The sequence below is a fragment of the Jaculus jaculus genome, chromosome 1 (assembly GCF_020740685.1).
Source record: "Jaculus jaculus isolate mJacJac1 chromosome 1, mJacJac1.mat.Y.cur, whole genome shotgun sequence".
NCBI classification, from domain to species: Eukaryota; Metazoa; Chordata; class Mammalia; order Rodentia; family Dipodidae; genus Jaculus; species Jaculus jaculus.
In genome coordinates, this window is record NC_059102.1 from 325394764 (window position 1) to 325535455 (window position 140692).

General features: G+C 48.6%; 4 protein-coding genes and 1 pseudogene across 7 annotated transcripts; 3 read left to right on the forward strand and 2 right to left on the reverse strand.

The window, feature by feature from the left end:
* Nucleotides 1-6763: 6763 nt before the first annotated feature.
* Nucleotides 6764-10767, forward strand: LOC101603863 (left-right determination factor 1-like). Of its 2 annotated transcripts, XM_045141820.1 has the most exons (5): nucleotides 6764-7013; nucleotides 8536-8578; nucleotides 8681-8782; nucleotides 8935-9165; nucleotides 10404-10767. In XM_045141820.1, the coding sequence occupies exons 1-5, from the start codon at nucleotides 6764-6766 to the stop codon at nucleotides 10765-10767; spliced, it is 990 nt and encodes a 329-aa protein (XP_044997755.1). The 2 variants fall into 2 exon arrangements, with proteins under 2 accessions (XP_044997755.1, XP_044997754.1); XM_045141819.1 differs by having other exon boundaries at nucleotides 8536-8782.
* Nucleotides 10768-13620: 2853 nt separating this feature from the next.
* Tmem63a (transmembrane protein 63A) lies at nucleotides 13621-63433 on the forward strand. 2 transcript variants are annotated; one of them, XM_045140024.1, is made up of 23 exons: nucleotides 13621-13665; nucleotides 21602-21801; nucleotides 27092-27171; nucleotides 31267-31330; nucleotides 33116-33153; nucleotides 34309-34451; nucleotides 35815-35866; nucleotides 36203-36311; nucleotides 38261-38331; nucleotides 41198-41278; nucleotides 41514-41637; nucleotides 41734-41867; nucleotides 45855-45992; nucleotides 47811-47964; nucleotides 50652-50758; nucleotides 50871-50957; nucleotides 52271-52333; nucleotides 56209-56371; nucleotides 58733-58838; nucleotides 60206-60373; nucleotides 61008-61123; nucleotides 61344-61406; nucleotides 62575-63433. In XM_045140024.1, the coding sequence occupies exons 2-23, from the start codon at nucleotides 21616-21618 to the stop codon at nucleotides 62740-62742; spliced, it is 2415 nt and encodes an 804-aa protein (XP_044995959.1). In that variant the 5' UTR covers nucleotides 13621-13665; nucleotides 21602-21615; the 3' UTR covers nucleotides 62743-63433. The 2 variants fall into 2 exon arrangements, with proteins under 2 accessions (XP_044995959.1, XP_044995961.1); XM_045140026.1 differs by lacking the exon at nucleotides 13621-13665 and adding an exon at nucleotides 19343-19439.
* Nucleotides 63434-64572: 1139 nt separating this feature from the next.
* On the reverse strand, nucleotides 64573-85968 carry LOC123458780 (epoxide hydrolase 1-like). Its single transcript, XM_045144136.1, has 3 exons — nucleotides 85784-85968; nucleotides 79843-80023; nucleotides 64573-64775 (listed from the first exon to the last, which is right to left on the reverse strand). Exons 1-3 carry the CDS (start codon nucleotides 85964-85966, stop codon nucleotides 64573-64575), a joined length of 567 nt encoding a protein of 188 aa, XP_045000071.1. The 5' UTR covers nucleotides 85967-85968.
* Nucleotides 85969-97783: 11815 nt separating this feature from the next.
* LOC101603274 (epoxide hydrolase 1) lies at nucleotides 97784-136906 on the reverse strand. Of its 2 annotated transcripts, none has more exons than XM_045141471.1 (9): nucleotides 136818-136906; nucleotides 114961-115152; nucleotides 111764-111944; nucleotides 105167-105394; nucleotides 104558-104687; nucleotides 103861-104069; nucleotides 100255-100363; nucleotides 98635-98760; nucleotides 97784-98199 (listed from the first exon to the last, which is right to left on the reverse strand). In XM_045141471.1, the coding sequence occupies exons 2-9, from the start codon at nucleotides 115141-115143 to the stop codon at nucleotides 97998-98000; spliced, it is 1368 nt and encodes a 455-aa protein (XP_044997406.1). In that variant the 5' UTR covers nucleotides 115144-115152; nucleotides 136818-136906; the 3' UTR covers nucleotides 97784-97997. The 2 variants fall into 2 exon arrangements, with proteins under 2 accessions (XP_044997406.1, XP_044997405.1); XM_045141470.1 differs by having other exon boundaries at nucleotides 136775-136878.
* On the forward strand, nucleotides 122890-124253 carry LOC101602968 (annotated as a pseudogene).
* Nucleotides 136907-140692: the final 3786 nt, after the last annotated feature.

Genomic DNA, 140692 nt, shown 5'->3' on the forward strand with positions numbered 1-140692 from the left:
TATGGGGGACACCTGAATCAAACCGCCACAGCGATGTGCACCCTCTGTTCTTGCCACGTCTTCCCCTGCTATTATGGAGCTTCCCCATGGAGTCTATAAACCAAAATGAACCCTGTCCTCCCACAAGTTGCTAGGTTGGGTGCTTTGTGCCAGCAACTCGAAGCTAACCTCAACAGTACCCCATGCGTTTGCCTTAGCTGTAAAGCTCATACTTAGTGGGGAAATGGCAAAGAAGTCCTATTAAAAAAGGAGCAAGACAAGGATATCTACTATTGTTCTTTATCATTGATCTGGAGATAAGAGCTAATGAAATTAGAGAATAGAAAGAAGCCAGTGAGGAGCAGGGGTGTGGCTCAGTGGCAGAGCGCATGTCTAGCATGCAGTGGGCCCTAGGGTCCATCTCCAGCACTGAAACACACACACACTTGAAATTATCAAGTCTGTCAATTGCTATCTGACTCACGTCAGTTATAAGGTCTGATTTCAAAGGAGCTAAGTGTCTGAGTAAATAATCACTCCTTGGGATCAATTGAACTAGTAACTCTGGTTGCCTGTAGAGAGGGGAGTCAGGGCAGGAGAGACTTCACTGGTCTACGTAAAATATAAAATTAGAAACTGGGTATATTGGACACACCTGCAGTTCCAACTACACTCGGAAGGATGAAGGAGGAGGGTCACTTGAATTCGGGAGGTAGAGGCCAGCCTGTGCAACATAGTGAAACATTATTGTTTAAAATCAATTAGTATCTGGGCATGATGGCACATGAGCATAATGGCAGCCCTTGGGAGGCAGAGGCAGGAGGATCGCTGTGAGTTCGAGGCCAGCTGAGACTACATAGTGAATTCCAGGTGAGCCTTGGCTAGAGCGAGCCCCTACCTCAAAAAACCAAGTAGGGTTGGGGAGATGGCTTAGCAGTTAAGGCACTTGCCTGCAAAGCCTAAAGACCTAGTAAAATTCCCTAGTACTCATGTAAAGCCAGATGCATAACGTGGCACATGCATCTGGAGTTTGTTTGTAGTGGCTGGAGGCCCTGCTGTGCCCATCCTTTCTGTCTGTCTCCTATTTTTTTTTCTGCTTGTAAATATAATATAATAATATAATATATATTTGTTTTTTCAAAGTAGGGTCTTGCTGCTCTAATCCAGGCTGACCTGGAATACACTATGTAGTCTCAGGATGGCCTCAAACTCAGAAATCCTTCTACCTATGCCTCCCAAGTGCTGGGATTAAAGGCATGCACCACCACACCCATCTTAAAAATACATATATTTTTTTTTTTGGTTTTTCAAGGTAGGGTCTCACTCTAGCCCAGGCTGACCTGGAATTCACTATGGAGTCTCAGGGTGGCCTCGAACTCACGGCGATTCTCCTACCTCTGCCTCCCGAGTGCTGGGATTAAAGGCATGCGCCACCACGCCCGGCTTAAAAATATTTTTTTTTAAGATTTTTTAAAAATTTATTTATTAGAGAGAGAGAGAGACAGAGAGTGAGAATGGGCACGCCAGGGCCTCTAGCCACTGTAAATGAACTCCAGAGGCATGCACCACCATGTGCATCTGGCTTATGTGGGACCTGGAGAATCGAACCTAGGTACTTAGGCTTTGCAAGCATGCTCCTTAGCTGCTAAGCCATCTCTCCAGCCCTTAAAAAATATTTTTTTAAAAACCAAATAAATAAGTAACTAAAACAAAGTTTAGTGGTGCAGCACACAATATTCCTAAGGCCATGGGTTCAATTCCAGTGTGTGCAAAAATCAAACCAAAACAAAACCACCAACCAACGCCCCCCAACAATTCCCAAAATTGTGAAGATAAAATTATCATTTTGAAAAGCAGGATGCAACTAATGATTTAGGAAATTTTGTATGATGGGAAAATATTTCCGTGTTATTTATAAGAGATAGGGACAATGAGACCGACTTCTCCTGCATTCCCTTCCATATGCTTGAATGTTGAAGAATTTTATTACCCAATAAGGTAAGACTTCACTTTTCAGATCGTGGCAACTACTGAGCAAGGTCAAAACTCGTCAGTGTGGGCTGGGCCTGGTGGCACATGCCTTTAATGCCAGCACTTAGGATGCAGAGGTAGAAGGATTATTGAAGTTGAGGCCAGCCTGGCTCAGAGTGAGAACCTACCTTGGAAAAACAAACAAAACCACTCATCAGTGGGCTAAGAAGCGACAGTTGAGTGCTCAGCACTAAATGAGACATCTCTATTATACCCTCCAAAGCTCAGGGATCACTGGGGAAGAGTTGGCAATAAGAACATGAGAGTCAAGCCGGGCGTGGTGATGCACGCCTTTAATCCCAGCACTTTGGAGGCCGAGGTAGGGGGATCGTTGTGAGTTCAAGGCCACCCTAAGACTACAGAGTGAATTTCAGGTCAGCCTGAGCTAGAGTGAGACCCTACCTCGAAGAAAAAAAAAAAAAAAAAAAGAATGTGGGAGTCCAAGGATGGGGAGGAATGCTTTGGAATGCTGTCATCCAGGCACAAAGTTGCTGGTTCATTCATGATCTCACAGCAGCTGTCACTACCTGCACAGGACCCACACAACGTGGGCCCCATCAACATGATGTCGTGGAGAATAGAGGAGAGCAAAAACAAAACAATAAATCACATCTGTGGTGGTTTGAATCAGATGTCCCCATAAACTCATGTTTTAAATGCTTGGTCAGCAGCTGGTGATAGTTTGGCAGGTGGAGCCTTGCTGGAGGAGGTGTGTTGCTGGGGGTGGGCTCAGGGCTGTTATAGCCAATTCTCCTTTGCTAGAACTCAGCTCACTCTCCTGCTGCTGTTTTCCACCTGCTGTGGCAGAGGTGATGTCCAGCCTCTGCTCATGTCATCATTTTCCCTGCCATCATGGACTGTAAGCCAAAATAAAAACCTTCCTCCCTTCAGCTGATTTTGGTCAGAGCTTTATCCCAGCAATGAGATGGTAGCTACAATGGTATCAAAATAGAAGGGGGAGCCGGGTATGGTGGCACACACCTTTAATCCCAGCACTTGGGAGACAGAGGTAGAAGAATTGCACTAAATTCAAGGCCACCCTGAGACTATATAGTGAATTCCAGGTCAGCCAGGGCCAGAGTGAGACCCTACCTTGAAAAACCAACCAAAAAAAACAAAACAAAACAAAAAAAAACACACATACTGGGCTGGAGAGATGGCTTGGCTTAGTAGTTAAGATATTTACCTGCAAAGCCTAAAGACCCAGCTTTGATTCCCCAGTACCTATGTAAACCAGATGCACAAGGTGGTTTGTTTGCAGTGGCTGGAGGCCCTGGTGTGCCCACTCTCTCTTTCTCTCTACATATATCTGCCTCGTTTCTCTCTCTGTCTCTCAAATAAATTTTAAAAATTAATTAGAAAATAAGAAACACCAACGTACACTTTAATAAGGTCCACATTCAAATAATTTACATTTTTTTTTGCTTGTGTGTATGTAATGTGATGTGTGCATGTGGCGCATGTGCATGTATGTGCCCTTGTGGTCCCCCACGCACTTGCCCGCAGTGGGAGGGTGCTCGTCTGCGTGGCTGGAGCAGAATGTAGGGTGTTCCACCCCATTGCTGTTCTGCCCCTTCCTGTTTGATCAGGAGCCTCTTCACTGATACTGGTGTTGCTTTGCATGAGCCTGGCAATTCCCCGTCTCTGCTCCCTTTTGCAGGACTGGCGTTACAGGCGAGTACAGCCATGGCCAACTGTTTTACGTGGGTTTCAGGCCCTTCATGACGTCATGCTTGTAAAGGAAGCATACTGAGCCATTGAGATGCCTCACCAGCACCAATTCCTACAGCTATCGAGTACCTACTATGTACCAAAAGTCTTGCTAGGAACTTTGCAGACAGCTTGACTAATATGGACACATTTCTTTTGAAAATAAAAGTACCTTCTTGTTTTCCACGAGGGAACTCACTTCATAGTGAAGAAGGTTCAGGGGCCACATAGTTTATGAGGGTGGTACACCAAGGTTGGATCTCATACTTGCCTGGAAAGAGAGGGGGCCACAGATCATCTTGAAATATCTTTTTATTTTTATTTATTTGGAGAGAGGGAGAGAGAGTACACCTGGGCCTCCTGTCACTACAAGTAAACTCCAGATGCAGGGGCCACTTTGTGTATCTGGCTTCACATGCGTACTGGGGAATCGAACCCTGGTTGTTAGGCTTTGCAGGCAAGCAGCTTAACCATTAAACCATCTCTCCAGCCCTTGAAATGTCATCTTTATCCCTGCCTGGTTCCTGCCCTTCTTGGCTCAGGATGCTCCAGGGAGGTTAAGTTGTTTGGGGAGAACTCAGACGCCACCCAGGCTGAGAGATGCCCGAGGAGTCACAGGGCCTCAAGCTGGGGTCACTGCAAACAAAAACTGCATGTTTGCTGAGCACCCACAAAGTGCCTGTCACTGTCCAGGAAGTGGGCCCTAGACTCTGGGCTTGAAGCTGGAAGGACTCCATTTCTGGACCTTAGCTGTGTCTGATCTCAGGAGCCTCCAGTGGGTCTGCACCTGGCTCAGCTGACTCTCGCTCACCCGGGAAGTCCCCAGCATGACCTCTGACTCCATGCTTTTTCCTGGCAGCCACCTGGCAGCCTGGCCTCTGGTTGGGGTCAAGTCCAGGGTCAGCGCCTAACTTCCCTGGGGCGTCTCAGCCAGGGCCAGGACCTGTGTCAGGAATATCATATGGGGCCTCGATCCAGGGTTCTCCTCTCTGGTCTCAATACTGAAGCCCTGGTTTGCGGCCTTCTTTCCATCTCAGGCCCCACCAGGGTCAAACCCAGGTGGGAGTGGCCAGGAAGCTGGGCTCCTCTTCTGCATAACAAAGAGTGGGTCTGACCTCCAGCGGGGCATCGGTTCAGCCACTGACAGCCTTTCAATCCACAATCACTTTCCTCTTTTGGCCTCTGGCTAGGGTTGTCAGATTCAGCAAATAAAACGGTGACCCACCAGTGCCATGTGAATTACAGAGGAACAGTGAATAATGTTTTAGTGTAAACCCAAATTATATCCTGTATTTTATCTGGCAGCCCTATGCCTCACTGGCCATCCAATTTTATTTCTCCAGCACAACTCTTTTTATTTTATTTTTTGAGGTAGGGTCTCACTCTAGCCCAGGCTGACCTGGAATTCACTACGTAGTCTTAGGGTGGCTTCGAACTCATGGCGATCCTCCCCAGTGCTGGGATTAAAGGCGTGCGCCACCACGCCCGGCTTCTCCAGCACAGCTCTTGAACCAACTCACATCCAGGTAGTGGAGCCCATGTCTTGAGGAGGACTCAGGAAACTGGAGTGGGGGTGCATGGTCATGCCCCGTCCTGCACGCAGTGAGTCCACTTGGCTCCCTACAAGCTTCACAGGAACACTTGATAGACGGGATAAGTAGCTGAAGGCTTGGAAAGCATTTTGGGGTGAAAACTGGAAGACTTGACTCTGTGAGTACCAATCAACTATGTGAGCTTGGGGAAGTTGCCACATTCCTGAGACTCTACTTCCTTGGCTCAAACATTGGGAAAATAGGGCTGAGAGATGGCTTAGTGGTTAAGACATTTGCCTGCAAAGCCAAAGGATCTGGGTTTGATTCCCCAGGACCCACGTTAGCCAGATGCACAAGGTGGTGCAAGTGTCTGGAGTTTGTTTGCAGTGGCTGGAGGCCCTGGTGGGCCCATTCTCTCCTCTTTCTCTTTCTTTCTCTCTCCCTGTTTCTCTGTCAAATAAATATTGGGAAAATAACCAGGCGTGGTGGCACACACCTTTAATCCCAGCACTGGGGAGGCAGAGGTAGGAGGATTGTCAAGAGTTTGAGGTCACCCTGGGAAAGTGTTATTTCTTTTTCTTTCTTCTTCTTTTTTCTTTTTGGTTTTCTGTGTCTTACCCTAGCTCAGGCTGACCTGCAATTTACTATGTAGTAGTCTCAGGGTGGCTTTGAATTCGCCATCCTCCTACCTCTGCCTCTGAGTGCTGGGATTAAAAGCATGTGACACCCACCATGCCCAGCTCTTTTTCTCGAACTCCCCCCCTTGTATTTTTATGGGCTTTCAAATGTAATTCTCCTACAATAGGAAAGAGGGACTCCTTTCTGGATGTTTCCAGGCTACCTGGCCAAGGGAGGGTCCCTCAGAAGAGAGGGAGATAGTGGCTTTCCCAATCCTGGACTACTACGAAGGCTCATCAGCCCCAGAGGTCCTGGGAGCCCAGGTGTGGAAGACTTGGAGGCAGCACTCTTCCTTTCCCTAGGGAGCCCAAGTGTTGGTGGACAGCTGGTTCCTCCCAGGGGCTGGTTGCAGCCAGGAACAAGGCTCGAAGTGCACATCTGGAGGCTGGCCTCCAGCAGAGAGTAAACCCGTTTCTTCCTCAGGACCCTCCCAATTTGCGTTGGGGATTGAACTCGGGGCCTCACATATGCTAGGCAAGTCCTCTATCACCAAGCCACACCTCAGTCCTGAACTTTGAAATGTAACTGGTCGGGCACCCCATGAACTGACATAAAGGCTCATGACTAACAGACAGCTGTGACCAGCTGTTCTCGGCCCAGACAGTCCTTTGTGCTCTCTTAGACAACCCCTCCTCGGGGCTCAGGGGCCTGTCTGGCTACTGAGATCCCAGGAGGTCCCAGGGGTGTGACCTCTCTCCTCCTTTCCTCCCCACCCCCACCCCAGGACCTACTATAAAGCTGGCCAGCTTCAGCTCTCAGCAGATCCAGCCAGGACCAAGACCCTCCCAGAGCACCTCAAGGACACATCCACCCACACCTTTGGGGGCAGTACCATGCGGCCCCTGTGGCTCTGCTGGGCACTCTGGGTGATGCCTCTGGCCGGCCCTGGGGCAGCTTTGTCTGGAGAGCAGGTCCTGGACAGCCTGTTGAAGCAGCTGCAGCTGGACCAGCCACCCGTCCTGGACGGGGACGCTGCGGAGGGACTGGCCATCCCTGCCCACGTGCGGGCCCAGTACGTGGCCCTGCTGCAACACAGCCACGCTGATCGCTCCCGCGGGAAGAGGTTCAGCCAGAACTTCCGAGGTGAGCCCTGCCCTGCCGCCCCTGGTCCCTGGGGAGGAATGTAGGTCATGCTCACTGGGGTACTGCCCATGGCCATTCGCTTTTTGGGGCATAGAGTGGAAGCCATGGGGCTCCACAGTCTGATGGCAGTGAGGAGGGGGCACAGCCTGCGAAGGTGGCTGGACCTGTGACCTTAGGCTCTGGCTGTGCACTGAGGGTTCTTAGGGCCAAGAGGAGGTGGGCCAGACTGGACCAGCTGGCAAAGCCCAGACACGGAGAAGAAGGGAGCAGAGAAAAGCAGAGCCATGGGGTCTAGAGGGGTTTTGGCAAGGACCTGGAGCCTTCAGAGATCTGGGTAGGGAGGGCAGGCGGGACTTCCTGGGGTCATCGTCTGGAATAGACGCCAGCTGTGTCTTGCCTGTCTCCACGTGGCACGAACACTGGAGTGAATGCCTGGGTGAAGGTGGAGGCAGGTGGGGGTTGTTGGAGAAGGAAGGCTCCAGAACAGTAACAGTGGACGTGTCTATCCAGTTGCTGAGATGCATGGAGCCTGGAAGGTAGGGCAGCCTCTCTCCGGGGGGGGGGGGGGGGGGGGGGCTGGAATTAGGCCTCAGGGGTATAAACAGACCCATATCTGCCTGACTCTTCTGGGTGCCTAGGGCTGGAGGGATGAGCGTGCTGGTTCTAAACAGGCAGCGGAATGAAGGCAGGTGTCGCTGGCCAGTCAAGTGACCACACTGTGATCCCAGAGCTTCAGGAGTTAGGGAACATGTTGGCTGGTGCTTCTGGGGAGTGTAACAACAGCCCGCCGCCTGTTCCAGGGCTCAGTCGCCCTGCCAAAGTTGTTCACGGGCTCCTGGTTGCTATTCCTTTTAGGGACAAGCCACTTAGCAAGAGCCCCCTTACCAGAGAGAGAAAGTTATGTCCGCCTCTCAAGAAAAGCCCAGTTCCACTAGGGACCTCCATTTCCTGGAGTCTTTGTCCATTCTGCCTTGCAACCTTTCCTAAATAAGCTCACATTGCTGTGCCCTCGAACCCTAGCACCTTGCACAGGGTCCCAAAGCTACCACCAAGGGCGGAAGTTGATAATAAACCAGCCCCAACTCCACAGTTTATTTAAGGATTTTAAAACCTGACTACAAATTTATTGTCATTTTGTGTGTGTGTGTGTATTTGTTTGTTTATTTGAGACAGAGAGGCAGATATATAGAGAGAGAATGGGTGTGCCAGGGCCTCCAGCCACTGCAAGCAAACTCCAGACGCATGCGCCACCTTGTGCATCTGGTTTACGTGGGTCCTGGGGAATTGAACCTAGGTCCTTTGGCTTTGCAGGCAAACGCTTTAACTGCTAAGCCATCTCTCCAACACAAATTTTATATTTATTCATGGGTGAGAGGCAGTAATTCTTTCTCACTTGGCCTGTGATTCCTGCCCCCAACTTCACCCAATGGATTCCCCGGGAAATCTTGGTCATTGGCCCTGGTTCCTGCCACCCTGGAGGTCGCCCGGTGTCTTGACTGAGCCTGCCTGTCTGTGTCTCCAGAGGTGGCGGGCAGGTTCCTGGTGTCCGAGGCTTCCACGCATCTGCTGGTGTTCGGCATGGAGCAGCGGCTGCCCCCCAACAGCGAGCTGGTGCAGGCCGTGCTGCGCCTCTTCCAGGAGCCGCTTCCCAGAGCCGCGCTCCGCAGGCACGAGCGGCCCACCCCGCGCAGCGCCCGCGCCCGGGTCACCATCGAGTGGCTTCACTTCCGCGACGACGGCTCCAACCGCACCGCCCTCATCGACTCCAGGTGGGGGTCACGGCGGGACTCGGTGGGCGGGGAGGGGGGCTTTAGGAGAGGAGCAGATGGGGTTGGGGATGACGAGGCGGGCCGGGCCTCCCCGGGCGGGCCCGTGGCGGCCGTGCAGGTCCCCTCCTCTGACGCGTGCGTCTGGGTCTCAGGCTGGTGTCCATCCACGAGAGCGGCTGGAAAGCCTTCGACGTGACCGAGGCCGTGAACTTCTGGCAGCAGCTGAGCCGGCCGCGGCAGCCGCTGCTGCTGCAGGTGTCGGTGCAGCGGGAGCACCTGGGCCCCGGGGCCTCGGGCGCGCACAGGCTGGTGCGCTTCGGGGCGCAGGGGGCGCGGGGCGAGCCTCAGCTGGAGCTGCACACGCTGGACCTCAAGGACTATGGGTAAGTGCTGTGTGTCCAAATGATGAGGACTGGGTTATGGCTCAGTAGATAAGAGTGTCAGTTTAACATGCAAGAAGCCCTGAGTTCACTGTCAGCACCCCATCAACTGGGTGCTAGGTGTGGTGGCATAATCCCTGCATTTGGGAGGTGGAGACAGGAGGATTGGTCAATTTAAGACATATAGCAAGTTTGAGGACAGCCTGAGATACATGAGATTTTGCCCCCCCCAAATTAAATAAAATGCATTAAAAATAGTTAACAGGGCATGCTGGTGTATACCTCTAATCCCAGCACTCAGGAGGCAAGAAGTAGGAGGATCCTTATCAGTTCGAGGCCAGCCTGAGACTACATAGTGAATTCCAAGTCAGCCTGGACTAGAGCAACACTCTACCTCGAAAAACCAAAAAAGAGGGCTGGAGAGATGGCTTAGCGGTTAAGGCAATTAGCCAGATGCACAAGCGGGGGCATGCGTCTGGAGTTCATTTGCATTGGCTGGAGGCCCTGGTGCACCCATTCTCTCTCTCGCTCTCCTTCTTTCTCTGTCAAATAAATAAATAGTCGGGCATGGTGGTGGTGGTGCACACCTTTAATCCTTTAATCGCAGCACTTTGGTAGCAGAGGTAGGAGGATCACCATGAGTTCAAGGCCACCCTGAGACTACATAGTGAATTCCAGGCCAGCCTGGGCTAGAGTGAAACCCTACCTCGAGAAAAAAAAATTTAATATACATACATATATATATATCCAGAAAAGAGAGAGGACAAGAGAAAAAATTAGCCAGGCATGGTGGCACATGCCTTTAATCCTAGCACTTGGGAGGCAGAGGTTGGAGGATCTCTGTGAGTTGAAGGCCAGCCTGAAACCTCAGAATGAGCCCCAGGTCAGACTCGGCTAGAATGAGACCTTTCCTTGAAAACAAACAAAAATGTAAAAATAGAGAACTAAACTTACTTAAAATAAAAAAATAAAATGAAAATCACAACTTGTCAAAATGCATGTGAATGAATGATAACATTTATAGAATTCTTTTTTTTTTTTTTTTTTTTTGGTCCTTAAATATCTATCCCCTATCACAAATATCCAATATCTAGTTCTTCTGTTTATGGTGCTGGGGATCAAACCCAGAGCCTCACCAAATACCAGACAAATGCACTACCAATGAGCCACATGCCCTAGCCCAATACCTTGAGAGATGTTCCTGACCTCAGCTGACCTCTGACCCCTTCTTGTCCCCACAGAGCTCAAGGCAACTGTGACCCTGAGGCAGCTGTGACAGAGGGCACCCGCTGCTGCCGGCAGGAGACCTACCTGGACCTGCAGGGGATGACCTGGGCTGAGAACTGGGTGCTGGAGCCCCCAGGGTTCCTGACCTATGAGTGTGTGGGCAGCTGCCTACAGCCGCCTGAGGCCCTGACCTTCAAGTGGCCGTTTCTGGGGCCCCGACAGTGCATTGCGTCAGAGACAGCCTCGCTGCCCATGATCGTCAGGATGAAGGAGGGAGGCAGGACCAGGGCCCAGGTGGTCAGCCTCCCCAACATGAGGGTGCAGAAGTGCAGCTGTGCCTCGGATGGGGCACTGGTCCCAAGGGGGCTGGAGCCCTAGGCACGTGGCATGGCCACCTAAGGACGTGACTTTTGTGGGTGTCTGAAATGCTCCACGAGGAGAGCTGTGGATGTTGAATCCCCGATGGACTAATGCTCTATACTCTCCTGAGCCCTGGATTTGGGATCTGCTTTCTGAGTCATCATCTCACCCCCTAAATTTCACCTTCAAGGAGTATGACTCTCTGGTCAGCAGGAAACCCCTCTTCAGTGTTCTCTGTCCCTCATGTTGTTCAATGCACTATTTGTTAAGCACTTACATGTGTAAATACTATGAGCTAAGGACAGAATCCCCAACTTGTCATTGTTTTGTCACTGGATCTGGGCTGGACTCCAGCCTCAACCGTAGGTGTAAGTGGATTGTACATGCCCAACCTCAATAATGTACAACCTTTGAAAAACACAAATAAAACATTTCATTCTGTAATTTATTTCTGTATTTTAACCAAAATTGTATAAATGGAGGTAGGAACGGGAATAAAGGAACGACCTGCCTGGAGAACTAAAGAAAGCTTGAGTTAACCAAGAAACCAAGACTTGGTTAAAGTCTTAAGCAATGCAGGAAGCTGAGAGTGAAATTCATTCAGACCCTGGTGTTGATGGTGCCTGTTTCTTAGAATTTGGGGATTACAGGATTAGAATTAGGGTTGGGGAGATGGCTCAGTGGTTAAAAGCATTTGCTTACAAAGCCTGTGGTCCTGGGTTCTATTCTCCAGTACCCAGATAAAGCCAAATGCACAAATGACCTTTGCGTTTGGAGTTTGTTTGCAGTGGCGGAAGGTCCTGCACATCCATGTTCTATCTCTGTTTCTCTCTCTCAAACATATAATTAAATATTCTATTTATTAAATTATTTTAATTTTATTTATTTATTAAAGGGGGGAAGAGGCAGGTAGAGAGAGAGAGAGAGGGAGAATAGGTGTGTCAGGGCCTCCAGCCACTGCAAACGAACTTGATGCATGGGCCACCTTGTGCATATGATGTGGGTCCTGGGGAAGCGAACCTGGTCCTTCAGCTTTGCAGGCAAGTGCCTTATTTGCTAATCCATCTCTCCAGCCCATTTTATTTTATTTGAGAGAGGGGGGGAAGAGACAGAGAGAGAGAGGGAGAGAATGGGCATGCCAGGGAATGTAGCTACTGCACATGAACTCCAGACACATGTGCCACGTTGTGAGTCTAGTTTACATGGGTCTTGGGAATTGAACCTGGGACCTTTGACTTTGCAGGCAAGCGCCTTAACCACTAAGCCATCTATCCAGCTCCTCTTTTTTTCTTTTTTCTTGTTGGTTTTTCGAGGTAGGGTCTCACTGTAGCCCAGGCTAACCTGGAATTCACTATGTAGTCTCAGGGTGGCCTCAAACTCATGGCGATCCTCCTACCTTTGCCTCCCGAGTGCTGGGATTAAAGGCGTGCGCCACTGTACTCGGCTTTTTATTTTTTTCTTTTAGTAGTGGCTCCACTACCCTAATATTACTGGGGCTAACCCCCCCCCCCCCCAGGGCACAGGCATTACCAACTGAGGCAGGAATGAGGACTCAAAGGTGAGGATCAGTCTGAGGCGGTAGAGGGATGTCCTAGGGACCATGTGCAGGGACCTGGGGAGGTCAAGTGTGGGGGCCTTGGCAACAGCAGCAAGCAGAACAGATGGGGTCATGGCCATGCAACGCCAAAACAGACTAGGCAAGAACTCCGGGGCCGAGGAAACCTCTGGTTAACAGCTAGGGCTTGAGGGAGAGAAGACAGAAGTCAGAAAGGACAGAGAACTGAGCGATCTGAGAGACGAAGAAGATATCCCGCCTTCAGACAACAGCAGCTTGGGGCTAGAATCAGGCACAGGGGGTGGGAGGATATTTTTACCTTTAGAGCAGAAGATGAAAGTCCAGGCATGGAAGTGAGGTCAGAGAAGCTGCAAGGCTGTTCCTCGGGGGAATGAGGAGCTGCCTGGCACATGGAAGTTGCTAGCACTCACAAAGACCAGATAGCAAGCTTAGGTCCTACCCTCTTGCGTTATGGATGTGGAAACCTAGACTTGCGGTCCCAATTCCACGCCCTCCCCCTCTTGCACACCCAGCACCGGTGCTGTCCCGGGAGAGCTGACTTGGAAGTGGGGAACTCCTGGCTCCCCGGCCAGGAGATAGCGGGTGCTCAGCGGGCTGGGCTGGAGTGGGCATCCTGGTGGCCCTGGCACCGGGGCGGGACTGGGCTTGGCCTAGGGAGCGCTGGAAATGCTGTGACCGTATTTGGGGCTGATAAGACCCTCGGAACTTCCAAAGTCATGGTTCTCTGCCATGGGCGAGGGTCCCCGTAGCAACGGATGTCCGCGGGCAGGGTTGGGCCCACTGTGCGTCCGTGCGCTCCCCTCCCTCTGGCTCCCTAGGGAGGGAGGCTAGGCGCTGCTCGGGAACTCAACACCGCACAGGGCGCATCACGAACGTCCACCGAGGCTCTACAGCACGAGGATCACCAGAGTCTGGCCCAGCGCTCCCCCAATCCTCCGGTGTCCCCTCACTGTGTATGTGGGGGGGGGGGGTGGGGGAGCACGAGCTGGGCTGCAGAGGAAAAGTTAGCCTGGAGTCGGTCCTCTCCAGCCCCTGGATGCTCGCTCGCTAGCTGGCTTGTAGACCTCGGCGAGGAGCTGGGGGGACGGCCACGAGTGGGCGTGGGGCGGAGGAGCGCCGAGGGGTGATCACGGCCGGGGGAGAGCAGCCTCTCGGGGTGCAGCGGGCGCCGGCGCCGGCGAGGAGGACTCCCAAGTTGGGCAATGCGCGGCCGCAGCTCTGCGCACGCGCAGCAGGCGGCGGAGTTGTTTCACTTTGTAACTTTTAAGTGTTGGCGACGCCGCCCCGACCCGCCCGGCGCGGCCAGACCCCTCCCCCGGCCGCCGCCGCCGCCGCCGCAGGTACAGTGGGAGGGGGTGCGGGGGACGGGACGGGCCCCTTCCGCCTCTCCCCAGGCTGGGGAGGGGGTCCCCGCTGAGGGTCTCGGCTCCCGCGGCCCAGGCCCCGCGCAGGGGCGGCTGCAGCCCGGGAGGTGGGAGCAGAGGCTCCGTGCAGCCCCCCGCCCTGACTCGGTCCGCCTCGCTGCTAACCTTGACCTCCCCGGGTCTCTCTCTCTCTCTTTCTCTCTCTCTCTCTCTCTCTCTTTCTGTCTGGAGTTTGCAGACCGGATCGGATCGGATCCCCCCCCTCCCCTTCGAACCCGGAGGGCAGCCTCGGGGCTCTCCTTTGGTTGTGTGCCCAGCTACGCTAAGGCCAGGGGTCAGCGCTGGGCTGTCTGGGGACACCCCCCCCCCCTGCGGTCCTGGTCGTGACGGCGTCGTGGGGAGAGCGCCTGGGAACTTGGAGAGGGTGGGGGAAGGCAGGGACAGCTGTGAGAGCAGAGAAACCAAATCCGACGGCAGACAACTTAACCCAGACCTGATAAGCATGGCTACCCGAGGCCCCCCGCCCCCGGGTGGGGTGGAGCTTGCTGTCTTTTAGCCTCTCTGATGGTGTCTTCAAAGGGCTGGGAGCATCCTTTCCGCTCGGTTGGGACTCTAAACCCTGTTGAGGGTTTGGGGTGAAGCTGGGACTGTTGCTGCTAACCTAAGCCTGTGTGACACAGAAGGATGTGAAGAGGTGTGCGGGGGGAGCCATCTGCTGGGGGCTGTGACAACATGTCACCCACTCACTGGGGAGAAGTAAAGACGTGTTCTTTCTTTCTATCTTTATTTATTTTTTATTTGAGAAAGAGACAGACACCAGGGCCTCTAGCCACTGCAAAGGAACTCCAACCGCATGTGCCGCCGGCTTGTGTGAGACCTGGAGAATCGAACCTGGGTTCACAGGCAAGCGCCTTAATGGCTGAGCCATCTCTCCAGGTCGGGTCCTGCTCTAGCCCAGGCTGACCTGAAATTCACTATGTAGTTTCTGGGTGGCCTTGAACTCATGGCAATCTTCCTACTTCTGTTTCCCTAGTGCTAAGATTAAAGGTGTGTGCAAGAGGTCTCATTCTTTTTTCTTTTTCTCTTTCTTTCTTTCTTTCTTTCTTTTTTTCAAGGTAGGGTCTCACTCTAGCTCAGGCTGACCTGGAATTCACTCTATATTCTCAGACTGGCCTTGAAATCACGGTGATCCTCCTACCTCTGCCTCCTGCGTGTTGGGATTAAAGGGAGGGAGGTGTCATTTCTTAGTGGGGGGGGGGGCTTATTTACTACAACCTATCCACATTGTCTTCCTGTCTTCTTCCTATGATATCTTCATGTCTTAAGTTGACTGAGAACAGAATCCAAAGCCTCCTTGTCTGCTTTGTTCAATTTTGAGACAAGAGCCTCTCCTGATTGTTGGTCCTGCTTGAACAAGGGTGACGTCAAGTGGGGTTCTGCCATGACGTTTCCCATTAGCTGGGGTGCTGGCGTGTGACTTAAGATGGAAACAAATGCCTCCCGAGTACTCACTAGGTCTGGGCTAAGACTTTGCAGACACTGTTGGGGTGTATTCCTCCTAACAAGAGCTGTTGGAGGGAGGGAAACAGAAACATCATCCCTATTTTATGAAGAAGTTTGAACGGAGGCCCAGAGTGGATAATCCAAGCTGTGTGGCGGGGAGGTCCCACAGTGCCAGAGCCTGCTCATGGAACCACGGAGCCATGGCCTCCCTCTTCGGCTGTTCGGTTCCTGAAGGTCTGAAGAGGTGAACAGTTGTCCGGGTCCCTGGGCCCTGCTTGGTGGTCTATAGCAGTGTGTATTTTCTTCACAGCCTTGTTCTGTACCTGGAAGTGCTGTCTGTATGTAGACTTTCTATCATCTAACTGAACCTGAAAGATTTAGCAATGATAAAAAGGACTCTGGATTTGTCTGGGGCCTTCTTGCCTGAAGAGTCAACCCTGCACACGCACTTCTAGAAGCCTGGTGTTGGAAAGAGGCATGGAGATTGTCAAATTAGCAGCAGGGGCTGGTCAACCAGATTAATTAACGGATTAGTCGTTGGCATTTCTTTTGCATTTGTTTTTGTTGTTGGTTCTTTTAAATTTTTATTTTATTTGAGAGAGAGAGGGGGCACACACCAGGGTCTTCAGCCACTGCCAACGAACTCCAGATTTATGAACCACCTAGTGCATCTGGCTTATGTGGGTTCTGAGGAATCAAACCTGAGTTCTTTTGCTTAGCAAGCAAGTGCCCTTAACTGCTAAGCCATCTCCAGCCCAGTGTTTTGTTTTGTTTTGTTTTTGTTTTTCGAGGTAAGGTTTCACTCTCGCCCAGGCTGACCTGGAATTCACTATGGAGTCTCAGGGTGGCCTCGAACTCACGGCGATCCTCCTACCTCTGCCTCCCGAGTGCTGGGATTAAAGGCGTGCACCACCATGCCCAGCCATTTTTTTTTAAATTTTTATTTATTTATTTGGCAGAGAAAGAGGGGGAGGGAGGGAGAGAGAGAGAGAGAGAATGGGCACGCCAGGGCCTCCATCCACTCCAGATGCATGTGTCCCCTTGTACACCTGGCTAATGTGGGTCCTGGGGAGTCAAACCTGGGTCCTTTGGTCTTGCAGGCAAACGTCTTAATCACTAAAGCCATCCCTCCAGCCCCCCAGTTTTTTTTTTGAGGTGGGGGTCTCACTCTAGCTCAGGCTGACTTGGAATTCACTATGTAGTCTCAGGCTGGCCTCGAACTCACAGCAGTCCTCCTACCTTGGCCTCACAAGTGCAGGGATTAAAGGCGTGCTCCGCCGTGACCTGCAGCAGTCACTTGTTCAGTTGAGGCCTGCTGTTGGATTCAGCCCTGTGCAATGAGCCACAGCCACACGTTTGTGTGTTCATGGTCTGGACTTTGGGTGGAAGTCTGGAGGTCACCTGGTGCTCACTGTGATTCCCGGGCCTCAGCAGTGATTCTTGGCTTTTCCACTCTGGAGAACTGGGTAGTGTGAGATGATGAAGGAAGGACCAGGCTTCGGCGTGCAGTTATGCACCGAATGTGGGATGACGGCGGTGCCAAGGGAATGCAGCTAGGCAGGGCCCCCGTGGCCATAGTGTCTAGTTGCCTTTATTTGAAAAATATTTGTCTATTTATTGTGTGTGAACAAGCATGGGCCTCTAGCCACTACACATGAACTCCGGGTACATGTGCCGTTTTGTGCGTCTGGCTCTAGGTGGGTACTAGGGAATTGACCCTAGCAAGCAAGTACCCTTAACGGTTGAACCATCTCCCCTGCTCACCTTTTTTAAATTTTAAATTTTTTATTTTAGTTTAGTTTTTGGTTTTTCCGAGGTAGGGTCTCACTCTAGCTCAGGTTGCCCTGAAATTCATTCTGTAGTCTCAGGGTGGCCTCGAACTTGCAGCGATCCTCCTACCTCTGTCTCCCAGGTGCTGGGATTAAAGACATGTGCCACCATGCCCAGCCCCCTGCCTTTTTTCTTTCTTTCTTTTCCTTTGTTTTTTTCAAAGTAGGGTTTCGCTGTAGCCCAGGCTAACCTGGAATTCACTATATAGTCTCAGGGTGACTTTGAACTCATGGCGATCCTCTTACCTCTGCCTCCTGAGCACCACCATGCCCAGCTCACTATCATTTTTTTTAAAAAAATTAATTATTTATTTTCAAGCAGAGGGAGATAGAAGAGAGACAGAGAGAATGGGTGCACTAGGGCCCCCAGCCACTACAAACAAACTCCAGATGCATGCGCCCCTGTGTATCTGGCTTTCCGTGGATGCTGGGGAATTGAACCTGGGTGGTTAGGCTCTGCAGACAAACTCCTTAACTGCTGAGCCATCTCTCCAGCCCACCTTAATGTTTTCACTTTTTAAAAAATTTTGTAGTGTTGCAGTTGCAACCCAGGTCATGGCCCTGCTAGGCAGGTGCTCTGCTGCTGAGCCACACCCTAGTCAGGTGTTCCTTTGGCTCCCTTGACATCCCACAGCCGCCTCACTCTTCTCAGGGGCTGTCCTGCGGTGGGTGTGCTGCCCTGTCTGAGCTTGCCCATTCTGGAAGACAAAAGAAAGGCTGGCTCAGGCTCACTGAATGTCCTGCAGCGGGGAAGTTTCAGTAGGGTCTGGCTTCATGCATCCTGTGGGTGGAGACAGGTTCCCCTCACAGGAAGGTCTGAGTAATACTGTGGGCCTCCAGGGCTGGCCTCATCAAGGGGGTCAGGCTGGACAAATCAACTGGCTGAGGAGGCTCTGAGACTGGGCCTGACCACCAGCCCAAGCTGAGCTCCCTCAGGTCTTTTTAAAAATATATATTTATTTATTTGCAAGGAGAGAGAAAGAGAGAGAACTTGAGAGGAAATGGGCATGCCAGGGCCTCTTGCCACTACAGACAAACTTCAAATACATGTACTACTTTTTTTTTTCTTTGAGGAAGGATCTCACTCTAACCCAGGCTGACCTGGAATTCATTCTGTATTCTCAGGGTGGCCTTGAACTCACAGCAGTCTTCTTACCTCTGGCTCCCTAGTGCTGGGATTAAAGGTGTGTGCCACCATGCCTGGCTCACATGTGCCACTTTGTGTAGCTGGCTGTACGTGAGTACTGGGGACTCGAAACCCGGACCATCAGGCTTTGCTAGCAAGTGCCTTTAATCACTAAGCCATTTCTCCAGCCCTCCCTTAGTTCTTCTCAAACTTTGTAAGTCCATCTGGTACAGCTGGGGCTGTTGGGGACAAGGAGCCATAGGTACCCTCCTGTCATCAAGGTCACTCTGCTTCTCCAAGACCCTGGCACTCGGCGACTTTGGTGAGCCACAACAGTATGCTTACCACCACCATAGCCACCTCCCTTCCCAGAAACAATGCTCCCTCTGTGAGCCATTGAGGAGGATGTTTATCTCTCTGTCTTTCTTTCTTTTTTTCTCTCTTTTTTTTTTTCATTTTCCAAGCCTTCCTTGTTTACTCTCCAAATTCTCTTTCCCCTCATGCTAGCCCTTGGGGGACCAGACCTTGGTGTGCAGTCACAGTCTTTAGGGTCTGCGTGAAGCCCTCAGCTGGGGTCCCGTTCTTTGGGGAGAGGACCATAGCCTTGGCTCCAGCAGGGCCTTGCGCCACTGGGCAAGAGAGGCAAAGCCGGAGCAGCAGGGGCATCTGGAGAAGGGCAGCGCAGCAGTGGAGCCCTGGCAGGTGGGGATTTGGCTCTGAGAGTCGCAGGGTGGCTGGGGGGGGGGGGAGGGGGAGCCAGGCTAGGAGGGAGCCTACTGGGCAAAACAGAAGCCCCTTTATGGGCATGTGGAATAAGAGATGTTTTTTGTTGTTGTTGTTATTGTTGTTTGTTTTTATTTTTGGGTTTTCAAGGTAGAGTCTTGCTCTAGTCCAGGCTGACCTGGAATTCACTATGGAGTCTCAGGGTGGCCTCGAACTCACAGCGCTCCTCCTACCTCTGCCTCCCGAGTGCTGGGATTAAAGGCGTGCGCCACCACGCCCAGTGGGAGATGCTTTATTAAGTAGGTGTGAGCACAGGAGAGGGGCTTCCATTCTGAACCCCTAAACTGGAAGAGGCTGTACCCCTTGCTCCTATGTGGCACTGGGGTTATCTGTGTTGTCCCTTCGGACAGTCTGTAAAGGCTGGTGTTGCAGATGCTGGTCACAGTTGTAAGGCCAGCCCAGCAGGAAATGACAGACCTGGCTCCCTGGATCTGGGGAGGTGCCAAGGGCTTCTCCAACTGAAGACCTTTCCAGCAGCTGCCCAAAGTCTTTCTTCCCCACAGTTTCTGGTAAGTGTTGGGATAAGAAAGCCTTGGAGAGTCAGGCTGGGGTGTTCCAGTGTACTGGGGACCCTGGGTGGTTAGTTAATTTTTCTAATTCCTTTTCTGGTTTTTGTTTTCCTCCCTCTGCCTCTTCCCTGTTTTTTTTTTTTTTTTTTTTTTTTTTTTTTTTTTTTTTTAGACAGCGGCAGTGCCAGGGGACAGCTGTTGGAGATTTCCATTAGTTTTGCCAAAGGGGCCCAGAGCCTTGGGAGGTGCCAGCACTCAGCCTGGAGCTGTGTAGCCAACACCAGCCTTGAGTTCGGGCTCTTCCTGCATCCACCTCCCGAGTGCTGGGCTCACTGGTGTGCCCCACCACACCCAGCTCTTCTGGGTGGGGTTTAAAGGAGAGAAACCAGGAACATCTGCTGGGGGAGGTGGCTCTCATGATTCTCATCGTTGCCACCAATTTACGGCTCCGGCATTATACTCCCCCACCCCCAGTCACCCCACTATCTTTTCTTTTCTTTTTTTTCTTTTTTTTTTTTTTTTGGTTTTTTGAGGTAGGGTCTCACTCTAGCCCAGAATTATAGACCAAGAATAATAGACCGAGAATTCAGTATGTAGTCTCAGGGTGGCCTCGAACTCATGGCGATCCTCCTACCTCTGCCTCCCAAGTTCTGGGATTAAAGGTGTCACCCCACTATTTTACAGGGATGAGAAAGTAACCCGTGCTCTTGGGCTTCTCCTCACCCCACTGTTTTTCCCGCACCTCCCATCTCTTCTCTTGCTCTCTGTTGTCCCCAACATAGCCGTTCCAGGAGTCAGAATTGGGATCACCCCCACACACACCTAAAAACACCCACCAACACCTCAAGAAGTTCAGGCATCTGTCTGGCCTCTCCATTCCTTCTCTTCTTGTCGGGGAGACCTTTGTCCCTGAAGCAGGTAGACAAAGCAGATTTTGCAGAAAGTCCCCCTGGGAATTCTAGTTTCTTAGATCTGGGTAGGTGGGAACCTAAGGAAGGGGGTGCTGACACATCTGCTGACTCTCCAGCTGAGGACTTGTGTGAAAAGCAGGCCAGAGGGCTGGAGAGATGGCTTAGCAGTTAAGCGCTTGCCTGTGAAGCCTAAGGACCCCGGTTCGAGGCTCGGTTCCCCAGGTCCCATGTTAGCCAGATGCACAAGGGGGCGCACGTGTCTGGAGTTCGTTTGCAGAGGCTGGAAGCCCTGGCGCGCCCATTCTCCTCTCCCTCTATCTGTCTTTCTCTCTGTGTCTGTCACTCTCAAATAAATAAATAAATAAATAAATAAAATTTCAAAAAAGCAGGCCAGAACCCAGGCAGTCAAGGGAGAAGTCAGCCTCAGTGCCTGGTGACAGACTGGAGATTTCCATTAGCTCTGCCAGGGGAGCCTGGAGTCTGGAGAGGAGTTAGCAACGCAGCCTGCAGCCCGCAGCCTGCATCTGCTTTGGGACACTGAGACTTCTGTTGGAGGGAAGGCACCCAGCTATGAGTGAAGGGAGAGGATGAAGTTGGGGGCCCCCCCAGGCCCAGAGCCCCAGATTTCTCTCTGGCTACGCCCTCTCACACCTTCCATCTCTCAGCCCGTCACCACGTGATTGCAGCCTGGGCGTGAAGAGACCAGAGCTGGGAGTCAGGAAGCTGGGTGATAGGGTTAGTCCTGCCGTACCCCGCTTCTCGGTCTGGGAAGTATCTGAACCTTGAGGCCCAGTGTGTGGCGTTCTGAACACAACAGTTAGTAGCGTTTCCCAGCTGTTTCTTTCTCAAGTGCTGCCACTTGCCATTTCCTCTCCCTTTCCTTGGTGGCCCTTTGCCATCTCTTCTGGGTGCTCTGGGTGCTCCTGCTGCAGTTATTTTCCTGGCACTAACGAAGGAGACAACAGGAACTTCGGACACCTCTTCAGCCACCTTTGTCCCAACTTTCATCCCAGCACTGGATCCCTAGGGCTCCTTCCACTGGGATCGTCTCCCTGCTCTGCGTGACTCCCACAGTGGCGTTCATATGAACTCCACCAAACAGGGATCTTGCGGCCAGCTGTCTCTCAGGCTGTGCTGCTCGCTTCCTGGGTCCCAGCACCCCGTGGAGGGGATACCTTTGGCTGCACCAGCACTGGCTAGGGAAACTAGGAGAGTTTTCACTTTGACCACCTGCCTTGTTTTGTTCCATAGGGAGGGCAGGCGTGATGACCAGATCCCCATTCCTGGAACTGTGGTCACCCAAGGCCGTGTCCATCCGTGAGCATCTGGGTCTTGGGGATAAGCCCAATGAATCCTACTGCTACAACTCAGCCAAAAATAGCACTGTGCTCCAGGGGGTCACCTTTGGTGGTATCCCCACTGTTCTGCTCATAGACGTCAGCTGTTTTCTGGTAAGATTCAGTTGTGTGTGTGTTTTTAAATATTTTATTATTTATTTATTTATTTTTGGTTTTTCGAGGTAGGGTTTCACTCTAGCCCGGGCTGACCTGGAACTCACTATGTAGTCTCAGGGTGGCCTTGAACTCATGGTGATCCTCCTACCTCTGCCTCCTGAGTGCTGGGATTAAAGGCATGTGCCACCATGCCCAGCTATTTATTTATTTATTTGATGGGGGGGGGGGACAGATAGAGAGAGGCCGATAGAGAGTATGGCCTCCAGCCACTGCAAATGAACTCCAGATGCATGCGCCACCTTATGCATCTGGCTTATGTGGGTTCTGGGGAATTGAGCCTTGGTCTTTAGGCTTCACAGGCAAGCACCCTTAACTGCTAAAGCCATCTGTCCAGCCCAGATTCAGTTTTAATTCTCCCCTTCCCGAAGCCTCTCTGGGAAATTCAAGCGAGGAGTCAGACACACCTCCCTGCGTTGCCCTTTGGCCCTGGGCATGTGACATCTTGATTTCTGAAGTTTGGAGAAACTGAAGAGGTTCCTCTCGGCTGTGGGTAGGGCTTCGCATATGTCAGTGTGATCTTGACTCAGATTGCTGAGCCAGCAGCCTGTCTTTCCTTTTCTGGCCCTAGGGAAGGGTGAGCCTGGAAATGAGCTATGTGGGCCAGGGTTAGAACAAGTAAGTATACCTCCCAGACTGAGATCCCTCAGGTTGCCTGGGGCTTTAGAGGACCAGAAGCTGAGTCTCAGAACTGATCCTTGTGGTGGCCTTTCTTTAATAACCTTCTGCTCACAAAGATTCCCTCTGTCTGAAAACAGTCTTTACGTAACTTTCCATGCAGTGACTCAACAATGTTTGTCTTTCTTTCTTTCTTTTTTAATCTCCTACCTTAGTCTCTGGAGTGCTGGGATTAAAGGCCACCACTCCTGGCAAGGTGTTTTCTTTTTAAATTTATTTTTTAATATTTGAGAGAGAAAGAGAGGCAGAGAGAGAAAGAGAGAAGAGAATGTGTGTGTCAGGGCCTCTAGCTACCGCAAATGCTACCTTGTACATCTGGCTTTACATGGGTACTGGGGAATCAAACCTGGGTCCTTAGGCTTTGCAAGCAAATGGCTTAACCACTAAGCCATCTCTCCAGCCCTGTTTTTTTTAAATTTAAATTTTTATTTACTTTCAAAAGAGTCAGCAAGCCAGCAAGTGAGACACAGAGAGAGAATGAATAAATGAATGGATGCGTCAGGGCCTCCATCCATTGTAAACAGACTCCAGATGTATGTGCCACTTTGTATATTTGGTCCTGAGTGGGCGCTGGGCCAAATAGGCTTTGCAGGTAAGCGCCTTAACTGCTGAGCTATCTCTCCAGCCCCCTGGCAATGTGTTTTTGGATTCTGCAGATGGAACCCAGGTCCTTGTACATGCTGGGCGTGCACTGCATTGTTGAACAACCCTCTAGCCTGGCTAGTAGAGATTGATTGGGGTTAGCTTGCACTATCTTTTCACAAACATCTGCACAACAGCAGTTCCCTCAATGCCAGCTTCTAACATATAGCAGAGACCATGGAGTAGATGTGGGGGTGGAATTAACACCCTTGTACTGCCTGGGGCTGCAAGCTAGGTTCTGTGGGGAACCTGGGAGGAGCGTTGGGGCAGTCAGAAGGCCTTAAACGTGCGGGAAGGAGGGCATTCCCCTCTTGCTATCAAGGGTTACATCAGACTACAGCAAGGTCTCCGTTGTTTCCCTTGAGATTCGCTGTAGTATCACTCATCTGGGCCATGTGGAAACCTGTTCATTACCAGCTTGGCATTCTGGAAAAGGGCTTTTCATCTGCACATTAGGCCTTGGCCAAGGCTGATTCTTGAGCTCCTGGTCCAAGCTATCCCCCTGCCTCAGCTACCCAAGTAGGAGGGATGACAGGCTTATACGCTTGTGATGGGCCTTATGGGATTGAACCCTGGGCTTCGCACATATTGAGCACATCCTCTACCACTGAGCTGTGTCTCACGCTCCTGAGTGTGGGTTTTTCTTGTGTAAGAACATGTGGGGGCCATGTTAGAGCCACAGGGCCCTTAAGGATCTAGGTATGGGGGAGATGTCCACACACTAAACAGACAAGCCAGAGATGGCAGACAGAGGGAGACCACCTACTTAGGGGCTTGTGCTTATCCTACGATGTGCTGACTTATCTGCCTTTGCAAACACATCACTCACTTCCGGACTCACCTTGATAAAATCCCATAAGAAATTCAGGGCCTCAGAATTCCTCTGACAGAAACAATACACACCTTTAAAATCCCAGTCTCTGGGCTGGGATGGGGCTGGGATGGAGGAGAGTGCTTGCCTCGTATGTTCTAAGTGTTGGCCTCCCTGCCTAGCACTGAACGAATGAATGAACCAACCCATCGTTTCTGACCAAAGCAGGAGAACTTGTGCTTGTTGAGTAGCCTTTGTCCTCTTCCTGAATCTTGTTTATTTTATTTTAATTTTAATTTTTTAAAGTTTATTTATTTATTTGAAAGAGCAAGAGAGACAGAGAGAGAGAGAGAGAGAGACAGAGAGAATGGGTGCACCAGGGCCTCCAGCCACTGCAAACGAACTCCAGATGCGTGCGCCACCTGGCTTATGTGGGTCCTGGGGAATCAAACCTGGGTCATTTGGCTTTGCAGGCAAATGCATTAACTGCTAAGCCATCCCTCCAGCCCATAAGAAAGTGTTTATTCGAGTACTGGAGAATTGAACCTGGGCTGTCAAGCACCTTTGTTGCTGAGCTATCTCCCCAGCTCCGGGCTCACATTTTGAAGCAGAAGAGAGGGAGTTCCTTAAAGGACTTGGCTACTCATACCTGGGGTGATGAAGAGTAAGATTTCAGCAGCCTTCCGTCAGCTCCGTTTTATTCAAGGAAATCTCTTATTTTGATGATATCAGAATATTATTAAGTGTTCATTTGATAGGATTGTTAGGAGACATGCCCTATATTTTGAAGAAACTTATCGCAGATTCTATTTTAACATCAAAGTGATTATTTTGCATCAAGTCATAAATGGTAGAAATTATATCTTTTCCAACTACTTAATAGTTTGGTTTTAAGGTCATGTATCTGCTTAAAAATCATATAGCTTTTCAAAATGACTTCAAGGAGTTAGTGAGAAAAAATGTAATGTGTGTTCCTCCAAAGAAGAATGCTATATTCCTAATACCTCACACAGTATTAAATGCATGACCAGAATTGTTAAATTATTAAAATAAACAGAGATGTGTGGAGTGAAAAAAAAAAGTGTTTATTTTTTTTTATTTTTTAAGCTTGTTCTCCCAGAGTCTTGGAAGGGAGGAATCCTATCCAGGGACCCCGCTATAGCGGCAAGCATGGTGGAGGTAAAGGGTGTGAGGGGACAGGCAGACCGCTCAGATATTTGGAGCTAACATACTCAGAGGGGTCTTAGTTTCCCCTAGGTGCTGCTGGTGGCACATAGGCCTGCTCATGCCTCCCAGCTCCCGGAAGCTAAGCTAGAGCACAGCCCAGTGGAAGGTCTTTATGGGACTCACTCTGCGCGTGTTCTCTGTGGGGTCCACAGGCTTGCCTTCAGGAGAAACAAACGTAAAGAAGCTTATCATTTCTGGGCCTTGGGTCTAGAAGTAAAAGTGAGATCCGGGCATGGTGGCACATGCCTTTAATCCCAGCACTTGGGAGGCAGAGGTAGTGGAGCACCAAGATTGAGGTGGCTGGAGAGATGGCCCAGTGGTTAAGGTGTTTGCCTGCAAAGTCTAATGACCCAGGTTTGATTCCCCAATACCCATGTAAAGCCAGATGCACAATGCGTCTGGAGTTCATTTGCAGTGGCTAGAGGCCTTGGCATGCCCATTACCCGCCCCCCACCGTCTCTCTTTGTGCTTGCAAACAAATGAATAAAAAATATTTGAGAGGCAGGCGTGGAGGTGCACACCTTTAACCCCGGCACTCAGGAGGCAGAGGTAGGAGGATTGCCATGAGGCCACTCTGAGACTTTGTAGTGAATTCCAAGTCAGCTTGGGCTTGAGCAAGACCCTACCTCGAAACACAAAAACAAAAAACAAAAACAAAAACAAGCTGGGCGTGGTGGCGCACGCCTTTAATCCCAGCACTTGGGAGGCAGAGGTAGGAGGATTGCCGTGAGTTCGAGGCCACCCTGAGACTACATAGTGAATTGCAGGTAAGCCTGAGCCAGAGTGAGACCCTACCTCGGAAAAAAAAACAAAACAAACAAAAAAAAAAACATTGAAAGCTAGGTGCTCACTTGTAGTCCCACCTATCAGGGAGCCGAGGCACCAGGATCATGTGAACTCAGGAGCTTCAGGCCACCTTGAGTAACTTAGTGAGACTGTCTCTAAAACCAGTGTAAATGTAAATACAAGAGGGGTTCCTGGGCTCTCTGAGGCCAGATGTTACCTTCCCACTTGGCATCTGTAGCAGTCAGGCTGATGTGCTTGACCAGGAGAGGCTGTGGCCAAGTTTGGCAGTGTGACAACTTTGGTGATATGGGCACAGGAAATGCTATAAGGGAAGGAGATAAGCAAAGCCCATGGCCATTGAACTGTGTGGCCTCGCTGGGTCTGCATTATTTTCCCTAGCGCTGTCCAATGTCTGTCTATGTATATATATGTGTGTGTGTGTGTGTGTGTGTGTGTTTGAGAGAGAAAGACAGAAAGAATGGGCATGCCAGGGCCTCTAGCCACTGCAAATGAACTCCAGATACATGCGCCACTTTGTACATCTGGCTTTATATGGGTACTGGAAAATTGAACCTGTGTCTTTTGGCTTTGCTGGAAAGTACCTTAACTGCTAAGCCATCTCTCAAGTCCTCTTCTTTTTAAAAAAAAATTATTTATTTGAGAGTGACAGACAGAAAAAGAGGCACACAGAGAGAGAAAAGAGAGAGAGAATGGGCACACCAGGGCCAGTAGCCACTGCAAACAAACTCTAGATGCATGTGCCACCTTGTGCATCTGGCTTATGTGGGTATTAGGGAATTGAGCATCATTGAACCAGGGTCCTGAGGCTTCACAGGCAAGTGCTTAACCACTAAACCATCTCTCCAGCTGCCTCTTTTTTTTTTGATGAGTCAGGGTCTCATTTTACTCATTTTATCTAGTCCAGGCTGACCTGGAATTCACTATGTAGTCTCAAGGTGGCCTTGAGCCTAAGGTGATCCTCCTACATCAGCCTCTGAGTACTGGGATTAAAGGTGTAAGCCACCATTCTTGGCCCAACGGTGTACTTTGACTTAGTTTCTTTCTTTTCTTTTCTTTTGCTTTTAGTTTTTAATCTTGGTGTTTTCCATCATAAGAAGAAGATTCTGGGATTATGGCCGCATTGCCCTGGTGTCAGATGCCAGCAGGTAAGGAGGGCTGTTTCGTTGGAATGTGAGCATGTCTGAGCATTTGCCTGGGCATGGCGTGTGTGCGTGGATCTGTGTGTATATAGACATGCATGTGCGTTTGTGTGCGCGCATATATATAATTGCTGGAGTGGGCTGAGGCTAGACCCGTGCAGAGGCTTGTCCTGTCTGCTTGTCACCACAAAACTGTTCTCATAGGAGCTCAAGGCCCACTCTCTCCTGAGGCTTTGGTTTCAGCTTTGGAGGATGCTCATAGCTTTGGGGGCTTTTGTCTTCAGCTGAGGAGGGTACCATTTTCTTTGGAGGGTACCATTTTCTTTTTCTCCTTGGATTTCCCTGAGCTCGTCGTCTTTGAAGTGAATTAACCTGGGCAGTGGTTGGGTGAGCTGGATCAGGCAGGGCGGCAACTATGGAGAAGGAAGCTGCCTGCCTTCCTGGTTAGAACCAGCTCTGAGTGAGGCTGAAACAAAACGCCCGCTCCCCGGCCAAGCCTCAGGCCTCAGCTCCACCCTGGGCAGGGACAGCTCTGTGCGCTCTACCTGAGGATGCAGGTGAACTCTAGAACTGGACTTTCTGGCTTCCGTTGGCTGTGCCACACCTCTGAGCTTGGTCAGATGTGGCCCTGTGAATTGAGACCCAGAGCCTTCTCTCAAGTTCGGACACATCTCTCCATGCTGACTGGGGACTGTCAGAGCGTGTCTCCTGGGGCAGCAAAGGGGTATTTATAACCTCGTTCTTCTCCTCCACACCACCACCCTGACACCTCCAGAAGCTGAGGTGATGACCTTAGGACATCTAAATCCTTGTCAGGGCAGATAGCCCCAAGAGCGGCTAAGCTATATAATAGAATCTGTGGGGACCAGGGACTCCTACAGTCTTCCTGTTGTATGATCCGGGTCAAATCCCCAAAGTGATTGTGATCTCTTTCCTATCCTCTTTCACAGTGTGACTGGGAAGGTCAGTGTCTGTATCAATATTTTGAAAATCTTATATTGTTTGTACTATTAGAAGTGGGGTGAGCTGGGCATGGTGGCAAACGCCTTTAATCCCAGCACTCGGGAGGCAGAGGTAGGAGGATCACTGTGAGTTCGAGGCTACCCTGAGACTACATAGTGAATTCCAGGGCAACCTGGGCTACAGTGAGACCCTACCTTGAATATCCAAAAAAAAAAAAAAAGAAGTGGAATGGTGAAGCCAGAAGTAGGGGACGAGGCAAACATTCACATATTATATTCTTATGAGAGATTCAGAAGAAAGAACTTGATTAAATACCACAATATGCCAAGTGTGGAGGTATACACCTTTAATCCCCAGCACTTGGGAGACAGAAGTAGGCGGATCACTACGAGGCCAGCCTGAGAGTATAGAGTGCGTTTGAGGTCAGCCTGGGCTAGAATGAGACCCTACCTTGAAATAACCAAAATAAGTAAATAAATAGAGGTTTTAAAAATATGCCACAATATAAAATTTCCCAATTCATCAACTCAGAGATGAGAACTTGAACATTTCCTGATCTTTGGATTGGGATACAGCTTGTATATGCTAAGACAGTGTCTCCCTGTGCAGCCCAGATTGGCCTGCAACTTGGGATCCTCCTTCCTTAGGCCCCAGGTGAGCGATAGATCACTCCTGTGCCTGGCATGGGGTGCATCTTTTTTTGAAAATATTTTTTATTTTTATTTATTTATTTGACAGAGAAAGATTGAGAGACACACACACACAGAGAGAAAGAATGGGCACGCCAGGGCTTCCAGCCACTACAAACAAACTCCAGATGCATGTGCTCCCCTGTGCATTTGGGTAACATGGGTCCTGGGGAATTGAACCAGAGTCCTTTGGCTTTGCAGGCAAACACCTTAACTGCTAAGCCATCCTCCAGCCCTTTTTTTTTTTTCATTTTTGAGGTAGAGTCTCACTCTAGCCCAGGCTGACCTGGAATTCACTATGTAGTCTCAGGGTGGCCTTGAACTCACGACGATCTCCCAGGTGCTGGGATGACCGGTGTGTATCACTGCAGCTGGCTCTGAGTGCGTTTTAAGGTGGGCCCATTCCAATGGTAGGCCTTACAAGCAGTCTTACCCTTCCTTGCTCCTCCCTGGGTTAGGAGTGTGAAATGTGTGCACGTACTGCCCTCTGTGCGTGTGGCGGCTATTTCTGTCTGTCTCAAGAAAGGAGCCCAGAGTCCTTGTCACTGAGGCCACCATGGTAGAGGACAATGTAGTCTTTCAAATTTACTTGCTGCACCAGGAAATCCATTGTAAATAGACATCACTTTGAAGTCCCTGTAGGTAGGCCCCGTGCAGTGCTGATTTTGGAGGGTGCAAACAGGGATGGCCCCCGGGTTCCCTGTCCCTGCTATTTATCCCTCACAGTACGGGGTGTTCTGCCATGTGGATTTTATGAGCATGGCCTCCATTTGTATTTTGTTGATTTATTTTTATTTATTTATTTTTTAATTTTTATTAACATTTTCCATGATTATAAAATAAATCCAATGGTAATTCCCTCCCTCCCCACCCCCACACTTTCCCATTTGAAACTCCATTCTCCATCATATTGATTTATTTTTTAAAGTATTTTATTATTTATTTATTTATTTGACAGAGAGGGAGGGAGAGAGAGAGAGAATGGGCGCGCCAGGACCTCCAGCCACTGCAAACAAACTCCAGATGCATGTGCCCCCTTGTGCATCTGGCTAACATGGGTCCTGGGGAATCGAACCTGTGTCCTTTGGCTTTGCAGGCAAACGCCTTAACCACTAAGCCATCCCTCCAGCCCTCCATTTGTATTTTCATTTTGCATGTGAATGTGTATGATGTGCTTGCATGTGTACACATGTTCGTATGGATGGATGCATGTACACTGGCACGTGTGTATGCGTGTGCTTTTCGAGACCAGAGTGTGGTGCTGAGGGTTTCCTTGATCGCTTCTCACTTCACTTACTGACACAGGGTTTCTCACTTGAACCCACAGCTTGCCCGTCTGACCAATCTAGCTAGCCAGCGTACCCTGGGGATCCCCTGTCTCTGCCTCCTGGGTGTTGGGATTATAGATGGGCAGCCACGCTCACCCAGCTTCATGGGGGTGCTGGGGAGCCAACTCTGGTCCTCATGCTTATGCAGTGAGTGCTTTATCCACTGTGCCAGCTGCCTACCCCATCTAGGCTCTTTTATTTCTTTTTCTTTTATTTACGTATTTGCACAGAGAGAATGGGCACGCCAGGGCCTCTAGCCATTGCAAACGAACTCCAGATGCATGCGCCCCCTTGTGCATCTGGCTTACGTGGGTACTGTGGTATTGAACCTGGGACCTTTGGCTTCACAGGCAAGTGCCTTAACTACTAAGCAATCTCTCCAGCCCCTTTCCCCTTTTTTTTCTTTTGAGATTGGGTCTCACTCTAGTCCAGGTTGACCTGCAATTCACTGTGTAGTCTCAGAGTAGCCTTGAACTCATGGCAATCCTTCTTCTGCCTCCCAAGTGCTGGGATTAAAGGCATGTGCCTCCATGCCTAGCCCCACCTCTGTTTTTTCAGAGTGATTTATTTATTTTATCATATCTTATTTATTTTTTGGTTTTTCGAGGTAGGGTTTCACTCTAGCGCAGGCTGACCTGGAATTCATGACATATTCTCAGGGTGGTCTTGAACTCACGGCGATCCTCCTACCTCTGCCTCCCAAGTGCTGGGACTCAAGATGTGCACCACTACGCCCAACTCAAAGTGATTTATATTTGCCCCATCCCTTGAGAGTGGGTAGTTTTCATCTGGTATTCTAAAATTAGGCAATACTGGACATACATATTTTTTTATTTACTTATGAGAGAGAGAGCGAGAGAGAGAATTGGCATGCCAGGGCCTTAGCCACTGAAAATGAACTCCAGACGTGTTTGTGCCGCCTTGTGCACATGCATCACTTTGTACATCTAGCTTACGTGAGTCCTGGGGAGTCGAACCTAGGTCCCTAGGCTTCACAGGCAAGCACCTTAACCGCTAAGCTACCTCTCTAGCTCCTGGACATTTTTTTTAAACTTTTAAAAAATGTAATCTTTAAAATTACCTATCTCTCTCTTTTTTTTTTTTTCTTTTTGTGTGTTTAGTGAGTCAAGATTCCAGAGATTGTCTTCGGTTTCTTCAGGGCAACAAGACTTTGAACATGAGCTGGTTGGTATCCACGGGATGGTTGAATTGTGCCTGAGAGGCCAAGGGCGGGACTGGCGGTGATGCCTGATGGGGCTCTGGGCAGTTGCGGTCCGGGTCAGTGGCTTTTTTTTTTTTTTAATTTTTTGTTCATTTTTTAAAAAATTTATTTATTTGAGAGCAACAGACACAGAGAGAAAGACAGAGGGAGAGAGAGAGAGTGGGCGCGCCAGGGCTTCCAGCTTCTGCAAACGAACTCCAGACGCATGCGCCCCCTTGTGCATCTGGCTAACGTGGGACCTGGGGAACCGAGCCTCAAACCGGGGTCCTTAGGCTTCACAGGCAAGCGCTTAACCGCTAAGCCATCTCTCCAGCCCTCAGTGGCTTATTTAATGCTATGGTTCTTGAGGGGCCAGCACTGGGGGAAGCTCCCCTTCACAGGAACAGAAGCACCTGGACTTTGACGTATACCAGGAAAGATGGCATTCAAATGGCCCAACACCTTTTAGGCAGAAAGGCTTTTGGTCCCCTGGGCTTCACCAGCACCTGTCTCTTGTACTTACAGCTTTGTGAAACAGTTAATTATTGACTCGCCTGCTAGATTTTGAGCCAGATGTGGGAAGGAACCTGGCCTGGTGCAGCTCTGCTCCCTGGCACTGGTACCTAGTAGATGCTTAGTCATTGCTGATTGAATGATGAACAAATATTTGTCTTTCCCAGCTGGGTACCAGCCTGGCTTTAGGTAGTATTAGGTTTCAAAGATATGAAGGCTAATAAAACTGTACACCCTTCTTTCCCTCTCTCTGGGGCACCACCCATTTGATTAGGCTTGTTGCTTTTCTTTTGTCCAAATCTCCTTGGTCCATGTGGCAATGATTTTGCAGAAGCCCACGTCCCTGTTCCCAGGTCTTGATCCGTTTTGTGATTTGACCCTGGAGCTTGTCAACGATTTTTTACCTTTACCAACGATTGTCAAACCTGGAGAGGTTGTACTAAGCCTTCCTTCCAGGCACAGGGTTGTGTCTTGTGTTTTGGACAGGAGTAGGAAGCTTGCTGAATATGAGAGGGAACTCTATTTTTATTTATTTGCGTGTGTGTGTGTGTGTGTGTGTGTGTGTGTGTGTGTGTGGCGGGGTGCTGCAGAACAGTGGGGTCTGGTGTTACTCCAAACAAATGCCTATGCACCTTTGCATGGGTAGCTGGGGAATTGAACCCTGGGCTGGAAGCTTTGTAAGCAAGCACCTTTATCTGCTGAACTATTTCCCCAGCCCCCAAATCCTGTTTTTACACAGCAAGAAATTAACTGATTATTTCATCTTTTAAAAAATATTTTTAATTTTTTTATTTGAGAGAGAGAGAGACTGGACATGCCAGGTCCTCCCACCACTGCAGATGAACTCCAGACGTGTGCACCCCTTTGTGCATCTGGCTAACATGGGTCCTTGGGAATCAAACCTGGGTCCTTTGGCTTTGCATGCAAATGCCTGAACTGCTAAACCATCCCTCCAGCCTCTTTAATCTTAAAAAAAAAAAATATTTAAGAGAGGGAAAGAGGCCTTAGAGAGAGAGAGAATGAATGCACACCAGGGCTTCCAGCCACTGCAGATGAACTCCAGATGCATGCGCCACCTCATGCATCTGGCTTACATGGGTCCTGGGGAATTGAACCTGGGTCCTTAGGTTTCACAGACATGCACCTTAACTACTAAGCCATCTCTCTAGCCTGGCTATTTAATCTTAAAGATGATGATTGTATCTGCCTCCCAGGGACACAGGTGTGTGATGCTAATGCCTGTTTTCTGTCCCCAGGGATGCTGCCCTTGGCTGACCGCCATCTTCCGCCTGCAGTGAGTAAGCTGGGGTGCCTGCTGGGGCAGGTGGCTGTGTTGGGGTGTTTGACTGGTTGGGAGGAAGTAGCTGAAATGCTTGATCTCGAGGAGGCATCGCTTAGATGCTCTTCAGGTCAGGCCTAAAGTAGTTTGTGCAGTCTGGGAATAAAGGTGGCCAGGAGGCCCTGGAGGCAGGGCACAGGGAGGAAAGGAGGCATTTTGGACTAGAGCCTTGATGCTAGAAGCTACACAGTGCAATTGGGGGCCTAGGACACCCCAACTGGCAGGTGATCCCAAAGGTTCTTAAAGGTAAGCATAAACTTTATTTCAAAACATTTCATGAAAATTCTAAATAGTCATTTCTTCCACTTCCTTCTCCCCAGCAGAGTTCACTGGCTTCTCCACATGATTTTACCTCCTGACACTGGTTTTGGTGGGCACAGTTCCCACCCTGCTTCACCATTTATATTCCAACCTCTGTTTCTATTCCTTTCTCACTGTTGGGACAAAATACCTGACCCAAAGCAGGTTAAGGAGGGCTGACAAGATGGCTCGGTGGTTAAGGTGCCTGTCTGCAAAGCCTAACAACCAAGTTTGATTCCCTAGTACTCACATAAAGCCAGATACACAAGCTAGTGCATGCCTCTGGAGTTCGTTTGCTGCTGCTAGAGGTCCTGGCACACCCATTCTCTGCTTGAAAATAAATAAAATAAAAATATTTTTTAAAAAGCAGCTTAAGGCTGGGCATGGTGGCACATGCCTTTAATCCCAGCACTCAGGAGGCAGAGGTATGAGGATTGCCATGAGTTCAAGGCTACCCTGTCTGTCTGTCTGTCTGTCTTTTCTTTTCTTTCTGCCCTCCCCCTTCCCCCGGAGGTAGGGTCTCACTCTAGCTCAGGCTGACCTGGAATTCACTATGTCGTCTCAGGGTGGCCTCAAACTCATGGCAATCCTCCTACCTCTGCCTCCCTGGGATTAAAGGCCTGCGCCACCATGCCTGGCTACTCCTGGGTTTTCTGTCCATGCATGCAGATGAAAGGTGGCAGGATAATAACAGACCCTCTCCTAGGATTGTCCTGAGGATTGGATGAGGTGATCTGTGCCAGGCCTTGAGAGCATGGTCCGTTACTGCTACCTGCTAAGCATCCGTCTGCGTGTTTGTGTCTTGCCCAGCGATGACCAGATCCTGGAGTGGTGTGGGGAGGACGCCATCCACTATCTGTCCTTCCAGAGACACATCATCTTTCTGCTGGTGGCGGTCAGCTTCTTGTCCCTGTGCGTCATCCTGCCTGTCAACCTCTCAGGAGACTTGCTGGGTGAGGCCCCTCTTGTCTGTGTTGAGATAGGGCGGGGGAGCAGCCCCCAGGGAACAGACTCCTGAAGCGGACCAGACGCCATGAGTTAGGCTCTAGGGGTGACTGGGAGAATTTTCATCTGAGTGAAGAGCTAGAGGAAAACCTACCTCAAATTTGGATTAAGAGCTGGGGTTCATTATATCAGTTTTTGATTTTATCTAAATAGAGAAAAAAAGAGAAGAAAAAAACAGAAGGGTATATAGAATCATAGATTTCAGATTTTTTTTTTTTGTTTTTTGTTTTTTTGAGGTAGGGCTCGCTCTAGCCTAGGCTGACCTGGAATTCACCATGTAGTTTCAGGGTGGCCTCAAACTCATGGCTGTCCTCCTAACTCTGCCACCTGAGTGCTGGGATTAGCAGTGTGTGACACCACACCAAGCTATTTTTTTTTATTACTTTTCTTTACATGTACATGTGCATTTCATGTCCATGTATGTGTGTATATGTGCTCATGTGCAGATTGGCATGTGTGTGCAGGTGGAGGCCAGAGGTTGATGTTGGAGGTCTTTCTTACTGCCCACCGTGTTCTTTGAGAAAGGGTCTCTTGTTGAACCTAGAACTCACCAACTTGGCTAAGTTCCCTAGCCTGAGAGCCTAACGGATTCCCGTCTCCCTTTCTCCAGTGCTGGGATTTCAGTCTGGGCCACCATACTTGGTATTTTATGTGGATACTGAGGATCCAAAGTCACTCAGCCAAGCACTTTACCACTGACACCCTCTCCCATCTCCCTAGTCCCCCCCTCTTTTTTTTGTTTGTTTTTGAGTTGGTTCCACTATATGGGCCAGGCTGGCCTTGCCTCCAACTCCTGAGTGCTTGGATTATAGATGTGGATGCCACCCCTGGTTTCAAAAAGTGTTTTCCTGTCTCCTGCCCTCACCCAAATCAGGAGGCCACCATTCATGGACCCAAAAGATGTCTGTGATAGTGATACTCAAAGTCAGCGTGGAACTGTGTGTCCCCAGCTTCTAAAATGCCATCACAGATCCACATGTGATGCCCGTGGTTCCCATCCATTGTTTGGGCAACACTTAGCATATTTCTGGTTTCCCTCACAGCATCCCAAAGGGGGGGGTGGAATCTTCAGGGGAGCTGAGCTCCGATCCTGACTCTGCTAGTACAGTAAACTGTGGTGTAGGTATTAGGGGCGCCCTACAGGCAGGCAGAGGTCGTGGTCAATGAAGCTGTGAGAAGTCTGCTGGGGGATGCCATGGTTCAGGCACTTTGTGCTCTGCCTCCCTGGAGCCCCATAAGTCAAGACCACCCCCTGGGTCCTGTCTTGGCTCCCCATCACGACCCTGGAGCTGTGTTTGTACTTCTCTGCAGACAAAGACCCTTACAGTTTTGGGAGGACGACCATAGCAAACCTGCAGACCAAGTGAGTATGGATCCTGTGAGGAGAAGGATGTGACCGCAGAGAAGTGTGGGTTTGGGAGCCCCGGGCAGGCCCGTGTCTGGAAGCCGACAATGCTGTGTTGTGGGGCTGTGGGTGTGAACCCAGCTGCTGTTTTGCACGAGACTCAGGGGCCCATGTCAGGACACATGCTCAGTGTGGGATGAAGAGCATTGGCTGCGTGGTGTCTGTCGGGGCATCTGGTGTGATGAGCCATCAGCTTTCGGCTCAGAGCTCACCAAGGGTGGCCCAGCCCCAGCTCTGTACCCCAACTTTGCTGCCTGGGAGCCGAACCCTGATGGCAGATGATCTCTCCCTCAGCAATGACCTCCTCTGGCTGCACACTGTCTTTTCCGTCATCTACCTCTTCCTCACTGTGGGTTTCATGTGGCACCACACACGGTCCATCAGGTACAAAGAGGAGAGCCTGGTGAGTGAGGCCGGGCCCCGGGGACGGGTGCTGGGAGGGCCTCAAGTGGGAGCAGCAGGGTGGCATCCATGCCATGGGACCACGTCAGCAGTGAGCTCGGGGCGGGACACAAGAACCTTATTTGCATGCTTCTGCTCTCTCTTGGTAGCATCATTCTGGTTTTCTTTTCTTTTTAAATTAATTGACTTTTTTTTGAGGTAGGGTCTCACTCTAGCCCAGGCTGACCTGGAATTCACTATGGAGTCTCAGGGTGGCCTCGAACTCACAGGCTATCCTCCTACCTCTGCCTCCTGAGTGCTAGGATTAAAGGCGTGTGTCACCACGCCGGCTGTCCTTCTGGTTTTCTTGAGACAGGGTCTTGTGTAGCCCAGGCTGGTCACTATGTAGCTTCCTCCACCTCTCAGGTGCTAGGATTGTTGTTGAATACCATTCCACTGGCTTACCGTTATTATGTAATTTCCTAATGATGGTTATTGTGAAAGTTGGGCATTAAAAGTTTTAATTTATTGGACTGGAGAGATGGCTTAGTGGTCAATGCCTTTGCCTGCAAAATCCAAGGATCCCGGTTCAATTCTCTAGGACCCATGTAAGCCAGTTGCGCAAGGGGTTGCATGCCTCTGGAGTTCATATGCAGTGGCTGGGGGCCCTGGCACACCATTCTCTCTCTCTCTCTCTCTTCCTTCCTTCCTTCCTTCCTTCCTTCCTTCCTTCCTTCCTTCCTTCCTTCCTTCCTTCCTTTCTTTCTTTCTTTCTTTCTTTCTTTCTTTCTTTCTTTCTTTCACTGTCTGCCCCTTTCTCTCTCAAATAAATAAAATATATTTAAAAACGTTTTTAGAAACTTATTTGCAAGGAGAGAAAGAATGAATGTGGGCACACCAGGGCCTCTTGCTGCTACAAACAAACTCTAGGTACACATGCCATTTTGTGCATCTGGTTTTATGTGGATTCCGGGGAATTAAACCCTGGCCGGAAAGCTTAAATTTGGATATTTTAAAATTCATTTTGCCAGCTTTCTATTTGTGTGAGGTTTGGGCTTGTAGCTGCTGCTGAGTGTGGCTCAGTGGCAGAGTGCTTGTCTAGCCTGAGCCAGGCACTGAATTTGATTCCCAGCACTGCAAAACCAAAATGAAACAAACAAAAATCCACCAATCAACAGGCCAACTGGACACAATAAAACAAGAAGCAGTTTAGATTAAGGACAGCTCTGCCCTTTGTGACTTGGTTCTAAGACTGGACCCTCCTCTGTCCTGTTGTGTAATACCATTTGAGTCACTGTCCCTCTCTGGGCTTTTCTCATGTGTTACTTTAGAAGAGGATGCTGGGGCTGGAGAGATGGCTTAGCGGTTAAGCGCTTGCCTGTGAAGCCTAAGGACCCCGGTTCGAGGCTCGATTCCCCAGGACCCACGTTAGCCAGATGCACAAGGGGGCGCACACGTCTGGAGTTCGTTTGCAGTGGCTGGAAGCCCTGGTGTGCCCATTCTCTCTGTTTCTATCTGCCTCTTCCTCTCTCTGTCATTCTCAAATAAATAAATTTTAAAAAAATTAAAAAAAAAAAAGAAGAGGATGCTGTGTAAATAACATGGTCCAGGGCCCTCCAAGGCCAAGGATGAGGAAACCTGAGCCTCTTTTGATTTTATTTTGTTTTATTTTTCTTTATTTATTTGAGAGAGAGAAAAAACAGGCAGGGAAAGAGAGAATGGGCACACTAGGGCCTCCTGCCACTGCAAACAAACTCCAGATGCATGCTCCCCCACCCCGGTGCATCTGGCTTCCATGGGTCCTGAGGAATCGAACCTGGGTCCTTTGGCTTTGCAGGCAAGCACCTTAACCACTTAAGCCCCTGAGCCTCTTCATGGCTTCTTTCTGGCGGTTCCAATAGGCAACACTTGCCTGCCTCTGCCCCACACTGATGTGCCATGTGACTTTCCTCCTCATGGGTTCCCTTGCAGGTGAAACAGACCCTGTTCATCACAGGACTGCCCAGAGAAGCCAGAAAGGAGATGGTGGAAAGTCACTTCCGGTAAGAGAACAACCTGGAGAGTTCCTGTGTACAGGACTGGCCCATGGGCTAAGCCCCTGAGCCCAGCACTGTAGATGGATAGATACCTTGTGTCTTCCACTTGGCTGGCCCAGGGTGATCCAAAAGGGACCTGCCCTGCTCCAGATCGCCAGGCGTGGCCCGAGGTGTGGGGCATTCTCTGCAGCCGCTGTGGCTAAGCCTCCATGGTCCAGGGCCTTGGGTGCAGTCTGCAGCGTGGGCACAAGAAAGTGGTTCAGGTTGGAGCCTGTGAGCCGAACTTTCCTACAGAGCAAGTCTCCCAAACCCAAGGACCTTTGACCATTGGTTGCATTCCAGGCTCTCAGCAGAGAGAGCATCTGCACCAACAGCCCCTGCTGGCTGAGGCCGAGGAGGAGGGCTGGGTGCCCGCTCTGTGGCTGAGGTGGCCTTCTGTCCTCTTTCCTTGTCATTTTGTAGTCACTGCTTTCTAGCTAGTGCACACCAGGAGTCCATGAACCTGGTGCTGGTCAGAAAGAGAGCCCTAGGCAAATCATTAACATAAACACACCAGTAAAGGAATGTGTGAACTTTAGCCACTCCAAGTATTTTAGAAATATTTGCTTATATATTCACTTTTTACAGGACTAATGTTTCCTTATTGCTTGAAAGAACTGTTCCAAGTTGCCTGCCAGGCACCATTTGGAAACAGGACAACTTCATATATAAATTTAAACAGAAAAAAAGGTCTTACTGCTTTGCAAACAGATGTGACTCAAACTTCCCTTGTGTTAGGAAGCCTTTATGAGGGAAGGCGGTTGAAATCCGGGGTAATGGATGTGGGCGTTTGCCTTATAGCAGGGATGTCTGCACTGGGGAGCTCACCCTGAAAGCTTTTTCTTTCTATTATCTATCTACCTACCTACTCATTGTCTGTCTGTCTGTCTGTCATTTGTTTTTGTAAACCTAGTGCTAAGCAAATGCTCTACCACTGAGCCACATCCCCAGCCCTCCTCCAGGCTCTTATTGCGACCTGGAATTGTCCTACTAATTAATTCTCTCTTACTGAAATCTCAGCGTGTGAAGGCTCTGCTCTTAGCACCCAGAATAGCAGCAGGCAGGGCTTGACATGGCCTTGGAGTCCCCAGAAGTTGCATGGACAGTTTTGTGTGCATGGTGCAGGGGCATTGCATAGTAACTACAGGTAGTGACCTTGGAGTCAGGAGTGACTGGATTTAGTATCTGGCTTAAACACTCACCAGCTCCATGATACTAGGTACAGTGAGTCCTCATTTGTGCCTTAGTTGTCTCTTCTGTAAAATGGGGACAAAACATCATACCTTATGATGATTGAGAAAGAATAGATTTTACGGCACCTGGTCAGGAGTTAGTGTATGGGTAGGTATCCTGCGGATTGTTAACATGTATGTAGACATTTTCTAGGGTGAGGATCTTTTGCTTTTATTAGACTCTCTAAAGGTTTGTGACTTTTTTGTTTTGTTTTGTTTTTGTTTTTTGAGGTAGGGTCTTGCCCTAGCCCCAGCTGGCCTGGAATTCACTATGTCCTCTCAGGCTGGCCTCGAACTCACCGGGACCTATTCCTATTGCTGCCTGCTGAGTGCTGGGATTTAAAGTGTGCGCCACAACCCTCAGCTTATTTGCAAGGAGAGAGAGAGAGGGAATGGGTGCACCAGGGCCTTCAGCTGCTGCAAAGGAACTCTAGAGGCCTACGTCATTTTGTGGCTTTACATGGGTACTGGGGAATTGAAACCAGATCTTAGGTGTTATAGACAAGTACCTTAACCACTGAGCAATCTCTCCAGCCCTTATTTATTTATTTATATTTTAATTCTGGGGCAGGGATTTATAGCTTAGTGGCAAAGGACATGTGTCCTCTCAACTTGGGTTCCATTCTTAGCATAATTCACACATGGTCTGTTTACATTAAACTTTCAAGATTTACCCCCTTGGGCTGGAGAGATGGCTGCCAATTAAAGGCACTTGCTTGCAAAGCCTGACAGCCTGGGTTTTCTTCCTCAGTACCCACATAAAGCCAAATGTACAAAGTGGTGCGTGTATTTGGAGTTCGTTTGCAGCAGCAGGAGGTGATGGTATGCCCATTCTCTTGCTCTGTTTCTCTAATAAATGAATAAGCTGGGCGTGGTGGCGCACACCTTTAATCCCAGCACTGGGGAGGCAGAGGTAGGAGGATCGCCATGAGTTCAAGGCCACCCTGGGACTACATGGTGAATTCCAGGTCAATCTGAGCTAGAGTGAGACCCTACCTCAAAAAAAAACAATAATAATAATATATTAAGAATAAATAGGGGCTGGAGAGATGGCTTAGCGGTTAAGCGCTTGCCTGTGAAGCCTAAGGACCCCAGTTCGAGGCTCGATTCCCCAGGACCCACGTAAGCCAGATGCACAAGGGGCACATGCGTCTGGAGTTCGTTTGCAGAGGCTGGAGGCCCTGGCGCGCCCATTCTCTCTCTCTCTCTCTCTCTTTCTGCTTGCCTCTCTCTGTCACTCTCAAATAAATAAAAATATTTTAGAAAAAAAAAAAAAAAAAGAAAGAAATTCTCCACTTTGAGCTGGGCATGGTGGCTAACATCTGTAATCCCAGAACTCAGGATGGGAAGTTGAAACATTGCTGTGAGTTTGAGGCTAGCTTGGTATGAGTTCCAGGTCAGCCTAGACTAGAGTAAGACCCTGCCTCAAAAAAAAAAAAAAAAATCCCCCCCCCTTTGGAGAATAAAGGACAAAGAGAAAAGACCTCTTCCAGCTGCGATAGTAGAGTGTGACTGCCACCCAAGGGTTGGGTGGGGGTGGTCTTTCACCCAGGGATGTTCTCTTCCAATGACTTCCTCTGCCCCGGCCCCTCTGGCCACAGGGATGCATATCCCACGTGTGAGGTGGTGGACGTGCAGCTGTGTTACAGTGTGGCCAGGCTGATGTACCTGTGCAGAGAGAGGTAAGGGAGGGGATGTCTGGGTTCATTTGGCCTGAAACTTTCCTGCCTCTCGCCCCTGAATTACCTGCCTGCTTCCTGGCTGGCCTGGGGACCCTTCATCTGCACGGGAGGAGGGTGGGCCTGCCCCTTTCTGGCTCACAAAGCTGAACTCCCCACGGGGTGGTGACTGATGGGGCCATAGGATGGGGAGCTTGAGTTTGTGCCCTGCCCTGCCCCGCCCCATCTTGCCTTACAGAAAGAAGACGGAGAAAAGCCTGACCTACTACACCAACCTGCAGGCCAAGACAGGCCAGCTGACGCTCATTAACCCCAAGCCCTGTGGCCAGTTCTGCTGCTGTGAAGTGCAGGGCTGTGAGCGGGTGAGGACGCTGCCACCCCTAAGGGGCAGGGGGCAGGCATAGGTGCCCCGACACGTGCACGGAGTCACTTCAATGAGGGGCTGTGTCTACTGGCAGGAGGATGCCATCTCTTACTACACACGCCTGAACGACAGACTGTTGGAGAGGATCTCCGCTGAGGAGTGCCTGGTCCAGGACCAACCCCTGGGAATGGCCTTCGTCACCTTCCGGGAGAACTCCATGGCTACCTAGTGAGTGTGGCTGGCTGACCCTGACTCCCTGTCCCCATGGGGATCACCTGCATCGAGCTGGCACTGTCCTCACTTCTCTGGGAGTCCAGCCTGAGGACAGCTGTCGGGCTGGGGTCACATGGTCCTTGTTCACCCCCGCTCCCCCCGCCAGGCTGGTGTGGCTTGGTTCCTCTGCTGGCCTCTCACCAGCTGCCCCAGGGATCCCTTCTGTGTGGAGCATCCTGCCAGGCTTATACAAGCTCTGGAATCAGAGGTCCTCCTCCTCCGTCCACTGACAGATGGAGCCCGGAGCTGTGAGCCACAGAGTGCTTTCAGGCCTGGGACCCTGGTGTCTCCTGGCCTTGGGGAGTGGGGAGAGCAGTATTGGGAGAGGGATGCAGAGGATACCAAGCCACTGCAGCCTGTGCATTGTGACTGTGGGGCCAGTCTCTGAGATACCACCTACAGGCATTCCTCCAGACCAGGGTGAGCGGAGGCTCGTAGGAAGAGGAAGGGCGCTCTGAGACAGGACAAGAGGAGCCACTGGCTTATTTCTTCAAAATATTTACTTTCACCCATTCTTCTCTCTGTGCCTTTATTTCTCTTTCTTTCTTTCTTTCTTTCTTTCTTTCTTTCTTTCTTTCTTTCTTTTTTTCTTTCTCTCTTTCTCTTTCTCCCTCCCTTTCTCTCTCGCTCTCTCAAATAAATAGATTTTTAAAAATGGGGCTGGAGAGATGGCTTAGCGGTTAAGGCATTTGCCTGCAAAGCCAAAGGACCTCGGTTCAATTCCCCAGGACCCACACAAGCCAGATGCACAAGGTGGCGCATATGTCTGAAGTTCGTTTGCAGTGGCTGGAGGCCCTGGCGTGCCCATTCTCTCTTTCTGCCTCTTTCTCTCTCTCTCAAATAGATAAATAATTAATAAAAATAAATAAATTAATTAAAAATATATTTATTTATTTGCAAGTAGAGGCAGATAGAAACAGATAGTAGGCACTCCAGGGCCTCCTGACACTGCAAGTAAATTCCAGATACATGTGCCGCTTTGTGCATCTGGCTTTACATGGGTCCTGGGGAATCGAACCTGGATCCTCGGGCTTTGCAGGCAAGTGCTTTAACCACTAAGCCATATCTCCAGCCCTTGGCTTCTTTATGGGAGGCTAAAGGGGGAAGGAGAACTGAGAGGGTGACGCTGGAGTGGGCGTCCGAGGAGGGAGGTTTGGAAGCAGGGAGTATGTCATGTGTCCTAATGCTGCTTGCAGTTTGGGGACAGAGTGAGGATTGGGAAGATGGAGCCATTGGGCTGGCAGCAGGTCAGACCAAAGTTCCGATGTCACAAGCGGGTGGAGGGGGTGACCCCTTGGAGGAGTGCTGTGGTGGTGGGGCAGGGCAAGTGACATGGGAGCTAACAGCTGGGGATATGAAACTGATGTCTCAGCTTCCTTGTCCCTAAAATGAGATACTAACCCTTGCCAAGGGTTGTGGTAAGGATTAGGCAAAATCATATAGTATGTCAAAGATAGTACCACTTTCTCTTTTTTCAAAATTTTGTATTAACAACTTCCATGATTATAAACAATATCCCATGGTAATATCCTCCCTCCCCCCACTTTCCCCTTTGAAACTCCATTCTCCATCATATCCCCTCCCTATCTCAGTCAGTCTCTCTTTTATTTTGATGTCATGATCTTTTCCTCCTATTATGATGGTCTTGTGTAGGTAGTATCAGGCACTGTGAGGTCATGGATATCCAGGCCAATTTGGGTCTGGAGGAGCACGTTGTAAGGAGTCCTACCCTTCCTTTGGCTCTTACATTTTTCCCGCCACCTTTTCTGCAGTGTACCCTGAGCCTTGGAAGGTGTGATAGAGATATTGCAGTGTTGAGCACTCCTGTCACTTCTCAGCACCACGATGCCTTCTGAGTCATCCCAAGGAGTATCACTTTCTTTTTGATTTTTATAAGTTTCTTTCAAGACAGGGTCTCACTCTAGCCCAGGCTGAATTCACTATGTAGTCTCACGGCAATCCTACTACTTTTGCTTCCTGAGTTTTGGAATGAAAGACCTGTGCCAGCATGCCTGGCTGATTTTTTTTTTGTATTTTTTATATATATATATAAAATTTCATTTACTTAAGAGAGAGGAAGGAGGAAGAGGCAGATAAAGCGCGAGAGAGAATGGGCACAAAAAGGCCTCCAGCTACTGCAAATGAACTCTAGATGCATACGCCACCTTGTGCATCTGGCTTATGGGGTTATTGAACCTGGGTCCTTAGGCTTTGTAGGCATCTTAACCACTAATTCATCTCTCCAGCCCCTTTTTGATTTTTTTCTATTTTTTAAAAAAATTATTTATTTACTTATTTATTTGAGAGAGAGACAGAGAGAGAAAATGGGCATACCAGGGCCTCCAGCCACTGCAGATAAACTCCAGATATATACGCCCCCTTGTGTAGCTGGTTTACGTGGGTCCTGAAGAATCAAACTGGGATCCTTTGGCTTTGCAGGCAAATGACTGAACTGCTGAGCCATCTCTACAAACTTTCTTCTTCTTCTTCTTCTTCTCCTTCTCCTCCTTCTTTTAATGAGAGAGAATTGGCACACCAGGGCCTCCAACCACTGCAATTGAACTCCAGATGCATGTGCCACCTGTGCACATATGTGACCTTGCACACTTGTGTGTCTGGCTTACATGGGATTTGGAGAGTTGAACATGGGTCCTTAAGCTTTGCAGGTGAGCACTTTAACTACTAAGCCAGCTCTCCAGACCCCTTTTTGATTTTTTTGTTTGTGGGTTTTTGTTTTTTTGTTTGTTTGTTTGTTTTTTTGTTTGTTTGAGGTAGGGTCTCTGGCTCAGGCTGACCTGGAATTCACTATGGAGTCTCAAGGCGGCCTCGAACTCATGCTGATCCTCCTACCTCTGCCTCCCGAGTGCTGGGATTAAAGGCATGCGCCACCATGCCTGGCTTTGTGTTTGTTTTTTGAGGCAGGGTTTTGCTCTGGCCCAGGCTGACCTGGAATTCACTGTATAGTCTCAGGCTGGCCTTGAACTCACAGCAATCCTCCTACCTCTGCCTCCTGAGTGCTGGGACTAAAGGTGTGCACCACCATACCTGGACCCATTTTGATTTTTTAAAAAATTTTTGTTTTTATTTTATTATTATTATTTTTTTCATGTTTCAAGGTAGGGTCTCACTCTAGTCCAGCTGACTTAGAATTCACTCTGTATTCTTGGGTGGCCTCAAACTCACAGCGATCCACCTACCTCTGCCACTGAAGTGCTGGGATTAAACATGTACGCCACCTTGCCCCACTAAAAAATATGTTTATTTCTTTGTAAGCAGAGAGAGAGAGAGAGAGAGAGAGAGAGAGAGGAACAGAATGAGTGCACTGGGGCCTGTTGCCACTGAAAACGTACTGCAGATGCATTGCTGGGATTTGTGCCTCTGGCTTACATAGGTACTAGGAAATTAAACCGAAGCCACCACACTTTGCAAGGAAGTACCCTTAGATGCTGAATCATTATCTAGCCCCTTAATTTTTTGTTTCTTTGGAGGCAGGGTCTCCTATAGTACAAGCTGGCTTGAAACTCACTATGTAGCCTAGTCTTACCTTGTCTACTTATGATCCTCCTGCCTCGGCCTCCCAAGTGCTGGGATTACAGTGTCTTGCCTAGCATTAAATTTTTTAAAAGTATTTTATTTATTTATTTATTTGACAGAGAAAAAGGGAAAGAGAGAGAATGGGTACGCCAGGGCCTCCAGCCACTGCAAACAAACTCCAGACGCGTGCGCCCCCATGTGCATCTGGCTAACATGAGTCCTGGTGAATCGGACCAGGGTCCGATCTTGGCTTTGTAGGCAAGTGCCTTAACTACTAAGCCATCCCTCCAGCTCCCCTAGCATTAATTTTAGTGAGAGGACAGTGAGGTGGACATCTATTACATTTGTTGTGCGTGTGTGTGGTGTACAGGCGAGCCGCACCCTGACTCTCTCTGCATCTCCTGACAGCATCATGAAAGACTTCAATGCCTGCAAGTGCCAGGGCCTTTGGTGCAGAGGTGAGCCCCAGCCGTCCTCCTATAGCAGAGAGCTCTGCGTCTCCAAGTGGACCGTCACCTTTGCCTCTTATCCGGAGGACGTTTGCTGGTGAGCTCTCCCACTGGGGAGGGGTGGGGAAAAAAACCTGGGCTACCAGAGGAGCTACCTGGTCCTCTGGAGCATAGGGGTGGCCTGGTGTTCAGTGGCCATCCACACAGGTCTCCTGCTAGCCTTTGGGTCTGGTGCCATGATGTACTCGCTCTGGTCTGATGGAGACGTCCGCCCCCAGTGCTTTCCCCCACCGTTACTTCCTAACATCCAAGCTTCACCAGCAGAAATATAATGCAAGCTGTGTACACATTTAAGAATCATGTAGTCATGTGTGTGTGTGTGTAATATATGTGTGGTCTGTGTGTGTGGTAGGTGCTGATGTGGCGTTCCACACACTTGCCTGTGGCGCCCCATGGGCTCTCCTAGGGCAGCGGGAGGAAGACATCGGCGCCCCCTCTGTCGCTCACCCACCTCCTTTTCCTTGTGGTGGCGTCTCCACTGATCCCGGAGCTTGCCTTCGTGAGTTCTAGCAGTTCTCTGGTCTCCACTCCCACAGGACCGGGTTCACAGACATGTATGACCATGCCCAGCTGTTTGTGTGGGTGCCGGAGATTCGAGCTGGGGCAGTCTTGGGCCTCCTCAGGCTCTCCTGCTTGTGCAGGAAGTCCACTTAACCGCTGAGCCACCTCTGCTGTCCTGCAATCATTTTTTAAAATCAAGACTTTGTGTGTGTGTGTGTGTGTGTGTGTGTGTGTGTGTGTGTGTGTGTGTGTGTTGTTTTGTTTTGTTTTGTTGAGGTAGGGTCTCTAGCCCAGGCTGAGTTGGAATTCACTATGTAGTCTCAGGGTGGCCTTGAACTCACAGCCATCCTCTTACCTCTGTCTCTCAAGCGCTGGATTAAAGGCGTGCGCCACCGCGCCAGGCTACAACTTTTGTTTTACATTCCCTTTTATCACACCTAGCCTTTGAAATGTCACATATTTTATGCTCTCAGCAACTCAGTTCGGACACCTCAAGTCCTTAGTAATCACGTGGAGTTTGTGACTACTATTAAACAGCACAGCTCCAGGCAGAGCTGAGCCATGTTCACCGGCTCAGCATGGAGCTGCCCCAGCATGCTGTCTGTTGGCCAGAGCCGCCTCGGTTGCTTGCCCTGAGTGAATCTCTTTTTGTTCATTTTGAGAGCGACAGACAGAAAGAGAAAGAGGGAGAGGGAGAGAGAATGGGCGCGCCAGGGCCTCCAGCCACTGCTAACGAACTCCAGACGCATGAGCCCCCTTGTGCATCTGGCTAATGTGGGTCCTGGGGAATCGAGCCTCGAACTGGGGTCCTTAGGCTTCACAGGCAAGTGTTTAACCACTAAGCCATCTCTCCAGCCCCTGATGGATGCCCGTCTCCACTGCATTTGAGTTCAGCCTCTGACAGTTTTGCTCTCAGGGCTGGTGTGTGGGGAACTGCTTTGGTGGGATGAGAGGCCAGGTTAGGCCCAGCTATGCCTGAGCGCCCTGGAAGGAAGAACGCCTTGTTAGTCACAAAGCATCACAAGGTGCAGGAAACGCCATGCTGGGGCTTTGCTTGGGCGTTCGTTCATGGCCTTTCTGGGTAGGTTCTGGCCAGGGAGCTACCTCGGCATGAACTACTGTTTTCCTTCCCAGCTTACGGGGACCTGAAACCTAGCCTTCCTGCAGCTGAAGGCCAGGGCAGAGAACTTGCCTTTGTTCTGGAGGCCCAAAGGAGTCTCAGCCAGAGCTCTGGGCTAGTCTCCCAGCCTTCCGGAGCCTGAGCCTCTGACATGCCTAAGTCACAGGGCACTGCCGGTGGTGCAGATGGCCTGTGCTTGGCAGGTAAGTCTCTTGGCTGGTGTCCCCTCTGCAGGAAGAACCTCTCCATCCAGGGCCTCCGCTGGTGGCTCCAGTGGCTTGGCATCAACTTCACCCTGTTTGTGGTGCTGTTTTTCCTGACCACACCCTCCATCATTCTGTCTACCATGGACAAGTTCAATGTCACCAAACCCATCCATGCGCTAAATGTGAGTGGCCCTCCAGAAGGGTCAACAGGAAGAGGGTGGCAGGTTGGGGGGGGGTGAGAGGGCTGAAGTGGAGAGCCAGGCCTCGTTGTGTTTGCCTTCTCTCTCTCTTTCTCTCGTTTGCTTTTTGAGGTAGGGTCTCACTCTAGCCCAGGCTGACCTGGATTTCAGTATGTAGTCTCAGGGTAGCCTCGAACTCACAGCGGTCCTCCTACTTCTGCCTCCTGAGTGCTGGGATTAAAGGCGTGCGCCACCATGCCCAGTGCCTTATTTTCTTTTCTCTTCTTTTCTTTTTTCTTTTCCTTTCCTCCCCTCTCCTCTCCTTTTCTCTTTCTCTTTCCTCCTTTCTTTTTGTTTGTTTTGTTTTTGGAGGTAGGGTCTCACTCTAGCCCAGGCTGACCTGGAATTCACTATGGAGTCTCAGGCTGGTTTCAAACTCACAGCGATCCTCCTACCTCTGCCTCCCTAGTACAGGGATTAAAGGCGTGCGCCACCACGCATGTGTTTTCCCTTTAAAGTACATCTAATGGCGCCTATTACAGTGTCTTTCTGGTAATGCAACATCTATTAATTGAATGGAATCAGTCTAAATGCTCAACAGGAGGGTTTGTTTGAGTTGAACAGGATATATTCAGTCTGACAGAATATGAAATATCAATTAACAATTGCATAGTCATTGTGGTGGACAGGAAGGACTTGTGATGGTAACAGAATGTAGAGCCAGGCATGGTGGCTCATGCCTATAATCAGAGGAAGGAAGAATGCTTTAAACTGCAGGCCAGCCTGGCCTATAGAGCGAGTCTGTGTCTCAAAACAATAAAGCAGCGGCATGTACGCTGTCTCGAAGCAGTGTACTAGTGACGCAAATCTATGGTAGCCAGGACAGAGAAGGGACAGAAAACAGAAAGTTTTTTTGTTGATTGGAGTGGCAGAATTATCAATGGTTTCTTTTACAATTTAATTTTTTTTTTTTTTTTTTTTGGTTTTGTTTTTCGAGTTTGGGTCTTGTTCTAGCTCAGATTGACCTAGTATTCACTATGTAGTCTCAGGGTGGCCTTGAACTCGGGGCAATCCTCCTATCTCTGCCTCCCTGAGTGCTCTACATTTGAGTTTCTTTAATGTAAAGCCAGAATTTAGGTATGGATATAGCTCAGGAGTATAGAAAATGCTTAATATTCATGATACCTAAGAGTCCATCTTCAGCACCAAATATTAATAATAATTCTAATTATTTAAATATTTTAAATTTTATTTTTATTTATTTATTTTATTTATTTATATTTTTTATTTTATTTATTTATTTATTTTTTATTTATTTATTTATTTAATATTTATTTATTTATTTATTTATTTATCTCTCAGAGAGAGAAAGAAGCAGATAGAGAGAGAGAGAGAGAATGGGTGCGCCAGGGCCTCCAGCCACTGCAAACGAACTCCAGATCCACGCGTCCCCTTGTGCATCTGGCTAAAGTGGGTCCTGGGGAACCGAGCCTTGAAACAGGGTCCTTAGGCTTCACAGGCAAGCACTTAACTGCTAAGCCATCTCTCCTGCCCTACACAAATATCTTAAAATATTTAATTTATTTATTTTTAAAGAGAAAAAGAGGCAGAGAGAGAGAGAGAGTGAGAATGAGAATGGGTGCACCAGGGCCTTTAGCAGCTGCAAATGAACTCTAGATACGTGCATCTGGCTTTATGTAGGTCCTGGGGAATTGAACCTGCATCCTTTGGCTTGCAAGCAAGTGTCTTAACCTCTTAATCCATCTTTCCAGCCCTTAGTAATTATTAATACAAGCATTTAAACATATTTGCAAAGACATTTTAAACATAAACCCTTTCATGTCCCTTGGTCTTTTACAGTTCATTTACTATTATGTAATTCAATTGCATTTTAAAAGAAATTGTCCTTTATAAACCTTTCCAAAATGTTTATCTACTTATCCACGGTTCTGGGGATGGAATCCAGGGCCTCACACATGCTGGGCAGGTTCTGTACCACTGAGCTATACCCCAGCGCCATTTTAGTTTTCAAGAATTTTTTTTCTGTTTTTAACATCATTTAATAATTGAAAATGAGCTCATCAAATTGTGTGATGACAATAGCTGGTGTAAACAGAATTGAGATCAGACACCGTGGAGTCATGACCAGCTCCAGCAGGACAGTGGGGTCTGACTGGGGCAGGCAACTGGAGAGGAATACTTGCCCTCTGAGAGTCAGTGCTTGGCTCTCTGCAGGGGATGAAGGAGCCTGTTTCAATCAAGTTCCATGGGAGGGCTGAAGGGATGGCTTAGTGGTTAAGGCATTTGCCTGCCAAGCCAAAGGACCCAGGTTCGATTCCCCAGGACCCACGTTAGCCAGATGCACAAGGGGGCGCACACGTCTGGAGTTCATTTGCAGTGGCTGGAGGTCCTGGCACACCCATTCTCTCTCTCTCTCTCTCTCTCTCTCTCTTCCTCTTTCTCCATCAAATAAATAATAAAAATATTTTAAAATGTACATGGAAAATATTTTGCTTCAAGAGCTACATAATTATAAGGTGCTATTATTGTTAATTCACCACTGGTACTGGCAGGTGGCAAAAACCCTCCCTCAGGAGTCCACTGAGCTTCCAGGCTCAGACATGACCTCGGACCTCAGGGCCCACAGCCCTGCCCCTTCCTCACCCTCTGCTGCGGCTCTTGTCTTGCAGAACCCAGTCATCAGTCAGTTCTTCCCCACCCTCCTGCTGTGGTCCTTCTCAGCCCTGCTCCCTTCCATTGTCTACTATTCCACACTGCTGGAGTCTCACTGGACCAGGTGAGGAAGGCCCGGATTTCTTCAGGGACAATTACCCCTGACCTCACTTAGGGCATGTCACTGGACTTACAGGTGGGGGCGCCTTACGGACATCTCATCTGTGACCCTGCAGGTCAGGAGAGAACCGGACCATGATGTCCAAGATCTACATATTCTTGATCTTCATGGTGCTGATCCTGCCCTCCCTTGGTCTCACCAGGTGCGTGTGTCTCCACCTCCATCCCACCGGTCAGCAGGACCACCTCTAAGCAGCGTTGTCTCTGACAGTGGAAAGAGGTTTGGAGCAGATGCCGATGCATGGCACCTTTTAAGCCTGTCATTCCATTTTGGGTGTAGTTGTACTGCTCATTGATTGTAGGAATACACTCTTCCTTTAAAACAAACAAACAAAAAAGCTTGTAAACAGCAGGGCGTGGTGGCACACACCTTTAATCCCAGCACTCAGGAGGCAGAGGTAGGAGTTCAAGGCCACCCTGAGACTACAGAGTGAATTCCAGGAAAGCCTGGACTAGAGTGAGACCCTACCTCGAAAAACAAAAAAAACCTTGTAAACAAAACTCACCGAGGATTTCCCTTATAGGGAGGGCCTAAATGTGGATGTTTATTTCAAGGAAGGGAGTTTTCATTAAAGTAGGTTTGAAGAAGGACTGGGCATGCTGGTGCAGGCAAAGTTAGGAGGATTGCCACAAGTTCAAGGCCAACCTGAGACTACATAGAGAATTCCAGGTAAGCTCAGGCTAGTGCAAGACCCTACTTCAAAAACAACAAAAAGAGCCAAAAGAAAAAAAAGAGTAGGGCTCCTTACAATGCACTCTTCCAGACACAAAATGGCCTGAATATCCATGACCTTGCAGTGCCTGACTACCTACACAAGACCATCATAATAGGAGGAAAAGATGATGACATCAAAATAAAAGAGAGCGATTGAGAGGGGGAGGGGATATGATGGAGAGTGGAGATGCCAAGGAGAAAATGGGGGGGGGGAGGGAGGAAATTACCATGGTTTATTCTCTATAATTATGGAAGTTGTCAATAAAAATAAATAAATAAGGCTGGGCGTGGTGGTGCATGCCTTTAATCCCAGCACTTGGGAGGCAGAGGTAAGGAGGATCGCTGTGAGTTCAAGGCCACCCTGAGTTAACAGAGTGAATTCAAGGTCAGCCTGAGCTAGAGTAAAATTCTACCTTGACAAAATCAAAAAAATAAAAAAATTAAAAATAAATAAATAAATAAATAGAAAACAAATAGGCCTAAAGAGTCCCACTGTAAGTGGCATTGTGGGGACATGTGTGGAGCTCAAGATCTGGACTGTTTTTAGAATGGAAGAAAACGCAAGTGTGTCATGACTACCTGTATTATTGGAAATGAAATCTTAGAGGCTGGGATTACCACTCCACGGTAGAGACCAGTGCTGGAGTTGAAACCCAGGCTTTGCTCAGTCTACTGGGAGAAAGAGAAGCAAGCAAACAAATCAATAAAAAGAAATTCTTACAGGATTCATTTGCTTTTCAGCCTGGACTTTTTCTTCCGGTGGCTTTTTGATAAAACGTCTTCTGAGGCCTCCATCAGGTTGGAGTGAGTATTGGCCACAGCCCTGGGCACAGCACAAAGGGATTTGGGCAGGGCTCCAGCGGTGGAGATGGGAAGGGCTCCGGCCTTCAGGACATGCATCTTCCTTTGGAAACAGCGGCCCAGCCTTCACCTTCCCAGAACACACCTTAGGAGCCGACCCACTTGGTGTTCATCTGCAGAAATGTAGTTCATTGCCGGGTGGGGTGGCTCACGTCTTTAATCCCAGCACTGCGCAGGTTGAGGTAGGAGGATCACTGTAAGTATGAGCCCAGCCAATGCTACATAGTGAATTCCAGATCAGTCTGGGCTGGAATGAGATCCTGCCTCAAAAAAAGAAAAGAAATGTAGTTCATCTTTTAGGCCAAAAATTCAATTCATAGCAGTTCTTTCTTCTCTTTTCTTTCTTTCTTTTTCTTTTTTCTTTCTTTTCTTTTTTTTTTTTGTAGGGTCTCACTCTGGTCTAGGCTGACCTGGAATTAACTCTATAGTCTCAGGGTGGCCCCTTGAACTCACGGCCGGCGATCCTCCTACCTCTGCCTCCTGAGTGCTGGGATTAAAGACGTGCGCCACCACACCCGGCGAAGCAGTTCTTTCATTGTTTGAAAACTGCAGACCACAGAACACTGGGAGAAACAGTTGCTGGGTCTCAGTTGTACCCCGATTAGAGAAAGGGTAGTAACCGAACCCAGTGACTAAGAAAGACTGTTTGGCCTGGGGATTATTTTTGCATTAAAATGGAGTTATGTTTAAGGCTGATGTGTCTTTGTTGGTATTGTAAGACTATGCCAGTCCCTCTTAAAATGATAGCTATTTTTTTTAAAGTATTTTTTATTATTTTGAGAGAGAGAGAAAAAAATGGGGGCGCTAGGGCCTTCAGCGGCTGTGAATGAGCTCCAGACATGTGCGCCCCCTTGTGCACATGTGCAACATTGCATGCTCGCATCATTGTGCCTCTGGCTATGTGGGACCTGGAGATTAGAACATGAGTTCTTGGACTTCACAGGTAAGCTCCTTAACCACTAAGCCATCTCTCTAGCCCAGTGATAACTATTTTTAAGAAAGCTGTAAGTTAAATGCTTTATGCACCCTTTTCTCATTTAACTTTTCAAGAAGTTGTGGGATAAATGTTACCACTGTCTCCATTTAGGGTCTCACTGTAGCTCAGGCTGACCTGGAATTCACTCTGTATACTCAGGGTAGCCTCGAACTCATGGAAGTCCTTCTACCTCTGCCTCCCAAGTGCTGGAATTAAAGGTGTGTGCCATCATGCCTGGCTACTGTCTCCATTTTAATATATTTTAGGGCTGGAGAGATGGCTTAGCGGTTAAACGCTTGCCTGTGAAGCCTAAGGACCCTGGTTCGAGGCTCGGTTCCCCAGGTCCCACGTTAGCCAGATGCACAAGGGGGCGCACGCATCTGGAGTTCGTTTGCAGTGGCTGGAAGCCCTGGCATGCCTATTCCCTCTCTCTCCCTCTATCTGTCTTTCTGTGTCTATTGCTCTCAAATAAATAAATAAATAAAAATTTTAAAATATATATATTTTATTTATTTATTTAAGAGAGAGAGAATGAGAATGGGCACACCAGGGCCTCCAGCCACTGCAAAAAAACTCCAGATGTGTGTGCCCCTTGTGCATCTGGCTTACATGGGACCTGGAGAGTCGAACTGGGATCCTTTGGTTTTGCAGGCAAATGCCTTAACTGCTAAGCTATATCTCCAGACCCCTAAAGTCTCCATTTTATAGCTAATGGGACTCTGAGATATTGAGTAATCACTTAAGGTTTCCCAGCTGGTCAAAAGACAGCTGACTTGAGGTACTGGGGAGATAGCTCAGTTGGTAAAGTGCTTGCCTTATAAACATGAGGACCAGAGTTCAATCCCCAGGTCCCATGTAAAAATGCTGAGCTTGTTGGCATACTTACAATCTGAGTATTAGAGAGGTGGAGGAGACAGGAAGATCCCTGAGGCTCACTGGCCAGCTAGTCTAGACTCATTGGTAAACTCTGGGCCAATGAGAGACTCTGTCTCAAAGAATTCATTGTTCCTGAAGATGAAACCTGTGGTGGTCCTCTGGTTTGCTTGCACCCATACACACCTGTGCCTCCCCCAACACATGCATTAAAAACCCCCAGCTGGGGCTGGAGCGATGGCTTAGCATTTAAGGTGCTTGCCTGTGAAGCCTCCTTAGGCTCATGATCAACTCTCCAGATCCCATATAAGCCAGACACACAGAGTGACGCAAGCACACAAGGTTGCACATGCTCACAAGGGGTTGCATGCGTTTGGAGTTCGATTTCAGTAGCTGGGGCCCCTGGCATGCCGATGCTCTGTCTCACATGCTTCCTCCTCCCCCTCATAAAAAAAAAAAAAAAAAAAGACCAAAGGAAACAATTCCATCCAAGTCTGGCTTAGAGAGCCAGTGAATTTATTGGAGTTATTACAGGAGCATCAGTGACTCAAAGCTGCATCACTAACAAGCCCATTCCAGCCTGGGCAGCTAGCTACTGGGGATGTCTGTATCTCTGGAGCTCCCTGCTGGACTTGCACGCAGTCTGGCTGTTGGAGAATCTCCTCTTCCCAGGAGCTGTTCCTGCCTCTAGGACCTTGGCAGGGACCTTGTGAATCAGTTAAATTTCAGGAGCTTCCTGAGACGTGTACTTTTGCTTACTTTCTGAGCCTTAATGGAATGTTTCCATTTGGAAGAAATGAAGACACAATATACCCTTTCAGAGGAGCCATTATCTGGGGTCTCCTTGGTTTTCTCCCCAGGTGTCCATATGATTTACTTCTTCACAGATCTGCACAGAAGCCTCCCTGACCAGCCTGCTAACCCGGTCAATATCCCTACCCAGCATGATGCCTCTGGAGCATTTGTCTGGCACACCATGTATTCATAGGATTGGTGTGTCCCCAGAGAGTATGCAAATACAAAGGCAGCTGAGCCCCTGGTTTGAGATATATACATATATATGTGGTTCATTTATTTATTTAGTTGAGAGCAAGAGCGAGCAAGCAAGATAGAGAATGAGTATGGGCATGCCAGGGCCTCCAGCCACTGCAAACGAACTCCAGATGCATGTGCCCCCTTGTGCATCTGGCTTTACGTGGGTACTGGAGAATCAAATCTGGGTCTTTTGGCTTTGCTGGCAAGCACCTTAACTGTACCTTAACCACTAAAGCATCTTTCCAGCTCCAATGTGTGTGTGTTTTTAAAAATATATTTTATTTATTTATATGAGAGAGGGAGAAAGAGGAACAGAGGGAGAGAGAGAATGGATGCCCAGGGCCTCCAGCCACTGCAAACGAACTCCAGATGCATGCCCTCCGTTGTTCATCTGGCTTATGTGGGTTCTGGAGATTTGAACCGGAATCCTTTGGCTTTGCAGGCAAATGCCTTAAACACTAAGCCACCTCTCCAGACCCCCAATGTGTTTTTTTTTTTTTTTTAATTTATTTACTTGCAAGCAGAGAGAGAGCCAGAGAGAGGGCATGCCAGGGCCTCTAGCCACTGCAAACAAACTCCAGATGCATGCGCCACTTTGTGCATGTGGGTACTGGGGAATTGAACCCAGGTTGTTATGTATTATAGGCAAGCGTCTTAACCATTGAGCCATCTCTCCAGTCCTAATTTTTTTTTTTTTTTTGAGACAAGTTCTGGTGTAGCCCAGGCTGGCCTGGAACTCATGGTCCTCCTGCCTCTGCATCTCCATTGCTGGAATTATGGGCATTGTGGCTTGATTGTGTCCACAGCTCCCAGCCCAGTCCCTGGTAGATGGGTATGCTCCACAAATGATGCTGAGTGAAGGGTGTGGTGAAAGAAAGCCCTCCTAGGGGCCCCTCGCTCTGTCTCGGCTCAACAGACCTGCTTGGTTCCCTAGGTGCGTCTTCCTGCCCGACCAGGGCGCCTTCTTTGTGAACTACGTCATTGCCTCGGCCTTCATCGGCAATGGCATGGAGCTGCTGCGGCTGCCCGGCCTCATCCTCTACACCGTCCGCATGATCATGGCCAAGACGGCTGCCGACCGCAGGAACGTTAAGCAGGTGCCACCCTGCCCCGCCCCTGTGCTTCTCACCTCCTTGGGAGTCAGTGCCAGGAACGGTGCCAAGATCTTCTCAGACCCTGGCCCAGGACTGCCCCCTGCCACTAGCTTCTTTGGGACACGCTGAATCTTTCATTCTCCGTTCTGACTCATGCGTGGACTAGAGGAGAGTGCTTGGAATTTTTGCAGTTTAATAAGTCTGGCCACATGTTGTATTTGTTATTTTTCTCCTTGCCTTGACAAAATACCTGGCAAGCAATTTGAGGAAGAAAAGGCTTATTTTGGCTCATGGCCTGCGGGTACATCATGTCTGGGAAGGCATGGTATGCAAACAGCCCTAGCTGAGGCCGTGGGAGTGGGAGGTGGCCACGTCACATCATGTCCCCAGTCAGGAAGCAGAGATGAAAGCTGGTACCCAGCTCACTTTCTCCCCATCCCACCATTTTGTTTGTTTTTTGAGGTAGGGTCTCACTCTGGCCTAGGCGGACCTGGAATTCACTATGTACTCTCAGGGTGGCCTCAAACTCCTGGTGATCCTCCTACCTCTGCCTCCCAAGTACTGGGATTAAAGGCATACGCCGGGCTGGAGAGATGGCCTGGGCTGGAGAGATGGCTTAGCGGTTAAGCACTTGCCTGTGAAGCCTAAGGACCCCGGTTCGAGGCTCGGTTCCCCAGGTCCCACGTTAGTCAGATGCACAAGGGGGCGCACGCGTCTGGAGTTCGTTTGCAGAGGCTGGAAGCCCTGGCGCGCCCATTCTCTCTCTCTCCCTTTATCTGTCTTTCTCTCTGTGTCTCTCTCTCTCTCAAACAAATAAATAAAAAATTTAAAAAAAAAAAAAAAAGGCATACGCCAATATGTCTGGCTTCCCCACCTTTTTTTTTTTTAAAGTATTATTTATTTATTTGCAGAGAGAGAGAGAGAACCAGGGCCTCTAGCCATTGCAAACCTACTCCAGATGCATGCACCATTTTGTGCATCTGGTTTAGGTGGGTCCTTGAGAATCGAACCAGGATCCTTTGGCTTTTCAGGCAAATGCCTTAACTGCTAAGCCATCTCTCCAGCTTCCCTTTCCCCTTTTCATTCAGTCTGGGCCACCCGCCCATGAGATGGTGCCACCCCACACAGAGTATATCTGCCCTTCTCAGTTGAACCTTTGTGGCAACACCCTCCTAATCATGCACAGAGGTGTATTGCTCCCTCTTTCACATACACACACACACACACACACTTGAAACCCACACATTCCTGGGCTGGTGAAGCTTAGTGGTTAAGCATTCACCTAGTGATCATAGGGCTCTGGGTTCCATCCTTAGCACTGGAGAGGAGAGGTGGGGAGCAGAATGAGAGAATATGATACAGTCCATCCATCCCCTTCTTGGGAGCATTTATTTAGATGTGCTCTTAAAAAAAAAAAAAAGGAGAGCTGTAGAGATGGCTTAGCAGTTAAGGCATTTGCCTGCAAAGCCAAAGGATCCCTGTTTGATTCCCCAGGACCCACGTAAGCCAGATGCACAAGGGAGTGCATGCTTCTGGAGTTCGTTTGCAGTGGCTGGAGGCCCTGGTGCACCCATTCTCCCTCTTTCTCTCTCTCTGCATCTTTCAAATAAATAAATAAAATCTATATTAAAAAAAAGAAAGAAAGAATGTCTACTTAAAATAATAAATAAAAACAAGGTAGGTGTGAGCACAGGTGTTTGTGTGTGGAGGTGCATCAGAGCCTCTTGCTACTGCAGGTGAACTCTAGACACACATGGTACTTTCCATCTAGCCTTATGGGGGTGCTGGAGAATTGTATCAGGGCCCGCTGGCTGTGCAAGCAAATGCCTTTAACTGCTGAGCCATCTCCCTGGTACCTGGATGTATTCTTAGCACCTTGGATGCCAAAGGTATTTCAGGCTGTGACATTTAACTCCAAAATCCTCTAAATTAGGTGTTGTGGGGATCTCTTATAGTCTCTTGTGCCTTGGAAGGTACTTGGGAGAGGGAAGAGGGAAGCCAGTTCTCCTCCCTCTATTTTGTGATGGGTACCACTTATTTCCCGGTTTTACAGGGATACAAATGAGCCTCTCGGTCTGTGTGGAGTTGCTCAGTGGTATATCGTCTGGCCATCCTTGCTCCAGCGGGTCACAAACCCGTTGGGTAGATACAATTAGAGCAAGGGGACACTAGGAAAGCACAAAATGTCATGCCAAGGGAGGTCTGGGTGAGCCCTGAGTGAAGCTGGGAGATGGAGAGCCAAGGCCTCGCCGAGTGCAGCTCCTCCCAGCCTCGTGTGTGCCCACCCCACTTGCCTGCCTCTGGAGTGCAGAAGGGGTCCTGGGGCCAGAACGAGCCTCTAAGCTCCTTTCTTTACCCTTCCAGAACCAGGCCTTTGAATACGAGTTTGGAGCCATGTACGCGTGGATGCTGTGCGTCTTCACCGTCATCATGGCCTACAGCATCACTTGCCCCATTATTGCGCCATTTGGTGAGTGGCCCTGGAGTCCTTCCCTAGGTATGTGGACAGCTGACTCTTGCCCATCTCCCCAAGGCAGCTCTAGCACAGTGACTTTGTTGTTGTTGTTGTTGTTTGTTTGTTTTGTTTTTTTGAGGTAGGGTCTCGCTGTAGCCCAGGCTGACCTGGAATTCACTACGATGTAGACTCAGGGTGGCCTTGAACTCACAGTGATCCTCCTACCTCTGCCCCCTTCCACCCCCCAAGTGCTGGGATTAAAGGAAGGAGAGAGAGACAGGGATGGAACCAGCAGCCAAGATACATCTTGCCTCATTTCAGGGTCTTGCTGCAGATCAGCAGCCTCACCTCCATACAAAAAATAACCACCATGGGAGAAGGGGCAGAGGGTTTTTTTTTTTTTAATTTTATTTTTATTTATTTGAGAGCGACAGACATAGAGAGAAAGACAGATAGAGGGAGAGAGAGAGAATGGGCGCGCCAGGGCCTCCAGCCACTGCAAACGAACTTCAGACACGTGCGCCCCCTTGTGCATCTGGCTAACGTGGGACCTGGGGAACTGAGCCTTGAACCGGGGTCCTTAGGCTTCACAGGCAAGCGTTTAACTGCTAAGCCATCTCTCCAGCCCGGCAGAGGGGTTTTGGGCCCCAGACACCTTCTACTCACCAACCTCTTAAAAAAAATTTTTTTTCATTAAAATTTTTTTTATTTTTATTTATTTATTTGAGAGCAACAGAGAGAGAGAGAGAGAGAGAGAGAGAGAGAGAGAGAATGGGTGCACCAGGGCCTCCAGCCACTGCAAACGAACTCCAGATGCATGTTCCACCTTGTGCTTCTGGCTTACATGGGTCCTGGGGAATCAAGCCTTGAACTGGGGTCCTTAGGCTTCACAGGCAAGTGCTTAAATGCTAAGCCATCTCTCCAGCTCCTAATTTTATTTTTTATGAGAGAGAGAAAGTGAAAGAGAGCAAGAGAGGGAATTGGTGCACCAGGGCCTCCAGCCTCTGCAGTCGAACTCCAGACGTGTGAGGCACCAAGTGGGCATGTATGACCTTGTGCTTGGGTCACCTTGTGCTTCTGGCTTATGTGGGATCTGGAGAGTTGAACATGGGTCCTTAGGCTTGGCAGGCAAGCACCTTAACCACTAAGCTATGTCTCCAGCCCCCCACTTTTAAAAAAAAACATTTGAGAGGAAGAGGCAGATAGAGAGAATGGATGTACCAGGGCCTCTAGCCACTGCAAACGAACTCCAGACATATGCACCACCATGTGCATCTGGCTTACGTGGGTCGTGAGGAATCGAACCTGGGTCCTTAACCTTTGCAGGCAAGCATCTCAACCACTCAGCCCTCTCTCCAGCCCTCACAGCCCCTCTTCTGCAGGCCTCATCTACATCCTGCTGAAGCACATGGTGGACCGGCACAACCTCTACTTTGCCTACCTCCCAGCCAAGTTGGAGAAGAGGATCCATTTTGCGGCTGTGAACCAGGCCCTGGCCGCCCCCATTCTCTGCCTCTTCTGGCTCTTCTTCTTCTCCTTCCTGCGCCTGGGTGAGGGCCTTCCCTGACCTGGATGGAGCCAGCCCTGGGCTGCATGTTTCCACATCCATCCGAGCTGCTCAGATGCCTTGTGGCTGTCACAGTGTCAGCATTGGGGTCCAGGCAGAACGTGGTACTCCCAAGGGGGCTCCTGGGATAGCCTGAGGTCAGGTGTGATATCACCCCAGACACCCCTATGGAGAAGACCGTCCTCATGTCAGCTCTGGGGTGACTGAGCCAGAGGACGTGGGAGAGCTGGGGGCTGATGGGCTCGTGGTGTGGGCGAGCTGGGGGTGGGCAGGAGGGAACTGGATGCTTGACAAGAGAGACAGCTGAGGGTATCTGGAATGCGGTGCCGTCCCCTGGGAGAGCCTGCACCCTGCTTAGCCCAGGGCCCTAGGGACTCGAAGGAAATATCCCCAGCGAGCTCACTGCCAGATGAGTTGGTGTCCCAGTGCCTGACACCTATGCTGCCCAGGGACCTTCTGCGTGCTCCTGGCTATGGGGACACCATTCTCCAGCTGCCGGGGTGAAAGGTGGGGAGGGGCCAGGGAGCCATGGCACGCACGCCACGCACCAGCCAGGCTCCTTCAGCAGGTGAGTGTGAGAAGAAGGCCTTTGCTCAAGGCGGCGCCTCTGCCCCCAGGGTTGAAGGCTCCTTCCACCCTGTTCACCTTCCTGGTGGTGCTGCTCACCATTCTGGCCTGCCTCATCTACACCTGCTTCGGATGCTTCCGGCACCTCAGCCCTCAGAACTACAAGGTACTCCCCGGCCGCAGGCCTGACAGCCCTGGGGAGGTAGCCACGGCCTTTCCAGTGATTGGGTCCCCTCCCGCCCCCCATCTTCCTCTCCACAACTGGGCCTGTGCTGGGAGCCTGGTGTCAGCCGGTACCGTGATCCGGACATTCCTGGCCTCTGTTTGGAGGATGTTGGTCTGGGGAGATCAGCTCTGCTCATCATTGTCTCTGTTGTTATGTGCAGACAGAAGAATCAACAAGTGACAAGGGAAGCGAGGCCGAGGCCCACGTACCCCCACCATTCATAGTAAGCTCTCTGTTCTTCTCTGCTCATGCTGCCTGCCTTTTGTCACTCTGGTGGCAAGATTCTGCCACCTCCTTTTTTTTTTTTTTTTCAAGGTAGGGTCTCACTCTAGCCCAGGATGACCTAGAATTCACTATGTAGTCTCAGGGTGGTCTCGAACTCATAGAAATCCTTTTACCCCTGCCTAAGTGCTGGGATTAAAGGCGTGAGCCACCATGCCTGGCTTTGTTTCCTTTTTTATTTTATTTTACTTTTCTTTATTTATTTGAGAGTGACAGACAGAGAGAGAAAGAGGCAGATAGAGAGAGAGAGAGAGGATGGGTGTGCCAGGGCCTCCAGCCACTGTAAATGAACTCCAGATGCGTGCACCCCCTTGTGCATCTGGCTAACTGGGTCCTGGGGAATCAAGTCTCGAACCAGGGTCCTTAGGTTTCACAGGCAAGTGCTTAACTGCTAAGCCATCTCTCCAGCACCCCACCTTTTTTTAAAAAATTTATACATTTGTTTCCCAAAGGAGACAAATTATTTATCTCTTTATTTATTTGCTAGGAGGCAGGGTGGAATGGTCACATCAGGGCCTCCACCCATTGCAAATGTTCTGCATCTGGCTTTCTGTGGGTACTAGGGAATCAAACCTTGGCCATTAGGCTGTGGTAATAAGCACCTACAACTGCTGAGCTATTTTTGTAGCCCATCTATATCCTTTTTTTAAAAAAAATACTTTTATGCGTGGTGGCGCATGCCTTGGGAGGCAGAGGTAGGAGGATCGCTGTGAATTTGAGGCCAGCCTGAGACTACAGAGTGAATTCCAGGTCAGCCTGGGCTAGAGTGAGACCCTACCTCACCCCCCCCCCAAATACTTTTATTTATTAGAGAGAAGGTGGGGGAGAGAATGGGAATAGGCAAGCTAGGGCCTCCTTCCACTGCAAACGAAGTCCAGATGCACGCACCAATTTGTGCATCTGGCTTTACAGGAGTACGGGGCCATCAAACCCCAGTGGTCAGGCTTTACAAACAAGTACCTTTAACCACTGAGCAATCTCTTCGGCCCTGTAGAGTCCATTTCTTTGTGTATGTCCCTTCCGGGAGGAGAGAGACAGTAGGGCGTGACCACGGCATGGAATCTCAGACCTGCATTTATCCAAGACCTGACTCTTGAATTTGCCCACAGCCCTATGTGCCTCGAATTCTGAACGGTCTGGCCTCGGAGAGAACGGCTCTTTCCCCGCAGCAGCAGCAGACCTACGGCGCCATCCACAACATCAGCGGCACACTCCCTGGGCAGCATGTGGCTCAGAACTCTGGGGACAGTGTGGCCACAGCCTACCAGGAGGCCTGAGGATGGACAAGCTGCTGATCTGGCAGGCTCGGGTGCTCCAGGAGTCCTGAGCAGCAGAGAGGCTGGATGGCGGCCCCAACCAGCTTCTTGACCTCTTCCAACGGTTAAGCCGCACTGCAGGGCCGGAGCTCTGAGGGGCTGCCAACTAGGAGCCATCCTTGGGCCTCTTTTGCAGTCATAGCACGATAGGGGAACACCTGCACCTCTCCCTCACGAGCTCACCTAAGGACTCACGCCTTCCTCCCAACCCGCCCCTCTGTACAAGCATGCCGCTGGGATCATGTCCCCAAAGTCCTGTGACCACCATCATGGGGTGGAATTTTGTAACCAGGCTAATGAGCCCTGGAGATTATAGTGGATGATGGGGAGATGTGTGTCCAGGGGAAGACCTGTTCCTTCTGAACCCTCAGACACTGTCTACCCCTCTGCAGGCTGGTGCATAGCTAATGACCAGCAGGTCTGCAGCAGTCAGGTCTGAGACGCCACAGTGTTTGTTTCCCCAGCCCCAAGGCCCTCCTAGGGGATTTTGTTGAGAGCTGTGGGGACCTCCTTGGGGACCACCCTGCCGGCAATGCAACACCTCTGCACCTGAGGAAGAGGTGATAGGTTTTTGTGTCATGATTCCTTGGGACTCTAGCCAGAGCAGGGTCACTTGGACATTGAGAGCCATTAATAAAGTGCTCACTGAAGATCCCTCCTCTCTGGCCTCTTCCAGGAGAATGAGTGGTGGGACCAGGGTATTCTGAGGTCGCAAGAAGACAGCGGCTAACGCCGAGTAGTGGATAAGGGTGCTTAGGCTGGGAGCAGGCACTTTCTCACCTTGGGCCTCCTAGCCTCTTCTCCAGTGGGATACAAGGCTGCAAAGACACTAAGACTTTGGTCACCCGAGGCACTCGGGCATGGGGAGGCAGATGCCTGGGGTGAAAGTGGGTACAGAGGAGAGGGGAGGGCATGGCAGTCCTGCCTAATCCAACCGCTGCACTGTGGGCCCAGGTGGGGCCTGCAGATCCTGCTGTGCTTTCTATTTTGAAGCAGGGTCTCACTGTTGCCTAGGCTGACCTTGAACTCACTCAGCGGTCCCAGGCTGGCCTTGAACCCACAGTGATCTTCCTCCCTCAGCCTCTCCAGGGCTGTTATTAAAGAAAGGCATTAAAAAAAAAAAAAGGAAAGAAAGGCATGTGGCGCAGGAGAAATGGCTTAGTGGTTAAGCACTTGCCTGTGAAGCCTAGGGACCCCGGTTCGAGGCTTGATTCCCCAGGACCCACGTTAGCCAGATGCACAAGGGGGCGCACGCGTCTCGAGTTCATTTGCAGTGGCTGGAGACTCTGGCGCGCCCTTCTCTCTATCTATGCCTCTTTCTCTGTCTGTCACTCTCAAATAAATAAAATAAACAAAAAAAATTGAAAAAAAAAAAAGAAAGGCATGTGCCACCACGCCCCACTGCAGTACTATTGCGATGGTCTGGCAGGCCTGGGCTTATCTGGGCTTTCTCACACCGCCTCTCTGCCCACAGTATTCTGAGGAATGGCTGGCCAATCATACCCTGTGGACCTCGCCTGCCCTTGCCAACGTAGACCGATGCAGAGGGCACGGTGAGACCCCACAGTACATGGGTGGCAAGTGCTAGCACTGAAAGGAAGGACCCACGTGGGTCAGCAGTCACTTGGCACCAATGCCATGCTGCTTGGTATGTGTACGTAATGGGTGTGGGGCACATGGGGCTGGAGACAGGTGGAAGGGAGAGCTTGGGCCCCCACCACGGGCAGAGGCAGAAACAAACTCCTTCCTCAGAAAGAGCTATGGAAGCCAGCCAGGAGCCAGGGTGGGACGTCACTGCCTCTCCACCAGGGACACGAACTTGTGGATGTCCTGGGCCAGCAGCTTGGGCTCTTCTAAAGCGGGAAAGTGGCCTCCTCGCTCCATGTAGGAATAGGAGATGAGTTTGGGGTGCTTGACCTTCTTCACGCACTTTTCTGGGGTGTGCAGTATTTCACAAGGGAAGGCAGCAAAGTCGGTGGCACAAAGACCTTCATCTTGGAGAGAGCAGGGATCCCGCTGGGAGTCAGACTGTGGCCCTGGGCCTTTCTCACAGCAGGCCTCCAGGGGCCATGGACAGAGCTCAGCCAGCTCACAGAGCCGTGATGAGGAGGGAGTCTCGGGCCTCACAGCTCCTTTCTACTCCAGCCCCTATTTCCCACTCAGTAAGGACCCTCTTTTTGGGAGGGCAACCTGGGCAGGGCACAAAAGAACTCGAGTTAGCAGGCTTGCAGAGCAAGCTCTGTTAATTATTAATCCATCTCCCCAGCCCCTATATGGACTTGTAAATCCCAAAGCATGTGTGCCCCAGCATCCTGGGACAGTGGAGACCCTGAGGACATCCCGTGTTGCTCCTAGCTTGCCATTGTGCCCTCCATGGGTTAAAGGTCAAGCAAGCTGTCACCACCCCACCTTCTGCGGCCCTTTCCCAGATTGCTCGGCCAGGCTCACCTCTCGTGCCTCTGGGCCATGAAGCCCTGGCCCATGTTTTCCTCATAGAAGCACTGAGAGGAGACGATGGTCCCTGTCATCCAGTAGAGCATGGTGTTGGTCAGAAGCTCGTCCAGGAAGGACTTGCAGGGAGGCCACACTCAGTGCCAGGAGCACGGACGGGTGAGGAGCCAAGTGCTGTCCCCTTCAGGCTGAGCATGCGACAAGGCTCCGGCTTCCCTCCTCAGACCTCACTGGTGAGATGGCTGATGTCACCCACTGCTACAGGCAGGCGGGTCCAGAACCGCTGTTTCTATGAGAACAGCTGATGCAGAGCGCTGACCAAAGCCAAGCACTGAGCTCTAAGTTCCTCAGCGACTTCTGGCCTCTGGGTCGTGGCATCACCTCCACTGACGCCAGGTGGAGCCCGTGAGCCCAGACACTTTGCTCCAGATGCGCACGCTATATCTAACCCCAGCCCCCTCCAGGCTATCCCTCTGGGTAGGCTATGTCACCCTTACCAGGACACCAAGTTTCTTCATCAAAGCCCAGATCAATACATTCAGTCATTTTTCCTCTGGTAAAGCAAACACTACTTCCTCTGATCTCCCACAGTCCTTTGCACACATCTTTTTTTTTTTTTTCCGAGGTAGGGTCTCACTCTAGCCCAGGCTGACCTGGAATTCTCTATGTACGTGGCCTTGAGCTCACAGTGATCCACCTATCTCTACCTCCCAAGTGCTGGGATTAAAGGTGTGCCCCGCTACACCCGGCTGCACACCTCTTTTTTTGAACAAGTGAGGTTGTGCTCCAATCAAATTTCCTTGTGAATTCATTGGAATTGAGGCAAGGGAGGGTAAATACTGTGGGTGATGGGAGTGTATTATAATCTAATTGCAATACATTCATGTATTAAAATTCTCAATTAAAAAGAAATTTAAAAACACTTCCTCTTGGTACTGACTATGCCACATAATCATCACATGCCTCCAAATATTCTTTTGGCTTTTGTCCAGACCCCTTTACCCCTTTAAAGTTGCAAAAGCCTTTTTTTTTTTTTTTTTTTTTTTTGAGGCAGGGTCTTATTCCAGCCCAGGCTGTCCTGACCTGGAATTCACTATGTAGTCCCAGGGTGGCCTCAAACTCATGGCGATCCTCCTACCTCTGCCAAGCCTTGCTGCACAGGATTGAATGATCAAAACACAGTGAGGTAAAAGAATCACCCAGCAGACAGGTTCAAGTGGACTGGGTGTGGGTCAGGCTAATCGTCCAGCAGCCTGGCTGGGGGACTCTCCTTTCAGTTCAGGGTGTCACCATTCCCAGAGATGTCCCCTGTGTCTTGGCCTTTCCCCAAAAGGCTTTGGAAACTTTAGTCTCCTTAAGAGTCTAGACTCCACCAGGAGTGACAATGAGAGCTCAGCTTCTGCCCTCAGCAGTCAGGCCTTGCATGTCCCCCAGGGAGCCTCAGCTGCTGGCTTGTGGCTTCAGGCCAGCCCCTAGCTCTCAACGCTTTCTCTCTCTTCCTCCTGGGAACCTTTGTGACCTTTGTGTCAGCTCATCTGATGACCTCATTCCTTTCTCTTGTTCGGGTCACTGTATTTTTGTAATGTTTTCTTCTCACCTATGAACGCTGAATGCTGAGCTATGTGAGGGAAGGAGCTCTGTGTCCCCCAAGCATCCTGCAGAGCACCTCCACACTGTATATGCTCACGCACCACGGGGTAAAAGAAAGGACGGGCAAGGCCATGCCAAGTCTGCCCCCTCCTGGCTCTGTTCAGTCTTGTTCCCTCCGTTTGCCCTCTCCAGGGCTCCCTTCCGTCCTCACTGCGGCCTGTGCAGAGGGCACGGCGGTTTCCCGGTCAGATGAGAGTTCTGGTCCTTCGGATTGTTTCTCCCATTACCTGGACCCACGGCTGTCCCACTCTCAGCTTCATTTTTGACCTTCATGAGCTGTGACAGGAGGCCGTACTGGGCAGCCTTGACGCAGAGACAGGATGGGCTCAGCAGTGGTCAGCACCCAGCGGGAGCCTACCCAAGGCTGGCCGTGCTATCTTCATTTCCAGGAAGCACCACTTCCTGCTGTGGGTGACTGACATGGCCCGGCCCGGGAGCATCCACTCCTTTTCTTCCCTACAGAGGAGGCTGTGGGCAGTAAGTAACTTTTATTTATTCAATTACATACATATTTATTTAGTTGACAGAGAAAGAAGGGGGAGAAAGAGAAAGGAAGGGAGGGAGGGAGAAAGGGAGAGAGAGAGAGAAAGAGAGAGAGAGAGAATGGGTGCACCAGGGCCTCTAGCCACTGCAAAGGAACTCCAGGCACGTGCGCCCCCTTGTGCATCTGGCTAACATGAGTCCTGGGGAATCGAACCTGGGTCCTTTGGCTTTGCAGGCAAACACCTTAACCTCTAAGCCCTGTATGTAGCTTTTTATGACCTGTGATTTGTACATAGGTCCCATTGTCAGTCCTCTTGGGCTTGTGGTGGAGATAGGGGAGACACAGAGGGGACAGGATTGGTGAGCTGGACATATCTTTTGGGGGCAACCTGTTCTTGACCAGAGGGGGAAATGCCAACAGATAAAAGCTTCCCCCCAAAGCTGCCTTTTCCACCCATGTCCTCACCTAACCTGAGCGAGACCACTGCAGGCATGGTTCTCTTGCTCTGCACCTGCCCCAGAAAAGGTGCCTCCACCTGAAATGACCCTTTGAAAGGGTGATGCTCTCATCCTTCCTGGCTGTGGGCTTCACCATGGGCCGCATCAGCCCATCTTCAGGTAGCAAAGTTTCCTCCTTGTCCTAGAGACAAACACAGTTGATGATAAGGCAAGAAGCTACAGCCACGTGACTCCTATGAGATGAAGGGTCACTATTGGCCAGGTGCCCAGTTGGCAGGAGACTTGAGTTTCAACATGTTCCTCTCCAGCTCCTTCCCCTGCCTGGCCCCTGGCTCTATTCAGGTGGATCTTGTGAGAGAAATTTGATCGTTGCCACAGTGAATGTGGGGTTTCTTTTGTCTGCCTTACCAAAATACCTGAGAAAAAGCCTTCAAGTGGGCTGGAGAGATGGTTTAGCACTTAAGGTGCTTGCCTGGGAGGTCTAATGACCCAGGTTCTCTTCTCCAGGTCCCACATAAACCAGATGGATATGGTGGCACATGTATCTGAAGTTCGTTTGCATTAGCTAGAGGCCCTGGCATGCCCATTCTCTCCCTCCCTCTCTCTCTCTCTCTCTCTCTCTCTCTCTAACAAATAAATAAAAACTTTTTTTTTCCCAAGGTAGGTGTCACTCTAGTCCAGACTGACCTGGAATTAACTATGTACTCTCAGGGTGGCCTCAAACTCACAGTGATCCTCCTCCTGTCTCCTGAGTGCTGGGATTAAAGGCATGCGCCACCATGCCCAGCTACATACTTTTTTAAAAGCCTTCCAGTGATGAGGAAAGGATACTCCTGCATGACTGCATGCCAGCAACTGTCACATAACACTCTGCCAGACCCTGAGCTTGCATAGTAGCAGTACAGCCTCACGCAGAGGTATTTCTTTATCAAAATCAAAATAAAAAATTTTGTTAGGAGGGTATTACCATGGGATATTGTTTATAATCATGGAAGTTGTTAATAAATTTTTTTCCTATTTTATTTAAAAAAATTTTTTTAGCTGGGCGTGGTGGCGCACGCCTTTAATCCCAGCACTCGGGAGGCAGAGGTAGGAGGATTGCCATGAGTTCAAGGCCACCCTGAGATGACAGAGTTAATTCCAAGTCAGCCTGGACCAGAGTGAGACCCTACCTCGAAAAAGAAAACAAAAAAAAAATTTATTTTTTATTTTTTAAATTTTTATTAGCATTTTCCATGATTATCAAAAAATATCCCATGTTAATTCCCTCCCTCCCCCCACACTTTCCCCTTTGAAATTCCATTCTCCATCATATTACCTCCCCATAATAAAAAATTTTGAAAAGAAGTAAAAACATTTTATTTGTTTTGGTTTTTTGAAGTAAGGTCTCACTTTAGCCCAGGCTGACCTGGAATTCACTATGTAGTCTCCAGGTGGCCTCGAACTCATGATGATCCTCCTACCTCTGCTCCCCAAGTGCTAGAATTAAAGTCATGTGCCATCATTCATGGTCCCATCTCTGCTTTTCAGAGTGATTTGTATTTGCCCCATCCACTGAAAGCGCTGAGAGTGAAGGGGAGTCACAGAGAATGGTTTGCACTGGGGCCTCCAGCCACTGCAGACAAACTTCAAGTGCACTCACCACCTTGCGCATCTGGTTTTACATGGGTACTGGGGACTCGAACCTGAGTCCTTTGGCTTTACTGGCAAGTGCCTTATCTATTAAGCCATCTCTCCAGCCCCACACAGAGAGGGCCCATCTTCCAGGGGTCCATAGGTAAGCAAGTAAGAAGGACATTGAGTCCAGTTGAAGGGACACTGTCAGGAGCCCATCTTTGATCATGCATTTCAGTTTTGTGTATTTGTTTTTTTTTTTTCTTTTTATTTGCAAACACAGAGAAGAGACAGAACAGGCATGCCAGGGTTTGTTGCTACTGCAAACAAACTTCAGACACATATGCCACTTTATGCATCTGATTTTACGTAAGTACTGGGGAATCAAGCTCAGGCTGTCAGGCTCTGCAAACAAGTACCTTTAACCACTGAGCCATCTCTCCAGCCCCCCCCCCATTTTAAAATTTCATTTATTTGCAAGGAGAGAGAGGGGGGAGAGAGAGAATGGGTACACTCTTGCTGCTGCAAATGCTCTCTAGATGGATGTGCCACTTTGTATATCTGGCCATATGTGGGCTACCAGGCTTTGCAAGCATGTGCCTTTAATCACTGAGCCATTGCCCCAGCCTAGTTTTGTGTATTTTCTTTTTCTTTTTTTCTTATTTATTTATTTATTTTGGTTTTTTACTCTAGCCCAGGTTGATATGGAATTCACTATGTAGTTTCAGGGTGGCCTCGAACTCACAGCAATCTTCCCGCCCCTGCCTCCAGAGTGCTTGGATTGAAGGCATGCACCACCATGCCCGGCTCTTTTTTGCTTTTTGATTCAGGTTTTCATGCTGAACTGGAACTCACTCTGTATCCCAGGGTGACTTCGAACTCACACGACTATCTCTCTCTCTCCTATCCTAGCCTCCCCAGTGCTGGGATTATAGATGTGCCAATATGCCTGCCTTCTTATTTCTTTGTGTGTGTGTGAATGTGTGTGATGTGCATGCATGTGTATATGTAGAGTCGTTTGTGGACACACAAATATGTGTATGCAGGTGCCCATGCTTGTGAACACCACAGGACAACCTTGGGCATCATCCTCAGGAAGAACGACAGCGTCTCTCGAAAGCCCAGAGCTCACCCATTGTCAGACTTGCTATCCAGCAAGTTCCAGGGATGCTCCCGTCCCCAAGCACCCAGCACTGGGCTCACAAGCATGCACCACCATGCCAAGCGTTCATAGAAACATCAGGTTCTCATGTTTGCAAGGCAAGCGCTTCTTCACTCACTAAGCTGTCTCCCCAAGCTCCTCACTCCCCAGCTTTGAGTGACAACGGAGCCGGTGCCTTGCACACGGCACGCAAGTGCTCAGTCATTCTACCCTGGGGCCACCTCGGGATGCTGTAATCTGCTCGTCAGAGCCATGTCAGTCACTGGGGATCCTAGCCTTGCTCAATGGATGTCCATCTTCTGGGCTGCAGTGTCCTGCTCACTTGTCCTCTGTGCATTCCCTCTTGCCTGGAGAGTTAGAGATTCCGAGCACTGTAAAAGTTAATGACCACCTCACATCCACAGTATGGTCTACTTTTGGAAACAGTTCTATGAACGTGTGTTTTTATGCCAGTGCTCCTCCACTCACACACTACATCCTGATGAACCCACCTAGAGTTGCAAAGTTTGTAAGCCTAAAGTGCATTCATTTTGGGCTGGAAAGATGTTAGCAGTGAAACCTAAGAACTCATGTTCGAATCTCCAGGTCCCACAGAGCCAGATACATTGATGTAAGCATGCAATGTCACACATGTGCCACAAGGGGGCACACGCATCTGGAGTTCGTTTGCAGCAGCTGGAGGCCTTGAAGCACCTATTCTCTCTGTCTCTCTCTCTCTCTCTCTAAATAAAATATGCATTCATTTTATTATTATTATTTTGGTTTTTATGAGGTAGGGTCTTGCTTTATCCCAGGCTGACCTGGAATTCACTATGTAGTTTTAGGGTGGCCTTGAATTCACTGTGATGCTCCTACCTCTGCCTCCCACATGCTGGGATGAAGGCGTGTGCCACATATATTGACATCAATGTTACTATCATTTTCCTGGAGAGATGGCTTAGCAGTTAAGGCACTTGGATATGAAGCCAAAGAGCCCAGGTTTGATTCCCTAGTACCCACATAAGCCAGATGCACAAGGTGGTGCATACACTGTTTGCTAGAGTTCCTAGTACACCCCATCCTCTCTCTATATCTGCCTGTTTCTGTCTCAAATAAATAAATAAATATTTTTTCCCTGGTTCATACCTATTTTTTAAAATAAAATCTTTTTTTAAAAAAACTAAACTTTTCAGTTAGTTACTTATCAAAAACTTATTTCCTCATCCATTTCCATACTCCAACACCCAGGCCAGGAATAGACCGCCAGTCTCAGGAAAGGTGTCAGGACCACACAGGGTTCATTCATCCTCAGTGGACTACTGTCCATGATAAACTCAAGGCAGGAACTGCCCTCTTGGAGCACTTTCCCCTGGAGGAGGTTTTGTGCTGCAACACCCAGGGACTGGGGACCCCTGAGAAGGTCACAGGGACAAAACTTTGGCCCAGGAAGGTCTAAGGTCACCCCTCATGAGCTGAAATTGCCCTGGGGAGCCCATGAGACCCGAAGGGAAGAACTCTGTCCTGTGTGTCCCCTTCTCCAGAGCAATGTCTTGGAGGCAGAAGTTCGTATCTGCTGCATGGATACAGAAGAGCTGGGACAGCAGAGGGACCCAAGCTAGACTCCACAAGCCAGACATTTGGCACTAAGGTGTAAATGGAAATTATATACATCAGCTGGAATGAAACTGGACTCAGAATAAGTGACTTGATTTATCTTGTAATGTCATGATAGTCAACACCAGTATCCTCAGAAGGGCACAGCAGAGCTCATGGGGAATGCAAATGTAATCAAAATGTAATTCTGTTGAGCTGGAGGGATGGCTTAGCGGTTAAGGTGTTTGCCTGCAAAGCCAAAGGAAGCAGGTTCAATTCCCCAGGACTCACGTTAGCCAGATGCACAAGGGGGCGCAAGCATCTGGAGTTTGTTTGCAGTGGCTAGAGGCCCTGGTGCGCCCATTCTTTCTCTCTCTCTCTTTCCCTGTTGAATAAATAAATAAATAGAAATTTAAAAAAAGTAATTCCCAACCCAACAATAACCCCAGCTACTCAGGAGGCTAAGGCAGGAGGATCACTCGTGCCCAGATCGAACTACCCTGGGCCACACTGTCAAAAATAAAAAGAAGAAATGGATAAAGAATTTGAGCAGATATTTCTTCAAAGATCTAAGAACAGTTAATGCGTACACAAAAAGATGTTCTGAACCATTATGGAAAAGCCAATCTATAGCATCATGAACAAAGAAAACTACAGAGGCTGGAGAGATGGCTCAGGGGTTAAGGTGCTTATCTGCAAAGCCTCATGACCCAGGTTCTATTCCCCAATACCCACATAAAGTCAGATGCACAAAGTGGCATGTGCATCTGGAGTTTGATTTCAGTGGCTGAGGCCCTGGTGTGCCAATTCTCTCACTCTCTCCAAAAAAAAGAAAATTCGGGCTGGAGAGATGGCTTAGCGGTTAAGCGCTTGCCTGTGAAGCCTAAGGACCCCGGTTCAAGGCTCGGTTCCCCAGGTCCCACGTCAGCCAGATGCACAAGGGGGCGCACGCGTCTGGAGTTCGTTTGCAGAGGCTGGAAGCCCTGGCGCGCCCCTTCTCTCTCTCTCCCTCTATCTGTCTTTCTGTGTCTGTCGCTTTCAAATAAATAAATAAAAAATTTAAAAAAATATTTAAAAAAAAAAAAAAGAAAATTCTAGCCAGGCATACACGACTTGGTGCATCTGGCTTGACGTGAGTACTGGGGTATCAAGCCTGAGCCTTCAGGCTTTGCAAGCAAGTGCCTTTAACGGCTGAGCCATTTCTCCAGCCAAAACTTACTTTCTTGTGTGTATATGATACGTGTGCAAGTTTGTGTGTGAGTGCAAGCACATGTACTCCTCCACACATGTGGAGATCGGAGGATAGCTTTGGGGTTATCCTCCCTTGTCTTCCATCTTGTCTGAGGCAGGCTTTCTTCGGTTGCTCACTGCGGCCCCGGCCAGGCCGGCCAGACTGGGGGCCTCCACGTGTCTCCTCTCCTACCTCCCATCTCACCACAGGCGGGCTGGGGTGACAGACGCTCAGTAAAATATTTGGCTCTTCTATGGGTTCTGGGGCTCTGTACTCTGTCGTCACACTTGCAAAACAAGTGCTTTTTGTTTGTTTGTTTGTTTGAGGTAGAGTCTCACTCTAGCCCAGGCTCACCTGGAATGCACTATGTAGTCTCAGGGTGGCCTTGAACTCATGGCGGTCCTCCTACCTCTGCTTCCCGAGTGCCGGGATTAAAGGTGTGTGTCACCACGCCCGGCTGCAAGTGCTTTTACCCACTGAGTCATCTCCACAGCCCAACCTTGTCTTCTTGGCCAGGCTACATGACAACATTTTAGGCTGGGGCATGAGGTGGAAGGCTATGATATGATAGGGTATCCCATGGTTGACCAGTTGAGTACCTCATAGCAACGAAAGGCCATCGCTGCAAGCAGGACTAAGTTGATGCAGGCTGTGTGGTAGTTAGCTTCTCACTGTTGGGTCCGAGCAACCGACCCAAAGCAGCTGATGGGAGGAAAGTTTATATTCGTTTACAGTCTTGAGGGGAAGCTTCCTGGTGGTAGAAGAATGGCATGAGTATAGGCTGAACATCACAGCAGGTAGAAAACAGCAGCAAGAGAGTGAGCTAATCTCTGGCAAGGGGGACCTGGCTATAACATTACTAAGTCTGCCCCCAACAACACACCTCCTCCAGCAAGGCTCCACCTCCCAAATTGCCAACAGCTGAGGACCAAGTATTCACAAGGTATGAATCTATGGGGTACAGCTGACTCAAACCACCACATTTTGCTCCTGGTCCCCATAAACTAATGGCCATCAATGATATGAAATGCAATGCATTCAGTCCATTTTTTAAAAGTTCCCAGCCAGGCATGTTGTCACACGCCTTTAATCTCAGCACTCAGGAGGCAGAGGTAGGAGGATCTCTGTGAGTTCAAGGCCAGCATGAGACTATGTAACTCCAGGTCAGCCTGGGCTAGAGTGAAACCCTATCTTGAAAAAAAAAAAAAAAAGCAAAAAAGTTCCCTTAGTTTTTTGTTGTTGTTGTTTTGTTTTGTGTTGTGTTTTTAAAAATATATTTGATTAATTAATTTATTTATTTGAGAGAGAAAGAATGAGGTAGAGAGGGAGAGAGAGAATAGGCACGCCAGGGCCTCTAGCCACTGCAAAGGAACTCCTGATGCATGCACCCCCTTGTGCATCTGGCTTACGTGGGTCCTGGAGAATTGAACCGTGATCCTTTGGCTTTGCAGGCAAACACCTTAACTGCTAAACTATTTTTCCAGCCCTGGTTTTTTTTTTTTTTTTTTTTTTTTATCAATACCAACACTATCCAAAGACCCACACAGTCCAGTCTCTTAACTGTGAGCCTGTAAAACCCAAAACACATAAGGACACAAAGTAAATATTCACACTGCAAAAGATGGCATTGGGCCTAACTAAGAAAGATTGAACCAATGCAAAATCTAAAATAAACAGGATAAACAACAAATAGTGCAGTGTGTGTCCATCTGAGACCCACAACAAAGTCCTTGGGGTTCTAATGCCTCCCCTCCAGCTTGGCTATCCACAGCATGGGGAAAACTGCACCCTGAGCTACCAGCTCTCCTTGGCAGCTAATCTATAGTCCTGACATCTTTAAAAATCGTAGGGTTAGCCAGGCGTGGTGGCGCATACCTTTAATCCCAGCAATTGGGAGGCAGAGGTAGGAGGATCGCTGTGAGTCTGAGGCCACCCTGAGACTACATAAGTAAATTCCAGGTCAGCCTGGACCAGAGTGAGACCCTACCTTGAAAAAAAAAAAAAGAAATCCTAGGGTCTCCACTAACCCGTGGTTCATGCATAGCATGCAGGGACTTCAGCCACCTTGCCTCATGTCACCCAGTGGTCAGATCCGAAAGAATTACATTTCAAATCAAAATGACCCTCTCTTTCCTGAATTTGATATACTTCCAAAATGAACAGCAGGTGGGCTTTGCTAACAAATTGCTAATCCAGGGCTGAATAAAGCCAATTTGAAGAGCAGACAAACATCTTCATATTCTTCCTTCGGGCTCCTTACTTTCAAAAGAGTCAGGGGGCTGGAGAGATGGCGCAACATTTAAAGGTGCTTGCTTGTTGTGGATCCCAGGTTCAATTCCCCAGTACTCACATAACGCCAGATGCACCAAGTGGAACATGTGTTCAGAATTCATTTGCAGTGGCAGGAAGCCCATACTCATTCTCTCTGTCTGCCTTTCTTTCAGTCTCCCTCTTAAATAAGTAAAAATTTTAAAATAATATTTTTTAAGAAGAGTCAGCATTCTTCCTGCTATCCCAATGCAGAACTGCTGTCCCAGTCCCAATGGGGGTAATCTCTCAAACAACTGCAGCTGAACTGGCTGCTGTCTCCTGCCAAACTTTTTGTTTATTTGTTTTTGTTTTTGTTTTTGGAGATAGGGTCTCACTCTAGTCCAGTCCGACCTGGAATTCACTATGTAGTCTCAGGGTGGCCTCTTGGGGATCCTCTTACCTCTGCCTCCCGAGTGCTGGGATTAAAGGGTTGTGCCACCATGCCCAGCTCATTTTTGTTGTTGTTCTATGCCATATCCATCTGATCTATGTTCTGCCATTGCTTTTTTTTTTAATTTTTAAAATTGTTATTAGCATTTTCCATGATTATAAAAAAAAATCCCATGGTAATTCCCTCCCTCCCTACCCCCCACACTTTCCCCTTTGAAATTCTATTCTCCATCATATTACCTCCCCATCACAATCATTGTACTTACATATATACAATATCAACCTAGTAAGTAACCTCCTCCCTTCCTTTCTCTTCCCTTTATGTCTCCTTTTTAACTTACTGGCCTCTGCTACTAAGTATTTTCCTTCTCACGCAGAATCCCAATAATCTGTAGCTAGGATCCACATATGAGAGAGAACATGTGGCGCTTGGCTTTCTGGGCCTCGGTTACCTCACTTAGTATAATCCTTTCCAGGTCCATCCATTTTTCTGAAAATTTCATAACTTCATTTATCTTTACCGCTGAGTAGAACTCCATTGTATAAATGTGCCACATCTTCATTATCCACTCATCAGTTGAAGGACATCTAGGCTGGTTCCATTTCCCAGCTATTATAAATTGAGCAGCAATAAACATGGTTAAGCACATGCTTCTAAGGAAATGAGATGAGTCCTTTGGATATATGCCTAGGAGTGCTATAGCTGGGTCATATGGTAGATCAATCTTTAGCTGTTTTAGGAACCTCCACACTGATTTCCACAATGGCTGGACCAGATTGCATTCCCACCAGCAGTGTAAAAGGGTTCCTCTTTTTCCACATCCCCACCAACATTTATGATCATTTGTTTTCATGATGGTGGCCAATCTGACAGGAGTGAGATGGAATCTCAATGTAGTTTGAATCTGCATTTCCCTGATGACTAGTGATGTAGAGCATTTTTTTAGATGCTTATATGCCATTTGTATTTCTTCCTTTGAGAATGCTCTATTTAGCTCCATAGCCCTTTTTTTTTCATAGCCCATTTTTTGATTGGCTTGTTTGATTCCTTATTATTTAACTTTTTGAGTTCTTTGTATATCCTAGATATTAATCCTCTATCAGATATATAGCTGGCGAAGATTTTTTCCCATTCTGTAGGTTGCCTCTTTGCTTTTTTCATTGTGTCCTTTGCAGAGCAAAATCTTTGTAATTTCATGAGGTCCCAGTGATTAATCTGTGGTTTTATTGCCTGAGCAATTGGGGTTGTATTCAGAAAGTCTTTGCCAAGACCAACATGTTGAAGGGTTTCCCCTACTTTTTCTTCTAGCAGTTTCAGAGTTTCAGGTCTAATGTTAAGGTCTTTAATCCATTTGGACTTAATTCTTGTGCATGGAGAGAGAGAAGAATCTATTTTCATCCTTCTACAGATATATATCCAATTTTCCCAACACCATTTGCTGAAGAGGCTGTCTTTTCTCCAATGAGTATTTTGGGCATTTTTATCGAATATCACGTGGCTATAGCTACTTGGGCTTACATCTGGGTCCTCTATTCTGTTCCACTGATCTACATGTCTGTTTTTGTGCCAGTACCATGCTGTTTTTGTTACTATGGCTCTGTAGTATAGGTTAAAATCAGGTATGGTGATACCACCAGCCTTATTTTTGTTGCTCAGTATTATTTTAGATATTTGAGTTTTTTTGTGATTCCAAATGAATTTTTGGATTGTTTTTTCTATTTCCATGAAGAATGTTTTTGGAATTTATATAGGGATTGCATTAAATGTGTAGATTGCTTTAGGTAAGATTGCCATTTTCACGATATTGATTCTTCCAATCCAGGAACAGGGGATGTTTTTCCACTTTCTAGTGTCTTCTGCAATTTCTTGCTTGAGTGTTTTAAAGTTCTCATTGTAGAGATTCTTTACTTCCTTGGTTAGGTTTATTCCAAGGTACTTTATTTTTTTTTTATGCAATTGTGAATGGGAGTGATTCTCTGATTTCATCCTCTGTGTGTTTGTTGTTAGCATATATGAAGGCTACTGATTTCTGTGTATTTATTTTGTATCCTGCTACATGGCTATAGGTTTTGATCAGCTCTAACAGTTTGCTAGTAGAGTCTTTAGGGTACTGTATGTATAGAACCATGTCATCTGCAAATAATGATAACTTGATCTCTTCCTTTCCAATTTGTCCAGTGCTATGTTCATGTAGCCATTCAGGCAGGCCAGGACCCCTTGATAGTCCACACCAGAATTTAATTTCACCACAACTGGCCGTCCAATGATTTGCTTTAAGAAGTCACTGGGGGTTTGCTTCCGCAGACTCATTTTAACCGTCCTTGCGAACGGGATCTGGAGCCCTCACCGCGGACGCCGCATAAGCCTGGCATTGCTTTTTAATTTAGCTTTGCTTAAGTTCTCAGGACACGGGAAGAGTACAGCCAGTCCCTCACTCATACAGTATGTAGGTCAGTTCCAACAAAAATCTCTTTCCTTTCACAGCCCAAGTCTCACAGTCCAGAGTTTTAGTGCATCTAGGTCTTTCAACTCTGACCAGCATATTCCATCAACCTCTGCTTACCACACTGCAAGGTGTCTCCTACTGCAAGGTCTCAAGTCCTTCCGTATCCTTCCTACAAATCAGTTCTAAAAGACCAAATGCTCTGGGCATGGTGGTGCACGCCTTTAATCCCAGCACTCGGGAGGCAGAGGTAGGAGGATCACTGTGAGTTCGAGGCCACCCTGAGACTCCATAGTGAATTCCAGGTCAGCCTGGGCTAGAGTGAGACCCTACCTCGAAAAACCAAAAAAAAAAAAAAAAAAAGACCAAATGCCAGGATTCTATTATCAATGATCCCACTGGTACCGATTTTCTGCTGTAGTTACCTTCACATTGCTGGGATAAAGCACTTGACCCAAAGCAGCTGATGAATGGAGTTTTTTTTTTTTTTAATTTTATTTATTTATTTGAGAGCAACAGATGGAGAGAAAGAGGCAGAGAGAGAGAGAAAGAGAGAATGGGCACGCCAGGGCCTCCAGCCACTGCAAACTCCAGACGCATGCACCCTCTTGCCTTGTGTATCTGGCTAATGTGGGTCCTGGAGAATCAAGCCTCGAACCAGGGTCCTTAGGACTCACAGGCAAGCGCTTAACTACTAAGCCATCTCTCCAGCCCGAATGGAAAGTTTTTTATTTGGCTTAAAGTCTTGATGGGAAGCTCCACAGTGGCCAAAGAAAGCATGTCATGAGCAAACATTGCACGTCACTTCTGCCAGAGCAGTGGAAAACAGCAGCAAGAATTAGCCATGTCCTGGCAAAGGGGAGCTTGGCTTTAACACCCCAAAGCCCACCCCCAGCAACATACCTCCTCTAGCAAGGTTCTACCTCTCAAATTGCCATCAGCTGGGGACCAAATGTTGAGAACATGTGAGTTTAAGGAAACATCTGATTGAAAGCAACACACCACATACAACCCCTGCCTTCCTTTACAGCCTCTTTCTTGGATCCCTACATTGCTGACTGTTTTCTTCATTTTTCATGTTGAAAAATTATTGCTGTTTCCTACTGTCTAGGTCTATGGACTAACAGCTTATTTATTATTTTTATTTGTGCATTGTGGTTAAGATGACAAATCATAGTCACATCTCAGTGACCTAGATCTGGGACACTACAGCACTGTCCACTCAGAGTCACCTCATACAGGAAGGCTGCTCCTGTGACTCGCCCCTTCCCCCACGTGGAGTTCTGGAAACACACCTGCAATGTTGGTCTTGAAGTGAGGGTACTTGTTGAGCATCTCCACCTGCTTCCTCCAGTCAAACTCGTTCCGCCAGTAGGACACGATTTTCTTCAGGTAGTTGGAGTTGAAACCATAGTGGAAGCGGCTGCCCTCCAAAGGTGGGCTTCCACGGAACTTATCAATCCTCTGGTATAAGTCCTGCAGGTCCGAGGCAAGACAGAACTCAGGTCTCCAAGCCAGAGTGAACCCTGTAAGCCACAGACGGGGACGCATGTGGTGGCAATGCCGAGCTCCCACGAGCCACACTGGGTCCTGCCAGGTACATGGCCTCTTCTCTGTGCGTTTCAGATTTCTCTCTCTCTCTCTCTCTCTGTTTATTTTAAAGATTTTATTTTTACTTATTTGCTTATTAGAGACACACACAGAGAGAGAGAGAGAGAGAGAGAGAGAGAGAATGGGCATTCCAGGATCTCTAGCTTCTGCAAACAAACTCCAGATGCATGTGCCCCCATGTGCATCTGGCTTACGTGGGACCTGGGAATCAAACCTGGGTCCTTATGCTTCACAGGCATGCACTTTAACCACTAAGCAATCTCTCTAGTCCTCTCTTTCTCTGTTTTTAGTACTAGGGAAGGAATGGCAACTTCTGCACAAGTTATACATGTGTTCTAAATTTTAGCTATACCCCATGTTTCATTTTTGGGGTGTAAGAACAACAGTCATCTTTAGTTTATATAGGGATCTCTGCAGCAGGGCTCAGTGACTTTGTGTATAAAAAGGCACATGCCCAGGCCCAGAAGGCCAAGCACCACATGGTCTCTCTCATATGTGGATCCAAGCTACAGATGTTTGGACTGGTATGTGAGTTGGAATAAAACTCAGTGGCAGAAGCCGGGCGTGGTGGTGCATGCCTTTAATCCCAGAATTTGGGAGGCAGAGGTAAGAGGATTGCCATGAGTTTTAGGCCACCCTGAGACTATATAGTGATTCCAGGTCAGCCTGGACTATAGTGAGACCATACCTCAAAAAACAAAAACAAAACAAAACAAAAAAACCTCAGTGGCAGAGGCCAGTAAGCTAGAAAAGGGCGATAAGGGAGGGGGGCACTTAAGGGGATGGTATTGTACATACGTAAGAACAGATTACTGGGGGATGTGAAGGCCTAAGTGAGGTCAGTGGAGGAGATTGTAAAGGAACAGTGGGAGGGGGGATAATCAAGACCTAAGAGGATATGAATAAGTCATATGGAAACCTGTGTTTTTGGACAGTGGTGCACTCAGATACTAGAGATTGTTAGTAAAAAAAAACATTCAGTGCCAAGGATGGGATACCTTCCAGTGAGTTGTTGGCCAGGGAGGTTTCTGATGCACCCAAAACATTACAGGCCATTGCTGAGGCTCTTGGTTTCCCACTAGGAATAGATGATAAGATCCTATTGGTGAAGACTCCACATACTTAGGCTGCAAGGTCACTGAGAAATAAATCCTGCTGGAGCTGAGCTGAAAACCTACTCTCTATAGATCAGCTGACAGAAAGCTGGAAAAAGCTATGTTGCATGCAGCTCCATGGGAGAGAGAGAAGTCATCAATGGAGATAATCAATAGTGGACAATGCAAGCCTTAAATTTGGCCAGCCAGGCCAAATAAGCCAACAGGTGCAATAGTGGCATGTCTGTTATGGGGAAAACAACTGTTCACTACTTGGACTGGAGGCCCACTTCACAGGAGGGAATACATGATTGATACGGAAAACCTATGACAGGGGAGGTCATGAGCTCTAGCTGGTATCTGGCTAAATGCTTATATTATGCTCACCAAACTGCCTGGTAAGCACTTCTCTTAATGTTAATAACTGTATTAATGCTACTCTCACTTTTAGTTAGAGAACCTTCTCTTTTCAGATGGCAGTGACCTCTGGGATGACTCAGAAGGAACCATAGTGCTGAGAAGAAGTGACAGAGGAGTGCTCAGCACTGAAACATCTCTTTCGTACCCACAAGGCTAAGAGTCCATTGCAGAAGAGGTGGAGGAAAGAATATAAGAGACAAAGGAAGAGTAGGACTCCTTATGACATGCTCTTCTAGACGCAAAATGGCCTGGATATCCATGACCTCACAGTGCCTGACACTACATACACATGACCATCATAAGAGGAGGAAAAGATGGTGACATCAAGATAAAAGAGAGACTGATTGAGAGGGGGAGGGGATATGATGGAGAGTGGAGGTGTGAGAGGGATGGTGGGGGGAGGGAAGTATCATGGTTTGTTGTCTATAATTATGGAAGTTGTTAATGATAGAAAAGAAAACAAAGAGAGAGAAAAGCACCCAGCAATTATTTTAGGCCTTCCCAGGTGCAGGGTTGTCTATAATTATGGAAGTTGTCGATGATAGAAAAGAAAAAAAAAAGAGAGAGAAAGGCACCCAGCAATTATTTTAGGCCTTCCAAGGTGCAGGGTTGTCGGGCACTGCCAGGCACAGGCTGGAGCCTTCAGGAGAGGAGCCCGAGCTTCCAGGCACAGCTAAGGAGCCCCAGGCTACAGGAGACCACTCCCTCTCCAAGCCCAGCATACCTGAACTTAGGCTCTGTCCATAGCCCTGTAACCTTTGGCCAGTTGCCTAGGAAACTCCTGATCAGCCTTCACACAGCCCAAACCCCTGAGACCCTAGGCCACCTGACCCTCCCCTGCCATTGCCTACGAGCTAGAATGAATGTCCCCATATTCTAATTAGGCATCAGAAATGAACTTGGTACGTCCAATCCTCTTAGGGTCCTTTCCCCTACTCTCAGATGCTTATAAACCCATTTCACTGACAATAATCTGAGAGAGCTGTTCAACTTTCTCCTGGGAGTGTTCCTCTTGTCATGCACTCACCCATCCATGGTTGCCTGGTCACCTTTGGTGGGAACCGCAGCTGGCCCCCAGAGCAAGAAGCCAGAAACCCACAGCTGGCACCCAGGCAGGGACCTTATGAGATGGACAGGGTGGGTGAGTGTTCTTCCAGAGGGACTGGGAGACATCGGCCCATGCGGTCTTGCCTCCATGTTTTGAGGGCTGACAGGTTTCTATTTCTCCTCCTTTATTTTCGGTTCGCATCATCACGCAGGACCAGACACGACGAACTGACAACTGATGTCTCTTGGCTGAGGCCACTCTTCGGTATTGACTGAAGACCAGTCGTCCTCTGCCTGGACCCCGACAGCCTGTTGGGTGTTGGCAAAAACCCTCTATCTATTTCTCTCTGACACACACACACACAAAACAATAACACATCAACCTCTTAAAGGCCTGCAGGGCAGGTCGCCGGCCTCTTAAACCTGTGGACAGGCTCACGCCTGGAGCTTTGGGGGATCCCCCGTGTGCTAATCAGCCCTCGGGAACGTTGCCCTCTGGTTTTGGTGTTTCTAATCTTTCTCTGTCATGGGTAACATTGCCTCCTGCCAAAAGAAATCTCAGATTCACGGAATAAGAGCTCTTGTGAAAGTTAAGGGAATTAAGCTCTCCCAGAGGGAGGCCGGCTCTTTTGGGGAAAAAGTCCTCCAGGTTGTCCCCTGGATTTCTGGGCAACCACATGGCCCAGACATGTGAACCCATATAGCTTATCTGGCTAGAAAATGAAAAGTTCAGGAAGGAAATTTCCCTTCACTCCCTTTAAGCAGCAAAACTACAAGCAGGCTTTGCAAGCGCTCCAAAGCAGCTTGAGCCAGAGTCAGGCAGCAGACAGACAATGGCACCTCAGCCCATGCAGGCGTCATGTCTCGGGCTCCTCTTCCAGTGACCCCACCCCCGCTGGGCCCCTCTTTTCCCAGTGGCCCCCCAGAGGACCCCCTTCTTCAGCAGCCTCCTGGCAGTCCTGGAGGCCCCTCTTTTCCTAATGGTCCTAGGTGCCCCCCCCCCACAATTCTTTCCCCTTCAGGTAACTAGGCTCAGACTCCTGCAGTCTCGGACATTACCGCCACGTGTATTAGACCTGACCCGGGTGAGCGCCCAGGAGCCGGGCAGGGCTGATTTAACATGTATACAAACCCCACCCAGCTGCCGCAGCGCACCAAAAAGCAGCAAGAAAGAAAGGAAAAAAGGTCACTTGTAGGGCTGGAGAGATGGCTTAGCGGTTAAGCGCTTGCCTGTGAAGCCTAAGGACCCCGGTTTGAGGCTCGGTTCCCCAGGTCCCACGTTAGCCAGATGCACAAGGGGGCGCACGCGTCTGGAGTTCGTTTGCAGAGGCTGGGAGCCCTGGCGCGCCCATTCTCTCTCTCTCTCCCTTTATCTGTCTTCTCTCTGGGTCTGTCGCTCTCAAATAACTAAATAAATTTTTTTAAAAAAAAAGGTCACTTGTAACTAAAGCCTATGGTGAACTGAAGTTTTACGTAAAGAATGTCATACTTTGTTACATGATATCATAAATATAATTACTGAGCTTATGTTTTAGGTCAACTTCAACTTAGAGGATTATTGAAAACAACAGAATTCTCTCTGGAGTGGTAAATTATAATTTGTTAGATATTTTAAAATTAAAATAAAAAAAAGATTGTAATGTCCTGTTACTTAAAAGGAGGAGGCAACTGACCTGACTTCTAGGCCAGCCTGCCTCAAGATAACAACAAAATTTGCCTTGGTTACTCCTAATAAATCTCCCGAAAGTGTTTCTCTCATCATGCGCTCACCCACCTCCTGTTGCCTGGGTGCCTTTGGGGGGGAAACCACGGCCGGCCCCTGGAGCAAGACCCCCAGGAACCCACACAGGTTCTCCACTTTCTCCCTGAGGCAAGGAAGCCACCACAGGCCATTCACACATGAACAGGTGGGGCTGTGTTCCAATGAAACTTCCTCACAGGACTAATACTTAATGCCACATGATCATCACCTGCCTCCAAATATTTTTCTTCTTTTGGCTTTTGTCCACGCCCCTTTAAAGGTGTATAAGCCATTTCTGACAGGGGGCAGCGCAAACATGAGTGACGGGCTACATACAATAGGCCTGTGACTCATGCTGTGCCAAGCCTTGCTGCACAGGATTCATGACCCAGTGAGGCTGACATTTCAGCAGCCCTGCTGAGAGACTCTCATTTCAGCTCAGGGAGTAGCTCAGGTGTCACCCTTCCTACAGATGTCCCCGTGTCTTGGCCTCTTCCCCAAAGGCTTTGGAAACCTTAGTCTCCTTAAGAGTCTAAACTCCACCAGGAGTGACCCGCAGAGCTCAGCTTCTGCCCTCTGCAGTCAGGCCCTCACTTGTCCCCCAGCCTCAGCTGCTGGTTCTTGGCTTCAGGCCAGCCCCTACCTCGCTTGCTCGTGCTCTCTCTCTTCCTCCTGAGAACTTTCGTGGCCTTTTGTCAGCTCATCTGATGACATCATTCCTTTCTCATGTTCCGGACACTGTCTTTTTGTAATGTTCTTTTCTCACCTATGAACGTTGAATGCTGAGCTGTGTAAGGGAAGGGGCACCAGAAAAGAACAAACACACAAAGTCTGGGTTCAATCCCAGCATTACATAAAATGGAAGTTCTGGTACATGCTTGTAATCCCAGCACTTGTGAGGTGAAAACAGTATGATTAAAAGCTCAAGGTTGGGCTGGAGAGGTGGCTTAGTGGTTAAACGCTTGCCTGTGAAGCCTAAGGATCCCGGTTTGAGGCTCGATTCCCCAGGACCCACATCAGCCAGATGCACAGAGGGCGCACGCGTCTGGAGTTCGTTTGCAGTGGCTGGAAGCCACTCTTTCTCTTTCTCTCTCTCTCTCTGTCACTCTCAAATAACTAAATAAAAATGAACAAAAAAAAAATTTAAAAAAAGTTCAAGGTTATTCTTGGTTATCTAGTGAGCTACAGGCAATCCTGAGATAAAGGAGACTCTTGAAACAAAACAAAGAAAGGAAAAAAAGAGCCAATTTCCAAGTCCTATTCCCACCTATGTCCTCATAGAAGAGGAAGCACAGCAGGCCTTCCCTCCTGGCTTCTACGTACCTCGATCTCCTCATCTGACGTGTCCACCTTGAAAGGGTGGATGCTCTCGTCCTCCTCACTGGTGGGCTTTGCACCTGGGCCCCACCACCCGTCTTCAAGTGGTAAACTTTCCTCCTTGTCCCGAGAGAAGAACCAGTAGATGACGAGGCCCAGCACCGAGGCGAGGAGAAGTTCCAGCCACATGACTCCTGGCTGGGAGATGAAGGGACGCCATGAGTGAGAGGCAGGACTTGATGCCCGCCCGGCCAGCACCTCCTGATTCCCACAGGCTCATCGCTCAGCTCCTTCCCCACGGTGATGCTAAACCCTGGTTGTCAACGTGATGGGATTCAGAGTCACCTAGGAGACACACCTCTGACCCTATCTGTGAGGGTGTTGTCAGAGACTCAACTGAGGATGGAAGATGCCCTGTGAATGGGGTGGAACCCTTCCATGAGCTGTGCTCCAGAGCTGGGTGGAAAGGAGCAAGTGAACAAAAGACCCACATTCATCTCTCTGCTTCCTGACTGAGGGAGCCACGTGAGCCGCTGCATTAACTCCCGTCACCATGTCTTCCCACCACGACGACTCTACCTCGAACTGTCAGACAAAATGAACTTTCCTAAAGTTGTTTATCAGACATTTTGTCTCAAACATGAGTAAAGGAATCAATACTACCAACCCCTAGCCATGTTCATGTTATAGTGAAAGAAGGGTGAACATTACAAGAATGAAAACAGCATTTCCTGTGTCAACACCTCTGGCAAACCCAAGAAAAGCTGGAAGTTATGACAAACAGATTCTCTGGATCTGGCCCGACAGCAGCTTCCCCAAGACTCCCGGAGCCACGGTCTTGCACAGCGGTCACCACCTCTCAGACACAGGTACTTCTGCCAGGACCGTCCACCCAGCAAGGGTGTGTTCCCCCCACACTGAAACCACTCCCTCATCAGTCACTGTGGCCAAGAACTATTAATTCAGAATCTGTTGCTATGCATCTTTGTGGTTTTAAAATATATATATATATATATATTTTTTTTTTTTTAATTTATTTGAGAGAGACAGACACAGAGAGAAAGACAGATAGAGGGAGAGAGAGAGAATGGGCGCGCCAGGGCTTCCAGCCTCTGCAAACGAACTCCAGACGCATGCGTCCCCTTGTGCATCTGGCTAATGTGGGTCCTGGGGAATCGAGCCTCGAACCGGGGTCCTTAGGCTTCACAGGCAAGCGCTTAACCGCTAAGCCATCTCTCCAGCCCTAAAATATATTTTTAACAGGGTTTTTATTTCTTAATTTATTTGAGAGACAGAGAGAGAATGGGTATGTCAGGGCTTCCAGCTACTGCAAACAAACTCCACATGCTTGTGCCACATTGTGCATCTGCTTAATGTGGGTCCTGGGGAATCGAATCTGGTTCCTTTGGCTTTGCAGGCAAGCGCCTTAACTACTAAGCCATCTCTCTAGCCCTTAAAAAAAATATTTTTTAAGAAATTTATTTAAGAGACAGAGAGACAGACAGATCAAAAGAGAGAGAATAGGCACACCAGGGTCTCTAGCATCTGCAAACTCCATTTGCATGCACTATCTTGTGCATCTGGCTTTTAAAAAAAATTTATTTATTTATTTGAGTAAAAGAAGTACAGAGAGAGAGAATGGACACACCAGGGCTCAAGCCACTGCAAACGAACTCCAGATGCATGTGCCCTCTTGTGCATCTGGCTTACGTGGGTCCTGGAGAATCGAACCAGGATCCTTTGGCTTTGCAGGCAAACATCTTAACTACTAAGCCATCTCTCCAGCCCCATCTCTGTGTTTTGATTTCAGCTTTTAGGAGTGGGGGTTGAACTAAGGATACAGTGTAGGGTCTCAACCTCTTGGTAGGGAGGCAGACGTAAGAGGATCGCTGTGAGCTCAAGGCTACCCAGAGACTACATGGTGAATTCCAGGTCAGCCTGCACTAGAGTGAAACCCTACCTCAAAAAAAAAAAACCATAAGCAGCCATCCACACATTGAATTTAGGACATTTATCCCCATGAAAAGAAAGCCTACATTCCAAACTAGTCACTCCTCCAGTGTCCCACCTAGAGCTGGTGACAGTGTTTCTGAAAAGCTTGTGCGCCTGGGCGCAGGCCTTGCCCATCCTGGCCTAAGGGTAGTTTTGGGGTACTGATGTGCGTTCCAACCTAGTGTGGTGGTTTGACTCATGTGTCCCCCATAAACTTAGGTGTTCTGAATGCTAGGTTCCCAGCCGATGGAGATTTGGGAATTAAGGCCTCCTGGAGGGAGTGTATTGTTGGGGGCGGGCTTATGGGTATTAAAGCCAGTTTCCCCATGCCAGTGTTTGGCACACCCTCCTGTTGCTGTGGTCCACCTTATGTTGGCCAGGGCGTGATATCCACCCTCTGCTCATGCCATCATTTTCCCTGCCATCATGGAGCTTCCCCTTGAGCCTGTAAGCCAAAATAAACCCCTTTTTTCCACAAGCTGTTCTTGCTTGGGTGATTTCTACCAGCAATGTGAATCTGACTGCAACACCTAGTTACCCAGGTCCAGGTTTTTGTCACCCAACTTAAGAGTCCCTAAGTCCAGGTCACTTGGATGTGACGGCTGCTCAGAGAAGTGGTGGGACCAGCGCTGCTTGAATTAAAACAGATCAGGCATTGCTGAGGATGAGTCCCTCTGAGTTGAAGGAAATCTGAAATGAACCTGATCGCAGGCTTCCTTGGTTTCCTTAGCAGTGGGTCCTCCTCTCTGAGAAGATGGAGCAGCCTCACCTGGTGCCCGGGAGGCACTAAGCGTGTAGGGACCATGTGGTATGAGAGCAGAGGGACCACGCAAAACACAGGAGAGGGCAGAGGTGGAGAACAGTGAGAGCCATCCTGGCAGCAGGATAACTGGGTGCAGATCTAGCATGCAGAACCATAACATATTCTATTTCCAGAAGGTAGACTGGGTGTCCTCTGTCTGTTCTAGACTCCAGCTCCCAGTACCACAGCCAGCATACACAGACCTCATCGATATCTACCTAAGGGCACAGGCACTAGAAGTAAATGAGACAGTTCTGTGTGAGACTATCGGGGTCCTGCAAGTAGAATGAGCAAGTCAGATGACGAGCCTCCTGGGTACCCTGACCACGGGCCCTCCCTACCTGACTGCAGCAGAGAGGGGCCAAGACCACCTCTGTCACTTCCCTAGGGAAGGGAAGTGTCCAACTGTCCCTTGTCTGGGCAGTGTTATCCCAGTGTGCACCAGTGTTCCCCAAGAATCTGACCTCTCCTGGGGCAGCAGAGCACACAGTGGCCCCTATGGCAGAGCTGGGCTGGCTGGAACAAGTACCCACACACTGCCTTTTATACTGGCACAGTCCTCATGACTCAGCTGATCTGCCAGGTGCCCAGTGTAGTTATCATAATGGACTTCAGAAAGCAAACGGACCCCAAATACCTGGTGCTATAGGGTCTGCGCTGGAGCCTCGTCTAAAGAAATGGAATCCAGGACAAAGGGCCTTGAGATGGTCCATGCCAGTCTTGCCTTCCTCTTTAGTGTAGGGCAACTGTATCCTGAAAATGCTAAATGGAAATTTCAGCAATAAGTCATGGTTTAATGCTCTGCCATTCTGCATAGTATGATGACATTTGTTGTCCAGTTTTCTCTCAACTAGGTTGTAAATCATCCCCTGACCAGGGTATCCATACTGTGTGTGCTAGGTACCCAACAGTCACTCAGAGGTGGTGCTCACATAATCTTATATCATTTAATAATGGTCTCATTGCTCAGTAGTGATGCTGGCATTGTTACATAGTACATTGTTGGCAGCCCTCAATTGTATTGTTAGTTACAATTACTTATTATAATTAGTTACAATTGTATTGTTAGTTACAATTAGTTATGATTAGTTACAGTTGTATTGTTAGTTACAATTTGGTATTACAATTAGTTACAATTGTATTGTTAGTTACAATTTGGTACTACGATTAGTTACAATTGTATTGTTAGTTACAATTTGGTATTACAAGTAGTTCTGATAGTTAGTTGCTACTCTGTGTGTCTAAGTATAAGTTCTGCCTTATTCTGAGCAGCAAGTATAGGTAGTCATAGTCTATTATAGTACTTTCTCTGGTTTAACACAACCATGGGATGGGGATGGATTGGAATGTGTTGTCTTCAAATTTGCTAGGGTATGTTTCAAAGGGATAGGACAGTGACAGAAATTTAAAGTTTTCCTCTTGCATTCGAATTAAGATAACAAGAACATTAGGACTTTGCTCAAGGAAGTGGTTTTAATCTCAGACTACATAGCAGGTTTAGCTACATTTTTGATAGTTGATCACCCACTAACCTCTGCTCCTCAATTAATAAATAGCAGGTAGTAAAGACGTACCCCCCCCCAAAAAACCCATGTTCTATTTCTGTTGTAGTCAGGTTCACATTGCTGGTAGAAATCACCCAACCAAGAGCAGTTTGTGGGAAAAAGAGGTTTATTTTGGCTTATAGGCTCAAGGAGAAGCTCCACGATGGCAGAGGAAAATGATGGCATGAGCAGAAGGTGGACTCACCCCCTGGCCAACATAAAGTGGACAATAGCAACAGGAGAGTGTGCCAGCCACTGGCAAGAGGAAACTGGCTATAAAACCCATAAGCCCACCCCCAACAATATACCCACTCCAGCAGGCGTTAATTCCCAAAACTCCATTAGCTGGGGATTTAGCATTCAGAACACTGAAAAGTTTATGGGGGACACCAGAAACAAACCACCACATTCCACCCTTGGCCCCCATAAACTGATAACCATCCATGATGTAAAATACAATGAATTCATCTAACTTTAAAAGTCCCCATAATTTTATCAATTCCAATGATGTTCATATGCCCCCATAGTCTATGATCTTTTAACTGAGCCATGATACCAAAAAATAACCTCAAAAAAACCCATAATGGCACAGAAAAACATTCACACTGCAAAAGATGGCATTGAGCACAGTAAAGAATACTCAAGCAATACATGATTTAAACAGGGCAAATACCAAACTCTGTAGCTCCAAGTCCAACAACTCTAGCCAGTGACAAATCTCCAAGTCTGATAATTCTAACCAGCAATAAGTCTCTGGCATTCCAATTCCACCCCTCCAGCTAGGCTACTCACAGTCCTGGAAAACTTCATCAAGGCTGACAGCTTTCCTTAGCAGCCATCTTGTGGTCCCAGCATCTCCACTGGGTCTCCACTGCAATCCATGGTTTATCCTCATGGCCCCCTGGGGTCTACATGCAGGCAACCAGCAAACCTGCTTCACACTGCCTATGGCCATTTCCAAAACACAAGACCGTGTTGCAAACTCAATGACCCTCTCTTTCCTGCATTTCTTACACTCCACAATTCCAGGTGGGGTGCCAATTTGTTAATCCAGGGGGGAATAAAGCAGACTTTGAAGAACAGGACACTCCTTGAGCACTCAGACCCCTCCAAAAGAGTCTACATTCTTCCTGTTGCCCCAGTGAAGGTCAGGTACCCCAATCTCAAAGGTTGTAATCTCTCAATTGCAACTGAATGAGCAGCAGTTCATCCAAAGATTTCATTTTTGTCTGTGCCACATCCCTCCGCTAACACCAGTTCATTTCTATGCAAAGCAACCCTGCACAACTTCTCAGGACATGAGCATAATAGCAAGCCTCACACAAACTGCTAGTCCATTCCAGGCAAAGCTCTTTCTCACCCTCATAAGCCAAACCTCACAGTCCCTAGTTCCTACTGCATTTAGGTCTTTCAACTCTGACCAGAATAGTCCATCAAGCTGTACTTACAGCACTGCAAGGCAGCTCTTAGGCCAAGGTTTCAAATCCTTCCACATTCCTCTTGAAAATCAGCTCCAAAAGGCCAAAGCCACGCATTCAGTGTCTATCAGCAACCCCACTCCTGGTACCACTTTACTGTTACAGTCAGGTTCACATTGCTGGTAGAAATCACCCAACCAAGAGCAACTTTTGGGACAAAGAGATTTATTTTGGCTTACAGGCTCAAGGGGAAGCTCCATGATGACAGCAGAAAACGATGGCATGAACAGAGGGTGGACATCTCCCCCTGGTCAACATAAGGTGGACCATAGCAATAGGAGAGTGTGCCAAACACTGGCAAGAGGAAACTGGCTATAATACCCATAAGCCCCCCCCCAACAATACACTCATTCCAGGAGGCATTAATTCCCAAAACTCCATCATCTGGGGATCTAGAATTCAGAACACCTAAATTTATGGGGGACACCTACATCAAACCACAACAATTTCCCACCACAAATAGATGGTAAGATCCTATTGCTGAAGACTCCACATACTAGAGCTTCAAAATCACTAAGAAATCCTGCTGGAGCTGAACTGGAAACCTCCTTCATGTAGACCAGCTAACAGAAAGCTAGAAAAAGCTATGCTGCATGCAGTTTAATGGGAGACAGAGAAATCACCAGTGAAGATACTCAGTGGATGCTGCAAGCCTTAAACTTGGCCAGCCAGACCAAATGAGCCAACGGGTGCAATAGTGGCATGTCTATTATGGGGGAAACCAACTGCTCTCTAATTGGACTGGAAGCCTGCTCCATGGGAGGGAATACATCCCTGATACTAAAATCCTACAACAGGGGTAGTCATGAACACTAGGGGTGTAACATCTGCTGGTGTCTGGCTAAATGTACATACTATGCTCACCAAACTGCCCAGTAAGCACTTCCCTTAATGTTCATACCCACATATTAATGCTACTCTCACTTTTGGTTAGAGAACCTTCTCTTTTCAGAAGGGACCTTGGGATGACTCAGAAGGTACTATGGTGCTGAGAAGTGACAGAGGAGTGCTCAGCACTGCAATATCTCTATCACACCTTCCAAGGCTCAGGGCCCATTGCAGAAGAGGTGGCAGAAAGAATGCAATAGCCAAAAGAAGGGTAAGACTCCTTTACAACGTGCTCCTCCAGACACAGAATGGGCTGGATATCCATGACCTCACAGTGCCTGACACTACCTACATAATACCATCATATTAGGAGGGAAAGATCATGACATCAAAAAAAAAAAAAAAAAAAAAAAAAGGAGAGATTGATTGAGAGTGGGAGGGATATGATGGAAAGTGGAGTTTCAAAGGTGAAAGGGGGGGAATTACTAAGGGATATTGTTTACAATTATGAAAGTTGTCAATAAAAAAAAAAGCTGGGTTAGAAAGATGGCTTAGCTATTAAGCACTTGCCTGTGAAGCCTAAGGACCCTGGTTTGAGGCTTGATTCCCCAGTACCCATGTAAGCCAGATGCACAAGGTGGAGCATGCATCTGGAGTTTGTTTGCTGTGGCTAGAGGCCCTGGTAAGCCCATTCCCCCTCTCTCTCTCTCTCTCTGTCCCTCTCTGCTTCTTTTTTTCTCTGTCTCTCAAATAAATAAAAATAAACAAAAAAAAACTTTTAAAGGCATGTTCCAGATCAACCTGACAGTGCTGATCTTCTGCAGTCAGGGTTTCAAAAACTCATAGTCAGAAAAGTCATCAAGAAAACCCCATTTCATGGAACTGAAGAACGTCCAATGGATGAGGATATCACAGCAGACATGAAAGAATGGAGGAGGAGGACACAGGTGTGATCATGTCAAATTAAAATCCTATGCAGCAGAGGAAACAACCAACAATACAAAGAGAAAATTCATGTGACAGAGCACTAATATGTAGAACACATTAAAAAAAAAAAAAAGACAAGCCAGGTGTGGTGGTGCACACCTTTAATCCCAGCACTTGGGAAGCAGAGGTAGGAGGATCATTGTGAGTTCAAGGCCAGCCTGTGACTACATAGTGAATTCTGAGTCAGCCTGGGCTAGAGAGAGACCATAACTTAAAAAAAATAAAAGCAAACAAAACAAAACAAATAATCCCGTCAATAAATGGCCCAATGCTCTGAATAGATGCTTTTCAAAATAAGTATATGAAAAAATTGGTCAATATCTTTTGCCACCAAGGAAATGCAAATGAAAACTACACTGAGAACCTATCTCATTCAGAATTATTAACAAAATATCTCAAATTCAAATTCACTAGTACTAGTGGGATGTGGAGAAAAGCAAACTTTACACACCATTGAAGAGAATTCAAATTATTACAGCTACTGTGAAAATCATTATGGAGATTCTTGAAAAAACTAAAATCAGAGCTGGGCATGGTGGTGCATGCCTTTAATCCCAGCACTCAGGATACAGAGGTAGGAGGATCTCCATGAGTTCCAGGCCACCCTGAGACTACATAGTGAGTTCCAGGTCAGCCTGAGCTAGAGTGAGACCCTACCTCATGGAAAAAAAAAAAAAAAAAAAAAAAACAAACCCAAAGAAAACCTAATTCAGAAGATAACAGCACTGTAGCCATCCCAAAGCAGCCTATGGAGGAAAATAAGCAGAAAAACAGCAAAATACACCCTTCTACCAAAAACGTGGAGGTGTATAAGTTCTTATCAGCCACAACAAAGAAGTCAGAGAGACTCATATCTTCTAGAAAGGAGGAAACCAGCCAGAATCCTGTCAAAGTGCCAGTGGCCTGATCATGTGGCACCTGCCCCACCTGGGCAGAGCTGCAGGAGCAGAAGCCAGGTGGAGGGATTTTCCACTCACAGCAGCCTCCTCGCAGAGTCAAGAAACCTGAAGGGGGAGATAGCAGGGACCAGCTGAGCAGCTGCTGAAGGAGATCACAAATGGGACCAGCTGAGCAGCTCCAGTCACCCTGCACGGCCTCCCTTCCCCCAACTGCTAGTGTCACAGCCTCCAGCACAGCCGATGAGAACCCCAGATCCAGCAGCCAAGCAGCCTAACAGAGTCCAAAGCACATCCCAGAGTGATCGGGATGGGCACTCAGCATTGGTTGAGATTGATAGCCGTGCCAAAAGGTAACAGGGCCTACTTACCCAAACCCAGATAAGTAGGCCTGCAGTGGAAGAGCTAATCTTTTTCTTTCTTTCTTTCTTTCTTTCTTTCTTTCTTTCTTTCTTTCTTTCTTTCTTTCTTTCTTTCTTTCTGTCTTTCTTTCCTTCCTTCCTTCCTTCCTTCCTTCCTTCCTTCCTTCCTTCCTTTCTTTCTTTCTTTCTTTCTTTCGGTCTCACTCTAGCCCAGGCTGACCTGGAATTCTCTATATAGTCTCAGGGTGGTCTCGAACTCATGATGATCCACCTACCTCTGCCTCCCGAGTGCTGGAATTAAAGGCGTGTGCCACAACGCCTGGCTTGGAAGTGCTAATCTTTCTTTCCATATTACGAAAGGTTATGTATTACACTTGAATGATATTTTCTTGGCTGGCTTACCATTCTCAAATAAGGTATTTTTGTCTATCTTCAACAAAGAATTGAACTAAACAGACTGAAGAGGATAGATTATAAATGACTTAATTTAGGGAGGAATGATGAATTATGAGATTTAGGGAAAGTTGGTGTCGGCAAAAAGGCTGAGTTACACACACACACACACACACACACACACACACACACACACACAGCAGGACCTAGAAGCCCATGCCCAAACATCTAGGAGAAACCCTTACATGGAAGGAAAGCATAGCAGGTCAGCCCTGCACCTCACACAGGGGAGAGTTGATATGGACTCAATGCTAAGGAAGGGAAACAGAGAGAAAGCACCAAAGCAGGGGCTGGGAAATTCAGAATTACACATGTGGTAGACCCAGAGTTTGGAGGGATTACACACGTGCTAGACCCAGAGATTTGGAGGGATTACACACGTGCTAGACCCAGAGATTTGGAGGGATTACACATGTGGTAGACCCAGAGTTTGGAGGGATTACACATGTGGTAGACCCAGAGTTTGGAGGGATTACACATGTGGTAGACCCAGAGTTTGGAGGGATTACACATGTGGTAGACCCAGAGTTTGGAGGGATTACACATGTGGTAGACCCAGAGTTTGGAGGGATTACACACGTGATAGACCCATAGTTTGGAGGGATTACACATGTGGTAGACCCGGAGTTTGGAGGGATTACACACGTGGTAGAGCCAGAGTTTGGAGATATTACACATGTGGTAGACCCAGAGTTTGGAGGGATTACACACGTGATAGACCCAGAGATTTGGAGATATTACACATGTGGTAGACCCAGAGTTTGGAGGGATTACACACGTGGTAGACCTGGGGTAAAATCATAACAAAGTGAAAAATAAACGTACAAACAATATACCTGTGAGGAATAAAAAGAAAAGGAGCCAGGTGTGGTGGCTCACACCTTTAATCCTGGCACTCAGAAGCAGAGGTAGGAGGATTGCCATGAGTTCAAGGCCACTCTGAGACTTCATAGTGAGGGGAGGAGAGGAAGAGAAGAATGCTGTAATTCCCAGGCCTGGCTGGGAAAAAAAAAAGTCCAAGTGGTGCTGGTGCTGGTGCTGGGAGAATAGCACCAAGAGAGACCAACAACCCCAGTGACAAACCTTTACAGTTTATTAGGTTGGATTTCTGTGGTCAGAGGCAGGCATGTAGGGGGAGAGATGACTGGTTGATAGATTCAGGAGGCTGAACCAGAGGCTAGCCTAGCCCACCTACAGTAGATTGGGGAAACAGTAAGGGGAGTTACAGCCATTGTGGGTGAGACTGGATAACATGCTAAATTCCAATTCCTTTATGACATGTTCTCTGGGCCTTTCCCTAGCTGTCTGCCTATAAACAAGCAAGCAAAAAGCTTGCCTCCTAGGCCGGGCATGGTGGCACACACCTTTAATCCCAGTACTTGGGAGGCAGAGGTAGGAGGATCACTGTGAGTTTGAGGCCACTCTGATTATGTAGCGAATTCCAGGTCAGCCTGAGCTAGAGCGAGAGCCGACCTCGGAGGCGGAAGGTGGGGGGAAGGGGGGCGGGAGCCTGCCTCCTACTTCTCCCTCAATAGAACAATGGCTGGCCTCCTCAGCCCTGGTCCTTAAAGTGGCTGCCTCACAAGGTCAGGAACTCACTCATCATGTCCTCAGGAAGCGTCATTACCCAGAGTCACCTATATCCCTGCCAGTAAGCAAGAGCGAGTAGGCAAGATGCTGCTGGAGATCCCTCTTACCCAGCTTGGGTCTAGGAGGAAGCACCACTGCCACCCTCCTCCCCTTCACTGGTCTGGAAGCGTGCTTCCTGAAGACAGTCAGGTGTAGAGTGAACTCAAGCCCCTAGTGTATCCCCAGCCTACAGTCCTTCCCAGGGGCTTCTGGGGAGAGCTGGGGGACATGCTGACTGCAGCAGGCTTCTGCTGGCTGTGCACACATTTTCACACTTGCTCTGTTTGGGTTGTTTGTGTGATGCCTACGTGCCGGTCACTTTGTGGATGACGGGAACAGTGAGGACTGTTAAATGAGTGCCCAGTGGGTTCTGCTAATAAGATCCTGCCTTCTGCAGTATGTGGGCCCCAGATGGGTTTCTTCCAGTGTCACCTCAAGTCTATTCCCTTCAGGGGAGGGCAAATGCCATAGGTCTCATGGAACCATTAAAGGACAGAGTGGCCAGTGCAGAAGACAGACGGAGAACCTGGGTTGCATGAAGGGGGCTCCCAGGCTCTGTAGGGACTTCCCAGGCAGGAAGGCATATCGTCCCTTGTCCTTTCTCCAGTGACATCTCATAGTTTGGTAGGGACTCTTGGACAAGAAGCTCCCACTGATGTCCTCAGGAATGCCAGAGGCACAGGGAACCTTGGCTGGGAGGAGTTTGGCGGCAATGGTGCCACAGAACTGTCTATCTGGGTTGTCCTCCACCTCAGCCAAGGAAGCGTGGGCCCAAGTGAGCTCAGTGGATCCCATAGGTTACTAGGATATTCTCAGACCCAGCCACCATCCGTGTTGACTCTGCCTTAGTGGCCCGTACCCTGTGAATAACTTGAGGGGTGAAAGTATTGCCCTGGTGGCACCCTGGTGCAGGGTGGTCTTCTCTTGGCCAGTGGTGACAGCCCCCAGCACAGGGGCACATTACCAAGTCTCATCTGGAGGGGAGATCCTCGTGGGTGGAGTCTGAGCAGTGCATTTCGTTCCGTGTACCCGCTCTTAGAAAGGAAACCATTTATTACCAAAGCTGCTTGAACATGGTGCATAGTGGGCAGTACACACGGGTAGTGAGGGGGTGAGCAGGGGTGGCATGCCCGAGCACGCGGTGCAGTCAGGGGACAGAAACAAACTCATTCTCAGAAAGGGGGCATCTTCCCCAAGGGGCACTCGGGAGTGGCCAGGACTACTGCTGAGGACTTGATCCCCAAGGTCATCACTGAAGTTCCACCAGGGTCACGAACTTGCAGATGTCCTGGGCCAGCAGCTTGGGCTCTTCAAAGGCAGCAAAGTGGCCTCCTCGCTCCATGTAGGAATAGGAGATGAGTTTGGGGTACTTGGATCTCACCCACTTTTCTGGAGCGTGCAGTATCTCACAAGGGAAGGCAGCAAAGCCAGTGGGCACAAAGACCTTCAGCCTGGAGGGAACAGGGATCCCACTGAGAGTCAGACTGTGGCCCTGGGCCTTTCTCACAGCAGGCCTCCAGGGGCCATGGACAAAGCTCAGCCAGCTCAAAGTCATGATGATGAGGGAGTCTCAGGCCTCACAGCTCCTTTCTACTCCAGCCCCTATTTCCCACTCACTAAGGACTCTCTTTAGAGGCTGTCCCCTGTCCAGGCAGGGTATGGGACAGCCTCTAAAGCCTACTTTGCTGCCTCCCAAGGGTCTCTGTATGGACTTGTAAATCCCAAAGCATGCATGCCCCAGCAGGCCAGCATCCTGGGACAGTGGGGACCCTGAGGACATCCCGTGTTGCTCCTAGCTTGCCATTGTGCCCTCCATGGGTTAAGGGTCAAGCTGTCACCAGCTCCACCTTCTGCTGCCCTTTCCCAGATCGCTCGGCCAGGCTCACCTCTCGTGCCTCTGGGCCAGGAAGCCCTGGCCCATGTTTTCCTTATAGAAACGCTGAGAGGAGATGATGGTCCCTGTCGTCCAGTAGAGCATGATGTTGGTCAGAAGCTCGTCCAGGGAGAACTTCCTGGGAACACAGAACAGGGGGGCCACACTCAGTACCAGGAGCGCAGGGGAGGAGCCAAATGCTGCCCCCCTTCAGGCTGAGCAGTGGCCAAGACCCAGCCCTCAGGAGGAGGGAGCTCACTGAGGGGCTCAGAGATTTTAATGGGCGCTCAAGGATCTGCAGGGTGACAGCTCCAGAGCTCCCCTGTCGCCGTCATCCTGTAGGAAGGCCCTGTTCTGGCCCCAGGTTGCCCGCTGCAGAGTGCTTCCACTGCTTCTGCTAAACTCACTAACCGTCAGTGCCCCGTCCCTGTTGTCTTCTGCCATCCAGACGCAGGATGGTCCACAGCTTCAAGTGGCCTCTCAGCCTTGCTGACTCCATCCCATGCCAGCTGCTTCCTCCTGCATGACTCCTGTCTTGTTGTCCTGACAGGTCATGGGCCCAACCTTGCCCCATCTTCCCTCTACTCTCCTCGAGGACATCTTAGCTCACTAAGCACCCATGCCCACCACACCTGGCCCTGCGATTGTCAGGTTTCCCTGCTCCGGGGAAGGTGTGGCCTGCACGTGCTGGGCTCTACATCTCCCCATCTGCTTTCTCGTCCCCGACATTGTCAGCTCCCTCCTCCCTGGGCTGGCCATAGCGTATGACCCTGTCACGCTGGCCCTTCTCTGCTCTTGTCCCCTTTCCCTTGCTCCAATCTCCCCTCCCATCTCTGCTCTCAAGGCTGCACCCTGAAACTATTCCACTGCTCAGGCCCAAAACAGGGGCCTGTCAGTGGGTTCTGCCCTCGCAGTCTGTCTGTCCTCCTGTCCTTCCCTCTCCATCCTCTATAGCCACCAAGGCTTCCCAGAATCTCTGAGGACGATCTGCCCTGGACCCAGCACCCAGAACCAAAGGATCCTCACTTGAACTCCACACCTACAGATCTAGTTCCCTAGTGGGCATCTCTACCCGAATGTCCTGCAGCCTCTGCCCCTCAACACGATGAGACCAAAACTGAACGCAGTGTCTGTGTTGAGGGTGCAATCTCCCTCCCATGTACTCTCACAGCGCTGCCCCTTCCTACTGCTTTTCACAGAACCCACACTCTGTCCATATACCAAGCAAGAGAGACAGGCTTTTCTCTAATAAAGTGCTTAGTGCCCCGGGGGACTCCTTGGCCTGCAAACCCACTAGGGTAGGGCAAGTCACCAGCTCTTTCTTAAACCTCCATTTCTTCATATGCGTTTCCCCCTCCCCCTTCTCTGAGGCAAGGTCTCACTCTAGGCCAGGCTGACATGGAACTCTGTAGTCTCAGGCTGGCCTCAAACTCACAGTGATCCTCCTACATCTGCCTCCCAGGCAAGGCATGTGCCACCACGCTCTCTTATAAAGAGCCTAAATAGTCATAGAGCAGAATGCTAAGGACAGGACTTGGTTGGATCCTTCCATAGAACCTCAGAAGACCCGGGTGGGATGGAGCACAGGGAGAAAGGCAGGCTGGGTACTGACCACGGCGCAGGGCAACCTCACCTTTCCAGTCCTCCATCGTCCAGGTACCGGAATTCCGTGTTGGTCCAGGTGGAGAACTTCTCCAGGATGTAGGCAGCCAGACCTACTGGTGAGTCATTCAGAGCACAGCCTGGGTAGGAAGGAGCAAGGGTGGGTTTGAGGCCTGGCTGCAGTGCAGACCACCAGGGTCTGGGGTGTGGGGCTGCCACAGAGCACTGCCAGGCCATTCCATGTGCCCCAAACTTCTGGAGCCCTGGCCTGGGCATCCTTACCTGGAAAATGGGGATAAATTCTCATCATGGACTACACTCTGTTTGGGCTGCCTCTGGGTCCACAATATGAGACTCATTTACAAAAAATAAAAAATAAAAAATAAATCCAGGGCCGGACATGGTGGTGCACGCCTTTAATCCCAGCACTTGGGAGGTAGAGGTAGGACTGCCGTGAGTTCGGAACTACCCTGAGACTACATAGTGAATTCCAGGTCAGCTTGGGCTACAGTGAGACCCTATCATGAAAAAATAAATAAAATAAAAATAAATAAATGAATGAGTAATAAAAATAAAACAAATAAATATTGATACATCTGTGAGCTAAAATGCCATTCTAGGCATTAACATGGCAGGTGCCTAGAGGCTAGTTCAGCCACACAGCACACACTTCAGTACTCATGAGGCTTTAGGTCCCGTGTCCAAACAACCATGTGGCTTGGGCTAACAGTATAAATGAGTCTCAAAGGTCATGCTGACCAAAGGAAGACAGAACGCAGAGCATCCCAGCCACATGGCTCCAGCTGTGGGAAGGATGAGAGGAGACAAACACCATGCCGGGCAGAGTAGTGAGGAAGGTTCTGTTCCTGAAGGAGACCATGAAGCGTGTGTGGGACGTGTGCTCCTGCGGGGCATATGGGCACCGCTACTGGTGAATGCTTACCAATGACAAGGTTAGTAATCACTTCTGAATGAGAGCACAGATAGGGGGCAGGGGAGCTAGAGGCCACAGTCTTCTCTGGAAGTCAGTATCTTTTTTTTTTTTTTTTTAGGTAGGGTCTCGCTGTGGCTCAGACTGACTTGTAATTCACTATGGAGTCTCAGGGTGGCCTCGAACTCACAGCGATCCTACCTCTGCCTCCTGAGTGCTGGGATTAAAGGTGTGCACCACCATGCCCAGCTTTTTGCATTTTCAATCATCTCTCCAAAGAACCTGTGGTTTATAACTGGAAAAATAAAAAATTTGGCTTTATCATGTGCTACTAAGATCAGGAGCTATCCTGGGTGTGGGCATGAGCTTGCTATGGGAACTGTGGGAGGCTCTGACTTGGGCAAAATGACAGGAGTTGGGACATCTAGAGGACCCTCCACAGTCCTCAGATTATTTACAAGTCCCGCCTGTCCTTGTCTGTTAGCTACTTGATGGCTGTATAAATGAAAGAAAGTTCAGAGCAACTGCAATGAATCTTGTTCACAGAGAAACAAATTAATTTTGTTGTCTGGTGGGCATTGAATTATGGGATTTTAGCCAGGGATTTACACATGCTAGCCAAGTGCTCTACCACTGAGCTACATCCCTAATCATTATTGTAAGTATTATTTTGAAATTTATTTATTAGCAAGAAAGAGAGAGAATGGGAATGCCAGAGCCTCCAACCACTGCAATTGAACTCCAGATGTACATGTCAGCTGGTGAACTTGCATCACCTTGAGCATCTGATTTATGTGGGACCTGGAGAGATAAACAGGGGTCCTTAGGCTTTGTAGGCAAGCACCTTAACCACTAAGCAATCTCTCCAGCCCATTTAAATGTATTTTTTAAAATTTATTTATTTGAGAGCAACAGACACAGAGAGAAAGACAGATAGAGGGAGAGAGAGAATGGGCGTGCCAGGGCTTCCAGCCTCTGCAAATGAACTCCAGACGCATGCGCCCCCTTGTGCATCTGGCTAACGTGGGACCTGGGGAACCGAGCCTCAAACTGGGGTCCTTAGGCTTCACAGGCAAGCGCTTAACCGCTAAACCATCTCTCCAGCCCTCTCCAGCCCATTTAAAAAAAGATATTTATTTTTATTTATTTGAGGGAGAGTGGATTGGCATGCCGGGGCCTCTAGCCACTACAAATGAATTAAAGATGCATGTGCCACCATGTGCATCTGGCTTATGTGAGATCTGGGGAATAGAACCTGGGTCTTTAAGCTTCTCAGGCAAGTACTTTAACCACTAAGCCATCTCTCCAGCCCTTTTGTTTGTTTGTTTTTCTGAGGTAGGGTTTCACTCTAGTCCAGATTGACCTGGAATTCACTATGTAGTCTCAGGGTGGCCTTGAACTCACGGTGATCCTCCTACCTCTGCCTCCCGAGTGCTGGGATTAAAGGCGTGCTCAACCACGCCCGGCTGTGCCCCCATATTTTTATTCTGAGATAAGGTATCACCCAGGCTGGCCTTGAACTCGTTATGTGGCCCAGACTGCCTTTGAAATTTTGATCCTTTTGCTTCAGCAACTGGAGTAGGTAGACTATAGACCTTTGCCAGCACACCCAACTACACTGTGAATTTTAATGAGCTGTGATGTGTTGGCTTCGGTGTTTGTAGTATGTGAGTATGTGTGTGCGTGCACTTGTGCTTGCCCCATGTGGACGAGTGGGGACCAGAAGAGGATGTCAGACATCTTCCTCTGTAGCTTTTCTGCCTTATTTTGAGACAGAGTCTCTTTGTTGAACTTGGCATTCACTGTTTTCTGTGCAGCAAGTGTTCCTAGTGATCCTTCTTCGGTCTCTTCAGTGCTGGAGTCACAAACACACAGGGTGATGCCTAGCTTTTTCCTACATGGGTGTTGGGGTCAAACCTAGGCCTTTATGCTTCCAAGAGCACTTACCTACTGAGCCATCGCCCTAGCTCATTTTATATTTATAAGAGAATAGAAATATGAGAGAGAGGGAGAGAAGAGAGAATATGGGCATGATGCCAGAGCCTCTTGCTTCTGCAAACAAACCCAGCTACATTTATCACTTGGTGTATCTAGCTGAGACAAGAAGATAGCAAGTTCAAGGCCAGTTAGGAGATGTAATGAGAATCTATCTTAAAACTGAGGGGTTGGGCTGGAGAGATGGTTTAGTGGTTAAGGTGCTTGCCTACAAAGCCAAAGGACCTCGGTTCAATTCCCCAGGACCCACATAAACCAGATACATAGGTGACTCATGCATCTGTAGTTCATTTGCAGTGGCCGGAAGCTCTGGCATGCCTATTCTCTCTCTGTGTCTCTCTCTGCCTCTGTTTCTCTCTTAAATAAATAAATAAAATACTTTAAAAAAAAAACTGAGGTTATACTGTCCTGCATGTACAGTACTTGGGTTCAATCAGTTTTGCAAAAGTAAATAAATAGGAGCCGGGTATGATGTCACACACCTTTAATCCCAGCACCTGGGAGGCAGAGATAGGAGGATCGCCGTGAGTTCAAGGCCACCCTGAGACTACAGAGTGAATTCCAGAGTGAGACTCTACCTCTAAAAACCAAAATAAAATAAAATAAGATAAAATAAATAAGTACTCTAGATTCCTTCTTAGGGGTTTACACCCGGTGTGACTTTGTGCTGGTGGGGCAGTGAGGTTCTTTCTGGGATCTCTGTGTGCTCACCCACGGTGTCCGGCTTGGTGGCCTGGATGTGTAAGTAGCCGCTCTCCCTCATGATGCTGTAGAAAATCTTCTCCTTGAAGGGGTACAAGAGCTGCGTATCCCTTTCAGTGTAGCCAAAGAGCCCCCCAAAACGCCGGCCCAGGAGAGGGGTCAGGGTGTAGAAAGTTCTTGAGATGAGAGCCATGTTCAAGTGTAGGCCTTTCACGTGGCTGTGGGCAGAGAAATAGGCACAGGTGAGCTCAAGTGCTACTGAGGAAAGGAAGTGGAAAACAGGTGGAGGAAAACTCACAGGTCACGTGATGGAGGATCACAAGGCACATTCCTTTGAATCCACCCTTCTGGGGCAGCTAGAGGCCAGGGGTTGGGGAGGATAAAGTTTCTAGAAAATTTTGGTCAGGGTTGTCCCAAGATTATGCCCCAGGAACGTCTATTTTCGCTCCAGTCTCTGTGCTCTGCATGGTTCAGATGCTCACGTGGGAAGATGGACTCTGAGTTTTCCCAAAGGGAGGATGGGGTCAGTGTGTCCTATGCCCAGTTAAATGAAGGGGTCCTCTCCCCTCTACCCTGAACCCCAAAGCAACGCAGTTTGGGGATACCAGCTAGAGGGAGCCACAAGGCTCAGACACCGTCCAGGAGGGCCTGGCAGGAGCAGCCTGGTGTGTTGGGCACACATGCCCACACGCCTGCTGAGGGTCACCTGGGCACGAGCTGGGCCATGTTGGTGCAGATCAGGGATCCCCAGTCCCCGCCTTGAATGTAGAATTTCTGGAAGCCCAGCCTGAGCATCAGCTTATAGAAGATCCTGGCAGCGGCCACCGAATTGAAACCTGGATGTGACAAGGACAGACAGAGTGACAGGGAGGCCTCCTGGGGGCTCAGGTGCCTGTGAAAATCCCTGGACCCATCTCCTCCATGCTGGGGGACAGTAATTCACAAGAGGTCACATGGAATTTTTGGGTCCCAAGGAAGTTCCCACCCACAAGGCAGTATGCCTGGTGCTACTTCCTCGGACAGGGAAAGCACCTCAGGGTCTGTGGCATCACACTGCAGGGTGTGCCGTGCTGGCCCGGAGCAGGGCAGGGCCCGGGAATGGAGCTGCTCCTGAGCAAGTGCGGGTGGGAACAGAGCCAGGGCTCAGGGCAGCTCAGGGCAGGACAGCAATGCCAACTCCTACCCTGTGTCACGTCAGGTCTAAGAAGTGGCCCTGTGGTGCCTAACATGCTTCCAGACCCTCCTTCCTTCCTTCTTAGCAACCCTGCCCCTTCTGAAGAGGAGAGCTTACTGGCCACATTGGGCATGACCATACCTTGCTTGCTGGGTGCCTGTGAGAAGCCATAGCCAGGGATGGAGGGGCAGATGACTTCGAACACATGCTCGTCGCTCAGGCCGTGGTTCTTGGGGTCAGTGAGCAGCGGGATGATCTTGTAAAACTCGTAGAAGGAGCCGGGCCAGCCATGCACCATCAACAAGGGCTTCGGCGTGCAGCCTGAGGCTTGCTGGGTGGGTTTCACATGGATAAAGTGGATGTCCAGACCTGGGGGACAGAGCATATTCAAGTGAGATTCCTAGGAATGGAGATGGTTCTCTGCCTGGAGCAAAGGTAGATCTGAAGCTCATCATAGAAGGGAAATGACAGGAGTTGGGATCAAAACTGGAGGGGCCATTGGGACCTAGGTAGATCACTGGGGAGGGCTCAGACGTGTGGTCGTGAAAGGCCAACAGCACAGAGGTCAGTAGGAATGCAGAGGGCCTTGAAGCCTAGCTCAGGAAGCCCAAGAAAGGACTGAGACAGCTGCCAGCTGCCTTGTGGGTTGAAGCAGAGAACTGTCAACCACTGCCCAGCAGAAAGACCCTATCCTATCAGGCCCAGGCCCAGAATAGACCACCAGTCTCAGAAAGGTGTCAGGACCACACAGGGTTCATTCATCCTCAGTGGACTACTGTCCATGATAAACTTAAGGCAGGAACTGCCCTCTTGGAGCACTTTCCCTGGAGGAGGTTTTGTGCTGCGACACCCAGGGACTGGGGACCCCTGAGAAGGTGACGGGGACGAAACTTTGGCCCAGCTTGCTGCCCCCAGAAGGGAAACAACCCTCCATGCCTCTTGCCCCTAGACACTGACTGTCCCGTTTCCTCCTTGGCCCACCTGCCATACTTGGAGATCTCATCTTGCCTTTAGCAGCCCCTTCCTTCAGGGAGCCCTCTCTCATGCTCAGAGGAAGGTCTAAGGTCACCCCTCACCATGAACTGAAATTGCCCTGGGGAGCCCATGAGACCCGAAGGGAAGAACTCTGTCCTGTGTGTCCCCTTCTCCAGAGCAATGTCTTGGAGGCAGAAGTTCGAATCTGCATGGATACAGAAGAGCTGGCACAGCAGAGGGATCCAAGCTAGACTCCACAAGCCAGACATTTAGCACTAGCATTTATATGGGAATCATATGCATTAGCTAGAATGAAACTGGGTACCAACACAGTGGGAAATTCATTGTGGGGGAAGTCCTCCACCAAACCCAGTGTCCTAGACTGCATGTCAAAAATAAACCACACTTCAAAAGGGAATATTCCAGAGGTTATAATACTAAGATGACACCAGGAAAATTAAAGGCCTCTTTAAGTTAGGATGGTGGCCCCCGAAGGAAACACCAAAAGTAACTAAGATTATAGACAGGAAAAATGCAAGATTCTCCTACTCTTAAAAGTTATAACCGGGTGTGGTGGCGCACACCTTTAATCCTAGCACTGGAGAGGCAGAGGTAGGAGGATCGTCGTGAGTTTGAGGCCACCCTGAGACTACATAGTGAATTCCAGGTCAGCCTGGACCAGAGTGAGACCCTACCTTGAAAAACCAAAAAAAAAAAAAAAAAAAAAGTTCTAAAATGGCCAGGCGTGGGGAGCTGCACACCTTTAATTCCAGCACTCAGGAGGCAGAGGTAGAGGATCACTGTGAGTTTGTAGCCACCCTGAGACTACAAAGTAAATCCCAGGATAGCCTGGGCTAGCGTGAGAGCCTACCTCAAAAAAAAAGTTATACAATGGCAAGATCAGGGAGCTGCCCTGTAACCCTGAGAAAAATCCAAAACTCTCTCTGAAAAAAAAAAAAAAAAAATCCAGCTCAGCCAGAGGCATACCAGAAGCCTCCAGGCCAGAGGTCACCCTGCACTCCGCCTCCTAGCACGCTCTCCAGGAACGAGGTACTGGCCAGCAGAATTTAAAAATGGCTAAACCCAAGGCCACAGAAAGGGGAGGAGGGGGGCAAAGGAGATAGGGCTGTCTGGGGGCTACTGGGGAATCCCACCACTCTAGGGCCTGACACCGAGGAAGAAGTTAAATGAAAGAAAAAGACGAACCAATATAAAAGTCTCACTGCATGGTTTTAGAAAGGCTTCTGAGCTAAATGAAGGCTAGTGGAAGGCACTCATACCCTAAACCCAGCACATACCTACCAGAAGAGGGGAGAGAGCCCCTCCTCACCAGCAGAGAAGAGTTATGCTGTCCACTGTGTTCCCCAAGGGGTAAAAGGTCAATCAGGAATAGCTAAATTCTGGGGCCAGCCCAGGCAAATGCTAGAAACATGGGGAAACTCTGTCTTGCTCTCGAGGGCAAGGACAAAATGGGGACTACACACGAGCAGGCACCTGCAACTGCAATTACAATGTGACACTTAATGCTTCCCCTGCAGGTCTTGATCTACACAATGACCAGGGGTCCTGGAATTGGAGGGGGAGCCTGACACACAAGTCTTTTTGGACAGGGAAACAAGGCACAAACCTCTCTGGGTTTATGTCACCCCAGGGAAATCCCTGATGGCTCTGCTCTTTTGGTTTCCTGGCTTTGCAGAGCCAGAGGGTGGGGGGATCTACAGGCACAGGGAATCTCAGGGTCTGGGCCCCAACGTGATGATGGATGAGTCCGAAATTGCTGCAGACAGACGGTGACTTCTTATAAGAAATTTGTAACTGTTTTAAGTTTACTTTATCCCTCTCTGAAACCACTAAGGGACAACTGCCCCAAGGTTTGTGTTTAGAGTCAGAAGTACTCAACACTGGGCTTGTCAGAAATTTTCTAACATTGTTCTCATCTGCTTTGATATTTTTTAAATATGTGTTTCAGGGCTGAAGAGATGGCTTAGGGGTTAAGGTATTTGTCTACGGAGCCTTAGGACCCTGGTTCAACTCTCAAGGACTCATGTAAGCCAGATGCACAAGGGGTGCATGCATCTGGAGTTTGCAGTGGCTAGAGGCCCTAGCACACCCATATTTCCCTCCCTCTTTGTCTCTTTGCCTATTTTTCCTCTCAAATAAATAAAAATTAAATATTTTTTAAAAAGCTGGGCATGGTGGCACACACCTTTAATCCTTCAAAAAAAGAATAAACAGGGCTGGAAAGATGGCTTAGCAATTAAGCACTTGCCTGTGAAGCCAAAAGACCCCAGTTCAAGGCTCAATTCCCCAAGACTCATGTTAGCCAGATGCACAAGGGGGTGCATGCATCTGGAGTTTGTTTGCAGTGGCTGGAGGCCCTGGCGTACCCATTCTCTCTCTCTCTCTCTTTCTCTCTGCCTGCCTCTTTCTCTCTCTGTCTGTCACTCTCAAATAAATAAATAAAAATGAAAAAAATTGTAAAAAGAATAACCAATTTTGGGGGTGGGGGTTCCTGCTCCCAGGTCAGAAGGCCACAAGAAACGATGGGACACTTGCTAGCTTCTAGCCTCTGGTAAGTTAACTGTCTTCTTGATCAGGGAGGACATGGAGACCCAAAGATGGACTCCAAGTCTGTGTATCTGCAACAGGAAAGTCACATCGGAGGAAAATCAGTCCTTCAGGCTTCCCAAGACAGGGAGGACCACTTAGTCAGCACTGCCTTGACTTATCCTAGCAGATGACAATGCTAAGATTCGCAGAACTCACAGGTCCCTAAAAGTCTCTCCTATAGAGCCATGAATGACCTCTAAAATATAATACACATAGCTAATGTTGGCTGCCTACATGGTCCTAAACACTCAGAAAGAGAATGTAACTACAAGATACTGCAATATAAACAAAGATTCAGACTAATAGGCTCCCCTGCCTGTTGCTGGCTTACAGTACTAAGTTCTTTTTTTTTTTCTTTTGATTTTTCGAGATAGGGTCTCGCTCTAGCTCAGGCTGACCTGGAATTCACTATGCAGTCTCAGGGTGGCCTTGAACTCATGGCGATCCTCCCACCTCTGCCTCCCGAGTGCTGGGATTAAAGGCGTGCGCCACCACACCCAGCTACAGTACTAAGTTCTAACACTAACTCATGCCTTCTGCCTCTGCCTGGCCCTGATTAGTCAGCCACTGTTTGCCTTTAACTCAAAGATTTAAACAGGAAAAAAACTGTCCTCATGGATTATGTTTACCTGATAGTTATTAATTTGTATTAGTCCAATCTCTCCTTGGTATGTCTTATTAAAAGGAGGTATAACACTAAGAACAGATCTCAGAGCCCAGCCCTAAGGTACATTTGGAGCAAATCTAGAGTCTAGCCATAGGATGTAAAAATTATTTAGAGTTCTGACTGTTTGTACCTGCTAATGGTGGTGGTGGTGGTGGTTTGATGGTGCCTCTTTGCTTAGATTTATACAGGTAAGCCAGATTCTCCTGCCACTGATAATGCTTCCTTAACATTTGTAACACAAGGGGACCCACATACCCTTGGGAAATTGGGCCTAGACCTATCAGCCAAGAGATATAAACTTATCACATCAGAGTCAAGAAGACAATGTTCTCAGCCAATTGTAACAACTAATAGGTCACCAGGGACCCAGAGGGTCCCCCCACCCAAAGTCAAGCTCTGGCGGACACCTGCCCCTGACAAAAAGATTGTGACCCTGCTCCAGTCACAATAATGAAAGCTGACTGGTCCATGAATGACAGAAGCCTGAGGAATTCAACATGAGATGCCAAAAGAAAAAAGAGAGAGACATGATGTTCACCAGTCCAATGGTGTTTGCTATCTCTGGTTAAAAAATTATCTGCTCTTTGCACAAGAGGACACATGCGTCTGGAGTTCGTTTGCAGTGGCTACAGCCCTGACGTGCCCATTCTCTCTGTCTCTCTCCCTCTCTTTCTCCCTCTTTCTGTCAACTAAATAAATAAATAAAAATACTTAAAAAATTATCTGCTCTTGCGGCTGGAGAGATGGCTTAGCAATTAAGGCACTCACCTGCAAAGCCAAAGGACCTCTGTTTGATTCTCCAGGACCCATGTAAACCAGATGCACAAGGTGGTGCAAGTCTCTGGAGTTTGTTTGCAGTGGCTGTAGTCCCTGGTGCACCCATTCTCCCTCTCTCTGCCCCCCTCTCTCGCAAATAAATAAATTTTTAAAAAAATTATCTGCTCCTTATAGAATATAATAGGGAATGTAGTGCTTTAAGTCAGAGATCATCAGACACATGCGTAGAATCCTAACTCCTTCCATTTGTTGGACCAATCAGGTCATTAATAACTTCATGGGATCCATAAACTCTGGCTCCAGAGTTTTTCACGCCAAACAGATACAGTTTTTTAGTACTGTCTTGTATTATATCCTTTTCCTCTCACAGGAATATCTATTTCCTTTTGAGGACTATGGTATAACCCCCTCCCTCTAACTGCAGCCATGTCCTGTGCTCTCCTCCTCACAATAGGGTTAATCACCATCACTTCTGCGGACTAATCTTGTACAGAGAAGGCCCTCTTGGCTCTCTGTCTTTTGCTTTATTTTATCACAATAATTCTTTTGTGTTGCCATCAATATTTTCTTTAATTTTTTTTTATTTGTTTGACAGAGAAATAGAGAGAGAGAGAGAATGGGCACACCAGGGCCTCTAGCCACTGCAGATGAACTCCAAATGCGTGTACCCCCTTGTGCATCTGGCTAACGTTGGTCCTGGGGAACCGAACCTGGGTCCTTTGGCTTTGCAGGCAAGCACCTTAACCGCTAAGCCATCCCTCCAGCCTGCCATCAATATTTTCAAGTACAATAATCTAGAACCAGTTCCTGCTACTGATAATTAAATACAAGATTTAATGGTAACATTGTCAGTGTTCCCAGCAACAACTGACACATGCTTAGCCCACAAGGTCATGCTTACCCAAGACTCCAGAGGTCTTACAGCTAATGTACCCCAGACCTTGGGCCTGCTCTCTATGTGGACTACATGGGGACCCTGGGTAGCTCCTTTAATGGGGCCTCTCATAATGATTATGCTGGGACTTATGTTAAAACCCTATGTTCTAAATGCTCTGTCCAGGTTCATCCAATCTAAGAGGAAAAACAATTAAAATACAGGTGATAAGCCAGGAGTACCAGCCATTTCATACAAAATCATAAGGTGTTATGATAGTAAGAGGAGAGAATGTGGTAGAAAAGAATATGAAAGTTGAACGGATTCACTGAGTTACTATAAGAGTTGACTGCTGAGGAGCTAAATAAACTTATCATTGTCAGCAGATGGAAAAATCCTAAAGAGGGAACTGTCCAGACAGGACCCAGAGGGACCATGAGAAGCACAGACAGTTTAGGCTAAGACAAAGTAAAATGGCCTGACCACAGAAATGATTGATATGCAAACTGCCATGTCTTGTTTGTTCACTTACCCCTCCCCTTAGCTATGAAAACTATAAAATGAAGATAAAATCTTAACTTGGGGCCAGAGCTTCTTTAGAGAGCTATCTCAAGCTCTTTGGCCCCCAGGTTAATAAGCTCCACTACTTTCATTCATACTGGTGTTGGAGTGATCTTTCCAGAAAAGTTCTGCAACAATATGACAAATCAGTCACATCTCAGTGACCTATCATTAGATCTGGGACACTATAGCACTGTCCACTCAGAGTCACCTCATACAGGAAGGCTGCTCCTGTGACTCGCCCCTTCCCCCACATGGAGTTCTGGAAACACACCTTCAATGTTGGTCTTGAAGTGAGGGTACTTGTTGAGCATCTCCACCTGCTTCCTCCAGTCAAACTCGTTCCGCCAGTAGGACACGATTTTCTTCAGGTAGTTGGAGTTGAAACCATAGTGGAAGCGGCTGCCCTCCAAAGGTGGGCTTCCACGGAACTTATCAATCCTCTGGTGTAAGTCCTGCAGGTCCGAGGCAAGACAGAACTCAGGGCTCCAAGCCATAGCGAACCCTGCAAGCCACAGACGGGGACGCATGTGGTGGCAATGCCGAGCTCCCATGAGCCACACTGGGTCCTGCCAGGCACATGGCCTCTTCTCTGTGCACTTCAGATTCCCTTTTGTCGTTTTTAGCATGGGAAGTACTGGAAAAGGAATTAAGGCTTTGGCATGTGTTATACATGTGTTCTATCTTTTAGCTATAACCCATTTTATAAATTTTTGGTGTAATGTTAATTTATATCAAAAAAAATCTATACAGTAAGGCTTGGCAAACTGTGTATAAAAAGCCACATAGCAATTGCTTTGGGCTTTACAGGGTTCAGTTCCTCCACATTCTCCCGGGAATGCGGGACCCCCAACAGGTAATCCACACATGAACAGGGGAGGCTGTGTTCCAACTGGACTTCCTTATGGAACCAACACTTAATGCCACATAATAATCACAAGCCTCCAAATATTCTTCTTTTGGATTTTATCCATAGCACTTTAAAGTTGCAAAATGCAGGCTTAGTGGTTAAGCTCTTGCCTGTGAAGCCTAAGGACCCCAGTTCGAGGCTCAGTTCCCCAGGTCCCATGTTAGCCAGATGCACAACGGGGCGCACGCGTATGGAGTTCGTTTGCAGAGGCTGGAAGCCCTGGAGCGCCCATTCTCTCTCTCTCCCTCTATATGTCTTTCTCTCTGTGTCTGTCACTCTTAAATAAATAAATAAATAAAATTTTTTTTAAAAAAGTTGCAAAATGCAGGCTGAAGATGGCTTAGCAGTTAAGGCACTTGCCTGCAAAGCCTAAGGACCCAGGTTGAACTCCACAGAACCCATGTCAGCTAGCTGCATAAGGTGACGCATGTGCACAAGGTCACGCATACACACAAGGTGGCGCCCGTGTCTGGAGTTCAATTGCACTGGCTACAGGCCCTGGTGTGACAATTCTCTGTGTCTTCTTGTTTCTCATAAAAAAAAAAAAAAAAATTAATGTTGGGGCTGGAGAGATGGCTTAGAAGATAAGGCACTTATTTGCCTGCAAAGCCAAAGGATCCTGGTTAACTCTCCAGGACCCACATAAGCTAGATACACAAGGGGGCACATGTACCTGGAGTTCATTTGCAGTGGCTGTAACCCTGGCATACCCATTCTCTTTCTCTTTTTCCTTCCCTCTCCCTCTCAAGTAAATTAAATTAAATATATGTTTAAAAATTAAGGTTGTAAAAAAATATATAAATAAATAAATAATTAATTAAGGTTGTAGGGCTGGAGGAATGGCTTAGTGATTAAGGCGTTTGCCTACAAAGCCAAAGGACCTGGTTCAATTCCCCAAGACCCATGTTAACCAGATGCACAAGGGGGTGCATGCGTCTGGAGTTCATTTGCAGTGGCTGGAAGCCCTGGTGCGCCCACTTTCTCTGTCAAATAAATAAATTAATTAATTTTTTAAAAAAAGGTTGCAAAAAGTCTTTTCTGACAGGGCAGTGCAAACATAAGTGATGAGCTACAATAAACCTGTGAGTTAAGCTCTGCCAACCCTTGCTACATGGGGTTGAATGATCATAACACAGTGAGGTAAAATGGACCACCCAGCAGACAGGTTCAAATGTACTTAGTGTGGCTCAGGTTGGATCAGCCCAGTTGAGAAACTCTCATTTCAGCCTACTTGAATACTCCCATAGCAGGCAAACCCAACCCCTAGGAACACCTTTGTAGATACTCTGAGAGTCTTAAGAGCCACACCTAACACCTTAAGCTCCTACCCTGAAGATACATAACATCAGATCAATTGATACAGCTGAGAATACCCAGCTAACTAGAAAATCCAAGCATTAAATTAATCCAAGATGTGGGCTGGAGAGATGGCTTAGCGGTTAAGCGCTTGCCTGTGAAGCCTAAGGACCCCAGTTTGAGGCTCAGTTCCCCAGGTCCCATGATAGCCAGATGCACAAGGGGGCGCACGCGTCTGGAGTTCGTTTGCAGAGGCTGGAAGCCCTGGCACGCCCATTCTCTCTCTCTCCCTCTATCTGTCTTTCTCTCTGTGTCTGTCGCTCTCAAATAAATAAATAAAAATTTTTTTTAAACGTTAAAAATAGCCGGGCGTGGTGGCGCACGCCTTTAATCCCAGCACTCGGGAGGCAGAGGTAGGAGGATTGCCATGAGTTCAAGGCCACCCTGAGATGACAGAGTAAATTCCAGGTCAGCCTGGACCAGAGTGAGACCCTACCTCGAAAAACCAAAAAAAAAAAAAAAGTTACAAAAACTTAATCCAAGATGCAAAAATATATACATTATAACTCAAGAAACACTAAAAGTCAAGACAATATAAATCCACCAAAAAGTATTAATGCATCAGAAATGACCTCCAGTGAGAACAAGTTAGAGGAAATGCCTGAGAAAGATTTCAAAAGAATGATTGTAAATATGCTCAAAGTCAGAGAAACTCTCATTTCAGCTCAGGGAGTAGCTCAGGTGTCACCCTTCCCACAGATGTCCCCATGTCTTGGCCTCTTCCCAAAAGGCTTTGGAAACCTTAGTCTCCTTAAGAGTCTAGACTCCACCAGGAGTGACACGCAGAGCTCAGCTTCTGCCCTCAGCATCCAGGAGCTCACATGTTCCCCAGGGAGCCTGGCTGCTGGCTCGTGCCTTCAGGCCAGCCTCTAGTTTTCTATTTCTTCCTCCTGGAAACTTTCATGACCTTTTGTCATCTTATCTGTTGTCACTGATCCCTACTGAGGTGTGGGTCTCCGCCCATCTTTTTGTAATGCTTTTTCTTACCTACAGATGTTGAAGTTTGAAGACTGAGCTGTGTGAAACAAGGGGCTCTGTCTTCCCCACATTATAGAGTATCCACATACACCAGGTGCTCAAGTACCAGGAAGTAAAGGGAAGAATGGGAGGGACCATTTTCAATATCCATTCCCACCTGTGTCCTCACCCTGGCCTGAGAGGAAGCACAGCAGGCCTTCCCTCGTGGCTTCGTGGCTTCTACGTACCTCGATCTCCTCATCTGACGTGTCCACCTTGAAAGGGTGGATGCTCTCGTCTTCCTCGCTGGTGGGCTTTGCACCTGGGCCCCACCACCCGTCTTCAAGTGGTAAACTTTCCTCCTTGTCCCGAGAGAAGAACCAGTAGATGACGAGGCCCAGCACCGAGGCGAGGAGAAGTTCCAGCCACATGACTCCTGACTGGGAGATGAAGGGACGCCATGAGCGAGAGGCAGGACTTGACGCCCGCCCGGCCAGCGCCTCCTGATTCCCACAGGCTCATCGCTCAGCTCCTTCCCCACGGCGATGCTAATCCCTGGTTGTCAAGGCGATGGGATTCAGAGTCACCTAGGAGACACACCTCTGACCCTATCTGTGAGGGTGTTGTCAGAGACTCAACTGAGGATGGAAGATGCCCTGTGAATGGGGTGGAACCCTTCCATGAGCTGTGCTCCAGGGCTGGGTGGAAAGGAGCAAGTGAACAAAAGACCCACATTCATCTCTCTGCTTCCTGACTGAGGGAGCCACGTGAGCCGCTACATTACACTCCCGTCACTGTGCCTTCCCACCAGGGTGACTCCACCTCAAACTGTCATTACACTCCTATCACCATGCCTTCCACCATGACGACTCTACCTCGAACTGTCAAGACAAAATGAACTTTCTTAAAGTTGTTTATCAGACATTTTGTCTCAAACATGAGTAAAGGAATCAATACTACCAACCCATGGCCATGTTCATGTTATAGTGAAAGAAGGGTGGACATTACAAGAATGAAAACAGCATTTCCTGTATCAACACCTCTGGAAAACCCAAGAAAAGCTGGAAGTTATGACAAACAGATTCTCTGGATCCGGCCTGACAGCAGCTTCCCCAAGACTCCTGGAGCCACGGTCTTGCACAGCGGTCACCACCTCTCAGACACAGGTACTTCTGCCAGGACCGTCCACCCAGCAAGGGTGTGTTCCCCCTCACACTGAAACCACTCCCTCATCAGTCACTGTGGCCAAGAACTATTAATTCAGAAGTCTACTGTTGGGCTGGAGAGGTGACTTAGTGTTTAAGGTGCTTGCCTATGAAGCCTAAGGACCCAGGTTCGATACCCCAGTACTCACATAAGCCAGATGTACAAGGTGGTGCATGCATCTGGAGTTCATCTGCAGTGGCTAGAGGCTCTGGAGTGCACACTCTGTCTTTTCCTCACTCTCAAATAAACATATATATATTTTACATCTACTGTTCTCCTTTTTTTGTTTTGGTTTTTCAAGGTAGAGTCTCACTCTAGCTCAGGCTGACCTGGAATTCAATATGTAGTCTCAGAGTGGCCTCAAACTCGTGGCAATCCTCTTACTTCTGTCACCGGAGTGCTTGGATTAAAGGCGTGCACCACCATGCCTGGCTTGTTAATCCATGTTTTAAATTTCAGTTCTTACCACTTTTTGTCACTGGGGATAAAATACAGGGTCTCAACCATACTAACTACGTACTGTGATGCTGATTTCTATCCCCATTTCTACACTTTTTTTTTTTTGAGGTAGGGTCTCACTCTGGCCCAGGCTGACCTGGAATTCACTATGTAGTCTCAGGGTGGCCTTGAACTCACAGCAATCCTCCTACCTCTGTCTCCCAAGTGCTGGGATTAAAGGCATGTGCCACCATGCCCAGCTTTACACTCATTTTTTAAAAAAATATTTTATTTATTTGAGAGAGAGGGAGGAAGGGAGGGAGGGAGGGAGGGACAGAAACACAGATGGAGACTGAGAGAATGGGCATGCCAGAGCCTGTAGCCACTGCAAACAAACTGTAGACACATGCACCACCTTGTGCACCTGGCTTTACGTGGGCACTGGGGAATTGAACTTAGGTCTTAAGGCTTTGCAGGCAAGCCCCCACATTTATTTTTGTCTTTAAAAACAAAAACCCTTTGTTTCAATCTCTTTGTTTGTGCATGGCTTACTATGATCTGTGTATTCTCACTTTCTCTGATATTTGTACACGAACAGTAGCATTTTGAGAAATAGCCTTTTTTTTTTTTTTTTTTTTTTTTTTTGCTTTAAGTTGGATCTGATGCCCATGCTGGCCATGAGCCTCTGCATTCCAGGTATCCTCTTGCCTCAGGCTTCCTAAGACCTGGAATTACAGGTATGCGCCTTCATGTATAAATAGTACTTTAAAAAATTAAGACAGGGGCTGGAAAGATGGCTTAGCAGTTAAGCACTTGCCTATGAAGCCTAAGAACACCGGTTTGAGGCTCAATTCCCCAGGACCCACGTTAGCCAGATGCACAAGGGGGCACACGCATCTGGAGTTCATTTGCAGTGGCCGGAGGCCCTGGCGTGCCCATTCTATCTGCCTCTTTCTCTGTCACTTTCAAATAAATAAATAATCAATACATCAATAAATAAAGTCAGGGCTTGCTTAATGGTTAAGGCACTTATGCAAAGCATAAGGACCAGGGTTCGATACCCCAGGACCCATGTAAGCCAGATGCACAAGGGGCACATGCACCTAGAGTTTGTTTGCAGTGGTTGGGGGCTCTGTTGTGTCCATTCTATCTTCCCCCTATCTCTCCCCAAATAAACATATAGATAATAAAATATTTGAAAAAAAATTAAGTCAATAATCCTGAAAACGTACAGTCTAGTAAAACTGGAAAACAACAGCTCAGAGGTAAGCTCACCATAACCTTCCTAAGTGGTGTGATCTGCCAGCCCCCCATGGGAGATGAGGCTGGAGGCTTCAGCTTGGCACCTGACAGGGGCTTTGGGGACTGCATTCTGAGCCTGGGGCTTTGAAGCGGGCTCTCCTTATGTCCTCATTCAGCTCTCAAGGAACAAGGAGCCACACTCACCAATGTGGGCTTGCAGGAGGATCGGAGCCTGCGGCTCAGGATGGTTTAACCCTTCGCTCTGTTTCTGGGACAATCCTCATGGGTACAAAAGGAAGCAGGTCAGAGACACATTACGTCCAGTTGGGGAAAGTGTTAGGGAACCCCTCTTTGGCCACAGATTTCAGCTTTCTGTATTTCCAACAGCATTACTGAAATAGAGTGCATCTATTCAAAACGTGCCCACCTCTACTCTATAACCCCCAGGGTGGGGGGTTGAGTGTACTCACAGACATGAGTAGTCAGTCATCCGCACACCGACTTAGCATCTGTACAAGGAGAAACCCTACTCCTGTACTTGACACTCCTCCAGTGTCCCACCTAGAGCTGGCCACCAGTTTCTGTGGCTACAAATTGCCTGGTACACTTCAGAGACACCCAGCTGTGCTTTGACCCCCGCCCCCCCACCAATCTGGCTGACTCTTCTGTCCTTTTCTCAGAGGTTCCTTGGTTTCATCTTCCCAGGGCAGTGCCCTTGGCATGTTGTAAACATGAACCTGTCCTCTTCGGGCAGAGGAGGTTTGGCTGGATGTGGCCGGCTGGAGATCTAATGTAGAAGCTTCGTCTGGCTGTGAGCCCACCGACCACCCCAGTTCTGTCGTCAGCCCTGGAGCCGCCTCAGCTTCTCCCTTCATGCCCATCCAGCAGCAGCTTCTGGTGCCATACGGAGTTGGCCCCCTCCGTGGGCAGTGACTAGCGCTCATCACCCCACATACTGTGGCAACCCCCAAGAAAGGCATCTCCAAACCCCATCAGTCACATCACTGGCATACTAGGGCCCTACCGTTGCCATCTCCAGAAGCCATGCCCAGTGAATGCAGACTTGAACTCATCTCCCTCTTTGGGTTGGGAAGTTCTGAGTGGCTTAGTACCTCAGTGACAATGTTTCCTAAAAGTCCAAGTGCCAGAGAGCAGGTTTCCCCCATCCCAGGCAGAGGGCAGTGTGTGGGTGCTCATGAGTGCTCCAACCCTAGTTAGCCAGGCCAAGGCTCTTGTCTCCCAGCCTGAGGTTCCCTCAGTGCCTGTCTCCAGGTCACTTGGATGTGATGGCTGCTCAGACAAGTGCTGGCACTGCTTGAATTAACACTAAGGATTTTTGCAGGTGAGTCCTGGTTTTAAGGAATTCAGAAGAGACCCTTATACTGGCTTCCTTCGGTTCCAGGGATGCCCTGTGACCCTACCAGCAGGTCTCCCTCTTTGAGAAGATGGAGCAACCTCACTTGGTGCCTGGGAGGCACTGAGGTCAGACTGGGTGTAGAGACTATGGGGAGAAGGAGAGAGTGGAGGAGGAGGGTTGGTACAGATCACTCAACACTCAGTCCAAACCCTAATATATCTTGTCTCCAGAAGGTGAAACTGTACGTGTCCTGGTCTCTGTCCCAGTCTCCAGCACCCAGCACCATCTACCCACATGCACAGGAACTGGAAGCAAATGACACCAATCTCCCATGAAGCTATCAGGGGACCTACAAGTAGAATAAGCAAGACAAATGACCACCCTCTCCCATGAGCCTGACCATGGGCCCTTCCTACCTGATGGCAGCAGAGGGAGGCCAAGGGCACTAGTGTCACTTCCTCTGGGGAGGGAAGTGCCCAACTGTCCCTTTTCTGGGCAGCAGTATCTAGGGCTCAGATACCTAGCCACTCCTTCAGTGACTAGAGCTGTGGTATTTTGCACACAGTGACACTCAGAGCCAGTGTGAGAGGCAAGGCCAGCTGAGGTGGGAGTGGCAACATGCTGAGTTTTTTAATCTTGCACAGTCCTCATGACTCAACTGATCTTCTGTGTACACAACGTGGTTATCATCCTGAACTTCGAACAGCAGATTGAACCTGAACCACAGTGACCCCAGACACCCAGTGCTGATGGATCAGCACGGGAGCCTCATATAAAGAAAATGAGGGTTGGGGAGATGACTTATGGTTAAGGTGCTTGCCTGTGAAGCCAAAGGAGCCAGGTTCAATTCCCCAGAACCCATGTAACCCAGATGCACACAGTGGTGCATGCATCTAGAGTTCACTTCCAGTACCCAGAGACCCTGGCACACCCATTCTCTCTTTCTCTCAAATAAATTGAATCTAGCTGGGTGTGGTGGTGCATATTTTTAATCCCAGCACTCAGTAGGCAGAGGTCAGAGGATCGCTGTGAGTTCGAGGCCACCTACATAGTGAATTCCAGCTCAGCCTGGGCTAGAGTGAGACTCTACTTCGAAAACCCACAAAAAAAAAAAAAAAAAAAAAAAACTGGATCTAGAACAAAGGGCATTAGGATGCCACCTTTGCCCAGCAGTCCCCTCTTAAGTGTGGTTTGTTGCCAACAGGCTACTTGGGCTTGAAAATAGTAAGTGGAAATTTCAGAAATAATTCATAATTCAAAACCATGTGCCATTCTTATAGCACAATGACATCTCCTGTCGTCCTGTTCTGTCCCATGTAGGTCTTACATCATCCCTCCGTGCAGTATGTCCACACTGCATACATCGGGTGCCCATCTGTGTCCTCAGTTATTATAGTGAGTGCCACAGTGAGTCAGAGCTCATGAGCACTTAACCTTGTTTCATTCTAGTGGTCCCAAAGCTCAGGCATAGTGGTGCTGGAAATGTTTAACAACATAGTGTTATTAGTATTATCAGTTATTGTTATTTTTCTCTGGGGCTAATTATAAATTCAGCTCTAATATGAGCAACATGTTTAGGAAAACATAGTATTTCAGAGGTTTTAGTACTGTCTCTGGTTAGAGCATTTATAGACTGGAAAGTTTTGCCCACCAATAATCATGCACTGTCTTCCTCAAATATTTAATTTAATTTAATTGCATATTTTTATGTGTAGTGTGCATGCATGTGTATGAGCACATGTGTGTGGGGAGTATGTATACATGTGAGTGTGGAGAGCCGAGGTCCACACTTGGTATCTTAAGTTAATTTTTAATTTTTTTTGCACTTTTCAAGGCAGGCTCTCACTCTAACCCAGGCTAATCTGGAACTCACCCTGCAGTCCCAGACTGGCCTCAAACTCACTGCACTCCGACCTCTGCCTCTCAAGCACTGGAATTAAAGGTGCATGTCACCATGCCCGGCTCTAGTTTTCTTTATTTTGTTGTGAGTGTGAGTTTATGCCACAGCATGCATGTAGAGGTCAGAGGACAATCTGGGGTGCTGGTCCTCACCTTCCAGCTCGTTTCAGGCAGGGCCTCTCATCCATTTCTGGGTTTGCCAGGCTAGCTTGCCTACAAGCTTCCGGGAGATTTTCCCATTTCTACCTCCCTTTCATGGGAGGCTTGCAGGGATTACAGATGGTGCTGCAGTGTCCAGCTTTACATAGTTTTTGGTACTCAAGCTTGCACTGTAAGCGCTTACCCACTTAGCCATTTCCCCAGCCCTCTCCCTTAGTTTTTTTTTTTTTTTTAGCATTTTCCATGACTATAAAAAAAAATCCCATGGTAATTACCCCCCACTTTCCCCTTTGAAATTCCATTCTCCATCATATTTCCTCCCCATCACAATCATTGTACTTACATATATACAATATCAACTTATTAAGTACCCTCCTCCCTTCCTTTCTCTTCCCTTTATGTCTCCTTTTTAACTTACTGGCCTCTGCTACTAAGTATTTTCATTCTCACGCAGAAGCCCTCTCCCTTAGTTTTTGAGCCAAGGTCTCTCAGTGAACCTGGAGCTGACCAATTCAGGTAGCCTAGCTAACTAGCCAGCCCCAGGATCTCCAGCCTCCACCTCCTCAGTGCTGGGATTAAGACATCTGCCACCAAGCCTGGCTTTTACACGGGTGCTGGGGACATAGCAAGGACCTTACTGACTGAGCCTTCTCCTTAGCCCCTACATTTATTAGACATGAAAAGCCCCAAGGATTAGTAGTGTTCTCTGTGAATCTGTTTGAATGGAGTCAAGTATCTTTACGGCATCAGTTACATGCAACATGATCAAGCAGGTGTGACCGGGACGTCTGGTATGTGGCTTTATTCTGCTCGAGAAGTGTATGGGACAAAGATCAGTCTAGAAAACTATGGGCGTGTGATGGTAGAACTCCGGTGAAAATGTGAATCTGTGCAAGCAAAACTGAACTGGGGGTGGGGCTTGGTGGAAGAGGCCATTAGCAAATGGGTGTTAAATGCAGGCCATTATTTGCATGCATGTGGCCCCACCGACACCTCTACAAAGGAAGGACACGTGTGTCTTAACTTGCCTTCCCGGATTTTCTCAGCCTTCTCCATCCAGTGCATGTGGCATTGAACTGTGATCCTGCTCTCCCAACTGTCACCTTCTTCTCAGGTGCCCATTTGCAGCAATGGGCACTACCCACCTTCCAAACACCAAGCAGAGCATGAAGAGACTCTTGCAACCCTTCTCTTTCATTCCCTCCACAAATCAGTAAGTTCCACAGCCTTCCTTCCCAGTAACATCCCCAGTCCAGCTCCGCCAATACCCCAAGCCCAGGCACCTGCAGTCTCTCCTCAGGACTGCTAGAAAGCCCTTGCCTGGTCCCTCACCACCTCTGCCCAACATGCCACTCACACAAACCTGATCTTGTCCCATGCCCAGCAAAAGTCTTTGAGGAACTTCCCCGGGCCCCAAGACAAAGCCACACTGGCTAATGGGACCTTCAAGGCCTGTGTGACATGACCCATCTCTCCCTGACCCTGGACTTTAGCCACACCCCAGTCATGTTTCTTCCATTGCTATGTTTAGTGATCCCTTCTAGTCCAGCACTGAGGGGGTTGGTCTCCTCCCCTGTTCCACTTCTATTCATCCTTTGGATTTTTGCCCGAACCTTGCTCCCCTAGACAGCTCCTTCTGACTCACTCCAGTAAGGGACCTGCTCCAGCCCTTGCTACCAGGACACCAGTTTGTATGACAGACACGGCCTCTCCCACTGGACACAAGTTCCTCCAGAGTACTGACCATGTCTGCCAGGGCAACCCTTCAGATCCCTAGAGCTTGGCATTTACTGGCTGCTCAGCAAATAATGAATGAATGAATGCTTAAAAATTTCTTTGGGGCAGAGAGCCGCGTGCCCACGCGCCGGGGGGACGACCGCAGGAGCGGGAGCGCGGTGTCCAGGCCTGTCCTGGATGAAGGCATCTTTCCAGACATGCCTGCCCATGTAATGTAAAAACTTCAATGGTTGCCTCCCTCTATAAAGATACTAACTGTAAAGCCTCATGGTGGAACATCTGTCTGACCCATTCAAGGGAAGGATGAAAAAAGGTCTACATAGAAACACAATGTGAATGGAAGAGACCAGCCACTGTTGGCCTGGAGCTTACAGAAAGCCTACTACATCAGCCTCCTGAGTGCTGGGTTTGAAGATGCAAGTAGTACAGCACTCTGAACATACACTGAAAACAGCTCTCATCTCCAAGAACCCAGTGCTTGTGTCCCAGTATGAGAAATTAACTGTTGGGGAACAGCGTTTAATGAATGAAGCCTTCCAGCCAACCAGTGAACTCTTTAGACCCATTACTGTATATTCCCAGTCAGATTGGATCACTTCTCACCCTGAGGCCCCCCAAGACTTTGAAAAGTTTTTCAGTGATCCCTACAGGAAGGCACCCACTCCAGAGAAAAACAATATTTATATACAGCCCATTGCTCTGTTCACAGACTAGCTGTTCCGCAAGCAGTGGGACTCCTATCTCAGCCTTCCGTCTCATGGATCTCTAGGAAACTCCCGAGTCATCAGTGAAGAATATGTTAAATGGCTTAAGGGCTACTGCGAAGCATTTTTCTATGGCTTGACAGTAAAATTCCTAGAACCAGTTTCTATTTCTGCAACGAAATGTTCCTTTAGAGTGAATGATCACACACAAAATCTACAGATTCATGCAGAAGAAGAAACCTGAGGATGCCTTCTGTGTTGTGGGGATAACAATGATTGATCTTTACCCAAGAGACTCCTGGAATTTTGTCTTTGGACAGGCGTCTTTAACAGAAGGTGTGGGGATATTCAGCTTCGCCAGGTATGGCAAGGATTTCCACAGCCCATGCTACAAGGACACAGTGACAAAGGCCCAGAGAACATCCTCCAGCGAATATCCCATTTTTGATAACTATTATATTCCTGAAATCACTAGTGTTTTGCTGCTGCGATCCTGTAAGACTTTAACACGTGAAATCGGACACATATTTGGACTGCGACATTGCCAATGGAAGCTGACCGGCGCCCTCTGAACCTGTGTCCTATCTGTTTACGCAAGTTGCAGTGTGCCCTTGGCTTCGACATTGTAGAAAGATACAAAGCACTGTTGAGGTGGCTAGATGATGAATGCAAGGACACACCAAGAGCCACTCCAGAACATAGCTATGAGGATTTGAACCTGACAAAACCCGTGGAAGCCTTTCAGGAATGGAAAGAGTGGATATTAAAATGCCTCGCTTGGGCTGGAGAGATGGCTTAGCGGTTAAGCGCTTGCCTGTGAAGCCTAAGGACACCGGTTCGAGGCTTGGTTCCCCAGGTCCCACGTTAGCCAGATGCACAAGGGGGCGCACGTGTCTGGAGTTCGTTTGCAGGGGCTGGAAGCCCTGGCGCGCCCATTCTCTCCCTCTTCCTCTGTCTTTCTCTCTGTCTGTCGCTCTCAAATAAATAAATAAAAATGACCAAGAAAATATTAAAATGCCTCGCTGTTCTCCAAAAAGAAGGACCTTAAGATAGGAGTAACTAAAATAAATACTTCCATGTCGAAAAAAAAAAAATTCTTTGGATAATAATGTAGAAAATTAATACAAGTTTTGAACAAAAAGATGGCTGAGTGCTCCTTAAAGAATAACATACAGGGCTGGAGAGATGGCCCAGTGGTTAAGGTGATCGCCTGAAAGCCTAACAACCTGGGTTTGATTCCCAGGACCCATGTAAAGCCAGTTGCACAAAGTGGCACATGCATCTGAAGTTTGTTTATAGTGGCTGGAGGCTCTGTTATGCCCATTCTATCTCTCTGTCTCTCTTCTCTCAATCTATCTCTGCTTGGAAATAAATAAAAAAAATTTTAATTGTGAAAAGAAAAAAAATTTTTTTAAATACAAAGAATAACATACCTCTTACTTCTCAATGTAGTTTGTAGCGTTGCATCATAAGGTGCAGCAAGGCACTGAGGATTATTGCAAGTTAGTGTGGAGGAAGACTGGAGGGCGGTATCAGGATTCAGGCCAGCCAGCTGCCCTCCAAGGGAGGCCCTCTTCCTTCAACTCAGCCAGTGTTCAGAGCCTCGGAAAGACATGCCTCTGCAATTGCCCTAAAATACCAGCTCTTGGTGACTCAGCAGATCTGGCCTTTGCTAGGCACATTACAGGGCTGGATGCTCAGGGTTTTTCCAGAAGAAAGGTCAACAAGGTGCACACAGCCCTTCAGTCCTGGCACCTGGTCCTGGCTCTGACTGCAGGTGAGGAGTGCTCCCTCAGAGGGGCTGTGGGACATTTCCCAAAGGGCTCTCAGCAGCTCCACCTGTGGGGGCCGGCTGTGGGGTACCCACACTTCAGGCCTGGAAGCTATGGTGCAGAGGGAAAGCAGGCAAACAGGATGCCAGGAGAGGAAGAACAAGGTGTGGCTTGGGAGGGCTGTGAACTTCCTCCTGGACCTGCCCGATCCCTCACTCGCACTGCCCTTCTTGGAGAGATAAACAAACTTGTGATGGGATGGGAAAGCAGACAGCCCCTGCTCCATTCCAGGCAGCCTATCAACATAAGGCAGAGGAAGCACAAATATCACTGGAGCAAACTCCTGGCTTTGGGGTCCTGCCTGCTCACTGCAGCAGCAGAGGCCACTCTCAGGGTACCAGCTGGCTGGGGGGACCAGCAAGCTGAGATCTCCTCTGACTGTACTGCTGGCTAGTCACCGAACAACCTCTCCTTCCGCAGTCACTGTCCCTGCACCATGGTGGCCTGGCTACACTGACTGTGCTATGCCAGGCCCAAGCTTTGTTTCTCTCCCTGTAGGACCTGGAGCCCAACCCAGGAGAACAGCTCAGAACCAGCAAGTAAGAGGATAGAATGTGCTTTGTAATCCCAAAGAGTGGAACAGCCTTGCGGGGTGGAGGAGCTGAAGGAAGGCAGGAAGACAGTAAGCCATCTGTCTGGGAGTCTCCCCATCCCGACTATATCCAAACACCCATCAGTAGAGATGAGTAAGAAGTACCGAATACGGGACTGCGCTGGCATGAAGATGGCCAGACACCAGGGCCAGCCTGGATGGAGGCCAGGCCCTCAGTGCCACTGTTGACTCTGTGCCCTTAGGCATTTGTCCTATAGGCCTCACCACCACTGTGGAGGAGCTGGGTAGAGAGGATGGAGGTGGGTGGGCTGGCTGGCACTGAATGCCTTTAGGGAGGACAGGATACTTCCAGTGTGGAAAATCCATATAAACTTATTTATACAAGCTACCTATGAGAAAACCAAGTTGGTTGAGACCATTAAAATGACACTTATTTGGGGCTAATTAGAATTTCAATCCAGGCAAACACAGACTTAAGCAGAGTTTAAAAAATGGAGCTATAGCCGGGCATGGTGGCGCATGCCTTTAATCCCAGCACTCGGGAGGCAGAGGTAGGAGGATCACCATGAGTTCAAGGCCACCCTGAGATGACAGAGTTAATTCCAGGTCAGCCTGGACCAGAGTGAGACCCCACCTCGAAAGACCAAAAAAAAAAAAAAAAAAAAATGGAGCTATAAACCGGGTGTGGCAGCGCACACCTTTAATCCCAGCACTCGAGAGGCAGAGGTAGGAGGCAGAGAGTTTGAGGCCACCCTGAGACTTCATAATGAATTCCAGTTCAGCCTGGGTTAGAGTGAAACCTACCTTAAATAAAAAAAAATGGAGAGCTGGGCATGGTAGTGCATGCCTTTAATCCCAGCACTCGGGAGGCAAAGGTAGGAAAATCGCTGTGAGTTCGAGGCCACCCCATTCTCTTCTTTCCTCTCCACTCCTTGAAAATAAATAAATAAAAAATATTTTTTAAAAAAATTTATATTTCAGGGGTAAGGCTTAGCCATTGAGGTGCTTGCTTGCAAAGCCAAAAGACCCAGATTTGATTCCCAGGACCCAAATAAGTCAGATGCACAAGTGATACATGCGTCTGGAGTACATCTGTAGCAGCTGAAGGTCCTGGAGCGTCCATCTTATCTTTCTCTTTCAAATAAATACAATTTTAAAAATAAAGTGACCCACTCATCTTAAAAAAAAAAAATTATCTGGGTGTGGTGGCGCACACTTTTAATCCCAGCACTTGGGAGGCAGAGGCAGGAGGATCGCCATGCGTTCGAGGCCACCCTGAGACTACATAGTGAATTCCAGGTCAGCCTGGGCTAGAGCGAGACCCTACCTTGAAAAAAAAAATTGCCAGGCAAATTATACACCTTTAATCCCAGCACTTGGGAGGCAGAGGTAGGAGGATCACCAAGAGTTCAAGGCCAGCCTGAGACTACACTGTGAATTCCAGGTCAGCCTGGGCTAGAGTGAGACACTATCTTGAAAAAAAAAAAAAGTAAGTTTCAGTGCTGGGGATGAGTCCCAGAGCACCACACATGTGAGGCACATGCTCTACCATGGAGCCACACTACCAGCAGCATTTTGACTTATTTTTCCTTGATGCCGTCAAACAGGTTTTAACTGTAACAAGGGAGGAGCAAGAGAAGGCATCAAGCTTGCAGGCTGATGCTCCGAAGTCTCAGCCATCTCGCGCTCTACCAAGTAAAATAAGAGCCGTCAAGTTTTCCACCACTTTTAAATGACACAGGGAAAATAACCCAAGTAGAACCTAGCTCACTTCTCTAAGGAAAAACCCTTTCCCCCTGTGGTCACTCCTGAGCTGTGGTGAGAGACTCCCCTCTCCAGGGATAGTAGGAATGGTTCATCCCATACACCCATTTGCTTTTTCCTTCCCTCCAGGAGCCATTCTGTGTGCGTCTCCCCCATATCCCACACTGGCTTTTCAAAACTCAGCAATGCTCCTTATGATCTGGAAGCTTCCTCACCACTATGCAACAGGATCACCTGGTGCCTGAGCCTTCTGAGAAAGCCAATCCACTGGGGGCAGGGGTTCAGTTAGTGTCCTACGGAGCAGCCTGCCACCTGGCAAACCTCCTAGCACTGCTTTCTGGGTTGTTTCATCTTGGGGTGGGTGGGTAGGTGGGTGTGTTTGGATTTTCCAATGTTTTAGTTGCAGATACAGAATCAAAAGACACCAGCGGACCGGGCATGGTGGCGCACACCTTTAATCCCAGCATTTGGGAGGCAGAGGTAGGATCACCATGAGTTCAAGGCCACCCTGAGAGTACAGATGAATTCCAGGTCAGCCTGAGCTAGAGTGAGACCCTACCTCAAAAAAACAAAACAAAACAAAAAGACACCAGCGAGGCTGGAGAGATGCCTTAGCAGTTAAGGCACTTAACTGCAACGCTTAAGGACCCCAGTTTGATTCCCCAGTACCCATATAAACCAGATGCACAGGGTGACACATGTGTCTGGAGTTTGTTTGCAGTGGCTAGAGATCCTGGTGTGCTCATTCTCTCTCGTTAATAAATAAATAAATATGGGGGGGGACACCAATGGCTGAAAGTGCTTGTGGAGCTCAAGCAAAAGCCTGAGAGGACGAAGGCGCTGCTCAGCGGTAGAACACTTGACTTCCATGAATGAGGTGGCCCTGAGTTCCAACCTCAGCACTGCAAGGAAAAAAATAAGTCCCCAGCTCAACTCTCAAGTTAAGATGCTCCACCCTGGCAGGGCATCGCTGTGTCCCTGAGCACAGTGTTCCAGGCAGAGGCCGTGAGGCCTCCCTCTGTGGAGGGCACAGTGTGAAAAGCAGGACAGCCCGCCCCCACATCTGGCAGCTGGACTGGCCGTCTACTGCTGCAGGGCAGGCCAGATCCCCTAACCTGTAGGAGAAGCTGGCTCTCTGACATCCCCCAGCTGTCACTGGGCACGTTGGTCCCACTGCCTGGTTTCCTTGTATTGTTTGTGTGTGTGTGTGTGTGTTTATTATTTATTTATTTGAGAGGGACAGACAGAGAAAGAGGCAGAGAGAGAGAATGGATGTGCCAGGGCCTCCAGCCACTGCAAACAAACTCCAGACGCGTGCGCCCCCTTGTGCATCTGGCTAACGTGGGACCTGGGGAATCGAGCCTTGAACCAGGGTCCTTAGGCTTCACAGGCAAGCACTTAACCACTAAGCCATCTCTCCAGCCCTGGTTTCCTTGTATTTTAAAAGAAATGAGAAAACAGAAATTGACAAAGAAGCCGGGCGTGGTGGTGCACGCCTTTAATCCCAGCACTCGGGAGGCAGAGGTAGGAGGATCGCCGAGAGTTCGAGGCCACCCTGAGACTACATAGTGAATTCCAGGTCAGCCTGAGCCAGAGTGAGACCCTACCTCGAAAAACCAAAAAAAAAAAAAGAAAAAAAAAGAAATTGACAAAGAAAAATGAAATTTACAGCTTAGCCAAGGACAGACAGGGTCTATCTTCCTCTCCACTGTACCTGTGCCACCTTACACTTTATGGAAAGCCATGAGACAAAGCCTTGAACATCTGCACATGTAACTGTGAGACAAGCAGTCAGTCCTTTCCTGGGGCAAAGAAGACCCCAGTTACTGGTGCTCTCTGTTATAATAAAGACAGTTTTCTACGCAAGTCTGGGCTGAGGAGAATGGGATCTTAAAGATTCCCCTCGCTTTGAAAGAGGAGAGAATCTCGGATTTTGTGGGATGTAAGACCCTCACCCATTCCAGGCATGGCAGAGTTCTGTTTCCTTGAGTCTGTTTTTTTTTTTTTTTTTTTTTTTTTTTTAATGTTAGACCATTTAAGTGAGAAAAAAACCAAACACAGCAGTATGATAAATGAAGGAGCGGCACAGCCTCTCTCTAGAATGCCTCCTCTCCCACCAGGGCTTTGGCATAGAATCACAGCTACATTTCTACTTCAGAAACAAATCCCATCTGCCAAGACTGACTTTGGGGTTGGCTGGGCAACTAAAGTATTTTTCGTACTTTTGAGAAGACCCAAGTCACTCATGTGACCAGAAAAATCGACCCTCAAAGCAACCAAGGTTGTTCATTCCACAGGAGAGCCAAGTCCCCTGGCAGAGGGTCACAGGTGCCTGCAGATCTCTCTGACACCTCACGGAGGCACTAGGACTTCCTGGCCCTGGCTGCAGCCAGACAAAAGCCCCCCCAGGGGCGGGGGGAGTCCCTGGCAAGGGAAACTCAAGAGGCACCTGGGCACCCATAACTCAGAGGAAGCTCAGAGAGGATCTGGTCTTGTGACATTGGGGTGGGGCTGGAGCAGGATGGAATGTCATGGGCAGGGAAAAGAGCCCCCATCATCCTCAGGACGTGGTTAAAAGTCTCTCACCAAAAATTTCCAAACTGGGGCTGGAGAGATGGCTTAGCAGTTAAGGCTACAAAGTCAAAGGACCCAGGTTCAATTCCCCAGGACCCATGTAAGCCAGATACACATACGTCTGGAGTTCATTTGCAATGGCTACAGGCCCTGACACACCCATTCTCTCTCTGCCTCTTTTCTATCTCTCTCTCACACTCTGCTTGAAAATAAATAAATAAAATTTTTTTTAAAAGAGTAAGAATTTCCAAACTGCCTACAAATAACTATAATCCTTTGCCTGAGAAAATCTCACCAACAAGATTATGAGCCATGTTTTATAAACACACATTCTAACTTCCTTGAGACATGTAGTAAGAAGTTCCATGACCTTTTATGACCTGGATTTTTAAATCAACACTCTTTTTAAAAATTTTTTGTTTATTTTTATTTATTTATTTGAGAGTGACAGACAGAGAGAGAAAGAGGCAGAGAGAGAGAGAGGAGAGTGGGCGCGCCAGGGCCTCCAGCCACTGCAAAGGAACTCCAGATGCATGCACCCCCTTGTGCATCTGGCTAACGTTGGTCCTGGGGAATCGAGCCTTGAACTGGGGTCCTTAGGCTTCACAGGCAAGCACTTACCCGCTAAGCCATCTCTCCAGCCCTAAATCAACACTCTTATCTGTAAACCTGAATACAGTGTACCTCACAGAACACTTCATAACCTGATTTGCTAAGTAAATGTCCAGATAAAATGAGCATACTAGGGGCTGGAGAGATAGCTTAGCATTTAAGGTGTCTGTCTGCAAAACCAAAGGACCCCAGTTCAATTCTCCAGGACCCACGTAAGCCAGATGCACAAGGGGGCACATACATCTAGAATTTGTTTGCAGTTGCTAAGGGCCCTGACACATCCATTCTCTCTCCTCTCTCTCTTAAATAAATATGTTTTTTTTTTTAAATTAGCATACTAGAGTCAGGAATGGTGGCACATGCCTATAATCCCAGCACTCAAGAAGCAGAGGTAGGAGGATCACCATGAGGTCGAGTCCAGCCTGAGACTACAGAATGAATTCCAGGTCAGCCTGGGCTACAGTGAGACCCTACCTCAAAAAGAAAAAGAAAAAAGAGTATACTAAAACATGTGAAAGGCTTTTACTTAATCTTCTAAATCCTTTAAACAATGTAACTTGAAAAGCCATCATTATCTATCTATCTATTCAAGACATTTAGGCACGAATCTCTTGAGATGCCCACACTCACACTTGGTTGTGTTCTATTGATGTACTTACAACTTTTTCCTCTAAGGATAATGTGATCATCTCATCACTACCAGAAATAACCTTATCAGACCACCACAGGGATAGTTAGGCTTACAATAATAGAGCTAGTAATACTCTCTAGAAAGAGGGGAAGAAGAGCCATTAGACCCTTACCTGGGACTATAGCTCCTACTTTTTTTTTAATTTATTTGACAGAGAAATAGACAGGTAGAGAGAGAGAGAATGGGTATGCCAGGGCCTCCAGGCCCCTTGTGCATCTGGCTTACATGGGTCCTGGGGAGTCAAACTTAGGTCCTTTGGCTTTGCAGGCAAGCGCCTTAACCACTAAGCCATTTCTCCAGCCCAGCTCCTTTTTATGGCCCCCACCCAGCCACATGTATGTGTGGGGGTGGGGGGAGTAAAGTATATAGTAGACGCAAGTCTAACTGAAGGGATCTCCATGGTGAAGCTTTGTGAGGTCTTTAGCTATGAGCAGGCAGGACTGTTCAGTGATGCAGCTATTTTTTTTATTTAATTTTATGTATTTGAGAGAGAGAAAGAGAGAGTGAGCAAGCAAAGGCAAGCCAGGTCCTTCAGCCACTGCAAACAAATTCCAAATGCATGCACCACCTTGCTTATGTAGGTATTGGGGAATTGAACCAGGGTCCTTAGGTTTTAATAGGCAAGTGGCTTAACCGCTAAGCCATCTCTCCAGCCCTGTAGCTGTTTCTGAGACGTTCACGTTCCTGTAAGTAACCCCTCACCTGTGCTTCTGCAAGCCAATAAACTCACCAGTTCATCAAGTTGTATTTGGGTGAAATCATTTCTTTGTCATTGGTACCCTATCTAGGATGGACAGATATTTGTTCGTGTCTTCCCAGTATAAGCTAACAACTTTTTCTTAAGTGCTTCTCTCTCCTGCTCCTGCCATTTAAATCTATGTTAAATACATTTTCTGTGTGAGCACATGTGTGTGTGTGTGGGAATGTGTATGTGTGTAGGCACATGTGTGTGGGGGAATGTGTATGTGTATGGAAGCCAGAAGTTGATGTCAGGTGTCTCTCCTGACAGTTCTTCTCTTTATTTTACTGAGGCAAGTCCTCTCACCTAAGCCGGGGCTCGCTGATCCAGTTAATCTACTCTATCTTGTCCTGAGGATCCCATCTTTGCTTCTCCTAACATCTAAGTAGGTGCTGAGCATCCAAACTCGGTCCTCACACTGTTGGGAGCCGTAGGTGCTCTTTGACCGTGGGAACTGCAGCTGGTCTTGGATCTCCAGGTACAGAGGCCTTATCGTACGGCCTTGGTAAAGCAGACTTTAGACACAAAGGCATTAACGGCCCTGGTGGAGCAGACTTCAGAAATGAAGGCACTGTTTTGAGAAAGTTTTATTTTCTGTATATAAGCTTGTGCTTGCCTGAATAAATCTGAGACCTTGATCAGACTCTAGACTTGGTCTCCTTCTTTGTGTCTGTCTTGTCTCTCATCCAGGTTTATTTCCCCTCAGGTCCTTGTTTAACTCCCTGCTAGCTGGGGCATCACACTTACAAGGCAAGCACTTTAACTGCTAAGCCATTTTCTTAGTCTCCCAAATGAATAAGCTCTAGCTTTGCTTCACAATGACTCATCCTAAAATTCCTTTCTACATTGTAAGTCAAGATCCAGGCTGCATCTCCACATACTACGTCCAGGGCTCTGGGAAGAATTCCTCAGGCCGCAGAGCCAGCAATGTTGAGCCATCTTCCCTGCTGCTGCTGACAGACCAGCTCATGAATCATGACCTTGTGTCTTTTCTGTTTGAAGTTTTAAATTACTTAATTTATTTATTTGCAAGCAGAGAAAGGAGACAGAGAGAACATGCACACCAGGGCCTCCAGCTGCTGCAAATGGAACTCCAGATGCATGTGCCACCTTGTGCATTTGGCTTGAGGTAGGTACTGGGGAATCAAACTTGGATCCTTAGGCTTTGTAGATAAGTGCCTTAATGGCTAAGCCATCTCTCCAGTCCCCTTTTCTGTTTAAACGAGCATTTGGGGTTGGATAGAGTGGTTAAGGCACTTGTCTGCAAAGCCTAAGGACCCAGGTTCAACTCCTCAGAACCCATGTAAGCCAGATGCTCAAGGTGACAGACACATGCACACAGGTGGCGCATGTGCACAAGGCGGCACACATGTTTGGAGTTCATTTGCAGAGGTTAAGGCTCTGGCATGCCAATCTCTCTCGCATTAAAAAATAAAATAAAATGAAAGAGCATTCAAAGTTCAGAGAGGATGTTTACTCAAGTTAACCCAGCCAGTAAGTGCCAAAGAGATGTTCTTACTCAGTCAACTATTCACTGACCTCTCAAATGCTAAATAAAGGCAGCAAAAGCTGCTGCTTCTGATCCAGAAACAGAGCTTGCTTTTTCAAAAAGTATTTTTATTTACAAGGAAAGAGGGAGGGAGGGAGGGAGGGAGGGAGGGAGGGAGGGAGGGAGGGAGGAGGGGAGAGAGAAACAAAATCTTGCCACTGCATGTGCCACTTTGTGCATCTGGCTTCATGTGGGTACTGAGGAATCAAACCCAGACCATCAGGCTTTGCAAACCAGCCTTAACCACTGAGCCATCTCTCCAGCCCCAGGGCTTACTTTTTGTTTATGGGTCAGCAAGAGAATTTTCTGGTAAGTCTCTTTAGCTCAGAGAAAAGAGCACTTTTCCCCCTAAAGCAAGCCTCTCAGATGAGAACTGGAGAGTATATAGGGTGTGGCTTTGCACTGGGGCCCACCCAACTGGCAGCAAAGGGACAGGCAGTGGACCAAGAGACAAGATGGCACTGCAGTCCTGTGAAACATGAGAAGGAATATAGTGGCTGCTGTTGTGAGAGTGAAAACCTGCTGTTCTCTGGGGAGAAAGGATGGGCCGACTTCCACCAGGAAAGTCAATAAACCATGAAAGCCAGGGAAACTGCTCCTTTGAACTTGTTTGTACAGGGTGGGTTTGGTTATTATGTAAGCAAGGATAGGATCCACACAGCCTTTTCTGAGTGTCACTACAATCCAGTCCCTGCAGAAGGTATGTCTGGGTTCCTGGCAAAGCTTTGGTTCACACTGGGAGCGCTGGGGGGGATGTGTCTGCTGGGGTGCCTCCTCCCTTACACACAGTCCATTTGAGACCTTGATACCAGCCTGGGGTGAGGACCACCCACAAGTGACCACAGGAGGCCAGCAGGATTCAACAGTGCCCCACCTGCCTCTACCCCGGACCTTAGCCCCCGGGTCCCCTCTCCCCACAGCCAGGCTGTGCTCCTGTGGTTTTGGCTCTATCCACACAAGAATTGAGAAATGGAGTCTGAACAGCCTCTACCCTTCACATCTTGGGCCTGGGCCAAAATTCCAGAAACAAACAGTGGAGGCATCAGGTGAGCGGGGACTATGCCTGGGCATGCAGATTCACTGTGGACAGGAGGAGCACTACCCATGGTGATAGGGGCTTTTTGTGGGTGCCAGTTGTGTGTGTTGTGTATCCCATGCCTTTACTCTCATTTTAAAATTTTTTTCTGACTTATTGTTATTTATTTATTAGAGGGGGCTGCTTCTAGCCACTGCAAACAAACTCCAGACGCATGTGCCACCACATGCATCTGGCTTACATGGGACCTGGAGAATTGAACCTGGGTACTAAGGCTTCGCAGGTAAGCACCTTAAGGGCTAAGCCATCTCTCCAGCCCCCTACTCTCACTTTTAATAAATTTACATTTTTACCACTACTAAAAAAAAGGGAGGTGATGTCCAAAGAAGGAGGGAGGGGTTTGATATGGTGTTGAGGCTCACAGGGACTGCCTCTTTGAGCTATTATTACTTGTGGTCTTTTTCCTGGAATTGTGGGCAGCAGAAAGCTTGGGGCCCTCTCAATGACAGATTAGTCACTATTCCTCAGCCTGAAAACTTGGGACATAATCATCCATACCAGGCACGTGCCTAGCTCAGGACCTTACTCTGCACTCTCCTCTCAGCCTGGTATAGTCAGCCACAGAGTAGCTTCCTAACTCCTCAGGTGTATTCAAACAAGCTCTGGTCTTTAACCTCTGAGCCATCTCTCCAGCCCACCTCAGGTGTGTTCAAATATGAAGTCTTCTCTTTCCATCCAACACTCCCTTTCTTTCTTTAATAACCTCCACTCTCCACAGCACTTCATCTTCTACAATAATTTATACTTTACAAACTTGGGTTGGGGGGGGGGGCTTTTTTGTTTTGGGGTTTTTTTTTTTTTTTTTTTGGAGGTAGGGTCTCACTCTAGCCCAAGCTGACCTGGAATTCACTAAGGAGTCTCAGGGTGGCTTCAAGCTCACAGCAATCCTCCTACCTCTGCCTCCCGAGTGCAGGGATTAAAAGCGTGTGCCACCAAGCCCAGCTCAACAAAGTTGTATTTTTTAAAAATTTATTTTGCAGGTCCAAATCAGGGCCTTGGATTTTGTTGACTGCCTTCTCCAGAAAGTCCTGCCAATCCCATGAAGGCCCATTCCCTGGCACGCCCCAGGGCCTAGGGCAGTGTCTGAACATTCATCCTCAGTCCCTGAGCACAGTGCCAATGTCCCCACCTCCTCAGGGACACGGAAAATCATCACGTGGCCTTCCTCATGGGGATATTTGGGAATGGAAAATTGTTTGCTGAACACTCCCTGATTTTTCTCTCCTCCCCCCCACTCAGCAATGCCAGAACAAGTGAAAGGCTCCTACTGGTGGAGGAGGCCACTATCACAGTGGAAAACTGGGGCACCGTGCCACCCAAAGATCACGCTCAAGCTAGAGGAGTCTGCCAAGTGGCAGAAGAAACAAAATCAGAAACCCCCCCCCCCAACCCCCGATGTCTTGCTCAACAATCTTGCTCACAGCTGCTGAGTTTCCCCACGGGCCCTGTCCTGGGGTCGACCTGCTAATGCAAGGGTGCCCCTTACCTTACCTGCAGCCAACCCCACCCCACCCCACCGCGCATCGGCTGGGAGAGGGGCGCCCATCTTCCAGGCCCAGAGCAGACCCCCAAAAGTATGAACAGCCGGAGGCAGGGGGGAGGCGGAAAAAGTTAAAATTAGTCTTTGCTAGGATTGCTTAGGCCCCCGCCCCTCGGCCTCACAGGGCCCGGGGCGAGTCCGAAGCCTGAAGGCCAAGCTTCCCAGCGAGCCCGCACCAGCGGGGGACGGGGCCGAGGGCTCTGGAAGACCCGGGCGCGCCGCTGTCATCCCTACCGCCCGCCCCCAGCCCTCCGCGCAGCGCGGGGCCCGGAGGGCGAGCTCCGCCCGGGGGCTCTCGGGCCGCGCGCACGGTCCCGCGGACTCCCGACCGCCGTGGGCAGGGCGGCCGGAGCTGCGGAGCCAGCCTCACCCTGGGCGGGACGGCGCGGCCGCCGCGGTCCCCGGGAGCTTACGGTCCGGCTCGCGCTCCCGCGGCGGTACGCGTGCGGCGCCTGAGCTCCCCAGCGCCTCCTGCGCAGTCTGAGGAAACCTGGGCCGCCTGGTAGAGGCCGCCCCGCCCCTCCGAGCCACGCCCCTTCTCAGAGCCACGCCCTCTGTGACCACGCCCCTCCTCGGAGCCCCGCCCGCAGAGTCACGTCCTCCTGAGGCCACGCCCCATCGGAGCCACACCCTCCCTTGAAGCTCCTCCCCCTATTCAGCGCATCGCTGAGGCCCAGTCAAGCCCTCCTCTTCTGCTGGGACCTGGCTTTAAAGCTGGCTGCCCGCCGAAGCTGAACACAAAAGCCCTCACTGGCCTGTGGTGCTCTCTTCACCTCACCCTTTCCAGCCACAGATTGTGGTAACCATACCCAAGCGTTGGTTCGCTTGGTGCATTCCTGTGACCAAGTCTGAGAGTGCAGCTCAGTGGTATAGCATGGCCCAAGGCCCTAGGTTCCAACCCCAGAAAATAATACAAATAAAAAAACTCAACATAGCCGTGCGCACTCCTTTAATCCCAGCACCCGGGAGGCAGAGGTAGGAGGATCCAGTGGAGTTTGAGGGCACCCGGAGACTACACAGTGAATTCCAGGTCAGCCTAGGCCAGAGTGAAACCCTCTACCTCAAAAAAGGGAAGAAAGGGGAAAAAAGGGCTGGAGAGATGGCTTAGCGGTTAAGCGCTTGCCTGTGAAGCCTAAGGACCCCGGTTCGAGGCTCGGTTCCCCAGGTCCCACGTTAGCCAGATGCACAAGGGGGCGCACGTGTCTGGAGTTCGTTTGCAGAGGCTGGAAGCCCTGGCGCGCCCATTCCCTCTCTCTCCCTCTGTCTGTCTTTCTCTCTGTGTCTGTCGCTCTCACATAAATAAATTTTAAAAAAAAAAGGGGGGGGAGAAGAAGGAAGTATGAAAAAAGAATAAAAAATAAAGGGGGGCTGGAGAGATGGCTTAGTGGTTAAGGCACTTGCTTGCAAAGCCAAAGCACCCAGGTTCAATTCCTGAGGACCCACATAAACCAGTGCACAAGATGGTGCATGGATCTGGAGCTCATTTGCAGTAGTTGAAAGCCCTGGCTTGCCCATTCTTATCTCTCTATCTATCTCTCAAATAAATAAATGAATAATATAATTTTAGCATGGTGGTGCATGCCTTTAATCCCAGCACTTGGCAGGCAGACGTAGAAGGATCACCATGAGTTCAAGGCCACTCTGAGACTACATAGTGAATTTCAGGTCAGTCTGGACTAGAGGGAGACCCTACCTTGAAAAACCAAAAAATATTTTTTTAATAAATAAAAATGAGCCGGGCGTTTTGGGGCGTGCCTTTAATCCCAGCACTCTGGAGGCGGAGGGAGGAGGATCACTGTGAGTTTGAGGCCACCCTGAGACTACATAGTGAATTACAGGTCAGCCTGGGCTAGAGTGAGACCCTACCTAGAAAAACCAAAAAAACAAAAAATAAATAAAAATGAAAAAGAAGGAAGTACATATATAAAGACAGAAAATTGTAAACAAGTTTGTTTTTAAACAAGTGTAGAATGCATGGTGCCATATAGAATCCAGCGCCAGGAGGAGGGTGAAGGGTTAATAGCCTTCCCTGAACTAAACTAAACTAAACTAAACAGTTAATGACTATCCCTAAAGCTTGCAGGCAATAAAAGAAAGGACAGAGGCATTTGGCTTGGCACCTTTCCCTGACTGATGTACTCCCCTTGGCCTAGATGGCCTTGAAGGACTAGAGACCATCTGAGTGTCCTCCCTTAGATTTTGAACAAGGACACACACAACTACAGTTTTCTTATCAACTGCAGCTGGTGCAGTCTGTTTTTCTTAGGATCCTCCCTATAAGCTTGCACCCCAGCCTGACCCGGTGTTTCAGCCCCTCGCTGTTTTCTCTAAATAAAACAGTCCTGTCTGTAGAGATCAAGTCCGGTGTTCTCTTTTTGCTTTCCTCTTACACTTTCCTTACAGAGGGGACAGAGTCTTGTCTTCTGGCTAATCCGCAGATGCCTTCCATTAATTAGCAAGCCTGCTCAGTCCCCTGTCATTATCCATCCTGCTCTCTTGAGACCTCACGCCACCATCAGAGTGCCTCAGCGCACCACAGTGCAACGTCCCAGAGGACTTGCTGCAGGGTTCACACTTCTATCGCTTGAACTTGCATTTTAAGGATAAGGTGCCCACCTATTACCTCCCACCCTTGGCCCCTTCAATGCCCCTTCAGTGGCCTGTTGGCTCAACATTTCTCCGTCTAACTGAGGGGCAGTTTCTGGCCACTGAACACATTCAGCTCTTCCCCACCTCTAGTCCTTTGCTTCTTGGAACCTTGGGACAGGATATCTTCCATCCTTAATCCAAACATGGAATCCTTGGGTCCCTCAGGGGTATGCCCTTCTACATCTGTCTCTCACATCTGTTGTCCTTCAAGGCCAGCAGTCCAGGTAATTTCCCTAACCCCCTCCCAACTGTACCCACAGAAGCTCTGCCTCCAGCCACTCACGGAAGCACTCAAATTTGTTTCTCCAAATGCTGCAGGGAGGATGAAAACACTCGGTCGTTAGTGATGGATGCAGCACCCTGTGAATGTGCCGAACAGACCGAACCCACAGCATTAGGGGCTGCAATGTGGCTCAGCGGTGGGGTGTTTGTCTAGCAAGAGCCAGGGCCTAGGTTGTAGCCCCAGAACAGCAAATGAGAGGGAGTTTTATGGTATGTGAGCGACATCTCACCAAAGATTTTTTTTTTTTTTCCTTCAAAATTTCAAAACAAAACCACAGCAGAAAGGCAGCCTTGCACCTCAGTCCTGGGTCCACATCCCCTTTTGGCTGACATTCACCAAACATGAACACTAAAGTAGTGTAAAGTATTTCAAAGGTCAGCTTACACGTAGGCAATTAATAAATGAAACAGAGCCCAACTGAGCAGGAATACATTTAGACACATTTTCACTGCTTATTTTGACTTCCAGAATATATTATATTTAAAAAAAAAAAAAGTCAGATGCTTGGGAGGCAGAAGAGGATCGATGTGAGTTCAAAGCCATCCTGAAACTAAATAGTGAATTCCAGATCAGCCTGGGGTAGAGTGAGACCCTACCTTGAAAAATCAGAAAAAAATAAGATAAAATAAATAAAAGCAAAGCATGGTATAGTGGCACACACCTTTAATCGCAGCACTGTGGAAGCTGATGTAGGGGTAGCACTGTGAGCTCGAGGCCAGCCTGGGGCCACAGAGTGCGCTTCAGGTCAGCCTGAGTGAGAGTGAGACTCTGCCTTGTAAAAACAAAATAAAATGAAACAGAACACAGGCTGTTCCTCTACATAAACGTTTAGAGTGGCCGGCTAAAATAGATTTAATCTTAAATGGCCCTCCACCCCCACGCCGTCAAGGTCCACTAGTTAAGTCTTGGTTTCCATGCAGGTGTTGTTAGGACGCAGTGGAAACTTCAGTGGGAGATCTTCAGATCGTGCTTCCAAAGGGGCTAGTGGATCCCAAGCCCGGCCTTCTCCTCTCTCAGATTCTTAGCTACAGGTAAGCAGTTTTGCTCCACTGTATTCCTTGCCCTTAAAGCAGCAGGGCCACAGGCCACGGACGATGACCACAAAACTCCAAGCCAAAGTAAATCTTGTTTCTTTTTTTTAACATATTTAATTTATTTATTAGAGAGAGAGGCAGATAGAAAGAATGGTCGTGCCAGGGCCTCCAGCCCCTGCAAACAAACTCCAGGCGCATGCTCCACCTTGTGCATCTGGTTTACTTGGGTACGGGAGAATTGACCCTGGGTCCTTGGGATTCATAGGCAAGTGCCTTAACTGCTAATCCATCTCTGTAGCCCCTAAGCCTTGCTTCTTTATAG

Bases quoted from the DNA above. Each gene is read 5' to 3' on its own strand.
- LOC101603274 (XM_045141471.1), bottom strand. From the start codon at position 115,143: ATGTGGCTGGAACTTCTCCTCGCCTCGGTGCTGGGCCTCGTCATCTAC. The intron at 104,688-105,166 runs GTATGGTCATGC...TGTCACATCCAG, and splicing joins ACAGGCACCCAGCAAGCAAG to GTTTCAATTCGGTGGCCGCT. The intron at 98,200-98,634 runs GTGAGCCTGGCC...TGTTCCCTCCAG, and splicing joins CTGGCCCAGAGGCACGAGAG to GCTGAAGGTCTTTGTGCCCA.
- LOC101603863 (XM_045141819.1), top strand. From the start codon at position 6,764: ATGCGGCCCCTGTGGCTCTGCTGGGCACTCTGGGTGATGCCTCTGGCC. The intron at 7,014-8,535 runs GTGAGCCCTGCC...CTGTGTCTCCAG, and splicing joins GTTCAGCCAGAACTTCCGAG to AGGTGGCGGGCAGGTTCCTG. The intron at 9,166-10,403 runs GTAAGTGCTGTG...TTGTCCCCACAG, and splicing joins CTGGACCTCAAGGACTATGG to AGCTCAAGGCAACTGTGACC.
- LOC123458780 (XM_045144136.1), bottom strand. From the start codon at position 85,966: ATGTGGCTGGAACTTCTCCTCGCCTCGGTGCTGGGCCTCGTCATCTAC. The intron at 80,024-85,783 runs GTACGTAGAAGC...TCGGACCTGCAG, and splicing joins CGTCAGATGAGGAGATCGAG to GACTTATACCAGAGGATTGA. The intron at 64,776-79,842 runs GTGTGTTTCCAG...GCTCTCTCCAAG, and splicing joins CTTCAAGACCAACATTGCAG to ATGAAGGTCTTTGTGCCACC.
- Tmem63a (XM_045140024.1), top strand. From the start codon at position 21,616: ATGACCAGATCCCCATTCCTGGAACTGTGGTCACCCAAGGCCGTGTCC. The intron at 35,867-36,202 runs GTGAGTATGGAT...TCTCTCCCTCAG, and splicing joins ATAGCAAACCTGCAGACCAA to CAATGACCTCCTCTGGCTGC. The intron at 58,839-60,205 runs GTGAGTGGCCCT...CCTCTTCTGCAG, and splicing joins CCCCATTATTGCGCCATTTG to GCCTCATCTACATCCTGCTG.